The 125,979-nt window shown below is 46.3% G+C and overlaps 10 protein-coding genes across 13 annotated transcripts in view; 4 read left to right on the forward strand and 6 right to left on the reverse strand.

The window, feature by feature from the left end:
• LOC114582768 (uncharacterized) overlaps nt 1–3,770 on the forward strand; it is a 14,295-nt gene extending 10,525 nt beyond the window's left edge. Inside the window, exon 4 of the mRNA XM_028704025.2 lies at nt 2,776–3,770. Coding sequence (XP_028559858.2) covers nt 2,776–3,282 — 507 coding nt within the window. The 3' untranslated portion in view covers nt 3,283–3,770. The remainder of the gene's footprint in view (nt 1–2,775) is intronic.
• A 12,766-nt stretch (nt 3,771–16,536) lies between these two features.
• On the reverse strand, nt 16,537–23,526 carry ZBTB45 (zinc finger and BTB domain containing 45). Of its 2 annotated transcripts, none has more exons than XM_028703273.2 (3): nt 23,396–23,526; nt 19,766–21,420; nt 16,537–18,361 (listed from the first exon to the last, which is right to left on the reverse strand). In XM_028703273.2, exons 2-3 carry the CDS (start codon nt 21,312–21,314, stop codon nt 17,805–17,807), a joined length of 2,106 nt encoding a protein of 701 aa, XP_028559106.2. In that variant the 5' UTR covers nt 21,315–21,420; nt 23,396–23,526; the 3' UTR covers nt 16,537–17,804. The 2 variants fall into 2 exon arrangements, with proteins under 2 accessions (XP_028559106.2, XP_077773360.1); XM_077917234.1 differs by lacking the exon at nt 23,396–23,526 and adding an exon at nt 23,049–23,286.
• Nucleotides 23,527–30,935: 7,409 nt separating this feature from the next.
• On the forward strand, nt 30,936–61,101 carry LOC114582183 (long-chain fatty acid transport protein 2-like). Its single transcript, XM_028702983.2, has 10 exons — nt 30,936–31,588; nt 38,094–38,303; nt 39,978–40,136; nt 42,364–42,488; nt 45,509–45,703; nt 50,374–50,464; nt 51,811–52,009; nt 53,747–53,844; nt 58,978–59,108; nt 60,002–61,101. The coding sequence occupies exons 1-10, from the start codon at nt 31,111–31,113 to the stop codon at nt 60,176–60,178; spliced, it is 1,863 nt and encodes a 620-aa protein (XP_028558816.2). The 5' UTR covers nt 30,936–31,110; the 3' UTR covers nt 60,179–61,101.
• A 1,925-nt stretch (nt 61,102–63,026) lies between these two features.
• Nucleotides 63,027–81,694, forward strand: LOC114582000 (long-chain fatty acid transport protein 2-like). Its single transcript, XM_028702747.2, has 10 exons — nt 63,027–63,628; nt 65,562–65,771; nt 66,452–66,610; nt 67,361–67,485; nt 71,411–71,605; nt 72,937–73,027; nt 74,218–74,416; nt 75,686–75,783; nt 76,834–76,964; nt 78,133–81,694. The coding sequence occupies exons 1-10, from the start codon at nt 63,151–63,153 to the stop codon at nt 78,307–78,309; spliced, it is 1,863 nt and encodes a 620-aa protein (XP_028558580.2). The 5' UTR covers nt 63,027–63,150; the 3' UTR covers nt 78,310–81,694.
• Nucleotides 81,695–81,796: 102 nt separating this feature from the next.
• LOC114582412 (olfactory receptor 6N2-like) lies at nt 81,797–83,450 on the reverse strand. Its single transcript, XM_077917235.1, has one exon. It carries the CDS (start codon nt 82,745–82,747, stop codon nt 81,797–81,799), a length of 951 nt encoding a protein of 316 aa, XP_077773361.1. The 5' UTR covers nt 82,748–83,450.
• Nucleotides 83,451–88,249: 4,799 nt separating this feature from the next.
• On the forward strand, nt 88,250–93,326 carry LOC114582510 (uncharacterized). 3 transcript variants are annotated; one of them, XM_077917240.1, is made up of 3 exons: nt 88,250–88,400; nt 90,319–91,064; nt 92,552–93,326. In XM_077917240.1, exons 2-3 carry the CDS (start codon nt 90,462–90,464, stop codon nt 93,260–93,262), a joined length of 1,314 nt encoding a protein of 437 aa, XP_077773366.1. In that variant the 5' UTR covers nt 88,250–88,400; nt 90,319–90,461; the 3' UTR covers nt 93,263–93,326. The 3 variants fall into 3 exon arrangements, with proteins under 3 accessions (XP_077773366.1, XP_077773365.1, XP_028559424.2); XM_077917239.1 differs by lacking the exon at nt 88,250–88,400 and adding an exon at nt 89,184–89,699 and having other exon boundaries at nt 90,298–91,064; XM_028703591.2 differs by lacking the exon at nt 88,250–88,400 and having other exon boundaries at nt 89,184–91,064.
• A 2,731-nt stretch (nt 93,327–96,057) lies between these two features.
• LOC114582090 (olfactory receptor 5V1-like) lies at nt 96,058–101,097 on the reverse strand. The gene is made up of 2 exons (XM_077917241.1): nt 100,197–101,097; nt 96,058–96,284 (listed from the first exon to the last, which is right to left on the reverse strand). Exons 1-2 carry the CDS (start codon nt 101,095–101,097, stop codon nt 96,112–96,114), a joined length of 1,074 nt encoding a protein of 357 aa, XP_077773367.1. The 3' UTR covers nt 96,058–96,111.
• Nucleotides 101,098–105,894: 4,797 nt separating this feature from the next.
• Nucleotides 105,895–106,830, reverse strand: LOC114582089 (olfactory receptor 13H1-like). The gene has a single exon (XM_028702867.2). It carries the CDS (start codon nt 106,828–106,830, stop codon nt 105,895–105,897), a length of 936 nt encoding a protein of 311 aa, XP_028558700.2.
• A 3,387-nt stretch (nt 106,831–110,217) lies between these two features.
• On the reverse strand, nt 110,218–112,320 carry LOC144325368 (olfactory receptor 13H1-like). The gene is made up of 2 exons (XM_077918295.1): nt 111,412–112,320; nt 110,218–110,268 (listed from the first exon to the last, which is right to left on the reverse strand). The coding sequence occupies exons 1-2, from the start codon at nt 112,318–112,320 to the stop codon at nt 110,218–110,220; spliced, it is 960 nt and encodes a 319-aa protein (XP_077774421.1).
• Nucleotides 112,321–123,016: 10,696 nt separating this feature from the next.
• On the reverse strand, nt 123,017–123,952 carry LOC114582290 (olfactory receptor 13H1-like). The gene has a single exon (XM_028703209.2). It carries the CDS (start codon nt 123,950–123,952, stop codon nt 123,017–123,019), a length of 936 nt encoding a protein of 311 aa, XP_028559042.2.
• Nucleotides 123,953–125,979: the final 2,027 nt, after the last annotated feature.

The following is a 125,979-nucleotide window of genomic DNA, read 5'->3' on the forward strand; positions in this document are numbered from 1 at the left end:
CCCAAACTTTTATTAGCTGCTAATCCCCATGTTACACCCCCCAAACTACATCATTCTCATACATCACAGTTACCTCATGAAAGGGGATGTCTGGTGGCAGTAATTTGAGCATCCTGGACCCTGCCCCATGGTTCTCCTTGCCCTCCACCAAACACCCATCAAGTGTAACAAAAAAGATATTTACATTTCCCTGTTTCCCAGCCAAGTTAATCACACCCTTTTGTCTTCATCTGGGTTTCTTATTTCTGGAATGGCTACCTGTTTGGCACTCAGGTATCAGGATGCCAGGGATTATCACTCAGGCAGAGGGGCTGCTGAGTAGCTGAGCTCACATGTCTACATGAATTTCTGAAGTTTTCCCAGTGAGCCAGTACATAGATACATTTATCAGTGAATTGTTACATTTGGTATCGTGCAGCAAAGGCCCTTTGAATAGATAGGAAGAAAGTGTTTTGTGGGGACAAATCACAAAAGCGATTGTGCTGATTTTGGTAGTGGGCTGCATGCGCATGATGTCTGCTGGAGGGGCAACCCCCCCCCCCAACCTATACATAAATTCCTGCAGCACTCTCATAATTCATTAATATGAGAAAACAATATGCAAACCAAGCCTTATGATGAACGGTTGAATGGGTATGTTTAGCCTGGGGAAGAGGAGATAGGACGGCAATCTTTAAATACCTCAAGGATTGTCACATGGAAGAGGGAATAAGCTCGTTTGCTCCTGCTCTGGAGGGTAGGACTCGAACCAACGACTTCAAGTTACAAGGAAGGAGATTTCGACTAAACATGCGGAAAAACTTTCTGACAGTAAGCTGTTCAACAGCGGAACGGTCTCCCTCTGGAGGTGGTAGTAGACTCTCCTTCCTTGTAGGCTTTTAAGCAGAGGCTGGATAGCATCTGTCATGGATGCTTTAGCTGAAATTCCTGCATTGCCGGGGGTTGGACTAGATGATCCTTGGGGTTCCTTCCAAGTCTACAATTCTCTGATTGGGGGCAGGAGGGAAAGGGGGGAGGGCAGGAAAGGCACACAACACCTGCTGAATGCCTGCCTGTCTTTGAGCTGCTTAAAGCGCAGCACCTCATTCAAATCCTTCCCCCACCCAAAAAAATAAAATAAAAAAAATTCCAACAGCATGCCCAGACTTAGGGAGAAAACCAGGGGTTAAAACCATGGAGCAATCCAGGCGCCATCCCTGCCTGTGGCCAGAGCGGCTGCCTGAGCTGAGCTCTGGGCTGCAGATGGTCCAATTCCTTTCTCCGCTTCCCTGGCCGCCGTCATCCCCAATGCCCCCCTTCCCCCGCCCCCCAAGCAAGATGCAGGTTGGGCTGCCCCCTACCTCCCCCTGCTGCTGGAACAAGGAGGCGCCCGCTCAAGCCCCGCTTTGAGCAGCGAGGTCAGAGGGACTGTGCGAAGCTGGGGGAGAGCGGTGCCCGCTGCGAGTGCCAAGGGAGGGATTGATGGCACACGGGGAAAGGGAAGACGAACCCCTTATGCAGATGGCTGGGGGGCGAGGCAGGGGCTGCTTGGGCACACTCAGGGAGGATGTGGCAGGGGTAGGGGGCATGGGCATAGCCAGGGGGGAGCGGGGGAGCAGCATCAATGCAATAAATAAAAATACTGAACTAAAAGCAGAAATTGTAGAAAGATTTTGAGCTCATTCTGAGTACTTGGGGTCAAAAGAAAGTGATTTGAAACAACGTTGTTGAAACATTTCGTTCCGAATCTGCTAGACAGCCAGAAGATGAGGACCAGTGGGTGTCCTGACCACCCCCACCTCCCAAAATAAATCATCACTTGAAGTGTGTTATGCTTGTGCAAAGGAGGGGGCATTTTTTGAAACAGTTCCCTGGTTTTGGAACATCCTAGAGAGGCTCGACTTGCATATTACAGTGTTTTGGGCATCAGGTTAAGACTTCCTTGCTTGCCCTGCCATTTTGAAGGAGCTGTATTTGGTGTTTAGCAGATGTCTTTTAGTTTTTATTGAAGGTGTGTGTGCGCGCGCTTATGGCTTTTATTTTGCTTTTATTAATGCATTAGATTACAGTGGATGCTCGGGTTGCGAATGTGATCCGTGCAGGAAACACGTTCACACCCTGCAACACTTGCAACCTGCAGTGGTGCATCTGCACACGTGCGGGTCGTGATTCGGCGATTCTGCGCATGCGCAAGTGCTGAAACTCAGAAGTAACCCGTTCCGGTACTTCCGGGTTTGGCGTGGTGCACAACCAGAAATTGCACAACTCAAAGCGTCTGTAACCCGAGGTATGACTGTATTGCTGTCATTGTGCACCGAGGAGCAATTTCAGGGGGGGGGGGAGGAAAATAAAATGCCAGATAAGAGGCAGTATGCCACTGAATTCTACTTGCTGGGCATTGCAAGAGTGGAGAGTGCTGTTGCTCTCATTTCCTGCATGTGGGCTCCCTACACACATTTGGTTGGCCCCTGTGAGAACAGGATTGTGGACTAGATGGGCCTTTGGCCTGATCCAACAGGGCTTTCATGTGAACCAGTCTTCCCATGTTTCTCTGCATCTAATTTTACGTCTTGTTACTTTTTCCTGAAGTTGAGATCCACTGATGTCGTCCCAGCAGATGCCAGGAGGGGACGTGAGCAGGAAACCTCTGCCGCCAAAAGCACATTGTCGAGAAAAGACATTCCTGGAGGGATGGAGACCCAGAGGCCTGGCCTGGAACTAAGTCACAGGAAACTGGCTGTGGGAGACTTTGCTCTAGCGCTTCCCACCAAACCTGCCCCCATCTCTTCCAGCGAGGGCCAGAAACCCTACATGTGTACCGAGTGCGGGAAAGGGTTCAGCCAAAGCTCGCACCTGATGCGCCACCTGGGCACGCATTCGGGGGAGAAGCCATACCGCTGCGCAGACTGCCCTAAGGCCTTCACGCAGCTGTCGAACCTGCGGCAGCACCGGCGCATGCACACCGGGGAGCGCCCCTATGCCTGCAACTGCTGCGGGAAGTGCTTCTCCTGGAGCTCCAATCTGGCGCAGCACCGGCGCCTCCACACCGGCCAGAAGCCCTACGCTTGCGCCCAGTGCGGCAAGCGTTTCTGCGAGAGCGCCCGGCTCCTGGAGCACCAGCGCACCCACACGGGCGAGCGCCCCTACGCCTGCCCACAGTGCCACAAACGCTTTAGCCGAAGCTCCCACCTCGCCCGCCACCAGCGACTCCATGCATCGGTCCCATGCACAGAGGAGGAGCCTTTCTCTTGCAGCCAGGGCGCTGCGCTCCTCCGACGCCACCATCTTGCCCACCACAACTAGAACATATGGTGCTGGAACACTGTGGCAGCAATTAAAGGATATTCCTCGTTCGCCTTTAGCTCTGTATTCCAGCAGTGGCCTGGAGATGACCTCAAGCACAGCTTTCTGCTTAGCTGTGTGGGCTGCAATGGGAGCTCAGATCTTACTAGGCTTCGGAGAATCTAGAACAGGAATGGGAAACTTGTGGCCTTGCAAGTGTTGCTGGACTCCATGGGTATAGCCAGGGTTTATGTTATTGGGGGGCAGGACACCCACCTGTCATCATCTTCTGTCTTGCTCTGTTTAGCAGATTCGAAATGAAGTGTCTCAACAATTGTGGATTTAAATGACTTTCTTTTGACCCCAAGTGCTCAGAAAAATCCGTCAGAATCTTTGGTCATTTGAAAAAGAAAAGAATAACATCAGGGAGTACCTTTCAAGTATATTTTGCAAAATTACAAAGAACATGACTTTTTTCATCTTGTTTTTTAAAAAAATCCAAACTAAAACAAGTTGTTGAACTTTTTTTAATCCCACAGGGGCCGGATTAAACTGACCGGCGGGATGGATTAGGCCCCCCGAAACGGACTTTGGACATTCCTGCCTTAGGAGGAGGATCAACCCAGGTGATGATCTGTTAATCGTTCTCCAAACATACAGATGGCAGCTCCACCCACCTACCCAAGGCAGTTAACCACATTTCTGGATATCTAAGCACCATGTTCAGTTGTCCAGCTTCCTGTGGAACAACCCTGCTCACAGCACCTGCTGCAGCATTTGCTATAAGGGGTCTGTGTTTCTTTTTTTTCTGCTGCAGATTTCCTGGAGTGCAACAACTGCCTGCAGCGCCTCCTCCCAGCATAGTGTCACAGTGTGCAACGTCGCAGCACCAAGAATTATTTTTTGGTTACAGGTTGTTGTGTCCTGCACAACCCCAGATGCTCTCTTGGTGAAGCTCAGAGGTGGGGAACTTGCGGCCCTCCAGGTGTTCATAGACTGCAACTCCCATCAGCCACTGCTGCATGGCCGATGTCGGGGCCAAATTTAAGTTTGACGAGGCCCTAAGCTACTGAAGGTAATGGGGCCCTTTATATGACCAGATGTCCTTTGTCAACAATAAATTGTCGCTGTTTTTTGTGTTGAATATATGCTATATGGCAATTTATGGACCTAATAGGTATCTAAAGCCATTTGCACATGCAGAATGTAGGCACCCTATATAAAGAAATGAGCAAACCAGTGATATTTTAGGAAGCAGGCTAGCAGGCGAGGTAGGTTAGGCTAAGAGATCGTGACTGGCTCAAGGTCATCCAGTTAGCTTCATGGCTGAGTGAGGATTCGAACCTCCGTCTCCAAGGTCATAGTCCAACACTCTAACAATGACGCCACACTGACCAGTGCCGGCTTCCTGTCCTCCTGACAACAAACATGTCAGGTTAATGAAATGTGCTCTGTGAATGGCTTCCTAGGAAGGCTCTTTGGAAAATTCACCTGGTTCAGACTGCAGCTAAGGGGCTGTTATTTAAACAGTATGCCATAAGAATAGCCTTGAATCAGGGCAGTGGCCCACCTGGTACAACACCTAAACGGCCTCAGTCCAGTATATCTGAAGGAGCGTCTCCACCCCCATCGTTCTATCTGGACACTGAGATCCAGTGCCGAGGGCCTTCTGGCGGTTCCCTCATTGCGAGAAGTGAGGTTACAGGGAACTAGACAGAGGGCCTTCTTGGTAGTGGCGCCCGCCCTGTGGAACGCCCTCCCTTCAGATGTGAAGGAAATAAGTAGCTATATTATTTTTAAAAGACATTTGAAGGCAGCCCTGTTTAGGGAAGTTTTTAATATTTAATGCTGTGTTGTTTTTAACACTCGATTGGAAGCCGCCCAGAGTGGCTGGGGAAACTCAGCCAGATGGGCGGGGTATAAAAATTCTTCTTCTTCTTCTTCTTCTTCTTCTTCTTCTTCTTCTTCTTCTTCTTCTTCTTCTTCTTCTTCTTCTTCTTCGCAATTGGGCCAGATCTGGCCCCAAGGCCTTGGTTTGCCTACCTATGAATTACAGGCAATAGGCAAGATGGAAAATAGCTTTTGGAGTCACATCCTGAAATCTGGGGTATGAGCTGAAATAATATTTGGGAAGAAAGATAATTGGAGGAGGAGGCTTGGCCTGGGATGTAGGCTGAGGGGGGAATTTTCAAAGGTGAGCTTTGAGTGGGGAAGCTAAGGTATGCCTCACAATCACAGCTCTCCTCCCTCCCTCTCTGTGTCTCAGGCAAAGCCACCACATCACAATAGCCTCATTGTGTGATGTCAAAGAGGGGAGTGGTGTCACTTGCAACTCTTGGCTTTATTGGGAGAAGATGGCAAAGGCTGAAGGAAATCAGCAGCGGCTCTGCAAAGGCTCTGCAGCGGAGATGTGGATCAGGTAACTCAACGGAGGCCACAGGGCTACTGAACAGGTGAACAGTGTGGGATATAAAGGCCAGCCTTTGAGCTGATCTACATGCAACCTTTATCAAACCACAGCCATTTGGCATGACCTTTATCTTGCCCTCGTCCCAGCATCCTTCTACATTTCCCATTGCTGCCCATGTGGTCCTGATGTGTTAAGGGGCAACTTTGTATTCTGTCACTGCCAGTCATTGCCCCCTAAAAAGTACCAGAAGTTAGGAGGCGGTTCTACTATGATGTAAGGTAAGTTTTGTGGCACCGTTTAGGACAGGGTTAGGCAAACTTCTGGGAGACACATGTCAGGACCATACAGTGGGGTGGGGGGGGAGTATTTGATCCCCTGTTAAATTTGCCCGTTTGCCCTCTAAGAAAGAAATGACCAGTCCATAATTTTAATGGTAGGTTTATTGTAGCTGTGAGAGACAGAATAACAGCAGGAAAACCCCCAGAAACCCAGAAGACAAAAGTCAGAGATTGATGTGCATTATAATGAGTGAAATAAGTATTTGATCCCTTTGCAAAAGATGACTTAGTACTTGGTGGCAAAACCTCTGTTGGCAATTACAGAGGTCAGACATTTCTTGTAGGTGGGTACCAGGTTTGCACACATCTCAGGAGGTATTTTGGCCCAGTAGCCAGAAATTCCTGATCCTGGGTCCCAGTAAGGCCAATCCTCACCTGGCAAGGGACAGCCCTATTAACCCATAGCTCGTCCAATGTGTGATGGTGCTCTCCAGTACTTGTGTTGTATTTCTTTTCCTCTTAAGACTATGGGCTATTTTCAGTTCATTACCAGTTTAGGTACAACCTATTCTTTTAATCTGGATGCGGATGGTGCTGTGGTCTAAACCACAGAGCCTAGGGCTTGCCCATCATAAGTTCGGTGATTCGAATCCCCGCGACGGGGTGAGCTCCCGTTGCTCAGTCCCTGCTCCTGCGAACCTAGCAGTTCGAAAGCACGTCACAGTGCAAGTAGATAAATAGGTACTGCTCCAGCGGGAAGGTAAACGGTGTTTCTGTGTGCTGCTCTGGTTCGCCAGAAGGGGCTTAGTCATGCTGGCCACATGTACGCCGGCTCCCTCGGCCAGTAAAGCGAGATGAGCGCCGCATCCCCAGAGGCGTCTGCAATTGGACTGAAAAGTCAGGGGTCCCTTTACATTTATTCTTTGAATCAGGGATGGACAGAGGTCATTTAAGGGAAATTCCTGCCTTCAGTGTAGGGGTCACCAGCATGCATATGTGCCTGCAGAGGTTTTCCCCAGGGTCCCCTACCCCTGCTGAGATTAGGCTTGGTGGCTGGGCTTGTGTGATGCCCATAATAGTTTATCTGGTTTGCAAAAGGAGTCACAGACCTAAAAGGGTTTTGCCAGCTCTGCTCCAGTCTAGAATTACAGTGGTACCTCGGGTTAAGTACTTAATTCGTTCCGGAGGTCCGTACTTAACCTGAAACTGTTCTTAACCTGAAGCACCACTTTAGCTAATGGGGCCTCCTGCTGCCGCCGTGCCGCCGGAGCCTGATTTCTGTTCTTATCCTGAAGCAAAGTTCTTAACCTGAAGCACTATTTCTGGCTTAGTGGGGTGTGTAACCTGAAGCGTATGTAACTTGAAGCGTATGTAACCCGAGGTACCACTGTACCATCAAGACGGCTTTGTAAAAGTTCCTTTCATCCCCCACCAGGAGGAGCCATAGCTTGTTGGTCACCATCTCACCACAGCCCATCCTTTGAGACCTATTGCAACCAGGGCTGCATGAACTTCTTGTCATGGTGGTGACTCCAGGAAATGCAAAGCCACAAAAAAACCCCATGTATTTTTGTAGGTGTAAGAGTGTGCTACATTTTAATATTGCACAGTATTCTACTTCTGGAAGAATGGCAAGTTAATTAATCCACTCGCTATCCAGAGGTTACATGCTGTTATAGTAAAAAATTGGGGTTGGCTTTTAAAGCCCAACTCTCCATCAAGGAATTCAGTGTCCTGCCCCCCCCCCCCGCCTGTCCCAAGTCTGTTTTCGTGTCAGAGAAAATTGAGTGGAGGCAGGATCTAGTGAAAGCATGGAAGGTCTTTATTTTTCTGTTGCAACAGAGTCCCCCTCTACCCTTGCAAGGAGGTGTGCCAGAGCTTTTAAAGACTTTAGAAATTGCCCCGCCCCTTAGCCAAAGACCACCCCAAAGCATCGTACAAAGAGGCAGTCTACAACAGGCAAGAGTGTCTCTTTGTCTCCTGCCTGACAAGATAGCTGATAATGGTCACTGATCGCATTACCTGGTCAGTCTGGATCAGTCTTAAAGGTAAAGGTAAAGGGACCCCTGACCATTAGGGTCCAGTCGTGGCCGACTCTGGGGTTGCGGCACTCATCTCGCTTTATGGGCCAAGGGAGCCGGCATACAGCTTCCGGGTCATGTGGCCAACATGACTGAGCAGCTTCTGGCGAACCAGAGCAGCGCACAGAAACGCCGTTTACCTTCCCACCTATTTATCTACTTGCACTTTGGGTCAGTCTTTGGAGAAGGTAAATTCCTTAGTTCTCGAATCCATGCCACAGGCCTACCCTATTCCTACACAAAATAAGCCTTTAAGGCAGGGTTTGTAGGATTTGTAATTGGCTCTGCAGACCCCCTGGGGTCCGTAGACCACCAATTGGGAACAGAGCATCAGTGCCATGATGGCAGTTGTGAGCAGGTGTCTCATAGTTTCTGAGTTATGAATCGGGATGTTCCTGGGTCCCCTCAAGCCAGCCACAAATTCACTCAGTGGCTTTATGAAAAAGCACTATCTGCCCCACCTCTGATGCTTGGGTAATAAGAAGACTGGCTTATCTAAAGCATTTTAAGGATTTCAAGAATGCATGTGAGAGCCTTTCTCACCAGTTCATAGAGCAATATAAAATATGCTATCTATAGTATAAGAAGATCAAATACCAGTGGAAAACTTCCTGGAGCGCAAATGGAAGCCTTTTGTTTATCCTCCAATTCGTTGTCCATTCCTTCTTCCACAATAATTTTGCAGATCTCTTTGCTTTTCATAGTGTATCCATGTCCAGGCATATTCTGTGTCTTGCCCCCAACCATCCCTTGGGGCAGGCTGGATGACATAATTTCGCTGGCTAACAGACCCCAGAGGCCTTTTCTTCTTTGCTATCTCAGTAGTAACCACATCTTTCCAAAGGGGAATAGGCCTGGGGGGAGAACTGTAGTTAATGAGCTTTAATTGTAGCAGCTTGCTTAGGGATCCATTAAAGAGGTGTCTCCAGCCATTTCTCAGCCTAAGCATGTAAATAAACCCCGAGGGAGAGCTTTCTACATCACCCCCTCCTACCTGGGAGGCAGCTGGTTAATTAGCCCAAGTTGGGAGCTATTAAAAGTTTGTACTTTTTTGAGAAGTTATACTCCGACAGGTGCATCCCCAGAGTGTGTGGGCAGCTGGCATATCAAGGCTTTGGGCTCGCTGCCAAAATATCTCCTCCGACTTGCGCTCTGTTCTGCTTTCGAATCAAAAGGCATTGTGCATTGTTGAGGACTAAGCAGATGCTGGAGGCCTGGTAGTTTGCTCCCGTGGACACAGGGCTTGTGTAATCGATTTCCTTGATGCAAGAATGAAGCTTGGAAACAGCAAAGTTAGAACAGCAAGTGGGCAATCTATGCTCTTGGGACAAAGCAAGCAATTTATGACTGGCTTAACATGTACAACTTTCTATTTCAGATTTCAAATTTCTGGGTGCGTGAACATTAAGACTCCCCAAGACAAAACATGTTGCAACCATTATTACTGGGTGTTATGTATTGGGTTTAACACATATTATGTTACAAGGCACGTTCTAACCAATCGTATAAGCATTGGTAGAAGTTCTAATGGCAAGTAAGTGCATGCACTTTCAACTGTCAACTGTCAACTGTCAGTTCTTGCTCGGTATATTATTGTATTGTCCAGTCAGTTCGGTTCTTGTTTTCCTATGAGTGAGCTGTTGTCACTGACAAATGTTAAATAAACGTAGTTGAGGAACTTATACTGCCTTGGGCTTCTGACTTCTTCCGGACATTTAACATTGGCGATGCGGATGGGATACATGAGCTCCCACCGGCTGCCAGAAGCCCAAGACCACACCGCAGCAGCGCCACCTGCCGCCTCGCAGTAAGCGCGACCTCACCACCACACTGGACTTAGCAAATAGTCCCGGAAACGAGACCGCACCTGGCGCATCTTCACAACTACCCACAATCGCCAAACTCTAGTGCGAAAAGGGTGTTGGAGATAATTCAACAATTTGGCCAGGTAGCTGGATTTAAACTGAACAAACAAAAAACTAAAGTCATAGAAAAAAATTTAACAGTTAAGGAGAAGGAGGAATTTCAAGAAGAGACAGGTTTGACAGTGGTTAAGAAGGTGAAATACCTAGGGGTTCACTTGACATCTAAAAATTTGAACTTGTATAAGGACAATTATGAAAAATGTTGGTCAGAAATTAAAAAAGACTTAGAAATATGGTCAAATTTGAAATTATCAATGTTAGGCCGAATTGCAGTTATCAAGATGAATGTATTGCCTAAAATGTTATTCTTATTTCAAACTTTGCAAATCCTCGACAAGATGGATTGTTTTAAGAGGTGGCAGAAAGACATATCGAAATTTGTCTGGCAGGGCAAAAAGCCCAGAATTAAATTTAAAATCCTGACAGATGCTAAAGAAAGAGGGGGATTTGCCCTGCCGGACCTAAAACTGTATTATGAAGCAGCAGCGTTTTGCTGGCTGAAAGACTGGATGCTCCTCGAGAATACAGACATTTTGGACTTGGAGGGTTTCAATAATGCATTTGGTTGGCATGCATATCTATGGTATGACAAAATTAAGCTGCATAGGGCCTTTAAGAATCATATTGTCAGAAAAGCACTGTACAATGTTTGGTTAAGATATAAAGATTTGTTAGAAAATAAAACCCCTAGATGGTTGTCACCCTTGGAGGCCAAGGCACTCAAAAAGCCCAATATGGAGGCCAAATGGCCAAAGTATTGGGAAATTTTGGAACAAGATGGAGACAAATTGAAATTACAGAGTCACGAGAAAATGAAACTTAAAGTACGTGATTGGCTCCATTATTATCAAATAATGGAGGTTTATAAACAAGATAGGAAAGTTGGCTTCCAGGTGGAGAAATCAAAATTAGAAACTGAATTGTTAGAACCCAATACTAAGAACTTGTCAAGAATGTACAATTTGCTGCTGAAATGGAATACGCAAGATGAAACAGTTAAATCGGCTATGATTAAGTGGGCACAGGACATCGGTCATAACATAATGTTTGCTGACTGGGAATGGTTGTGGAATACAGGTATAAAATTTACGGCCTGTAATGCTTTAAAGGAAAATATTATGAAAATGATCTATAGGTGGTATATGACCCCAGTCAAGCTAGCAAAAATTTATCATTTGCCTGACAATAAGTGTTGGAAATGTAAAGAAACTGAAGGTACCTTCTACCACCTTTGGTGGACGTGCCCGAAGATTAAGGCTTTCTGGGATATGATATATAATGAAATGAAAAAGGTACTTAAATGTACTTTTCCTAAAAAATCAGAGGCCTTTCTTTTGGGCATTGTCGGCCAATTGGTGTCAAAGAAAGATAGAATTTTCTTTATGTATGCTACGACAGCAGCAAGAATACTCATCGCAAAGTACTGGAAGACACAAGATCTACCCACCCTGGAAGAGTGGCAAATGAAAGTGATGGACTATATGACACTGGCTGAGATGACTGGCAGAATCCGCGATCAGGGGAAGGAGACAGCGGAAGAAGAGTGGAAGAAATTTAAAATTTATCTTAAGGACTATTATAAACTTGATGAATGCTAGAATGTTGAGGTTATGAGAAAGAAAGGGTGACAGTGATATAAGATTAGACTGAAGGAAAGATTAAAAGGACAGAGGCTTGACAGAAATATTTAGAAGTTGCTAAAAAACTTTGGACATTGGGATGCAGAAAGGGGAGGTATGGGGGAGTCTGTGAAATAAGGTTTAGGAAAAAAAGGTTACGAAATTATACACGTTTGTATGTCTTTTTATATGTTTGTTTTGTTTTAAAAAATACTGTAAAACCAATAAAAAATTTTATAAAAAAAAAAAAAAAGACCACACCGCAGCAGCGCCACCTGCCGCCTCGCAGTAAGCGCGACCTCACCACCACACTGGACTTAGCAAATAGTCCCGGAAACGAGACCGCACCTGGCGCATCTTCACAACTACCCACAATCGCACAAGCGACTGTTCCAGGTCCGAGAATGGCCACCAATCATAGTCGGCCACCACCAGACTTCAATATGAGCCATCCTGCAGAATGGCCACAGTGGCTCCACCGAATAAGGAGCTACGTCCGACTACAAGGCTTCACTAGGGAGGCAGACAAGGTGGATGAGCTACTGGCGGTGCTGGGAAGTTCCACCATCACTCTACTGGAAGGTCTGATGGCACCCAGGGACATAGAGGCATGCACTTTCGATGAGCTGACACAGCCTATGACAAGACACCTCACACCTCAGCCAACTAAGAACCACCACCGCTACGACTTTGCGCACAGAGAGCAACAAGTGCAAGAGTCAGCGAGTGAATACATCACAGTGCTCCGGGCGATTGCGATGTATTGCCAATTAGCTGACATCGAGGAACGACTTCTTGAAAGGTTTATCAGTGGCAAGTGAGGCAGCTGTCTCTGCTGCAAGCTGCAGGCAAAAGACAACATCACGATGATGGAAGCAATGAATATGGTCACGGCCTTTGAGAAGGATAACGCCCACAAGGCGGCCCACAGCTCACATACCGAAAGAACTCACCGCATCCAGTGAGACTGGTTGTCTTCTGTAGATTCCCACAATCAGGATGTCCACCAAACTTCGGACCGATCTGGCCGACACCACTGCTCCCAAGCTATAAGTGCATCATCGAACCAGCGATCATCTGACGCACCTCAAGGGACCTGGGCCAGCTGTGGAGAAAACCATGAGTGTCAGACATACAGGTTTCGGGACATCACATGTCGCCTGTGCTGGTCCCGGGGGGAAGGTTACCGTTGACGTAGTCGAAGTCCGGTCCTGGGTCACTGGCCTGGAAACAGTTTGCAAGGAGTGGGGTGAGGTCCGAAGCAGGAAGCCGAGCGGGGACAGGAGCACTGGAGGGTCAGGTCTGGGTCCGGACAGGAGCAGGTACTCAACGACGATGTTGCTCCCGCAACCTGGGACCGGGCTGACTGGCCTTTATCTTCTCTGAGGCCAGGGGCGGTCCCGGCCCCCAGGAGACCCGCCTCTCCTGGCCTTAAGGCGAGCACTCCTCCTGGGAGAAACCAGTTCCCTTCACCTCTCTGCCCTTCGCCTCTGCAGTTCAGGAGAGGCTGAAGGGTTACTGGGCCCAGGGGGAGGCTCACCTGTAGGCACTGAGTCCTCAACTACCTCTGGAGCCAGAATGGATTCACCTGGTGCCTGCTCCTGAGGATCCGGCACAGGTGCAGGCACCTCAGAATCAAGGCCCTGCCCAAGCTCAGCCGGCCCTGGAGGCGGGGACTCCTGTGCAGGCTGGGATTCCTCCGGTTCATCCTCTGAATCGGATTCCCAGGCCATCACATCGCGCTGTGGGAAGACTGGGCACATTGGTCGAGTCTGCCGCTCCAAGAACTCCGGAGCACGACCCAAGCAACGTGTCCACGAGGCCTACATAGAGTTACAGTCCATCTCTCCAGCCAGGGTACTTCACCTTGTGTCCCCAGGGCCCAGTAAGCTTAGGGTACAACTCAAGATAGAGGGAACCCCGTGCACTATGGAGTTGGATACTGGCTCATCCTACTCCATAATATCTGCTAAGACTCTGAAAGAGCTTTGCCCTAACGGTGGTCCTCCTCTCCGCCCGGCCCCCGTAGTGCTGCGGGACTTCCAGAAAAAAAAGAATCCAGCTAAAGGGGATGGGCACCTTCAAGGTCCAGTTTAAGAAGTACACCAAGAATTTGAACCTCATCATAACTGAAGGCCCATTCACTAGCCTTCTAGGCCTAGTATGGTTCGGACCGTTAGGCTTAGGTATTTTAGAGCTTACTCATATTTCCCCAGGGGCAGATTTTGAATCGATTTGCCAGGAGTTTCCATCAGTCTTCGATGCAACCTTGGGTCTGTACAACAGACCCCCAATTTCCCTACGTCTCAACCCCACAGTGCAACCCATTCGGGTCAAGGCCCATGGAGTCCCGTTTGCACTTAAACCCAAGGATGAGGAGCTTGATCGCTTAGTTGCCCAAGGGGTCTTAGAGCTGGTAGCTTCGGGAACCTGAGAAACCCCGATTGTCACACCGGTTAAGCCAGACGGCTCAGTCCGTATCTGTGGCAATTACAAATGCACCCTGAACCGGGCTTTACAGAACCACGCGTACCCGGTTCCGGTGGTGAACCATGTGTTAGCAACCCTGGCTGGAGGCAAGATCTTTGGAAAGCTGGATTTAGTGCAAGCTCATCATCAGCTATTGACGAGGCCACCGCAGACGCCCAGACAATCGTGACTCATAGGGGTGCTTTCAGGATCAAATGCCTACAGTTTGGAGTTAGCGTGGCCCCAGGATTATTTCAGAGCCTAATGGACCGTTTCCTTAAGGGCACCCCCAGAGTCACACTGTTTTTCGACGATGTGCTGATCGCCGCTAGATTATGGATAGTGCTCCAATGCTTCCAGGCGGCAGGACTTAAGGTAAAACAGAAAAAAGTGCCTGTTGTGAGTGAGCAGTGTGGATTTCCTGGGGTTCCGGGTTCGGACGGCCTCCATCCAGCAGAGGACAAAGTGTGTGCCATTTGCGACACCCCAGACCCAAATAGCAAGGCAGAGTTACAAGCCTTCTTGGGACTTCAGCAGCATGACTTCAGGCTGGAATCCTCAGTGGCTCCATCAGCAGTGACCCCTTCGGAGCTGGCCTCCCTGACTGCCCCACTCAGACCATGGGTACCGAAGGAACCTCCTGGGTCACCCACCCGGGCACAGGAACCGCAACGGTCCCAGCAGGAGCAGAAAAGGCCGGCATACCTTGATGACTAGGTTTGTTGACTAGGTTCCTAGGTTTGTTAGGAAGTTGGGGGGAGTAGTGTTATGTATTTGGTTTAACACATTTTATGTTACATGGCGTGTTCTAACCAATTGTATAAGCATTGGTAGACGAACATTCCAATGGCAAGTGCATGCACTTTCAACTGTCAACGGTCAGTTCTTGCTTGGTATATTATTGTGTTGTCCAGTCAGTTCGGTTCTTGTTTTCCTATGAGTGAGCTGTTGTCACTGACAAATGTTAAATAAACATAGTTGAGGAATTTATACTGCCTTGGGCGTCTGACTTCTTCCGAACATTTAACACTGGGCAACCATACTTACAATAGACAGAGGAAACATGGTACTGAGATGGGCAGATCTCACTCCCACCAAGGGAGATATTGCCCATTTTTTGGTGCTTTTGTAAAGCAGGTATGAATCTAATAATAATAATAATAATAATAATACCCTGCCCATCTGGCTTATACCAAGAGCATCTACTAAATTTCTATGGATGTTTTCAAGGAATAGGTGCTAGCTCTGTTAGCTTCAGCTGCTGAATAGCCTGATCTTTTAGATACAAGGTGCTGCAATGTATGCCAAGCACTGGTACCAATCATGGTTCTGCCCTGAGCTCACTAGGCAATGTTAAGCAAGCAGCTATTCTCAGTGGTGGCAAATTCTGCAAAGCCAAGGAAGGAGAAACCCACCTCATACAAACAGACCCATCCTGGTGTCCAAAGGAATTGCGGACAGCATCTTCCCTCCAGTAGATACCGTATCTCCTCCAGGGAAATAATAGTAGTAGTATACATTCACTCTGGAACAGCTTTTAGATAACTGGGGTTTAATTTGCATAGGCTCAGCAAATAAGAACTGGAGGACCAGACTAAGGATCGGGCAAGAACTACTGCAACCTTGTAAATAAGCCCACAAAAGTTACCAGTCTGGAAAAGAGAAATAACTACATTGCAGGGAGTTGTCCAGAGAAGTGGCAGAGAGCTCTTCTAGCATCCCACTACATTTTGATGCAGGGCAGGGTGGTGACAGTCTTTTTCTGGAATCCTGCTTGATTTCTATACTAAGTGCAGAGGAGGGAGGTCTTCTCTATCTTCCAGCCCACCCACTCGCCTGCAATGCAATCCCTTGTCACCTGTGGCTACCAGGAAAACACTTAAATCCGGAGGTGGGAAACCTGTGGCCTTCCAAATATATTTTTTTTCTTGGACTGTAGCTCCTATCATCCTTGATCATGGACTACGAAGGCTGCAGTTGACGCACGTTGAGAGGCCAACGACAGCTCTCAGCAACCTGTAACAAACTGCAGTTTCCTGGATTCTTGGAGGGGGGTGCCATGATGTTATCATAGTGCTTTAAACCTATAGTGTGAATGTGGCCTCAGGAGGATGGAGGCAATAGCCTGTACCACTAGCTGTAAGTAAGAAGGCAGGCACATGGGAGCTGGCTGAGGCTGGTGGGGCAGTGCCCTGTTTGCCCCAATGGACCAGCCTCCACTGAGAATGAGGCTGTGATTCTATGGACATAGGAAACTGCCTGACCCCAGCTCAGACTCTTTGTCCACCCTGCCCAATGTGGTCTACTCTGGCTATCCAGGGTCTCAGACAGAGATAGGACTTTCCCATCCATCACTTATTATCTGTTTCCCCGCCTCCCGCCTCCACAGAGATGCCATGGGTTGAACCAGGAATCCTCTGCAGCCACTGAGCTAGGCTCCCTCTTCAACCATCTCATCAGAAGTTCCACCGCCTTGAGAAATATACACAGACACACACACACTGCTTTATTTCCTATAAAGGAGAGAAACAGCTTGGATAAGTTGATCCATTACAAATAAAACAGCCCCAGAACCCAACTGCTTTGGAAATGCAATATAGTAACAGTATAAGCTGTAAGCATGGCATAACCAAAAAACAAAAAAATTGTGTTTCCCATTTATTGTGGCAGAACTTTTTATAAGAACAGCCAAGTTGGATCAGGCCAGTGATCCATCTAGCATCTACCTTTCTGCTGTCACCAGCCAAATACCTCTGGGATGCTCACAAGCAAGGCTTCTTTTGCTGGTATTCCCTAGCAACCTGCCTTTGACCACAGGCATTTAGCTATTGGGGCTAAATATTGAGTTGTTAAGCCAGCGTGGTGTAGTGGTTAAGAGCGGTGGACTCGTAATCTGGTGAACCAGGTTCGATTCCCCACTCCTCTATATGCAGCTGCTGGGTGACCTTGGGCTAGTCACACTTCTCTGAAGTCTCTCAGCCTCACTCACCTCACAGAATGTTTGTTGTGGGGGAGGAAGGGAAAGGAGAACGTTAGCCACTTTGAGACTCCTTAGGGTAGTGATAAAGAGGGATATCAAATCCAAACTCCTCTTCCTCCTCTTCTTCTTAAGCGGCCTTGCACTAAATCACATCACCAGCCCAATGAGCCCAGTACAATATACTCCAAGGACAGGGAACCTGTGGCACTCCAAATGTTGCAGGACTCCCAACTTCCATCATCCCTAATTGCAACTAATCTGCCCATAATAGCAAAATCTATTCTCCCACCTCCCATCATCCCTGACCAAAGGACGTTCTGGCTGGGACTGTCAGCTGCTGCGAGTTCCAACACCTGGAGGACCACAGCTTTTCCCATCCCTGGTCTACTCACTGGCAAAGCTCTTTCCCAGTTCTGCTCCTTGTGGCTGGAGTTGCCAGCAATTGGAGCTCTGCCTTTCCTTTCATGCTAAGGACGGGCTCTGCCACTGAGCTACAGGCCAGGAATGGCATGGACAGCATCTGTGCAAATTCAGCCATGTTCCTGCCACCAGCAACCTTTACAGGCGGTCGACGCTGCGGCCTAATGACGCAACGACGACGCTGAGACTCTCCTCTTGAAAATTCACAGCCCGGCTCGTGCACATGGCTGCCCCTGTCAGTAGGAGAAAGCTACACCCTGTGTGGGACAGCCTTTTTAGTTTTCAAGATGCTGGAGCCAAAGTCAAAGACAATTGCTGGACAAAAGAAAAAATCATAAACGGAGCCTGGGGAGAAAAAGCCTTAGGCTGTGTGAGGCTGCATGGCTGCCTCTGAAGCCGGGTCCCCTTTCCAGGCTGCAGCTGGTCCTTCGCCAGCCGCTTCCCCTTTCCAGGCCCCCATACTGCCTTCCCCAGGGACCGGATCCCCCGCTTTCCACACGGCAATGGCCGTCTCAGCAGACGGTTCCCCCGCTTTCCACGCCGCGGCGGTGACGGCAATAGTCCCCTCGGCGGCAGAGGCGGTGGCAATGCTCGGCTTCTCTTTCCAGTCAGCGGCGGCCGCGGCCACCCCAATGGCTCCAGGGGCGTCGGTCTGCCCGCCCTTCCAGGCGGTGTGGGTGGTCATGTGGCGCTCCAGCAGCGTGCGGTGGGAGAAGTACTTGTTGCAGATGCAGCACTGGAAGCGCTCTGGGCGGTGTGTGCGCATGTGGACGTTGAGCGAGCTCTTCTGGGTGAAGCGCTTGCAGCAGATGGAGCACTGGAAGGCCCGGACCCCCGTGTGCGTCACCATGTGCTTCAGCAGGTAGTCCCGCAGGGAGAAGGAGCGCCAGCAGATGCTGCACTGGTGGGGCTTCTCGCCTGTCACGGGGAGGGAAAAGCACAACGGGTCAGCCAAGAGGACACAGAACCCCCAATGCTGGAACCCGGAAACTGCCCCGTGGCGCTGGACTGAAGGGGACATCCCTCCTTTGGGGATGATGCCCTAAACGGCTTTGGTCCTGGTATACCTGAAAGAGTGTCTCCACCCCCATCGTTCAGCCAGGACCCTGCGGTCCAGCTCCGAGGGCCTTTGGCAGTTCCCTCATTGCAAGAAGTGAAGGTACAGGAAACCAGGCAGATGGCCTTCTCGGCAGTGGCACCCGCCCTGTGGAATGCCCTCCTGTCAAATGTCAAGGAAATGAACAACTATCTAACTTAGAAGACATCTGAAGGCAGCCCAGTGCCGGATTTACATAGAAGCTAAACAAGCTATAGCTTAGGGCCCGACTCTCTTGGCCCCCCCCAAAAAAATTTAAAGGAAAAAACACCTGGATCTACATTTCCAAAATATAAGATAAAATAACAAATAATACCTACATACAGCAACAGTGGCAAATGGCTTTAGATAACTATTAGGTCCATAAATTACCATATAGCAAATATTCAACACAAAAAACAGTGATAATTTGTTGTTGACAAAGGACAGCTGGACATATAAAGGGCCCCATTACCTTCATTAGCTTAGGGCCTCATTAAACCTAAATCCGGCCCTGCCTGTATCTGGAAGATTTTAATATGTGATGTTCTGTTGTGTATCTTATGTATTATGTTGGAATTCTCTCAGAGTGGCTGGGACAATCCAGTCAGATGGGCAGGATACAAGAAATAAATTATTATTGTTATTGTTATTGTTATTGTTATCGTCATCGTCATCATCATCTATGAATCAAATGGCCCAAACATTGTAAGCTGGCCTTGCTGTGAATTTATCTGGCATCTAAGTGTAGGTCTGTATTTATCTCTCTTGGGTACATAGATATTGCAAGCCAGGCCTGCAACAAAATGTTGCAGCATGGGTGGCTGCTGTTCCGGATTCCAGTGACACACCCTCCCATTTTCTACTTATCCCATACTCCCAACAGTTAGCGTTCTGTGGTCACCAAGCCTACTCTCTGAGCTTTTGGGGCTGCCTCCCTCCTTAAGTTTGTATCCCTGAATATTGTATATCTGCAACCTAGGGGTTGGCATGTGTCTTTGAATCCTATTGCCTCTGGCTTGCCCTGGGTGGAGAACAGAGAGGGCCAGGTGTGTGTACAAGCTAGCCTACTGTACAAAGTGCAATTTGCATTCATGGCTCCACCCACAGTGGCCTCTGGCCCAACCAACCCCTGGAAGGTTTCTCCTGGAAGGGAATACTCCCCTCTAGATGAAAAAGGGTTCCTCGCCCCTACTGTACCCCCAGCAACACCCTCCCAGGAAGCCCCGCCTCATGGTGCCCATTACCAGAATGGATGAACATGTGCTTGGTGTAGTTTTTGCGGGAACTGAAGGTTTTCTGGCAGTGGCTACACTGGTAGGAGGGCTCTGAGCAGCGCGAGGGGCCGGGCTGTTGGCTCTGCTGCTCTCCAGTGCCATGCAGGGGGCCTGTGACCATAGCACCGGGGCTGAGCTGCACCATGTTGCTGGCACCGGCGTCTTGCTGCTGCTGCGGCGGCTGTGCCTGGATGCTGTAAAAGCCCTGGGCCACCGCAGCCGGCTGGGGCATGTGGAACTGGAAGATGCTGGTGGTGCTGGTGCCTGTGCTGGCGTTGCTGACCTCCGCCTTGAGCTCCCGTTGGATGCCCAGAGAGGAGACAAAAGTCAAGCCCCCGCTGCCACTATTGCTGCGGGGCGGGAAGGCTGCGGCGCCGCCAGAGGGCCCGCCCAAGTCCTGTTTGAACTCTCCTGCCAAGCTCCTCAGGTTGGAAGCCTCCAAGCTGCAGTCCGAGTGGAACTTCTCCCTGTCCCGAGCGGCGGAAGCTGCCGCCTCTTCGCCGCTTTCCTCCCCCTGCCAGGATGGTATGAAGGACTCTGAAAAGACATCCTGGTTCCCAAAGAAATCCTGGCCCTCGGCAGTGGCGTAATCCAAGTGGAGGCTCTCCTTCCTGCCGGCCCCGCCGGCACTCCCAGAATCCTTTGCTTCTGCCTCGTCGCTGAAGCCGGCAGGGAAACTTCCGCTCCCGCCACACTCGGGGAAGCAGCTAAGCTTGGCCTCTCTTTCTTCCACCACCACCCCCTCCCGGCCTTCCGCACCAACCCCCTCCTCCTCGTCCTTGATGATGACAGGCATCGTCTCGGACAGCTGAAGCCTCACCGGCTGGCGCTGCTTGCGGCTGTGGCAGCTGGGCGTGGCCTCGGCGGGGTGGAGGTACGGGCCCCCCGCCTCCCCATCGCTCATGCCCCCCTCGCAGGCGGCTGCCCTCGCCTCCCTGTGCTGGGAGGAGGAGAGGAGGTCGCGCAGCTTGTAGCGCACCTCTGAAGCGCAGAGCAGTTTGGGGGGCTCCAAGTGGGAAGCGTCGAGGTCCCCGGGCCGTGAGATGCTGCCAAGGGCCTCTTTGGGTGGCTGCTCTTGGGGCTTCGCCGGGAGGACCCTGGGAAGGGAGAGGGGCACCGGAGGCGGGGCAGTGGGAGGCTTGGGGCTGCGGCTTTGAGAGATGATCTGGGTGCATTCGTCAATGACCGTCTTGATCTGCAGGATGGAGGCGGCCGTGAGGATCTGCAGCGCTTCTGACTGGGCCACCACCAGAGAGCCGCTGTACATGAACTCCACCAGCTGGCGGACCACCTGGCTGGGAACCACGGGCGGGACCTCGATCTCCGAGTAGCCCAGCAGCAGCTTGTCGTGGAAGAAGGGGCTGCCGGCGGCCAAGACACAGCGGTGAGCACGCAGCGTGGCCTCCTGGATGTGCACTGTCACGTCGCAGAAATGCCCACCCAGGCGCTGCCCGTTCAGCGTCTCCAGGAGGGACTTGCTGAAGTTCTGGAGGTGGATGTAATGGACGGCTTCAGCCATGCTGTCCCGCGTCCCTCACCGGGGCAGCTGGAGATCAAGATCCTTCCGAGGAGCAGCGTGCATCCCACGCGGGATAGTCGAACGGCAGACTCTTCTCATACAAAGCCTGAAACACAACATTATTATTAATTGTTGTTGTTACCTGCCCTCCCCCAGAAAAAACCAGTGTACACGCTCGCTGGTATTTAACCCCGAGTAAATTAGCAAAAATGTATAGGACAAGTTCAAATGTTTGTTGGGAGTGTAAGGAAAAGGAAGGCACCTTTTATCCTATGTGGTGGAACTGCAAAGTGATAAAGGAATTCTGGGAAATGATATACAATGAATTGAAAAAAATGTTTAAGATAACCTTTGTTAAAAAAAACAGAAGCCTTTCTGCTAGGAATTGTAGGTGCAGAGATACCGAAAAAACTGAAAAGACTTTATGTATGCTATGACAGCTGCAAGGATGGTGCTTGCCCAGAGCTGGAAAGACAACAAGATACCTACTAGGGTGGACTGACAGAAGAAATTATTGGGTGACGCAGAGATGGCAAGATTAACCAGGAAAATCAGAAAGACCACTGTAAACACTTGAACTTTAGCAGGCTTTAAATAACTCCTGCAATGATACATAGACTTTGGATATAATGGAGGATGGCAAATTAGATGGAATTGTAATATGCAGTTAAAAAGTTATTTAAGAACCTGCAGAGGGGAGGGGGGAAGTTTTGGGATTCAGAAGAATCTTGTGCAAAATTCTAATATTTGTAATAACATTATTTGTGTGAATGAACTTGTAAAAACAATTTTAAAATTATTTTAAAAACAGTGTAAGCGTATTAAATTTAGAAGGGTGGGCCCTGAAAACACACATCTCAGGCATCGAAGGCCTTTGGTATTTGATGACAGCTGTACATCGAAGAAGCGAGACACAGCTCTGTGGGAAAGGAATCCCACAACTTAAGGGCTGCCACAGAGAATGGGGAAAGCTTGGGGCAAAACAGCAACAGCACACGCTCGGACACGGAGTGCGTATAAGCCAGGCTGCCCTCTAAGGAGCTCAGGGAAATGCACCCCAACCAGCAACACACCTGGGACTAGTGGAGCAAGCCATCCAAGCAAGTGGTTGATTTGATAGTTTGATCAAGTAAGTCAGTGTCAATACGCAATGCAGTTTGTTTTGAATTAGTAGGTAGCAAGAATGTTACGGATTCGTGCGCAGAGCTATTTTGCAAAAGCGAGATGTGCCAGGGTTTTAAAGCAGAGTTTCACCAAAATGCAGAGCAGAAATTGTAATAGAAGGTACAGCTGGTTTCAGGCGCTGCAGAGTGGCTGACATAACAAGACAGCCAAATTGCCTTCCAAATTTCTCTAATGGAGGAGAATCCATGGGGAAAAAATTAAAATCAAAATGACTGCACCTCTACTATTTTTTTTCTACCGGTATTTTGAGAAACGGAGATAAACCACTTGATCCTACACAGAGAGAGAGATACAACTACCGGTAAGTGTTGTGCATCTGACCACTAGCAGCTCACAATGATAGGCAGGGGAATGGATCCAGGGGGTCTGGGACCCAGTTAAAAGGTCCTGATTCGACAGGAAGAAAATGCTATCCTCTGGAAGCTGCAGCTGGGCGCCTCCACCCTCCTTTCACCGGGAATCATTTCCCAGAACAACAAAACACCTCTGAGTCCAGGAGCTTTGACACCCGGATAGCTCCACCAGCAGCAATGAACTCTCCCCACCCACCCGTGGTAAGAAATCGGGAGCTGCTGGGCTTCAAATCCGGCCAGAACGCAGCGCATGCAGAAGCCCCGCCTCCCTCCAGGTGTGCAAAGGTTAATCGGTGGCGAAATGCGCTCTGTCCATGCTCAGAGGCGCCCTCGCCTTCCTCGTGCGCCCTGAGTCGCGCCTCTCCTCCTGCTCCAGAATCCGGGCTCTCCTATTCGGATCAGACCCAGGAGTCCGGGCTCCCCTCCGCTACCTGGGAGCCGAAGGATGCGCCGATACTTGGGAGCAGAGGGAGGGAGGGAGGGGCGGGGCAAAGGCCAGGCGGGCGTGGCTTGCGCCCGGGTTGGGGGCGGGGCCCTTCTCACCTGCCGCCTCGGTCTCCCGCCAGGACTGGCCGTGCCGCCTCCGCTGCTTCCTGGCTTCCCTCCCCGCGGCCTCCTTCCGCGCATGTCCCTTTCCTCCCGCCGCTTCCGCGCCGCCCATAGAGAGAAAAAGTCTAGAGGCACACGCGCTCTGTGGCTGTGGGGGGAGGCGGGGAAAAGCACAGCGCACCTGCAAGGAAGCAGATTGAACTCAATGGCTGATAACGGCGAGGTTCAATCCACCTGCATATTCTTGCATTGCAGGGGGTTGGGCTAGATGGCCGTCGGGGGTCCCTTCCAACTCTGCAATCCTACGATTTGATTTTAAATATATTTTCATTAAAGATTTCTTGGTTTACAAAAGCATGTGCAACGTCTCATTTTTCAGATTGCGTTTTCTACAGATCCAAGTTTCATTTGTTGCGAGACATTAGTGTTACGTTCTGCAATCCTACAGTTTGGAGTACCTCGGCTTGGCTGCGCTCATTCGGGGGGTGCGCACGGGGAGCGGCGGTGCTCCGCTTGGCGGAAGCCCAGCGTAGACGCAGAAAGGAAGAGAACGGAAAGCGGCGTGGCGATCTCTCTGCCCGTACTTCCCGCACTGCCATGCCCTACCCATTGGCAATCCCCTGAAACTCGGGATAGCGCGCAGTGGGCCTGAGGTCCAACGAAAGCGGCGCGGGGATCCCTGGCCAGGTTGGAGGGCAGGCAGCTCAGGCCACCGCTGACCATTAAGAACAGAAGGAGAGCCCGGCTGGGTCAGGCCAGCGGCCCCTTCTCACCGTGGTCGACCTGGGGGGAACTAGTGAGTAGGATCCGCGCCCAGGGGCATTCTCTCTCCCCTCCCGTGGTTCCCATCAGCTGGCAACCCCTGGCCGCCTTACTTGGGGCTGATGGGGCTTAGTCCTGGTGGTGCATCATCTGGCCTGCACCGCCTTACTTTATCCCTAAATAAGGCGGCATTTCCCCTCGGCTGAAGCCCTATCTCCGCTATTAGCGCTGGATCAGTTACAGGGCCGTCGTAAAACGCCCCCCCAATTTTCCCCTTCCTCCCGCGCAACCTGCCAAATTCTGCAGTGCAGGGCGATTTTCCTATAGGCGCACATAGTATACACACAATAACGAGACTACACTGCAGGGTTGTCGTAAAGTCACTGTCTGCCACATTCCCCCCCCCCCCCCCACGCAGTGAGCTGGAAACAGCGTGAGGTCTCGGTCTCGGATTCTGACTTATTTTCCTTGCGGGCAGATCGATTCCGTTTCCACCCCGCTAGCAAAGAGTAAAAAGGGAGTCAAAAAGTATTCCGGAAGTCCTGGTGTCAAGCAGGGGAAATATCACTCTTCTCCTTTTTTAAAGTCTATATGTTCGCCGGTCAAATCCGTAGCAAATAAGGGGGAGAAATATAGAGGGGCATCATTGTCTTTTAGACAATTTCCGGGTTCTCCTCGAAGATTACGTCTTCCGGAGCAGCGTTAGCGTATCCCTTCCAAGCAAGATTTTTACATTCATTAGCTCCGATTGGGCACTAGCAAGGTAGCAATCGAGAGAAACGTTTCTTCTCTTTTTAACCCTGGACACTTAAATGTGTGGAATGCATGCATTTGGAGGCGTTTTCTAACAATTTTAGAAACTAACCCACCAGATGCAAATTCCAAGCCTCCCCATGTTATATGTTGGGGAAACTGAAGTTAGGAGAGAGGAACTCGTGCTTGATGGCAATAGCCCAATGCCAGTATTGCAAGTTCCTAGTCAGGTTAAGGTTAACCTTGTAATGTAGTCGAGTGGTTTGGATTATTTTGCAGCCAAATACACTACATACAAAACACTCCACAGGTTGCAGCAAAGCCAGGATACTTAAATGGACGACTTAGACCTTCCAGGCAGCCCCAACCCAGCACTCAGTTGCAAGTAGAAGCTTTCAGCTTATTTAACTTGCATGCAGTTACGGCTAAAAAACTACCCACCACCTTTTAACAACTTTACACCATGTAAAATTTACATTACAAAGAGCAGGACATCCTGGTTCGTTTGTTTGTTTGTTTGTAGCTGTGCTGGTCCAATCATTGTTGCCCTAAAATTCAGCTCATTTTTAAGGGCATTTATAATTATAATGGGAAAGAGGAAGAAAAAGAACAGTGGGCTGGCTTCAACTCAGTTCTACTTAGAAGGGGTCCCTTAAAATTGATGGACCTAGTTAGTCATCTCCATTAATTTCATTATATACTCCATTAATGAGTATAAACTATACAGTATAAACCATACAGTATACAGTATAAATCAGACATTACAAGTAAGATATGAATTAGATTAATATTAATGCTACTTGTTTTCATCGTACAGGGGACAGAAGTGAGAGACCTTGCTTGCTTTCTGGAATTTTAAAGTCATCTGATACGGAGATAGGTGGTTATTGAACTGAATAAGACCTCTTCCTTTTTACAGGAAACAAGAGAAGTGGGTGCAACATGTGACACAATTTTAAGTGGCCTTTTAACTTCGCCTTTGACATCTCCTGGTTGCATTCTGTCCTATTTTACCCAGTAATAAATCTCTCTACCCTTTGATGTGTGACGTAATAAGGGCAGCCGCAGTGGTGTGATAATTGCAGGCTATGTCCTGCTTTGAACCTATGTTTTTCTGCTGTGACCCTTGCCCATTCCTACCCCCGCTGCTCTCCTGCAATAGCTGCTTCCATGCCCTGTTCATTCTCAGGCCTCCAGCAAACAAAAGCTGTCTGAGCACTAATTGGGCATTGGCACTAGTTCCTTTTCTAGCCTACTTCCGCCCTCATTGCTGCCAAACTCATAGAAAGAAGAGGCCTGGCTTACACACTGCAGATGCTGGTGTGAGAAAGAAGAAAACCCAAAGGGTGCTGGCTCCAGCATTTTTTGGTGGGGAGTGGGGACTCCGGCACTACATCCTCAGGTAGCCTCCCAATCTGGAGGAGGAAAGAATCCTGTCCTCTGGTACTCTGATGGCACTCTATCAATTAAATAACCATCACCTTTCTTGTATTCTTTATATAAAATGAGTTGGGGTGGTGGGCCCTCTGCTGGTTGTGGAATCCTGACAAATACCCAGCCTTGCTATTCTTTGGAACAAGCGCTGCAAAAAAATATCCAAGCATGTTTTGGGGTAAGATGGAGGCTCCTATAATAAGGGATGCCTTTGGAAAACGAGCGAGGTCCCAAGAAGAATGGCGGCTTAAACTGATGGAATATGCGCAGCTTGTGGACCTAACATATAGAATAAGAGAACAAGAAGATCATACCTCAAAAGAATATTGGAAGATGTTGATTAAATATATGGGGGGGGAATTGTAAACAAGTCTAAACAAGTTTTGATGGGTGTAATAATGGAATACTGAATGGTTTAGCTCAGGGGTCTGCAACCTTTAAGACAAAAAGTTTCTGAAGAGAAAAAAAACTGGGAGCCGCAAAACTCGTCATTATAAAAATAACTTTTTAGTCACTTTTTTATTATTTCTTTGTTTGACCCCTCAGAATTACTCCTCCTCATAGAAATAAACATTAAATTAACAAGTTACCTTTTTGTGTGTGTGTGTTCTTCACTCCCCTTCAAAACAGTGACCAGCGTACATGCCCCCTTTCAATGCAGTGACCAGCGTACATGCCCCTTACAATGTAGCGGGCGGGCGGGAAGGTGACGTCGGGACGGTGCGTGACTAACGCACGCACAGCCCCCATGCGACGTCACAGCCAGTACAGCGCCCGCCACAGTGGGGAGTGTCAGGGCGCACAATGTGCCTCCTCCCCTCGCTAGTATCCGCCCCGGAGTCACGGCAAAGGTGTAAAAGAGCCACATGCGGCTCCGGAGCCGCGGGTTGCAGACCCCTGGTTTAGCTTATGTAAAATATGCAGGGGTTTATAATATGCAAAATGAACCATGGAAAGAGAAGAAGGGAAGTCATTTTAAGGTTGTTTAAATGAATATTATAAAGTGTAAAACAGAAAATGTGTGTGTTTGTGTGTGTGTATGATGCTTTCATACTCTCTGCGACGATGCAGACAACAGCATGCACCATGAGTGGGAGGGAAGGCAAATAAATCAGCTAGCTTAATCCCTCCTGGAGCCTTCACTTCTGCCACCAAGTGTATGCCTTTATTTTTACTGGCTGCTTCTACTGAAACAATAATTTAATCCTTGTAATTTGTAATCTTGGATTGCCTCTGGCCTCAAAACTGAATCTGAGCACCCTTCCCCTGATACGACTGGGCTCTGTTCCCAAGCTGCCCGGAGCCAGCGCGCAAATCATTCTTGTCTTCCCAAGGTAAATGATAGAACTGCCTTTGTGCCTGGCCCCATCCCATTCAGTATGGACCGCCAGGGGAATCAAACACACAAGACTCTTTGTCTTGTATACCACGCCTGACCTACATTCCTGAGTGAAGGCTCTTCGTTTCTACAGCGCAACAGGCTAAGAATCCAGAGGCATGAAGAAAACCTCAAGCAAAATCTCAGAGTGAAATGGAACATTAAGATCTTAATGGGGTTGCGTTTGTGGGTGGTAAAGATGAGCGTTGCAGGCTTGGCTAGTTCTCCGAAACATGCTGTATCTTTTCCTTGGGCTTCTGTTATCCTCCTGGCTTTTGGCCAGTGTTCCCCCTGCATGCCCCAAAACGCTTAAAAGTGGTTAAACCCTAAAGCATGTTCTTTGCTCTATAGCATTAGGATAAACATCCCCATGCAATTTAAAAAAGTGTACAAGAGAAGACAAGTTTTATATATTTACTACTGAATCAAGCCAATCAGCCTTGAAGCAAGGTTCCTTCAGTCTCCTGGCTGATCATCCCAATTCTAAGGGTGGTTTTGGGCCACAATAACCGTTTTTGCTTGGGGAAAATCATTCTGACAAGTGCTTTCATTGTGGGGATCCTTGCCAGGTTTGGGTTGTGTACACACTATATAACGCACACACACCTAAATACAGCTCTTTCCTGCCATTCTCATGGGTAAGTCATGCGTAGAAAAGGTAGGGGAGTAGCGACATTTGTCCAATTATATTCATTGTTGTGTCATGTGTGTGAATGAAATGATATGCTGGCATATTTGTCAGAAAGCCACAGTTCCATAGTGCAGCAGGTACTGCAATTTGAAAGGAATGTTAGAGAACAGGACAGAAGCACTAGCATTATAATCAAGGAAACTAGTGAAATATTCCCCATGTTTGAATACACCCTTAGTGTTATGTGTGAGCCCCACACACAGGCCAACAACTAATGTCAATAAACCATGATCTGAAGCACTAGTTTGTTACTGGATTACAAACTGGTTTGTTTTAACTATGGCTTGGTGTTATGTGTGAGCCCAGCAGCACCCATCTTTAATCATGGTTTGTTTGGCCACCCCATCCCAGATTTCCCTACTCATATTGAAATACTGCCCCTCAATGAGGCCAAACTTAGATTCACAAATTTTTTAGGGGTATGCATCCCCTTGTGTCGCCCCCAGGAAAAAAACCACTGCATATCAGGAAATTCAGGTTGCACAACTGCAGTTCATTGGAAGTGCTTGCTCAACAAACCAAACTTCCCTCAGAGATAGGACTTTTGTGATAAGGAAAGTGGTCGCAGATACACTGCTCAATAAGTGATCACACTTATTTGGAAGCAACTTCAGCTAACCTCCCCACAAACAAATCGGGATGAATGCTCAGTAAACAGGTCACCTGGAAGCTCCCCTAGCAGCAAGCATCTGTCATGCCTTTCAAACAGGGATGTCTTTCAGACGGAGACTTCTGTAAGGTCACTCACGCAGTTTATGAGAGAGCAGCAAAGATTGGACTGCAGATCCAGGTGACCAACAGTTTGGTATCAAGGGTGCCATTTTGGTACAGTGGTACCTCGGGTTACAGACGCTTCAGGTTATAGACTCCGCTAATGCAGAAATAGTACCTCGGGTTAAGAACTTTGCTTCAGGATGAGAACAGAAATCGTGTGCCAGCGGTGTGGTGGCAGTGGGAGGCCCCATTAGCAAAAGTGGTACCTCAGGTTAAGAACAGTTTCAGGTTAAGAATGGACCTCCAGAACGAATTAAGTTCTTAACCTGAGGTACCACTGTATTCAGTTTGTGTGTCTGTGTGTGTAGATATTTTGAAGAGGGGGACAAGGTTCACATTGAGATTTAGTGGCCCACTTTTGAATATGTTGAAGGTTAAATTGCAAACACAAAAAACCCCCACCCCTTCCAGAAAACAAGCCTACAGCAAATCTCAATTCTTTTTTGTTGCAGCTCCCTTTTATAACACTAGTCAGAGTGTAGAATCAGTGGACCAGTCAGATATACAGCATCTCCTGAGGATAAAAATCTGTGTAAGTGGGACATGCAGCAGTGTGTTGTAATGCAGACTGCTGCTGCTCCAGGAAATCGCTCATGTGCTTCCCATTCCTCCCTTCCACCTATTTCTCTCCCCCTACCTCTGATGACCACATTGATTTACTTCCGGGTGAAAGTTCAGCCCCTTTATAGGTTTTTCCTCTCTTAAAGGTTTTGTGGTTGTTTTTTGCCCAAGGCAGTGGTGTAGTGTGGGTTGTTGGCTCCCAGGGCGGGGCAAGGGTTGTGCCCCCCCCCCCGAAGGACTGGGCAGCTGTGGGGGGCTCACTGGGCCCACACAGAGGGTGGACAGAGCCCAGGAGGCACATGGCTGCTGGCGCATCCGCTGCTGGTGGCGGTAACAGTGCGCCTTCTTGGTTTGGCAGTTGCACTCAGCCAGGGGTGCCAACTTGAATAAATATTTTTTTTTGGGGGGACAGGCAAATCCCGCCCACATAATCACTCACATGTCATGGTGCACACATACCATTTGAATGGCAATGTCCATCAACTTGGGGGGGGGCTCAAATATTTTATTGGGGGGTCCAAAGACCCCTCGGCCCCTAGGAGTTGCCGCTGCAGGGACTGCTTCTGGTGGCAGAGGTTGGAGAGGACTGCGACAATGAATTCTCAAAAACAGGAGCATGTGGAAGGACCCACAGGCTCTGTTTAGCCCTGTGAAGATTTTTGAACATCTCAGCAAAACGGCAGAAATCAGAAGTGCAATGGCTCTGTTGCACTTCGAGTTGTAACATCAAGTTTGTTCATCTGCACAGAAATGCAGAGGGATGGACACACAACTTGCTCATGCCCTGGTGGATCTGAACTCCTCTAGGCATGGAGCTGCCAAGCTTCCAAAGAGCTTCCTTCTGTTCCTGTTCCCTTTCTCCTCAGCAAGGCTGCTTTTGGGGACAGCGGAAATAATCTATTCTGCAGGGCCTTTTCATTTAAAAAAAGAAAGGGGGGGGGGGAGCAAGCAGCTCAAGCAATTGCCAATTTCCTCCAGCGCTTTTGAAATGTGAACTTTGCCTCTCTGAGAGTGGACTGGGGTCAACTCGCGAGGCAGACTCAGAACTGCGCTTGGGACCTGCCTCCAGCTGCAAGCGAATGCCAGTCTTGCAGATAGGGGAGGGAGGCGGCAAAGGGTGGGGGCTCTCAAGAGCTATCTTGTGCGAGTTAAAGTTTTCTGTCTGAGAGCCAAGAGCTTCCTCGAATCAGCCTGCAGGGACGGATGGGAGGGGAGGGTTGGAAACTTCGTCTCATTCACTTGTTGCTCAATACGCTTTTGCCTTCCATTCAGCACGGCTCAGACGGAGGCTATAGGAGGTACTGTGTGTGCCTGCGGCTTGCAGGGCCCTGGGTCTTTTGAGGTGAGATCCCAGCCATGCTGGACTTCTACACAATCGTGATAGGGCTCCTGATCCTTCTGCTCCTCCTGGGGAATGTTTTCTTCCCCTACCTTTGGCTGGACTTGGTTTTCTTCTTCAGCGCCCTTCATACAGGATACAAATGCCACAGGTGTCTCAGCCGCAAACCTCCCATCACCTTACTGGACTTCTTCTTGGCCAAAGTCCAGAAGCACCCAGAGAAGCCCCTGGTCCTCTTTGGAGACGAAACCTATTCCTACCGAGATATCGACAGGCGCAGCAGTCAGCTGGCCAGAGTGCTCCGGGACCACGTGGGGCTGGAAGAAGGGGAAACGGTGGCTGTTTTCCTCAAGAATGTCCCTGCCTATCTCTGGGTCTGGATGGGACTGGAGAAGATTGGCAGTGTCATGGCGTGTATCAACTATAACATCCGAGCCAAGGCTCTCTTGCATGCCCTCAGCTCCTGCAAGGCCACAGTGCTACTGACAACTCCAGGTGAGTTAAAAAGGTAAAGGTACCCCTTGTGCATTTACACCCAAGGGGGCAACTGAAAGCCTGTTTGTGCTACACTTGTCAGGCCATATAGTCACAATCGAGAGAATCTTGGGGAATTCTCTTGAACTGTTTCTTCTCCCACCCCCCTTTTAAAAGAGGTTTGACATGTCTTTTTCCATCCCTGACAAAATAGCACAATCTGTGTGTTGTCTGAGCAGTTTCAGACTTTCCAAGGGAAGAAAACAACAACTACATTTATAGGAGGGGAGATCTGAGACAGTGATGACATGCAGATTCCCGGACATTAATAAAGAGACAGGCTGGCGCAAATCCACATTGTGGACAAGCACTTGAACTTTGACTACTGATCTCCTCCCAGGTGCTTTAGCAAGTCTGATCAGCAGAGTTAATACCCAGCAGAGTTCTAAATGCAGGCATCCCTCAGAGTTCGGCTTCTCCAAGGGAAAAGAGAAGGGGGATTCTGGGTTGAACCCAAGACAAATGCAAAGCTTGATTGGGAAAATGGCATATAGTATTTGAGGCCATTCGTTTAAGTAGATCTACTCTGAGTATGGCTTACTTTGAGATCACACCCTTTGTTGATGAATCCACTGTCTTATTAGCCAGTGGCCAGCTCTGGACACCTTCCCCTCCCCAGATCAAAGTTTTGGGATTCAGTTACTTTGCTGTAGCTTGGAGAATGCAGGATCTTTGCCTGTTCAAGTGAGGCATTGCTCTTGATGCAAACTTTCAGTTGCCATTGGCTAATGGTTTTACCTTTCTCTGACTGTGGTATGGCTTCCATTCACTTTTTTTAAATTATTTTTTATTAAAGGAAAAGCTTTACTTTAAAAGCCATTTTCTTCCTCCTTGAAGCACTGTTGTTTGGCATTTTGGCACATGGATAACAGAACGTCCAAGTGTCCCTATTTTCCAGGGACAGTCCTGGATTTACAGAAGCCATCCCGGTTTCTGATTTGATCCTGGAATATCCTGCTTTCTCTTATGACGTTCCTATTTTCATCGGAGAAATGTTGGAGGATATGGAATAGGATGGCCCTATTTTCATCGGGGAAATGTTGGAGGGTATGGGATAATAAATCTCTTAAGTTGAAAAGAAATCAATATTTCTTAGCTAGTAGAAGTAACAATCTTTCTTTGAGCATGGGTGTATGAGAGAAGTTAGGCAGAGTGCAAAGGGAAAAGAGCTGGAGAAAGCATTCCTTGAGTAAGTAGTCATTATTTCAGTTGCTTTAGCCCTAAAAGAAAACAAAGCATCTCTGAGTCTTCACCACGCAGGGTGTGTGTTTTCTTTGTTGGACTGCCTTCAGTGTGACCTCCCAAAAAACGGGTTAGTTTAGTGAAGCAGTGTTCCAACGAGAAAATAACAGCAATAGCTGCTGATGTTTGAGGGAAAGGAAAGGAGGGAAGAGAGAAGGAATGGATATCCAGCGGGAGTAATATTACATTATCGACTCCAGTGGTTTCTGTGATGACATCAGTGTAACTGGCCAGGCAAAATTGAGGGTGCTTTGCCATTCCCACCTGAATTGTCCCTTTGCAACAACAACTAGGCAAGCTGTGTCAGTGTTATTATGGATAGATTTCTCACCTGCCTTTCTCCACAATGGGCCAAAGCGGGTTATAATAAAATATGCCATTATGCAACAAATAAAAAATGAAGGTTAAAAAATAAAGAAATTACGAAACATTCCATATCTAAAAAACAGTACAAACGTTAAAGAACAATTTCATGGGGGGGAGGGAACCCGCAATTTAAATCAATCCAATACGGATGCAGGCTGGGATAATTTGGAAGGCTTCTAGAAAGAGGAAGGTCTTCATTTGGCGACGATAAGACAACAAAGACCTGCCTGTCTAATATGTAACAAGAAAGTCCAAATGATAGGGTGTCACACTTTCCCCCCGGAATAAAATGGTATCTTACAAATGATGCCTGGATGTCAAGAGTGTCTGACACTCCCCAGGTCAATGAATGTGGACCAGGTGAGATTTTAATCCATGGCACCAGAGCCATAGTAAACACTCTGTGTACAAACAATTGTTTCTCTGAAGCAGAGAGGAAGAGAATCTCCACCTTTAGACCAGCACACTAATCCTGACTCAACATCAATAGCTTGATAACAAGGTCTGGGGAGGCAGGGAGAGTGCATGGGGGCGGGAAGGGGTAGCTGGTTCCCTCTGTTTTCAGGGACTCCTAGTCATGATGCCTATGTTCTCCTTCTTACTGTCGGAGGCAGTCGGCCTCTGCTAGGAATCACAAGTGAGGAGACTGCCATTGTGTTCAGGTCCTTCTTCTTGAGCTTTGGCTGGCCACCGAGACAGCAGGACACTGGGCCAAATTGGCTATTGGCCTGACCCAATAGGACAGCCAGCGTGGTGTAGTGGTTAGAGTGCCGGACTAGGGCCTGGTAAACCAGAGTTCAAGTCCCCACTCCACCATGAAGCTCACTGAGCGACCTTGAGCCAGTCACTGCCTCTCAGCCTCACCTACCTTACAGGGTTGTTTGGGGGGATTAAATGAGGAAGGGGGAAGAAACCCGTACACCACCTGGAACTCTTTGGAGAACAGGTGGGATATGAAAGCAGCAAATAAAAATAAAATGAAATGCCATGAGTTCTGAGGCATTAACAGGCTCAGAATATAATGATCGTTAGCAGCCAACAGTCCAGCAAGCACAGGGATTTGGTTATCAGTTCAATTAATCTTTATTTGCAAGCATATTCACAGAGCTGCTCTCGCACACACCCATCACACATCCTGATCTAATCAGACTCCTCCTCCCTATTTCGCTTCCAGCAAGATCCATACCAGAAATGCTTAAGCCTGTTTCTACGTTTACAACCTTCCTGGAGGTGTGCCCAACAGAGAGACCTCAGATTGGGAACGTCAATTGGCTCTCCATTTCTGTCACTAGACAGGAAGGCTGAGACAGTCCAAGAAGGGTAATAGGAGGGAGACATGGAGGTGGGGTTAGGGCTGCCATATGTCTGGATTTCCCCCCCACCCCCAAAGCCCCAAAAGTTAATTTTTAGGAGGAGACGTCAAACAAACGAAAAAGCTCAACAAACCAAAGCATTCTTAAACCAAGGTGTGCTTTCCCATAGCAGTGGGGGACGCAATTTACAAGCGGAACACACTCAACAGGAAGCGGAACATGTTCTTAATCCAAGGCAAAGTTCACAAACCAAAACACCTACTTCCGGGTTTGCAGCCTTCTTAGTCCAAGTTGTTCATAAACCAAGCTGTTCTTAAACCAAGGTACCACTGTACTTCTCTCTCTTGGAGGTGGCTGCCCTAGCTGGAGATGCAGGACCCCATCTCCTCTCTTCCCTCCCAGGGAGCAGAACACAGCAATGGAATCCATGGAAGGTGCCAGCCCACTGCTGGGGTGGCGGAACCAGGATCCGAAGGGGAGGGTTCAGCCCGTTCGCCCAGGCCCCGGAAGTGCTTCCACCACTGGGAGCAGATGCATCCTCCCTGATGCAGTCTCACCAGGCATGAGACTCTCACAGCTATGTTTGCTTGGCCTTGCCTTTAAAGGTTTGGCAGGTGGCATCCCAATCCGTTGGGACAGCTTTTCTGAACTCCAAGCCCTGATCTTGGACTCTTGGATCTTGCTACCAGCCAGGCAAGCCTCGCTTTTGTTTTCATCTAGCCTGAGCATAGCAACCGCTCTGACTCATTCCCTGTTGCTGAGCTTGTAAGTCTTCTTGGCGTCAATAAAATGCCCTTCCTTCCTCTCAGGAAGGAGTCTCTGTCATTGTGCTCTCAGCAGGAGCTAGAACAAGGACTCTTCTTATATTCTTATGAACTCACATCTTTGGATTTGTGCAAAAGAGCCCTAGTTCCTAAATGCAGCTGCTCCCCTGAGATGGAAATTAACTATACCATAATACAGTATAAGCTGTTTCTGGTCTAGGCTATTTCATTCATCGGTCTTTTTCTTTTTACGGGCAAAATTCACACTTGTGCAGAGATATATGAATAAGCACCCCTCCCTCCCATCTTTTCATGCACTTAATCTTTCTGTTTTGAAAACAGCTGGGAGGGGGAGCGATGGTGGAGAATCTGTTTTGAGTATCCTAGGCATTATCCAATAAAAGGCAGATATTTATATTAGCAGTTGCAGCCACAGTTCTGTGGGGTAGTTCCCCATTTTCCTAGGAACACCTGCAAAACCAGTTTGACCGGTGACCATGCGGTAACCTCAAATATTCTGAATTTGTACGTGCCAAAAACTACACCAAAGGTTACACAATCATACGCGGACCTGAAAACAGGCACAGCCTCGCACATCTGTTTGATGGAAAGGTAGGATGCAAATTTAAGAAATAAATAATTCATATTTTCAACAGGAGTGGGTGCAGGTTTTTCTGCTGTGCCCTAAGCACTGTTTTCCCCTTGCTTTCACTTCTCAAATGACACATGTACAGCCTTTTGAAGGTGAAAGTTGAATTATTCTCCCACTTTCCCTCGCTCCTCCCTATCTGATATTAAGTTTGCCTTGCCGCTCCCTCAGGTGTTGACAAATTATATATTTGTACAGCATTCTTTTAAAAACACACACACACACACAAACATGAATTTTTAAGGGCGCCTCCAGACTATCAATATTTTGTCAGGGGGATTCTAGCAGATACCTGGAAATTTAGGTGGATTCAGGCTGCATAAACACTATACCTTTAAAGCATATTTGACACACATCTCCCCCTTCAAAGAATTCTGGGCACTGTAGTTGGTTAAGGGTTGATGGAAATTGTAACTCTGTGACAGGTGAACTACAGTTCCCAGAATTCTTTGGGAGGATGTGCTTTGAATGTGCTTTAAAGATATAATGTGTACACAACCGAAAATACTCTGCCTCTCATCCCAATGAATCCACTTTTTAAAAAGAAACACACTTTTAGTACCTAAAGGTAAAGGAAAAGGTACCCCTGCCCATACGGGCCAGTCTTGCCAGACTCTAGGGTTGTGTGCTCATCTCACTCTATAGGCCGGGAGCCAGCGCTGTCCGCAGACACTTCCGGGTCACGTGGCCAGTGTGACAAGCTGCATCTGGCGAGCCAGCGCAGCACACGGAAACGCCGTTTACCTTCCCGCTGGTAAGCGGTCCCTATTTATCTACTTGCACCCGGGGGTGCTTTCGAACTGCTAGGTTAGCAGGCGCTGGGACCGAACGACGGGAGCGCACCCCGCCGCGGGGATTCGAACTGCCGACCATTCGGTCGGCAAGTCCTAGGCACTGAGGTTTTACCCACAGCGCCACCCGCGTCCCACCCGTTTAGTACCTAGGAACAGGGAAATCCATTTGTTAGCTGTGCACTGGTTTCATTATTGCATTTGTGTTCATTGAATCCTTCCCTGACTAAGCAGATTTTTGTTGCTGCGGTTCTGCTGGCAGAGGTATTTCGGTGGCTGCTCCTGACAGCTGCTGCTCTGTCTGTCTCGAAATGGTTGCATTGTTCCAGGGCATCCCTGTAATAAAAGAATTAAAAGCTGACCCCCACAAGACTATTCCAGCTGGGACCACCAGTTTAAATATTTGAGTTCCCTCTGGCAACATAGTGTCCAAGACACCCTTTCCCCAACCTGGTGCCCTCTGGAAGCCTTGGGCTATGTACACATTAGTGGTTTGAAATACAGGAAAATCATTCCACCACCACTACTGGTGCATTTTCACGTAGCTTTTGTATGTTGATGTTCACACACCAGAGAAGGGGGTGAGGGTGTTATCACCTGAGGCTCATTACCTGAATTGTTTCCCTGTGCTGAACTTCACTTCATCTGCACATGCTCAATAGCTGCCTGGATGTACACACCTCAGCTTAGCCACACCTTCCAATTTCAAATCGGATGGAAGTTAGTTTGAGGGAAACTGCCTCAAACAGGGGTATTTCTCAAGAAGCTACAGGAAACCAATAGATTGTAGCCAATGTCATGTGCTCTGGGCTTCAAACACCAGTGGTGGGATTGTGTGTTGGAGCTGGAGTAAGCAGTAATGTGTACCCAGCCTTGGACTTCCATTAAACCCAGCCAGAACGGCCAAGAACGATGGGAGTCGTAGTCCAAAACATCGGGAAAGGTGGTCCAGTTCATTCTGCAAATAATAATAATCAGCAGCATCACCATCATCTCCTCTAAGGCTGCTACTGGAGAATAAAAATCGGCCCATCCCATGAAAGCGTTTAAATCTGAGCAAGAACAAATGGGTACTTTTTGTTGCTGAAAAATACTGAAGTATCCGTTCATCACTCATAGCAAGAAATGAAAATGAAACCAAATGGGTTCCAAAAACTAATGCAGACTCCTATCCCAAATGCTACTGTCTGGTATACAACTGCAATTCTGGTTATTCATAAGCAAACGAAACCATTCTTTATTGCAGAATCTGGGCAGACGGCTGCCTTACTGTCTAGCGGGATTTCCAAAACCAAGGGCCAATCAAGGGCCAATCTCACCTCTTTTCATGCTCTCTTTCAGATTTCAAGGCCGCCATTGAGGATGTCCTTCCCGCTCTAAAGAAAGAAGGAGTCCGGGTTTTCTTCCTGAGCGAAGACTCCCCAACCGAGGGCGTGGAAGCTTTGCTGGGGCAGATCCGGTCCAGCTCAGCCGAGCCTGTGCCCATTTCCTTCAGAGCCAAAGTGACCCCTCAGTCATCATCCCTGTATATTTACACCTCTGGGACCACAGGTGAGGAGGAGAACGTCAGAGAGGTGGGTGAGGGAGCAAGGGGAGGGGTTGTCGTGTCTGGAAATCTCACTTTGTTTCCCATCTGCCCTCCTCCTGGGCACTTTTGAGGAGGGATGGGGTTTGCCCATTCAGGAGAGGCCATAGTTCAAGGGGATGCATACCACTTTGATCCAGCCCAAAGTGGATCTCAGTGTAGCTCCCTGCCTGAGACCTCAGAGAGCCACTGCCAGGCATGTGTAAAACAACTTGAGATATACCGTATTGGCCCGAATATAAGCTGCACTTATTTTTCTAAATGTCGGCCATGAAAAGTTAAAGCGCGGCTTAAATTCGCGACCTTACAAAAATGGGCTTTTACGATATCACTGCTGAAACAGACATATGGTAAAACAGAATGGGTGTGAGTGCCTGCGGAATTTTAAGGGAGTGGCTTATATTCGGGTATTGTCTTTTTTCTCCCTCCCCCCCCAAATTTTAAAGGCGTGGCTTATATTCGGGTGCGGCTTATATTCGGGCCAATACGGTATCTCTGATTCAGTCCACACAGCCTGCATTTCCATGCAAGTGTCAGGCCGTTTTGGCTGTGAGACCGTCACCAGTAGGCTGGCCAATGGCACAACATCTATAAAGAGGGCAAAAGAGCACACAGAGCTGCATAAAATCCCCGTAGCTCATTTATCTGTGTCAATGCAAATTTAGAAAGACTTAGAATATGCAATCCATTTCACGACAGTGGGGATGACTGTGACTAGGGGCATTTGCAGATGAATGGCTCCTGGCACTCTCCCAGTCATGACGCTTCTGCTGTCACTTAAAGGCGGAATTGCAATAGACAGTGTACACAATCAGGGATGTTGTGCTTTATTCCCGTGGAACCACTCTGACCAGTCTCAGGTCCCGGACCAAATTTATGTTGACTTGGGATTGAGACAGCACAAGATCTCATCAGGTCACATCAGCAGTGGAGGAGCTTCATGCTCCAGCACCGGGGAGCAGAGAGCAGGCGGGGGCATGGTTGGCACGCGTCTCAGGGGCATGGCGCGCATCCTGGGAGTGTGGTGTGCCGCCTGTGGGGGTGTGGCGCTCAGCGTGGGGGGGGGCAGCCACGATAGCACACCACTGGGATTGCACTGCCGGGGGTGGTGCGCTCCCCCGCCCCCCTCTTCCTCCACCAGTGCACATCAGGTCCAAAGTCCAGCAGCAGTGGACTTTGATAATCTTTCATAATATGGTGCCCTGTGCGAGTCCAAAATTGGCGCCCCCCAAATGGATCTTCTCGATTATGGATCCTCTCAATTTTGTGTGCCCCTCCCCCCCCCCGGCTTGGCGCCCTCTGTGTGGGAAGCGCCTGCACCACCCTAAATCCAGCACTGTACCTGGAATAAAATAGACTCTGTCAAAGGGTGGGGCAGCCCAAGTCCTATTGATAGTCAAGACAAGACAAGACAAGACAAGAAAACAAAATAGGCTATAGTATAGGCGGATCTAAAAGCCGGTAGAAAAAGAATTCCTTTTCTGTGTCTGCCCTTTGCTATTTTGTGGTTGAGAATGTGGATAGCGTTATATTGGGGGGAGAGGGACAGAAAGAAATACGACCCCTGCAAATTGTTGTTTCTCGCTTGATGGAGTCATTTCTGATCATCTTCCTTCTTTTTAATTTCTGCCTGCCTCAAGGGCTGCCGAAAGCGGCTATCATCACCCAGTCGAAGCTGCTCAAAGTGTCCCATATGTTTCGCATGTGCGGAGTCACTCCTAAGGATATCATCTACCTCCCGCTGCCGATGTACCACTCAGCTGCCCTTCTTCTTGGGACAGGAGGGTGCCTGGAGGTTGGTATGTACAGAATGTTTTTCAGTGAGCTGGGATGAATGGGTGCATAAGGTTTTTTTTGTGGGGGGAGATCAGAATCTGCACTCAGATCCTCAGTCTATGAATATGGATCATATGATCCTCAGGATCCCTTCCAATTCTACAGTCCTATGATTCTGCAAAATCCATCATTGCACATATAGGCTCTTGCCTGATACTAATTGGCGAGAATTTCTATGCAGGCAAGTAACAGATGGGCACCCCCCTTTCCCATTCAGCATAGAAATGTAGTGGGCTGCTGCAGGAGAGATGGACCTCTCTGCTTGGCATGCAGAAAGGGGATAGAGAATTTTTTTTATCCCTCTCTCATAATGCTAGAACTCATAGACAAGCAACGGAGCTGAATGTTGGAAGATTCAGGGCAGATAAAAGAAAGCACTTAATCGCTCAGTGCATAGTTAAACTTTGGAATTCGCTCTCACAAGAGCCAATTTGGATGGCTACTGTTATAAGAAAAAACTGCTCCTTTTTACCTTATGGGGTATCCAAGATCCCGTATAGAGTATTTAAGTAGGTTCTCTATCGGTAGGAGAAAATAACAGAAGCCAACCAGAGACTATTGAGAAGCAAAGCAGCTATGAAGCCTGATCTTTATTAAACTGTTGCAACAGGGTCCCCCACTCCCCCACGCAGGGAGGGAGGAGAGGAACCCAGAACATTGATGTGCAAGCTCTTATACAGACATTTGAAATTGCCTACCCTGTAGCTCAAGACCACCCCCCAAAACATCATACATTCATCACAGAAAGAGGTGGAATCCAGCAGAAATTAGAGTGCGTTGCTTCTCTCCTGTCTGTCAGGATACCTGATAATGCCTTATCTGATTGCATTTCCTGGGTAGCCTGGCCATTCCTTTGAGATGGTAAATACATAGTTCCTGAATCTCTTACTCCTATTGACAGTGTGCTCAGCTTAACAGGTACTTGCCAGACTGTATTTACAGAGAGGTGTAAGCTCCTACAGTCCAAAGACAGTTAGAAAGCTTTTCCCATATCCTTCCTCCTTGCAGATAAGTATTTGAGGTCAATTTGGGAGAGTCAAAATGGCTTCAGGATTGTCCTCCTGTATGAAGGGAGAGTCCTGTTGTGTGCAGCTCCTTTTGTGGGTTCCCCCTTGAGACATTTGGTTGGCCACTGTGAGAACAGGATGCTGGACTAGATGGGTCACAGGCCTGATCCAGTTCCTGTGCTTGTAGAAATAGACAACGCAGCACAAATACAGGTTGCTAGGGTTGCCATGTTTCAAAAATTGAAGATCTGGACACAAAAGTTGTTCAACTTTTTTGGGAGGGAAAAAAATGAAATGAATTTTTAGGAAAATCACCCAAAACGACACTGCAGGCATGGGTTGCCATACGTATGGATTTTCCTGGACATTTTTGAGATTTTTGCCCAGACTGAAGTATTCCAGCTATGTCTGGGAAATTCCGGACAAATGGAAATCTGAAATGTGAGAATTTAATTTAGCCATGACGTGTGTGCTGGGTGCAGAGATACACTATTGGCTGCAAAGCCTGCGCTCCTCTCCCACCACTCTTATTTTCTTGAAACAAATATATTGCAAAACGAAACAAAGTTTTGGGGTCAGCACTGAATCTTGTACTGTTAGCTTCTGAACCACATTGTCAGAAATGTCCGAGCGGAGTGCTGAAATAGGGGAATGTGAATGCAGGGCACTGTTTTATTGCAGGTGCATTCCGCATCGTGTTCTCTACGCAGTGGCGTAGCGTGGGGGGTGCAGGGGGGCCCGGCCGCACCGGGCGCAACATCTGGGGTTAGGGCAAATCCATGGGTTAGGGGGCGCAAATCCACAGGTTAGGGGGCGCAAATCCACGGGTTAGGGGGCGCAAATTACTTGCCTTGCCCCGGGTGCTGACAACCCACGCTACGCCGCTGTCTCTACGTGATATTAGTGCACTAACTAGTGGATTTATTCTGCTTTTTTGGTTGGTTTGTGACATTTCCCCAATGCTGCCATATTATTGCTGTCTAGGGCAGCAAACTGGGACAACCTCTCCTCTGCCCCAAATATTTGTGGTATGAAAAGTTGAAGGACTTCAGCAGGAAGTTACAAGAGAAGTGCATACACTGGAACCAAAGCAGCACAACTGTCTTATAAAACCTTTGCAGGTCCAAACAGTAATGAAAGCAGAATCACTTTCTTTCTTTCTCCCCCACCCCTCCCCAAACAGGATGCACAATTGCCTTGAGGTCTAAGTTTTCTGTTACCCATTTCTGGAACGACTGCAGGCGATACGGCGTCACTGTGATCCAATATGTTGGAGAAATGATGCGCTACCTCTGTAATGCACCAAAGGTAAATGAGAGACAGGTTGGGGGGGGGGAGGGTGAATGTTGCCAAGAAGCGAAATGGGTTCTCCTGTTCAGTACTGAATCCCTTACAGCAGGTGGGTGCATGCCCACCGGCCGTACACCTGATGCTGCAGAAAGCAGGGAGTTCAATGCTTCTTGGTTTGGATGTGTTAATCAGCTGCCATGCTTAGTTTTTGGTGAGCCAAAACCCTGCAGAAAGTGTCGGTTGATGTGATATTTGTGCGTTGAATTACAAGGCTATTGAGACCAAAAGGTTTCATGGACCTCTGGGTATAGGGTGGTATATAAATTCAAATAATCATAATAATAATGGAGGGTGATTGTAATTTAAAGTATGTTGCTCTTGGACTCTGTTATACAGCTGCAAATATAACATTTAAGCTCATTTTAAGTGCACTTTACAAATATGACACTAGATGGCGATGGTGGGCTTATGCCAAATTCAATATATTTTTGAAAACTTTTTTTAAAAAACATTTTCACAGCATTTTTTATATGTGTCTAGATTCCACCTTTGTTTTACTGTGTCTTGTGTTGCCCCAAAATCATGTGTGACGAGGGTGTGTGAAGTAAATCAAATAATCTGAATAAAATAGGATAGACTGGAGTGGAATAGGGAAGCTCTTTAAGTACCCGCAAGATACAGCTTGGACTCATCCACTTTTGCTTGACCCATATTTTGATCATATTGTGCACCAATTAATTTCTCCAGGTTGGATGGAGAGATTTATTGGTTGTTCTGCAGCCGTGCTTTGCAATATATATATATATATATATATGCTTTCGTAGATTTTCACGGGTACAGGAATGCAGGTTTTGGTGTCCTCGGGTATCTTCCCGTGTAAAAGTTGGGGTGTCTAGGCGACGTTTCGACGAGGTCTCACTCATCATCTTCAGGCTGGTGCTTTCGGCTTCTTGTTGCTGGAACAGAGCAGGATCTCAGTGTTTGAGTTCCTATAAATACTGTTGAGGAGGTGTGGCCTCCAATGTTCTAGGCAGAGAGGAAGTTCCCAGGCTAGTGTGCCTTTTCTTCTTTTGTTCCTTAATTGCTTGAGGGATATCTTGAGTGATTTCTTGAGTGATATCCTGAGTACCACTTAGGTGGGTCATTAGGTGTGGATTAGTTACTAAAGCCTTTGTGTCTTGACCTCTTGAACTTTGTGAAGAGTTTTTCTGAGAAGATGGGTGTACTACATTTAGTTGTGCTCTGGCTTGGCTTCGTGTATAAGTCTGCCCAGCCACGTACATTGGACAAACAAACAGACGAATAAATGCACGTATCGCAGAACACAAGAATGCCGTCAAAAAAGAAGAAAAAACTTCCTCTCTCTTCCAACACATGAAAGAAACAGGACACGAAATTAATTTTGCAGATTCCAAATTGCTCTCTAACATGGAACATCACCACAAGAGAATAATCATGGAAGCCATCGAGATAGAGAAACACCCTCACAACATGAACAAGCGTGACGACACATCCCGCTTGCCAGACATCTGGAAATTAGCCCTCCCCACAAAAACTGACACCAGATCCAGAGGCACACAGAACGCCATCACCAATCAACCACACCAGACCCAAACCCAGACCCTCTCCACAGATAAATTACAGACACCATCCAGTAGCCAAACCATGGTGGCACCTCCGGATGCTGCACCCCCCTGCAATCCCTACACAGATCTGGCTGGCACAGGCCACAAAACCACAGCTCGCCCCTATACACGAAGCCAAGCCAGAGCACAACTAAATGTAGTACACCCATCTTCTCAGAAAAACTCTTCACAAAGTTCAAGAGGTCAAGACACAAAGGCTTTAGTAACTAATCCACACCTAATGACCCACCTAAGTGGTACTCAGGATATCACTCAAGAAATCACTCAAGATATCCCTCAAGCAATTAAGGAACAAAAGAAGAAAAGGCACACTAGCCTGGGAACTTCCTCTCTGCCTAGAACATTGGAGGCCACACCTCCTCAACAGTATTTATAGGAACTCAAACACTGAGATCCTGCTCTGTTCCAGCAACAAGAAGCCGAAAGCACCAGCCTGAAGATGATGAGTGAGACCTCGTCGAAACGTCGCCTAGACACCCCAACTTTTACACGGGAAGATACCCGAGGACACCAAAACCTGCATATATATATATATATATATATATATATATATATATATATATATATAGAATCTTATCTGGTGAATTGGAGCTCGGTTAAGCAAAACCTAAGGGGACGCGGGTGGCGCTGTGGGTTAAAGCCTCAGCGCCTAGGACTTGCTGATCGAAAGGTTGGCAGTTCGAATCCCCGCGGTGGGGTGCGCTCCCGTCGTTCGGTCCCAGCGCCTGCCAACCTAGCAGTTTGAAAGCACCTTCGGGTGCAAGTAGATAAATAGGGACCGCTTACCAGCAGGAAGGTAAACGGCGTTCCGTGTGCTGCGCTGGCTCGCCAGATGCAGCTTGTCACGCTGGCCACGTGACCCGGAAGTGTCTGCGGACAGCGCTGGCTCCCGGCCTATAGAGTGAGATGAGCGCACAACCCTAGAGTCTGGCAAGACTGGCCCGTACGGGCAGGGGTACCTTTACCTTTACCTAAGCAAAACCTCTCTTCAGATTTTCTGCACATCTAATGAAATTCAGTGGGTAGGATCAGATTTTCGCAAGGCACCACCATGGATCAGTGAGAAAAGCTCTCTGACCCGGGGCAATTAACCAGTACACAATATGATCAAACTACGGCTCAGTCAAAAGTGTGGTTGAGCCCTTTGTCCTATTCTCTACAAGTTGCAGCCTCTCCGTTGTATCTTTTGAACCGGCTGAAGTTTCTGAACCGTCTTCCTAGGCAGCCACACGTTGCAGCAATCTAGTCAGAAACTTACAGGGCATGACAAGGCGATCTTTTTGTGAAAGTTTGTTAGTGTAACCACTTGGAGCAATTCCTACTCATCGCCAGTGAAATGGCTATCCATACAGCTTATAACCACAGTGATCACCTCAATGTGTTTCTTTGTAGACGGACCGTGACCGAGACCACTGCGTGCGACTGGCAATAGGTAATGGCATGCGTGTGGAAGTCTGGAAGGAGTTCCTGCATCGATTCAAACCTATCCAAATCCACGAATTCTATGGCGCCACAGAGGGGAATGTTGGATTTATTAACTACATCGGGAAGGTTGGAGCCATGGGAAAGACAAACTTCCTCCACAAGGTAATGAGGGCTAAGCAGGAATTTCCAGGGTGTGTTGATCACGGATGTCTAAATAAATAATGTCTTATCTTCTTCTTTGGCGATCGCTTGTAGCAGAGTAGGATTGTCTTCCATAAACACAGTTTTAACAGTGAGTCCATAAGTGACTGTGGAGGCCAATTCTGGACCCACACGTCCTTCCACAGTGTTGGGTTAGATTTTTGGAAGACGCCTGTGCATGAATTTGTTTTATGTGTGTAGATCAGTGCACGCTGATCAACGCACAGTCTTTGCAATAGAGCTCTGTTCCGATGGCATGAGTAGTCACGATGAACCAGTAGATCCTATCTGCTGCAGCTTTCATCCGCCTTCACAGCTGTTGTAACATACCGCTTGTTATCACCTGCCTGTTCTGCCGTTGAGGACATCTTGGGTCATTCTTTGTCTCACTCGCTGGATCATCACCTTGTGGTGGTGAGTGGGTTTGCACATTCCTATGACCCTTGTGAGCGAAGCCGTCGGGAATCTCGTACTTGCAACAGGGTCACCCAAGGCGGTAAGATCAAAGGGAAGGAGCTAGACAAAGAATGTCTTATAGAATTCCAAGGTCCCAGTTAAACATCCCCAAACACTCCACTCTAATTGCACACCTCATCTTCTGGTCTCTTAAAGCTGCCTTCAGTTCTCTCTTCAATAGCCACCTTTTCTGTGTAGACTTTGGCACTATACTTCAGTCTAGGAATAACCAAAGTGGTATTCTCCAGATATTGGACTGGATTCCTGACTAGGGCTGAGCGATAGCTGGTTTTCAACATTGTTATATATCGACAGCTAAACAAATAGCGATATACCAATATATCACAATGTCTGAAATAAGGACATTTGCTTCACGGTTTTGCCTGCATCGTGATTTTTGCTGGCACCTGCTCTTGTGAATCGCTGCCTCCTGTGTGAGGTGGGGAGAGTTGAGTTAGCAGAGTTAACAGGGGCTGTAGGAATCAGGAGAGGGATTGGCTGGCTTCACTGTTTTGCCCACATTGTGATTTTTGCATAGCACACACACACACACACACACACACACACACACAATTTGTGTTTTTTGGGGGGAGGTGTTATTGGGTTGCTGTTTTTATTTTTATTAGGTATTTTGTTGTTTTATAACTTGATTTTATTCTGTGAACCGCCCTGACACCCCTGGTGTAGGGTGGTATATAACTTCAATAAATAATAATATATTGTCAGGTCAAAAATTACAAAGCCAATATCACAATATGGACTTCAAACCAGTTTTGGACAATATATTGATATATCACCTGGCCCTATTCCCGACCATTGGTAATGACAGCTGTGGAGGCCCCCCCAATTTGGCCACACCTGCCTTATTCCCCCTTTCCTTTGACTGGTCTTAACTGTCCAGGGGTCCTTCACCATTTTCTGACCTTTATTGTTTGCAGGGATCCTGGCATCATTGGTGCCTTCTTAGTCTTAATCACCTTTTGGCTAGGGATGAGAGACTTTCTTCTGTTCCTTTCCTTTATTGTGATTCTGGTTCAAGGGCTTCAGCCTCCTCATGTGGTTTTACCCGACTGGAGTGTCCTTTACTGTACTATGATAATGCCTGCTCTTTTCATGGATGGAGGATGGAGAGATATGGGTATTTTTTAAATGGGGGGTGGGGGCTGCTTCTAGAAACCTTTGATCTTTGCCTAGCTGGAACGCAGCCTCGTGTGCAAAGGTAAGAGTCCCACGAGATATTCCGAGATTAGGGCTTTTGTCCTTTGAAGAGTTGTGCAGTAAACAAGAAGCCTTGGAGGTGAAGCTGTTCCTGGCACGTCTGATACAGGGATGGGAAAAATTTCACCCCTTGCCATGTCTGTTTGAGATGCAGGGCTTAAGTCACAGGAGTCCTATGAGAGAGAGAGAGAGAGAGAGAGAGAGAGAGAGAGAGAGAGAGAGAGAGGAAAATAACCATTGAGCCAAACTTGGCCCTGCATCATGATGTTGCTAAATCATGTTTTGGCATCTGAGACTTCTAAGTGCATTTTTTATTATTATTTTGATCAAGCACATTTCACAATAAAGCGTTTCAAAGTGTGCCAGAAAACATTTCCAATTAATACAGTCATACTTCATGTTATGTTTGCTTCATGACATGTTTTTTCAGGTTGCGTCCTGCAGCGACTCGGGAGTACCAGAAAGGGTTACTTCCAGGTTTCGCCACTCGTGCATGTGCAGACGCGCAAAATGATGTCACGTGCATGCACAGAAGTGGTGAATCGCAACCTGCATGTGTGCAGATGCGCCGCTGCGGATTGCGTTCTATTAATGTTGCGAATGTGCCTCCGGAACGGATCCCGTTCGCAAGCAGAGGTACCACTGTATATGAATATAGCAACAGGAAAACGCCAGCCAATTCAATATGGATGGATCGAGGGTGGGGGGAGATAATGCAAGACAGCCGCAAAGTTAGCGAACTCTTTTCTCTATTACATTATATCATGTATTGTAAATGCTACCATCATAATTCCCTATATTGCTGATGTTCAGGCTGCCAGTGCCATTGGTTATGTTGCTAAAATGTCACCCCCCACATAGAAGAGGGAAGATGTCACTATCTTGAGGAAATGGAGCGCAGTGACTGGAATCCTGAACAGGGAGCAACCCGTGCTGCAACATTTTGTTGCGGATCCTACTTGTCTACACAGTCGTACCTTGGTTTTCAAACAGCTTAGTTCTCGAACATTTTGGCTCCCAAACGACGCAAACCCAGAAGTGACTGTTCTGGTTTGCGAACTATTTCTGGAAGGCGAATCTCCAATGGGGCTTCCACAGCTTCTGATTGGAGCTTCCTGCAGCCAATCGGAAGTCGCGCCTTGGTTTCCATTCCGGAACGGATTCTGTTCAACTTCCAAGGTACGGCTGTAGTAATAGTAAACTCAGTTTTCTAAGTGTGGTTCCTTCTGAAGCCAAAGTGGCAGTACTCACACTAACAAGGAAGATGTATCAGCAGGTACCCAGGAACTCCAAGGTTTGTAGAAGTACAAAAAAAAAAGAGAAACATTTTTTGGGGGGAAAGAGTCCAATGAGGGCTCTGCATACACTTCGGGCAGAGAAATATGGCAGGTTGTTTTTGAGAGTGGAGTGGGGAGAATCGTAAACCAGCAGGGAGAGGGAATGGAATGCCCTGAAAAAGGGCATGGCTGGCTGGAGTCCTAAACTTCATGTTGCAACATTTTGCTGGAGCACCTGCTTAGATAAACTAAAATCAAAGAGCAGGTTCCAAAGTCCAGGGCAACGCAATGAAAAATCTGCTGACACCCACAAGCTTTACACAACTGTGTAAAGTTAATCCGTTCAGTCCTGAACTTTGAACTATTTTCAATTGAAAACCTTATAGTGATTTATTACCTCAATTGAAAAGCAAATAAATGTGCATAAGGTGACTTAGTTTAATAACCACCCCTCTCAAGAGGAACTCTGGGAACTGTAGTTCTGTGAGTGGCAGCATGCAGCTAGGTTCCTCTTAACGAATAATCCCCAGCACTCTCACCAAACTACAATTCCCAGAATTCCTGTGGGGGGGGGAGCCATGATAGCTAAAGTGACGTAGGCTTGTAGAAAGTTCCAAGAGCTTTCCCAGGCGGCATCTTGAGGGATGTTTTTGAGAGAAGGGCAGAAAACGCAGCTTTACCCAACACCGGCCAGAGATGTTGAGCGCACCTTTGCCCAGTTTAGCAGAAGCAGTTACTCTCCCTCTGGCCTCTTGGTTTCAGAAAATAATGCCAACATACCATATTTTTCTGTGTATAACATGCCCCTGTGTATAAGACACTATTTTGGGGGGCTCAAAATTAAGAAAATGGGGGGAGATGGCCCAGAGTTGTTGAGCTTTTTGGGGGGAGGGTTGACTAGAGTTGTGGAGATTTTGGGGTGGGGGGTGGGGAATGCATTAAATCACTAACCCAGAAAATCGCTCGCATCGCAGAAGCCTGCAAGCGTCTGCCCGCTTGCAAACAGCAGCCCGCATTCTAATGCCCAATTACCGCAGCGGCAGCCAATCCACAGAGGTCCTTGCCACAGCAACCAATCACCCACCAAATTGCCACTGACAAGCTGCAGCTCGTGGCTGCAACCAATCACTCATCCCCCCTATGCACTAACCGTTTATAAGACGCACCCCGTTTTTACACCTTATTTTACAGAAGAAAAGGTCATTGTATACATGGAAAAGTACGGTATTTCACATCTGGCAACCAATATGCCCTTTTGGTTTCAGAAAGTTCATGGGTAGACGAGTCTAAAAAGCGCAGGACACAAACTAAGCTCTCCTACCACACTCTTTGATGGGGGAAGTTGGTGTTGCTGGTCGAAGGAGCTTGAGGTGGCTCTGTCCGGATCTGTGCAACCCTCGCTTTCCAGGGGCAGTGCTGAGGAGAGCAGCGGTGCCAAGGAGGAGAAGCCACAGTCCAGGTGCCAAGGACCTGGCTCTGGCCTGTGGGCCACTGGTTATCTTTGCTTGAGGTCAATGATCCTAGCTGTGGTTCCAGGGCGTTGGACTCAATGACCCTTTGGGTCCCTTCCTGCAGTTCTATAGTTCCATAAAATGCTTTATGATCCTGGTGTTATAACATGCTTGCCTTGAATTTATGCCTTATCATCTCATGCTTTCCTTTCTATCTGTTCCCCTTCAGAAACTGGCAAAATTCGAACTGATTCAATATAACGTTGACCAGGATGAGCCGGTGAGGGACGAGAAAGGATATTGCATCCCAGTGGCCACAGGTAATAAAACAAGCGTACATTTACATCCACACCATAGGTTTAAAGCACTCTTATGCCACTTTAAAAGCCATGGCTTGCCCCCAAAGAATCGCGGGAATTGTGGTTTTGCAAGGGTGCTGGGAACTGTAGCTCTGTATGGGGTCTCCTAACATCTCTCAGCATTCTTGACTTCAGAATTTTGGTTTCTCACTTCAGCGTGTTTGGGTCCAGCATCACATACAAGCACTAATTTTACATATGAATTGCCCAGTCCACAAAACTCTTAGGCGCATTACAGGAAGATTTTTTTTTTTTTAAGATTGTCTATAGAATTTCTGGAATGTCTTTTAAATATATTAAAATATAATTTAAATATATATAAATATATTTAAAATATATTTAAATATAAAATATGTGGGCCTTCCTTTGAAAGTGACCCAGAAACTACAATTAATCCAGAATGCAGCAGCTAGACTGGTGACTGGGAGTGGCTGCTGAGGCCATATAACACCAGTCCTAAAAGACCTACATTGGATCCCAGAACGTTTCCGAGCGCAATTCAAAGTGTTGGTGCTGACCTTTAATGCCTTAAATGGCCTCGGCCCAGTGTACCTGAAGGAGCAACTCCACCCTTATCGCTCAGCCTGGACACTGAGGTCCTTCTTCAAGGGTCTTCTGGTGGTTCCCTCACTGCAAGAAGTAAGGTTACAGGGAACCAGGCAGAGAGCCTTCTTGGTAGTGGCACCTGCCCTGTGGAATGCCCTCCCATCAGATGTCAAGGAAATAAACAACTATCTGACTTTTAGAAGAAATCTGAAGGCAGCCCTGTTTAGGGAAGTTTTCAATATTTGATGTTTTATCGTGTTTTTAATATTCTGCTGGGAGCTGCCCAGAGTGGCTGGGGAAAACCAACGAGATGGGTGGGGTATAAATAAATTATATATAAATTAATAATAATATTCTGAACCAACTCAGAAACAAATGAAGATTTAAAGAGTTTTGTTCTTTTTAAGGAACTATCCAGTTTATTTTAAGACCAGTAATGTTCCAAAGGGGTAAAAGCACTTTTGTGTACGCACTATACTTTTAAAGAACATTCGAAATGCATTCTTTCCCTAAAAGAACTCTGGGTATTGTAGTTAGTTGGGGGATGCTGGGAATGGTAGCTCTGTGAGGGGTAAACTTCAAGGGGAAGGCATGCAACGCTACCTTTTTCATTCGGCTCCTGTACTCTAAAAACATTGTTCTTTATGAGTGTAATTGTTTAGAGTAGTCTGGTCCAGTCAATTTAACCACTGTGTTGATTTGTTATGGGGCATGGGGAAATAGGACAGAATTACCAAGGTTCTCCTTCCTTCCCTTCCAAGGTGAGACAGGTTTACTGGTGGCCAAGATCACTAGCCATACCCCGTTCTCTGGCTACGCAGGAGACCGACAGAAGTCGGAGAAGAAGATTCTCCGGGATGTTTTTACCAAAGGAGACTGCTACTTCAACAGTGGTGACCTCCTGATGCAAGACCATGATGGCTTTCTGTATTTTCAGGACCGAGTAGGAGACACTTTCCGGTGAGTCTCACCTCTCCAGGTGGGGTGGGATCTGCTGCCTTGGTCTCGTGGAGTGTGAGGTTGCAGTTTCAGATGATATATACCGTATTTTTCCATGTATAAGATGCCTCCATGTATAAGATGCCCCCTTTTGGGGGGACTCCAAATTAAGAAAACACCCCTCAGCACTACCTGTGTATGAGTCGAGCCCCAATTTTAAACCTAATTTTTTGGTTTAAAAAACCTAGTCTTATACACGGAAAAATACGGTATATCTGTTGTTGGCATTATGGCAGGTATAGCATATAACACAGTGCAAATCTATGCAAGGTATATTTAGAAGCAGGGGGAGTACTGAAATGTCTCGGGGACAGGCCCCTGACAGAAGCCTGCATGAGATTTGCATTTGCTCATTTATATTCATAGATGCAAATTTCTGCTTGGCTGCCGTCTCACTGCCCCTTTGCTTTGCAATATACCCAGCAGCCCTCAAAGCAAATGGTTGAGGGGGAAACAACAGGAGATCTGGCTGTTGGTGCAAAAAGACCCACAATTTGATTCTCAGGGTTTGTCCTTGCCTCCATTTGCCCCACTTCTGCTCCCTTCCACTCCTTATGGAAACTCGATATTTAGCACCAAATGCAACTGGATTTTCCACGATTGCTGTTTGTTCCGATTTATCACTAAAGAGTGGGTTTTCCAGGGGGAAATGCCATGGCAAAGGCAAAATCACTCAAACCCATGCCCACAAGTGGAAAACTGAGCCCTGTGCTTTCAAGTGGAAGTGTGGACGAGCCCTTAGCAAACACCTCAGGAAGAAAGATGACAGAAACACATGTACTGTAAATGTCCTTATTCTGTACAGAGATCATTCATATTGTGATGTTGAAAGGAGGCAGGAAAACAAGCAATGTGCCAGGAAGTTTCTGGTTCTGATCTGCAATGAACACTGTCAGATTGTTGCTGAGACCCACACCTCATGTGAAAGCCCCACTGCTGATCCTGGGAGCCTCCTTAGAGGGGTAGGAGAGCTGAAAAGAATGCCAATATATTTCACATCTGGCAACCAATGCACTCCTTTGGTTTCAGATAGTACATTGATAGACAAATCTAAAATGCCTGGGACACAAATTTTCACAGCCCTCTAGCAACTATGGTGGCTCGGTTCCCAGAAGTAATATATTTAGCGTTAGCAAAATACACACCAGGAGATTTAGTTTGGTCCAAATCAAGTATAAACTTCCAGAGTGAACATTAAATACATCAGTTCTGGTAAATGAGCCGCCGCAGCCACGAGAGGGCTGTGGAAATTTGGGTCCTGGGTTTTTGACTCATCTGCCCATGTCGTATCTGAAACCAAAGGGGCACATTGGTTGCTGGATGTGAATTCCCCACCCCCACCCCAGCTCTCCTACCCCACTACCTGGTCCTATTCTTCCTCCTTCTCGCTGTTGCTGCTTGCTCTCTTGCTGACTCTGAGCTAGCAGAAGGTGTAGGAAGAAGCAGGGATGTGTGTCTGCTTTGGTTCATTCCACTGTTTTATTATGGGGCTTAAATGGACAGACATTGAGGGGCGAGCACACAGGAGTGTGCCAACTCTGCCCCCACCTTCCTGCCACCCTCCACAGATTTAGGCAAAATATTGTACACAAAGCACTTTGAACACTCAAGAGCGGGAAAGAAATGCTGTGGTAGTTGCTTTCAACATAATGGGCATGCTCTTCTCCCCAAATGGTAACTGTTCCCCTCTCTCTGCAGCTGGAAAGGGGAGAATGTGGCCACCACGGAGGTTGAGACGACCTTGGCAACGCTGGAGTTGGTTCAGGAAGCCAGTGTTTACGGAGTGCCGGTGCCAGGTGGGTCCTGAAGTGCCATTCTTAAATGCAACTTTGGGCAGCCAGAGTTAGCATCTGTGGCATCAGGAGATCGGCTCCACAGCAGCAGGCTAAGGGAAGAGGTATTGAGGATAGTCCATTGTACCCGCCATCTTTGGACACCGGCACCATTTCCAGTCATGGTTTGCAGTGCCTGTGAGTCCCACGGTCTATAGAGCACAAGGTGTCTAAACCAGAGGTGGGGAACCTATGCTGCCCCAAATGTCACTGGACTCCAGCTCCCATCTGCCCCGGAAGGTATGGCCGGCAGCTCGCCTCTGCTCCCCCTCCATTGAAAAAATGTCCTTCACCCACAATGCTTCCACGCTGGGCATTCATTGTGGAATAGCTGCACTTTGTTCACTCTCCTTATGATGGATCTGCAGAACGTGCTGAACAGAGATTTAGAATTGCAGAGTTGGAAAGGACCCCAGCGGTCATCTAGTCCAAACCTCTGCAATGCAGGAATCACAGTTAGATCCATTAGGTCAACAGTGTTTATTTTGAAATGCTGCTTTATTTTTATATGCTGCTTCTCCACTGAAGAGATACAAGACAGTGAATGTAATATGCAACACTTTCACATCGATAGATTGCATCAGCTTGTAACACGAACAGAAAACCTGCCCTGGCCACAAACTATACCACTTCTTCTTCCTTTTCCTAATGGCCCTTCTCCCTTTCTATTAGTCCCACATTAATACCATCAGTGGCGCAAAGAGTGCAAGAGAAGCTGGAAGGCATGTCTCTGGTGACATGTGTAAAATGTGTTTTGCTAGCTAATATATGTAATATATACAGTGGGAAGGAGAGCTGGAAAAAACATACACCTGGCAACTAATGGGCCCCTTTGGTTTCAGATAGCACATGGGTAGAGAAATCTACGAAGCCTGCGACACGAATTTTCACGGCCCTCTAGCGGCTATGATGGCTCATTTGCCAGAAGTAGTGTATTTTGTGTTAACTCTGGAAGCGCCGACTCAATTCTGACCAAACTAAGCCTCCTAGGGCAAAATATAGATCAGAAGGCTTAGTCTGGTCAGAATTGAGTCTACTTTCCAGAGTTAACACGAAATACCTCACTTCTGGTAAATGAGCCACCATAGCCACTAGAGGGCTGTGAAAATTTGTGTCCCGGGCTTTTTAGATTCATCTACCCCTGTAATATCTGAAACCAAAGGAGCGCATTGTTTGCCAGATATGAAATACGTTGGCACTATTTCCAGCTTTCCTACTCCACTACTAAGAAGGGCTCCCACAACGATCAGAGCAAAGTCACAAACCAAGACATTGCGCCACTGGCAGAAATGCTAGCACAAATATTTGAGATCAAGATGCCAGTTAGGTTAATCTTTCTCTCTAGTTCACACACTGCCTTGTGCTACAGGCAAACATATTCAAATGTAACCCTTTTATCTATTCTGAGTTGTACTGTGGACAATGAAAATGTTCGCGGGAGCAAAAATCCATTCACCTCCCAGGGTGCAAGATGGACTGATCATTTCCCCTCTAATGTGAAGAATGTGGTTATTTGTGACATAGCAAAAAGCCAGAAAGACCAGAACCAACTTCTTTGCTATTTACAACATGATCTCTACTTGGTTGCCAACAAGCAATTTTTAATGTCCCACCGGCAAGCCCAGGCCAGTGGCTATTTAGAAGCCTATTTAATTAATTATTTCATGGCATGTATATTGTGCTTTAAAAAAAAAAATCATTTCTAAGCGGTGTATGTAAAGATCAGCCACATAAAGTACAATGAAAAATTCATCATAAAACCGAACATGAATCCCAAGCATACGATAAAACCATAACTTCCAGCCTCCCTATAAATGCAATAAAAGAAAAGCAGCCTGGAAAGCAGGTGGCTAAGCTAGCTTCTGAAATAGCAGAAGGAGATGCTACAAAATCTATATATCTATATGCCTAAGGGAGGGTGGGAACATGTGAAGAAGGAGAAAAACAATCTGAAAGAGAAAATTCACTTGGCAAGAAAATGAATGAGCCATACTGGGTTCTCCGTATAGTCTAGGAGTAGGTCAAGGAACAATGTTCACAGAATACAATTTCCCCAAAGCGACATTAACATGTTTTATTATTTACCGCTGAAGGAGGGTCCATTTGCACATCAGGGTGCAGGACAAATGTCTGCAACTGTTGCACGACTAGAGCAGTTAGTTGTGACAAGTGAAACACCAGGACACAAGCACTTTTTTTTAATGTGATAAGTTTTATATTGCAGTTTCCTGCAACACCCTCCTCTTGTTTGTTCCCTGTCCAGCTTCCATTTTTCTTTCAAATCTCAGAAAATCTGACTTAAAAACAAATAAGAAAATTCCATAGAATAGCTGTGCAATTTTCCCCAGGTGTAGATGGCCTGTAATGGTGCTGTTCTAGCGGGTTATGGCTTGCATAGATTGTTGTAGCCATTTCCTGGCTTATGCCACTCTCCAGTGGGTGCCCAGTCCTAGAAGATATCAAATAGCAAAGCACTCCCCAGCAGGGACAGGGTTGCAGATGGAGCACAGTGCAAACAAACCAAGGTCAAGCATGGAGAGTCAGCCGAGGTCCAAGGTATAAACCAGAAGCAACATCAGGCAACAATCCAAGGCTAATAGCGCAGGGAGTTCAGGCAAGCTGCAGGAACTAGAATCAGGAGCCGGAGACCTGTGCTGTTGCGTGACAAGTTCCTGCCCCCCAAGTGAAAATAATGACACACGACACAATTATTAAGGTTAATGGGCTAAAAAGGCCACAGCTTTATTGGTTACAGGTGATGAGAGGTATTGGTTCTAACTGACTATATCTGACTTCAGCCCGTCCGCTTGAAGTCCGGGAAGGGTTAACCACCAGTAGAAGGAGTCCTGCTGATGCACATCAACTAGGAACTCCCCTGGGGTCACCAATAGGGGGCGTGCCTTGGGCCCTCACCTCCCCAGGCTTCGGACAGGGCCACGCCCCCCGGAATCCTTTACCGGACTACCCTTCAATATGCAGGGCAGGTGATGGCATTACCTCCCCTCTTCCATCTACAGAAATATACCAATGCCTAACCGCCAATACCTGGAAAGTTATGACAATTGCTACGAGGTAGGTGAAAACCAAGTGGCTGGTGCCAATTTGCCAAGTGGAAAAATTCCTACCAGGCCCCTCAATGGCGACCAACCAAGGTCCATAGCAAGGTCAAAGAACAAAACCTTATAGGGTGGGAGGGTGGGAAAACCAAACAGCGGATGAGCAGCAAAGAGGGAGATCCCCGGCCACATCCTGCCTTTATAGGGCAGGCCACGCCCCCTGAACCAGCCGATTGGCCTAACAGGGGGTGACGCGGCTGGCAATCCCCCCAATCGCGCGGGGGCTGGTCTCCACCCACCGTGTGCGTAGTGGGGCTGTGAAGCCCGCAACCTCACCTCCTCCGAAGGGCAGAAGTGGCTTTTCCAGCAACTGAAAGGCTCGGGAGACTCTTTACTCATGAGCTGTGTGTTGACTCTGAGTCTGTAGCAGAGGTACATTTAGGGGAGCGAGACTGGTTCGCCCGCACTGGGCACTGAATCAAGAGGGTGCCTGTAGGGGACACCACAACAACGGCAAACAACAGAAGTGGAGAGGTGAAGGGGTGCTGAATTTTTATGTCACACACATGCTATGTCATTGCTCTTCAGCCACAGACCTGGATCTTTCACACACACACAAATTGTCTGTTTTACGATTTAAAATACTCATTTATACATCCTTGACATACCAATGACTTCCCTTCTTCTCTTTCCATGGTTCATTTTACATATCATAAATTCCTGCATATTTTACAGTAACTATACCATTCAGTATTCCATTAATACATGCATCATAACTTATTTACACTGTTGAATTTATCTTAATGCTGCCAGCGTTTTCAGCTGTACACAGTTATTTCCCATATATTCAGTAAAAGTTTTCCAGTCTTCTCTAATTGTATGTTCTTCTTGTTCTCTTCTTCTGTATGTCTGCAAGCTGCACATATTCTGTCAACTTAAGTTGCCACTCTTCTTTAGTTGGGACTTTGCTCATTTTCCATTTTTGGGCTAACAAAACATGGGCCGCAGTAGTGGCCTACATAAATAACCTTTTTTGACACCTGGGAATTTCAGTCTGAATTATCCCCAACAGAAAGGACTCTGGAGTTGTTGTGGGGGGTTTTCTGGGGGGGAGTACTTTTAAACATATTTTTCAGTTTGTTATGGATCATTTCCCAGTACACTTTTACTCTTTTACAAGTCCACCAAAAATGTTCCCTCAGACCCAGATCTTTCAATGCTGGTGTTCTTGAGGACTGGGGTGGTGGTGGCTCCCACTCTTCCTTTGATACCACCAAGGGTTTTTCAGCAGGCCTTCCCTGAGAAGATCCCTCAAGGGGATCCTCAGTGCTAGTTCTAAGAGACCCTGCGTGCTCCTCAAAGTCCTTGGAGTTCACCCTCTGAGGACTCTACGTTTGTTCACCCTCTGAGGACTCTACATTTACCAAGTCAGGACTAGGCATGGCAGTAGAACCATTTCCTTCTCTATTGTCTATTACCTCTCTAGGAATTAATTCTACTGCCTTTAATCCTGAGATGGTGAACCTGCAGCCCTCCAGATTCTATTGGACTCTAACCCATCAGCCCCAGTCAGCATGGCCAGTGATCAGGGATGACAGGAGTAGCAGCCCAACAACATATGGAGATCCACAGGGCCCCCTGCCCCTACTTTAGCCCTCTTCTTTAACACTGCCTTTGGATCCTTTCTTTTTCTCCCTCCGCACACAAAAATAATTGTGTGTGTGTGTGTGAAGTGCAATGGGGGCAGGGAGAAGTAGTATTTCACCCTTTCTCACACAAATAATGGTCCCAGTGAAAACTGTCCCCCTCCAACATTTGGGGCAGAGGAAATGAAGGCTGCACACTTGGCCACAGAGTGTTAGTCTTCTGGAAGCAGAGCTCTGCTTCCGCTTCTAATTTAAGACAGAACAGCTGTGATGGGGATGCTGCCACATCTGGAAGCCCCCCTAGAAGAAGCCCCCATTGGGGTTGTCTTCTATCCTCGTTTGTGTGCAACGTGTGGCTCCACCCTTAAAACATTCCTCTTTTTGGTTTGTTCCAGGACACGAAGGAAAGATCGGGATGGCATCCATATGCCTGAAGGATGGGCTGCCCTTTGATGGGAAGGAGGTGTATGCCCATGCCAAGGACTGCTTGCCAAACTATGCTATACCTCGCTTCATTCGCATCCGGGTAAGGTGCTGCTCTGTTGCATCACTCTTTAGTCTGTATTATTAATGTTGTTAGCTGTCAGGAGTGAGCCATCAGTAAATCACATGGAGTATGTGAAGTTAACTCTTTGGTACAAAAAACAAGATCTGTGCAGGAGTGCCAGGCGTAATAAGCACGCCAACTCTTCTTCAGTAGGTCTTGCCTCCATGAGGCAGTGGTGGAGAATGAAGGTCCCTGCCTTCCCACAGTTGTCTATGTCACCTCCTCTTCCAGCAAGCAATATGAGACTGTGCCTGCCTGCCTGTCTCTGCTCCTCCCGCTTCATGCCTCTCCTGGTTCTGAGATACTAGTGAGGAAAGGAATGGGTCGCAGCAGGAGGGGGAGACACCTGTGCTTCTTCACCAGCCTGTCCCATCTCTGCTTCTTGGCCTCCCTCCTCTCCTGCTTCTGATTCCGGACTTCTCTCTGCCGCCGCCTCTTCCTGCTCACTAAACACTGTTACCTGTTAGCTCTCAAGAAGCGGGAGAGTTAGGAGGCAGCCAGAGTGTTGCTAGGCAATCAGCAGATAAGCAGAGGACTGAGAGTGTGTCGAGTGGAAGGGGGAAGGCCAGCCTCTCCGTCCCCGTTCTAGGAGAATGGATAAGGTCAGAGGACAACGGATGGGCAAGAGGGGAAGGGCTGGAATTTAACGTCCTTCCTGCTGTGAAAGGGGTGGAGATTCAGACTGACCAACTATCGTCAATGCGAGCAGGCGAGAAGCCGTGCTCTGGATGTGTTTTTTTTATAAATAAACGTAACATAAAACTGTCAGAGAGTCATTACTTCTTATCAGGGCTTGCTTGCCTGCCCAAGATTATTACAGGTGGGGCGTCATTCATGCTTCTGTACTCACCCCAGTGCCCTTTTTCACACAGGACATGCTGGAGACCACAGGCACCTTTAAGCAGCTCAAAAGTCAACTGGTGAAGGAAGGATTTGACCCTGTCATCATCAGGGACCCTCTCTTCTTCCTAGATGACTTGGAAAAAAGTTACGTGCCAATGACTCAGCAGATCTTCAGTGCTATTGCAGAGAAGAAACTGAAGCTGTGAATGCCTCTTTAGCTGTCCTTAGTAGCACAGGAAACCCAGGAACAACTAGAGCACTGAACACTTTGGCTTTTGTCTGGGAAGGGCATGCATGCATCTCCATGAATTCTTGAGAATCCTGCACAAGTTAGTTTGGAGGACCTTTTTTTTTTTTTTAAAGGAGTGCCTGGTTTTTCTTTTCCCCTGTAGACTTTGTCCTTCTGTGTTCACACAACACATTTGCTCTGCAATGTATATATTGCAAACTACATACATGAGGCTGTCACCGGGGTCCTCTGCTCCCTACCCACTGGAATGTTTTTTGCGTGTTATCACACATTTGCATGTAGCTGTGCATACATGTGCAGATGTGGTCCAGGGATTAATGTAAACCTGTGCAGGAAGCAATCTTCGCCAGTTGCCACTTTTGTGTTTGTTGCAGGGAGATATCTGTGTGTCATTTGCAGAGATCTTCCAGGCAATATGTTTGTGGAGCATTCATCCCACCCTATTCGTTTTCGCAAAGTTTGTGCAGACATCGCATCAAACAATTGCTATTCTGCCGTTTCCAGTGCATTTCCCTGTCACTTCCCTTACCAAAAGTTCGGGATTTGTGTTTGTTTGTTTGAAGCAGGCTTGCTGCACAAGATAATCAAATCTGCTTTAATTGCACAACCTCAATTTGCTGGTATAGGATGGAATCCCACCCACAAAATAGCTACAGTCTGGAATCGGCCACAATTGATGGCAACACATTTAAATGCTGCCACTTAAATTCAGGTGAACCAGCCTCAGAAAGCACAGTGTGGTCTTCATGCTTCTAGGCTGGAACCTCATGGAGGAAACATCACGTGGTCTTCTCATTAGTTTGTGTTCCCCTTTTGTATTTTTATGTTGTGAACCACCTTGTGAACTTCGAATGGATTTAATAAATAATATTAATGATACGTCCAGATCGTTGCGCATCTGGAACAACAAAAGAACTAGGATCGGTGCTTCATTTCAGTAGGGTTCCAGACATTGCTTGGTCTTGGGATGTGGTCCAAAAGTGATGGTTTCCCAGAGATGCTGGAAAATGCCACTGTGATCTCAGAGCATTCTTCTGAGTCAGTGCACAGAGGATTTCAGCCACACCCAGTCATCGGTAGATAGAGCAAGATAGATATAGGATGGGTGTAAAAACGTAGGCTGGAGGGCTTTAGGAAGACAGGGCAGGGGGATGAAGGAATATACTGAAAGGAGGACTGGATTATTATTTTTTCAGGGGGTGTACATATGACAGGAGCTGTAGCTGGGGCTGCTGCACTGAGCTGGAGCTTGCAAGGAGCAGATCAGAAGCTGCTTTATACCAAATCAGACAACTGGGCCATCTAGCTCAGTATTGCCTACCATACACTGACTGCAGGAGCTGTCCAGGGTTTCGGGCAGGTGTCTCTCACAGCCCTATATCTGGAGATTCTGGGGATTAAACCTGAGGCCTTCTGTATGTAAGGCTCTGCCACTGCACTACAGCCCTTGACCTAGCCATAACCAGATGTACATATATGCAATGTTCACAGAGGGCAGCATTTGGCCTGCACATATGTCAGGATGCTGTCAGCGGCTCCTGGCTGGTTGCCCAGGAAAGTACAAAGACAAGGGAAAGTTTCTTACCATTCTTTTTTTATTTCAATCTTTACAGCAGAGAGAGGCTATAGAGCCCAGCCTCTTGGATAATGGCATTGTCCTGAGTGAATCTCTGCCCCCCCCGGCTCTTCCACTTCCTCATTCCTCATTCTCATTGTCTTCTCTACGGGTGCTGCTACGTGCCCTCTGTCTTTGAGCTCTTTGCTATCCTACTTTTAAAGCTCACCGGATTCTGAGAGATGGAGGGTCTGGAATGCCTTCTGATGATGTTTCAGCTGGGTGTTGTTCTGGCTGCCCCATGATTTCCCAGCTTTCCCCCTCATCTGCCTCTGAGCTGCTGCCTCCCTCAACCCCCTGTTTTAATTCTGAACTTCTTCTCTGGAAGGGTCAGGCTGGGGAGGCGGTCTCCACTATTCCTCCTCTGCCCAGTCCCTGACAACACCAGCGGTTCCCAGCCCTTCAGCTGCTCCTTGTGAGTACAGCCTGCTTCCCAAGCTTATTGGAGTATAAAACAAGAGGCAGCCATCTTTGCTAACTTACTGACCTTCACGGGTACCAAGGGTGGGACAAAAAATTAAATAAACGCATAAATGTCTGTGGAGAGTCCATTTGATTTTCTCTCCATCAACCCACATTTTGGAACTCTGAGCTCTTGTAAGCATACCAATCACGAGGCGCTGCAACTCCTAGGGGACGAAGCAGTTTTGGTGCCCCCCCCAATATTTTTGGGAGGGGGCCAGGCCCCCTCAATCTTCAGAGGGTGCTTGGCGCCAGTCCCTGGCTTCTTGAACATCATCAGGACATCACGTGACGTGCGCTTGACATTGGGACATTGTGTTGGGCCTGCTCAATTGTCGTGAGAAGATGGCGCCTCTGCCGTACCCAAACAGAAGAGTGTTTTACCATAACTGCACACGTGGACAGCACCAATGTCCTCATCTAGTGCTATTTTTATAGAAAAAGAGGTGTTGGAACTCTCTCTTGTCCTCTTAGGATAGCAATGGAGCCCACCTGAGAGGTGCTGGAACTGAGATCTGGCGAGTTCCGGCTGAAATAAAGCCCTGCCTTCATCCGAGAGGAAATATAATCACTAACCGTAAGTCGGAGGAACTGTGTGTCCCACCAACCCTGTGCTGTGAGCCAAAGACAGCTCAGTCCATGCAAATTAACTGTCTGCAGACTGACAGTCAAGTGTTCCCTCCTATCAGCTTGTGGGAACTGGTGGGAGAGGAGAGTATAAATTCCATCTCATTTAATGTTCCTCGTTGCTTTTCTGCCTTCCATTCAGCAGCTCTCAGACGGAGCCTGCAAGAGGCAGTGGGTGCCTGCAGATTCCAGGAGCTTTGGTCTTCTGAAGCCAGAGCCCAGCCATGCTTGATGTGAGCGTGGTTGTGTCAGGGATCTTGATCCTTCTCTACCACCTGGGGAAATTTTACAGCCCCTATTTTTGGCAGGACGTGGTCGCCTTCTTTCGCATCGTTAAATTTGGATACAAATGCCACAGGTGTGTCTACCGCAAACCTCCCATCACCTTACTGGACCTCTTCTTGGCCAAAGTCCAGAAGCACCCAGAGAAGCCCCTGGTCCTCTTTGGAGACGAAACCTATTCCTACCGAGATATCGACAGGCGCAGCAGTCAGCTGGCCAGAGTGCTCCGGGACCACGTGGGGCTGGAAGAAGGGGAAACGGTGGCTGTTTTCCTCAAGAACGTCCCTGCCTATCTCTGGGTCTGGATGGGACTGGAGAAGATTGGCAGCGCCATGGCGTGTATCAACTATAACATCCGAGCCAAGTCTCTCTTGCATGCCCTCAGCTCCTGCAAGGCCAAAGTGCTACTGACAACTCCAGGTGATGGTGACTGTTGGCTAGTGGGAAATAGCTGCACCTCAGGGGGGAAATGAAAGCATGTCTGGACTGCACAGTTAGGCCAGTTTGACCACTGCTCTCCTCTGGGCAAGGAATCCTGGCAGCAGCCCCAGACAGCTGCTTTTGAGTGTCATGAAAGGGAGTGAATAGTTAAATTTGTTTAAATCGTATTTCTGCTTCCAGGGAAAGGGGTTTGTGTAGAATATGCTGCCTCAGGCGCCCCGAAAACTTGGCCAGTTTTCGGTGGGGAGCACCATTTGCAGCTCTTCTTCTTGCAGGAACATTTCTTGGGCTGGATCCGGAAGAGATTGCGACTAAGGGCTTGTCCACACTTACCTTTCCTCGGCTCTTTCCAGGCATGGTTGGTGATTTAAAGCTTTGTGTCTGGGTGCCCTTCTTTTTGCTCCAGGGTTTTCTCTGTGAAAACTTGCTCTTCAGTGCTCAATCTGAGCCAACGCCAATCCAGGGGAAATCTGAATTCAGCTTTAAAAAGGAGAAGGTTTTTGCAGGAAAATCTTGTGGGGGACAGGACGGCTCAAACACAGAGCCTGTAAAGAGTGGGGCAAAAAGTATATAAAGTGTATAAGCCCCTTTTATCCTCTCTTTCTTCCCCGCTCTCACTTTTGATGTTGAAGTCCCAGACAAAATGCATGGTCGCATTGCTCAATTTTGCAAACTGTGCAAAAAAAAAAAAAAAGGCTTGCTAACTTGGGGCTGATCCACACTCCCACCCCCACCAAGTCTTCCCTGCAAAAACCCATTCTTTAAAGCTGAATCAGAGCAAGCATCAATCAGGGTTTTCTGTGGGTTGACGTTTGCTCCCATTGAGCACTAAAGAGCAGGCTTTCACAGGAAAAGCTCTGGAGCAAAATGAATAAATAAATGGGGTGGGGAGGCACCTGGACACAGAGCTTCAAAGCACAGGCCTTGGCTGGAAAGAGTGGAGGAAAGGTAAGAGTGGATAAACCTTCAGCTGATGTTTGCAGAGCTCCCTGTTTTGTGCCAGTTCACTGACTGCCCAGGTGACTAGGGATCCACAGTGGCTTCTCAGCTCCAATTAGGTACATGGCTATACCTCAGGGGAGCTCTGGCCTACAGATGTTCTGGACTCCAAATCCCATCTGGCCCAGACAGCATGGCCACTGATCAGAGATTATGGAAGCTGTCATGGAGGTCGGGAAGGGGTAAGAGGCAAGGAGAAGCAATTATCCTGTGGATGAACCATAATCCCAAGAGTCCATGCTTTCATTTTACAATAAAAAGTAAGTTTTGAGCATTTGTAGAACCTGAGAAATGAGGCCAGGCACTATACAGGCACTATTCTCATTTCTTTTGTGAGAAACTAGCGTGCCCCTGCCTTTCAATACAGTTTTCCGCTGAACAGTTACAGAAGTCATTGACATTTAGGAAAGGAGACCTAGCCAAGAAGACAAAGGGCACCTCTATCAATATTTGGGGGGAGGGATTCAAGAACATACTGGACCTTTTAAGTTTGCACAATTAAAGTGGGTTAAAGGGCGCTGTTCGCAAAGTGCAACAAATCAACTTTTAAAAAGATTCACGCTTTTTGCAGCTTGGAAAGCGATGGAGAAAAACATTGGAAAGTGTGGAATGAATTAGGGAATGGTTAAGGGGGAAATGTTAAAACACCTCACAAGAAAATCAGGATAAATGCAGAAGAACACCATTGAAAACACAACTGGGAAAGCCTGCAAACACCCCATTCCGCCTCTTTTGTGATATTTTTGTGACATTTTTGGGTCACGTCCGGATTTGACGCAATGTGTGTATATACGGTTGCATGCATATTGAACACGCGTAAATGGGGAGTTGCCTGTATTTGAAGATATCCGTGCCTAAGGTTAGGAAGTAAGCGTCAATAAAAAACCTCACCTCTTTTCATGCTCTCTTTCAGATTTCCAGGCCGCCATTGAGGATGTCCTTCCCACTCTAAAGAATGAAGGAGTCCAAGTTTTCTTCCTAAGCGAAGACTCCCCAACCGAGGGTGTGGAAGCTTTGCTTGGGCAGATCCAATCCAGCTCAGCCGAGCCTATGCCCATTTCCTTCAGAGCCAACATAACTGCTGAATCTACATCCCTGTATATTTTCACCTCTGGGACTACAGGTGAGGAGGGAAAAGGTCACAGTGATGGGTGAGGGGGGCAATTATGTCTGGAAATCCCATCTTCCTTCTACCTGCCCTACTTGTGTATGGGCTCATTAAGGGAGAGGTAGTGCCTTTGATAAGGGACGCGGGTGGCGCTGTGGGTTAAACCACACAGCCTAGGACTTGCTGATCAGAAGGTCGGCAGTTCGAATCCCCGCGATGGGGTGAGCTTCCGTTGCTTGGTCTCAGCTCCTGCCAACCTAGCAGTTTGAAAGCACGTCAAAGTGCAAGTAGATAAATAGGTACTGCTCCGGCGGGAAGGTAAATGGCGTTTCCGTGCGCTGCTCTGGTTCACCAGAAGCGGTTTAGTCATGCTGGCCACATGACCCGGAAGCTGTACGCCGGCTCCCTCGGCCAATAAAGCAAAATGAGCGCTGCAACCCCAGAGACGGCCACGACTGGACCTAATGGTCAGGGGTCCCTTTACCTTTACCTTAGTGCCTTTGATGGGGAATCTGTTTGCTCCTTCTGGGGTAGTTTGTCCCACCTTTGGTCCCCATCTTGCACTCAGCTCTCACCTGTGGGTCCTAGAATCTGTCAACATGGGAAGGAATGTATTGGGATCCCAGCATGTTACGCTTTCCCACTGGACGGAGTCATTTGTGTTTGTTAAATGAGCCCTTCTCTTTTTCCTCAAGGGCTACCGAAAGCTGCTATCCTTTCCCAGAGAAAGATGCTGATAGCATCCAACCTATCAGGCCACCTTGGGGCCTGCTCCAAGGACATCGTCTACACCCCACTCCCACTGTACCACTCAGTTGCACTCTTAGTTGGGGTTGGAGGATGCCTGGAAGCTGGTATGTATGGAATGTCCACTCACACGCCTCCTCTGCAAGTGGGTGATAGGCAGAGATGGGTTGATAAGTGCATAGATAGATAGACATACACACATCCATGAATGCAGATGTACTCTCAAGTTAGACTAAGAGACTGGCCCAAGATCACCCAGTGATCTTCAGGGCGAGTGGGGACCAGAGCCCTGGTCTCCCGGGTCCTAGTCTGATGCTCTAACCACTACACCACACAACCTCTCTCCACATAGGATCCTTCCTCACCACATATTTGCACTTTATACATTGAAAACACCTGCCACCATTTAATTCTGAACATTCTTTCATCCACCCATGGGAAGAAGCGGACCAGGAAACCTATGTGTGAAAGTCAAACATATTCAGGCTGTGTACCTAACGTGATTTTAAAGCGCACTGCTCCCCTGCGCCAAAGAACCATGAGAACTGTAGTTTACCCCTTACAGAGCTACAGTTCCCAACCTCCTTAACGAAATCCTCGAGCCCTGTTTCAGCTGCTGTCTGGCTCAAGAAGCAAGGAGGCTTTTGTATCTGTGAGGATTCACTGCACATTTAGAGCCAATCCCTTAGTTGCTGCAGTTTGCCCCATCTGAAAGTTTCCAAACACTTTCCAGAGGCAGCCCAACATATGTCTTACATTGCAATAATATAATGCATGGCACTTAGAACTGCATCTGCCTATACCAGTGCTCACAACAAGGCCACACCTAAGCCACTCTCTCTCTTTATTCCCACAAGGGTCTACATGTGTCTTGAGACCTAAGTTTTCCGTTTCTGAGTTCTGGAATGACTGCAGACGATATCGCGTCTCCCTGATCCTGTATGTGGGAGAAATGATGCGCTACCTGTGTAATGTGAAAAAGGTAATCATTGGCGAGAGAGGCCAGTTTTGTTGTTGCGGCAAAAATGTTGCCAAGAATTCAGATGGATTGTCCAATTGGATTCAAAGCTGAATCCAAAAATATAGGTGGGGGCTGCACCTAGAGGTCAAAGTCAAGAGCCCCACACAGCCCAGGGGGCTCGCAAATGACCACCTGGAGAACACCCATCTTCTTTTCTCATTGTTTTTTTTAAAATTCATTTTATTGCCGAGGAACAGCTGGTGAAGCAGGTACACAGTTGCAGGCACTCATTTATTATTATTATTATTATTATTATTATTATTATTATTATTATTAAATTTAAAAATATCTTCATCCTTTTCTAGGCAGCAGTGCCCCTAGTGAATGCCATCCCATCTCCAAAAAACAAACAAACAAACAAACAAACACCTCAAATGCTCCAGAAGCTGCATCAATTTCCAGGGTAGTTTATGGCCCTGTCAGTTTCTTTTGCTTGGTTTTTAAAAGAAGGCCCATGGGCCCTGGCAGCTACCTGAGAACCAGAATTGGAAACCATGGTTTGGAAACCTTTGGTGACACTGGTTGCCTTCTATCTGTGGCACAGCATGTAAATTGTGAGATTTGTTCCTGCAAGAGCCAGTGAAGGCCGCCAACTTGGGTAGGCAAATTCTGCTGTTGCGTTCTCTTGCTGCTTGTTGGCTTCCCACAGGTATCTAACAGATCAAGATAATAATCATAATAATCATAATAATAATTTATTATTTATTCCCCGCCCATCTGGCTGGGCCTCCCCAGCCACTCTGGGTGGCTTCCAACAAAATATTAAAATACAGTAATGCATCAAACATTAAAAGCTTCCCTAAACAGGGCTGCCTTCAGATGTCTTCTAAAACAGTGTTTCCCAACCGGTGTTCCGCGGCACACTAGTGTTCCGCGAGATGTTCCCTTGTGTGCCGCGGCGGCGGCGGCTGCTACTGCAAAGCAGGGAGAGAAGGAGGCGGCGGCGGCGGCGGGGAGCCGGGCAGGGAAGTTGCTGCTGGGGATGAAGAGGCGGCGGCAGCGGGAGGCGGACTTCTCTCCCTCTCTGGTGCTGCTGCTGTGAGGCGCTTGCCAGCCCACCGGCCCCTCCTGAGCGGGATATGGGTGGGCGGACGGGGTGGGTGGGGGAGAGGCGCCGGGCCCGCCTCGTGCCCTGACAGGAGCTGCCGCTGCGCCCGCCGGCGCCCTTGACGTGGCGCCCCTCATGCCGCCTCGAGAGGCGTTGGGGGGCAGCGAGACTCTGCCGGGCCCTGCCCCTCACTCTGCGCTCGGCTTCAGGGCTGTCTTGTGAGGGGGCGGCGGGAAAAGACTCTGAGGAGCAGTGGCGTAGCGTGGGGGGTGCAGGGGGGGCCGGCAGCACCGGGCGCAACTTCTGGGGGGGGGGGTGCGCTCGCTGCCTCCGGAGTCGCCGAAGAGCCGCCGCCGCCTGCCATGCCGCCCTGGCTGCTTCAGCCGCGTCCGACAGCCGGCTCGAGGCTCCTTCCGGCCGGGTCTCCCGACGGGGCGCTGCGGGCGGAGGCTCCGGCACCAAGCGCCACGCCGCCCAGGCTCGGGTCGCTGTGTGGACGCGCGCAGCCCGCCAAACGTGCCACCGGCGGCGAATGAAGCGCCCAGCCGGAGCCACCTGCGCTCTAGTGCCTGCGCGCCAAGACTGCCCACCCGCCCCGACAGGGCCCGCCCACCCGCGCCGGAGGCCGGCCAACGCACTGGCCCCAGCGCCAGAAAGAAGCCCCCTCCCCGTACCAGAAAGAAGCCGCGTCGGGGCTAGCCGGGCCGGGGAGGGAGACCGAGAAGGCTGCGCCGCGACGCCCAAAGACGCGCGTCTTGGCGCAAAGGGGCCCGCGGCACCCAGGCGCGGAAGGGACCCTCTCCCCCTGACCCGCCACTGAACTGCAATTCCCAGCTCCCTTGGCAAATCCCAGTCCCCAATCCCCAAGATGCTTTATTTGAGGCAGGGGTCCTTTAATTGCAAAAACAACACCACGGAGGGCAGTAGTCACCACGAAGTTTGCCCCAGAGTAGAGCCGTCAGTATTAATGACCATGGTAAGGGGTTAGGGGGCGCAAATTACTTGCCTTGCCCCGGGTGCTGACAACCCACGCTACGCCACTGGTCATCGGCTCCGGTTGTTACCTTTCTCCGCCGAGGTCGGTGGACCTTGCGCCCGGTGGACATGAGCCAACAGTGTGACGCGGCAGCTAAAAAAGCCAATGCAATTCTGGGCTGCATCAATAGGAGTATAGCATCTAGATCAAGGGAAGTAATAGTGCCACTGTATTCTGCTCTGGTCAGACCTCACCTGGAGTACTGTGTCCAGTTCTGGGCACCATAGTTCAAGAAGGACACTGACAAACTGGAACGTGTCCAGAGGAGGGCAACCAAAATGATCAAAGGCCTGGAAACGATGCCTTATGAGGAACGGCTAAGGGAGCTGGGCATGTTTAGCCTGGAGAAGAGGAGGTTAAGGGGTGATATGATAGCCATGTTCAAATATATAAAAGGATGTCACATAGAGGAGGGAGAAAGGTTGTTTTCTGCTGCTCCAGAGAAGCGGACACGGAGCAATGGATCCAAACTACAAGAAAGAAGATTCCACCTAAACATTAGGAAGAACTTCCTGTCAGTAAGAGCTGTTCGACAGTGGAATTTGCTGCCAAGGAGTGTGGTGGAGTCTCCTTCTTTGGAGGTCTTTAAGCAGAGGCTTGACAACCATATGTCAGGAGTGCTCTGATGGTGTTTCCTGCTTGGCAGGGGGTTGGACTCGATGGCCCTTGTGGTCTCTTCCAACTCTATGATTCTATGATTCTATGACCCCGAGCCTAGGCTTCCTTCCCGCACCCCGCTTTCCGAAGACCGCACACCAGTTGGGCCAGTACATATTCCCCTCCCGTGACTGGAGCGGAATAGCCCTTTCTCTTCTTCCCCAACCCTTGTCGTTGGAGGAGTCCCTCAGTCCCTCGCTTTGCTGCCTCCTCCCCCCCCACCCCCAAAGCTTGGAGGTTCCCCGGCAAGGGGGAGGGAAAAAAATTGAAAGTTACACTTTCGTGCGTCCCTCCCGGCGTGACGCTGCGCGCTGACGTCACGGGGCTGTAATGGTGGTGTGCCTCGAGATTTTTTTCATCAAACAAGTGTGCCTTTGCCCAAAAAAGGTTGGGAAACACTGTTCTAAAAGTCTGGTAGTTGTCGTTCTCTTTGACATCTGGTGGGAGGGCGTTCCACAGGGCAGGTGCCACTACCGAGAAGGCCCTCTGCCTGGTTCCCTGTAACTTGGCTTCTCACAGTGAGGGAACCGCCAGAAGGCCCTCAGCGCTGGACCTCAGTGTCCAGATAGAACGATGGGGGTGGAGACGCTCCTTCAGATATTCTGGACTGAGGCCGTTTAGGTGTTGTACCAGGTGGGCCACTGCCCTGATTCAAGGCTATTCTTATGGCATACTGTTTAAATAACAGCCCCTTAGCTGCAGTCTGAACCAGGTGAATTTTCCAAAGAGCCTTCCTAGGAAGCCATTCACAGAGCACATTTCATTAACCTGACATGTTTGTTGTCAGGAGGACTGGAAGCCGGCACTGGTCAGTGTGGCGTCATTGTTAGAGTGTTGGACTATGACCTTGGAGACGGAGGTTCGAATCCTCACTCAGCCATGAAGCTAACTGGATGACCTTGAGCCAGTCACGATCTCTTAGCCTAACCTACCTCACGGGATTGTTGTGAAGATTAAATGGGGAGGAAGAGAACCAAGTACATCACCTTGAGATCCTTGGAAGATAAAGGCGGCATAGAATATTTTATTAAGGATTTTCTTGTTTTACAGAAGTGTTAAAGGTGGCATAGAAATGTATAATGATAATAAATATTAGCAAAGTTTATTTAGTTCAGCAGCGACCCCTCTGACATGCTGCTTTGCAGACAGACAGAGACCGAGACCACTGTGTGCGAATGGCAATAGGCAACGGCATGCGTGCGGACGTCTGGAAGGAGTTCCTGCACCGATTTGGACCCGTCCAAATCTATGAGATCTATGGAGCGACAGAGGGGAACGTCGGGTTTTTTAACACCACAGGAAAAGTCGGAGCTGTGGGAAGGTCCCACTTCCTCTACAAGGTAATGAGAACTAAACTAGAATATCTCAGCAAACCCATAGCTACCTGAAACCCTGTTTAGATATACATTCTTATCTAGATATACATTTTTATCTAGATCTTATCTAACCCCTGGATGGTTAAGTCCAATCAAAGGTGACTATGAGGTGCAGCACTCACCTCGCTTTCCAGACTGAGGGAGACGCTGTTTCGGCTGCAGACAGCTTTCCGGGTCATGTGGTCAGCACGACTAAACCACTACTGGCACACAGAGCACTCTATTCACAGGGCATGTCAGGACTGACCACCTCTCCTCTCAGACAGCTAGAAAGCAGTAGAGAGAATGCAACACGAAGGTGAAGCAAGATAAAAGCCAACAGAAGGGGAAAGTACAGGGAAAGGTACCAAGAATTTTGTCAACAACCCCCAAGCAAAAATGTAAGACTTGGAAAGATAGTTTGTTGGCATAGTGCAGCCTCCGCAGTGCGAGTTGCCCACTGCCCAGCTGTTCCTGCTGAGGTTCAAGCCTGATCTCGTCCATTATGCCACTCAACGAATCAGTAGCAAAGAGGGGCATGGCTGCCAAGCCACACTGCCAACAGACAAAGAAGCAGCTCCCTTCTTCCAGTGGCACCTTGCTGCATTTCCTTACTGTGTGCCGAGAAAGGGAAACCCTTTTCTCAGAACTCCGCAAGGAAGCATGTCTGGTGAGGCATTTGGGCATGTGTATATCTGGATTTGCGCCCGTCCACTTTGGGCTTTGCCCCCCAACAACAGCACATCATTAAACTCGAATGAGGCAATGCAGGCAAAAAAGAGGTTCTCTGCCCCTGAGCTTCAGCTGCTACCAGGAGTACACTAACCAGTGAGGTAGAGCAGCAATGTGCTGGATTTAGACCAGGGTTGAGGCACCCTTGGCTCTCCAGATGTTGATGAAGTATAACTCCCATCAGCCCTGGCAAGCATGGTCAATGGCCAGGGGTGGTGGCTGCAGTTCATTCAGCGACACCTGGAGGACCAAAGGTTCTCAATACCTGGTTTAGATCAAGGAGGCCAGACTCAAATCTCTGCTCAGCTGCAAAGATGAGCTTGGCTCAGCTGCTGTTTCTCAGTCCAACCTACCTCACAGAGGCCTTTAGGCCTTCAGGTATTGTTGTGCTTCCTAGATGAGCTCTATGGTTTGTCTTTTATGGTTTTATGTACAATTGTTGTAAACTGATTTAAATTTTTTTAAAAAATGAATTAGCAGTAATGTTCCCTTGGGTCATTCATAAAATATATTCCAGTCCATGTTCAGACTTGAATTTCAGCCTTGTGGGATCATGTCTCCATTTCCTGCTTGTTCCACCTCAGAAACTGGCAAAGTACGAAATCATCAAGTATGACGTTGACAAGGATGAGCCTGTGAGAGGCAAGAACGGACATTGCATCCCAGTGACTCCAGGTAAGCCAATAAAGTTGGCATTCAGAGAGGAACTGGGCTTTGTATTGTCAGAGTCCTAACTCACAAGAAGGTACTGTACATGGACTCTAGACTGTGGAAATTGCTCACATCTCTCCCAGCAAGAAAAATGGCAGAGTCCCTTCTTCACACATAGAACAGAAGAAGAATCATCGAAAGAGGAAGTGTGAGCCACTCCTGCTTTGTGTTAAATGTGAAGAGTCTTCATCCATCCCTTCAGGGGCACCAGAAGGGGTGGATGCATCTGTCAGTTTCAACTTCAGTTTCTCATTTTTCCAGTCTTAGGTTGCTTCCTGTTTAATGAGCGTTCATCCAGTTTTGTTTGCAGGGAGATTAGATGCCATTGGTTATTTAATTCATCCTTATTTATTTGCAGGGATGTTAGATGACATTGCATCAAAGCCAGCTTAAATCTTCACTTTCTAGTCCATTTCCCCCATTCCTTTCCTTTGTGCAAAAAGTTCAATATTTGTGGAAAGCAGGTTTGTTGCACAAGACCTCCTATAATTCCACAGACTGAATTTGTTGGTATGTGATTGAATCCTACCTGAAAATAGGATTCTATATCAGTTAAATTTTATTTTATTTTTAAAATTTTATTTTATTTTTAAAATTTTATTTTAATTTTTAAAATTTTATTTTAATTTTTAAATTTTATTTTATTTTTTAAATTTTATTTTATTTTTTTAAAGCCGCACAAAAATTTGTTTCTTCTATTGTACACATGATTGTGTGGGATTTCCCCTAATATTCACATTTTGGAAAGGAATTTTTTGTAACATAATGAGTTTCTGGCCTGTCTTGAATCTACTGCTCAGGGATTTCACAGGGTGGCCCAACTGAGGCCAGCATCCTGCCGAATCAGCATATTCTGCAGCAATCAGGTGTGGCGATGTGCTTCACCCGATTTAGGGACGAATGCCTGAGGAAACAGTGTCTTAAAGCAGAGTCACTCGCATGTGCTCCCTTGCTGTGCATTCTGACAGCTGCTAGAGATGCCAGCAGTGGCAGATGTCAGTGGCAGCAAGGAGAACGGTAGGAAGGCTGGTCCCCAGTAGCATTGGCTGCCTCCCACCGGAAGCACCCAGAGGCAGTCGTCTTGCCCGTGGTTCTTTGTTGGAGGATGAATATTATGGTAGTTGATTCAGCTTCATTTCCTTTTCTTTTCCCAGGTGAGACAGGCTTGTTTGTGTCCAAAATCACTGGGCTTGCCCCGTTCTATGGCTACGCTGGAGACCGACAGAAGTCGGAGAAGAAGATTCTCCGGGATGTTTTCACCAAAGGAGACTGCTACTTCAATAGCGGCGACCTTCTGATGGAAGACCAAGAAGGCTTTCTATATTTCAAGGACCGGGTAGGAGATACTTTCCGGTGAGTCCCGCCACACAGGTTCTGCAGCTTATATTCTGACAAATGTAGAACAGGCAGTCAGCACCAGTGTTTCATTAGCATAGGTAGCATTCACAAATGCTGGCTTGTGTAGGGCAGTGGCTCAGAGTGTCATGAAGCATCTAGTTCAAATCTCACCACCTTTGTCCCCAGGTGTAATTTGGGTATAATAAGGTTCACTTATCTTGTTATTGCAAGGTGGGGATGGGAAACCTATAATCCTGCAGGGATTGCTGTACTACAGATCACATCTTCCCTGACCACTGGCCACGCTGGTTGAGGTTGATGGGAGCTGAGGTCCAGCCAGATCTGGAAAGCCACAGGCTCCCTATTGTCGCCGTAAGGATCGCAACAAGATCTTGTAAGTGAAGAGCTCTGAATGATTAAAACCAGTATCCAAATACTAATAAGTAATTTTATCTCATTATTGATAACAAAATATCTAGTCCATCCTTCGTCAATGGCTAGTCACTGCTTCAATGAATATGACTGGATCTACGTACTTTTGCTCTTTTGCTTATTGGGTTTTTTAGATGCTTGTTCATTGTATTATAGGTTTGGTTGTTTTGATACTGTTGTTAGTCGCCCGGGCTATTCTAAATAAATAGCAGGAAAGGAAGATGCACTTAAATAAGGAAGATCCCAGGGTGCGTTACAAGGCAATAATACAGTAAGGGCCCCTCTAGACCGGTGTTTCTTCGTGGATATATTCTGCACAATGACATTGGTACAATAATAGCGCATTAGTGGTGGGGATTTATACTGGACCATCCGCACATCATTTTGCTTTATGAGTTGTTCTGTGATGCTTCCCCGACGTTAATGCATCACCTGGAAGGGATCCAGCAAAAACTGCACTCTGCCAAGCATTTGTGGCATTAAAGGTTACTGGATTAGAAGCAGGAAGTTATGGGAGCTTTAACAGTTGGGAACAAAGCCCTGTGTCCTCCCTGAAACTTTTGAAGGCACAAACAGTATTGAAAGAGGGAGCATGTATAACTGCCCTGATACCGTCATGAGCACAAAGTATGTATACAATTAAAAGGGTGTTTGGAGGGCCCCCAAAACAACCGCTATATCAAACCAACACAGCACAATATAAGCAGGCAAGGACGCAGCGTTCGAAAACACCAAGGAACCACAAACTGGCCTCCTCGCTTGCGCCAATGACAAAATTCCCGATTATGAACGAAAGGAGAGATGTTCACTTTTACCAAACCCATCTGGGAATAATCTGTTTTGTCCATGCAGCTGGAAAGGGGAAAACGTGGCCACCACGGAAGTGGAGAACATCCTGGCACCACTGAGATTCATCCAGGAAGTCAATGTCTATGGGGTACCAGTGCCAGGTGGGTCTGAAATTCCATTGGATCAAAACCCGTCTTTCTGCTGCCACATTTAGCGTCCAAATATATGGCAAGATTATTCGCTCACCAGCAACAAGGTTCAGTTGCTCACGAACGGCTGCAGCTCTTGGGTCATTTGGATTCTGTGAACCGATTTGTGAAAGGCTGGTAGCAGATACCCCCAGACTGCAACTGAATCACTCTTGCAATATAGTGGTCACGCCCACAACATACATTTAAAGAAGCCTATGTTTAAAGAGTCCGTGTGGTGTAGTGGCTAGAATGCTGGACTAGGAGCTGGGAGACCAGGGTTCAAATCCCCACTCAGTCATGAAGCTCACTGAAGTGACCTTGGGCCAGTCTCTCACTCTCAGCCTCACTTACCTCAAAGGGCTGTTGTGAGGATAAAATGGGGAGGAGGTGAAGCTTGTTCACTGCCTTCAGCTTCTTAGAGGAAAGGTGGGATAGAAATGAAACAAACAAAACATTTAACACACACTTAAAGCACATGGCTTCCTCAAGGAATCCTGGGAAATGCAATCTGTTAGGGGTTCCAGGAATTGTAGTTCCCGGGATTCTTGGGAGGGGGAGGAATCATAGAATCAACAAATTGTAGAGTTGGAAGGGAACACGAGAGTCATCTAGTCCGACCCCCTCCAACGCAGGAAGCTTTTACCCAACGTGGGGCTCGAACCCATGACCCTGAGATGAAGAGTCTCATGCTCTACCGAAGTGTGTTTTCAGTGTACCATGTGGAAATGTGACAATCTGGAGGCAGTCCTGCAGCTCTGTGCTGGTTGTGAAGGAAAGGTCCTTGTTTTCCTCCATGGCTAGCTCAAAAACCAAAGTGGTCAATGTAGAAAATCCAAAAAAAATTTGGAAAAAGGAAAAGATCAGAAGAACAAGAAGCTGGATCATTCATATGGCAGGGTAAGTCTGTGTGAACTGGAGTGTTTTTAGCTAGCCAGTCCACAGCTGTTCTAGGTGCATTCATTTACATGTGACATGGCTTTCCACACACACCGCCAACCGGTCCCTTCTGGTTTGTTCCAGGCCATGAAGGAAAGACTGGGATGGCTGCAATCTGCCTTAAGAAGGGGCACTCCTTTGACGGGCAGAAGCTGTATGCGCACGCCAAGGATCTCCTGCCAGCCTATGCCATACCTCGCTTCGTTCGCATCCAGGTACGATCCCTTCTTGTCACTTTCCTCCCTGTGCTTGCTGCCTTGAGAAACCCCATAGGTCAGCCTCCTACCCTGGGAATTCTTCCCTTCCCTGCCTCTCACACTTCATCAGCCATCCATCACCTTCTTGCTCAGCTGTTTCTCAATCAATGAAGCACCAGGGGGCAAGACCATGCGGAGAGGAGGCTGGCTGGGTACAATATGTCTTTGTGAGCCTGTGCATGAATGGGCATGTGTGTTTGAGAGAGTGTGGGGCACGGATTCCTCTATAGTGTCCTTTCCTGACTTTTTGGCTGTTTCCTAATCAGAGGAGCAGCAAGGGGAGGGGAAAGGGTGTGTGTGTGTGTGTGTGTGTGTGTGTGTGTGTGTGTGTGTGCGTGTGTGCGTGTGTGTGCATGTTGCATGCATGTGTGAGTGTGAAAGGGTGTAGAATGACCTCACCCATGGCCAGCTCTGCACACACACACACACACACAGCCAAGAGAATGACACCCTCAAGCTGAAAAAGCGTTCCCTGCCTATAGACAAGCAGGCCAAGTCAGAAGTCATAGTCTCATCCGGACTTTCTTTTGTGCCACACTTTCCAAGTACAGGTCTGTGCTTTAAAACTCTGCGTCCAATAAGTTTTTTGTTTATTTGTTTATTTTCTCTGGAGGCTCCACCCCCCCCCCCCCCGGGAAAACCTGTATTTTACCGCTGAATCAGAGCAAACATTCATTCATGGAAACAGGGGTGCTAATTTGAATAAAATATAGGGGGGCAGGTATTGTATGAGAGGGAAGGACGTTGGCCCCTAGGAGTTGGCTCCTATGCATGGAAGCCCCGATTGTCATTTCCTCCAAGCTTTGCCAGGGAAAGTGCCAGGATAAAAACAACAACAACACTCAAAGACAAGCAGCACAAAAGGAAGTCTGGATGAGCCCTAAGTCATAGATCCATGTTGTTTGGCCTTCAGCAACCGGGTGTAAATGAACAGAGTGAAATCCACTCTCTTTATCTCTAATGAGATGCTTAGGATGCCAGCTCCCCTAGCAGAGCTCAGAGCCTGTTCTGGTACATCTGTCTGCCACTGCTCAAAACACTGACTCCCTTGGCCTGCTCTAGGAATGTCTTGGAGCAGAGTGCTGTTGGTTGTTCTCTACTCACTGCACTGCTCTTTCCCATGCAGGACACCCTGGAGATCACAGGCACTTTCAAGCAGATCAAAAGCCAGTTGGTAAAGGAAGGATTTGACCCTGCTGTCATCAGTGACCCCCTCTTCTTCCTCGATGACTCTGAAGAATGTTACATGCCCTTGACTCCACAGATCTTCAGCACCATTGCAGAGAGGAAGCTGAAGCTGTGAAAAGGAGCAATTGTCTCTTTAACTGCCCTAGTGGCAACCTAGGAACAACTATAGTGTTGAGCTACAGTGGTGCCTCGCAAGACGAAATTACTTCGTTCCGCAGTTTTTTCGTCTTGCGATTTTTTTCGTCTTGCGAAGCATGGTTTCGGAAAAGTTTTGGAAAAGCTTCAAAAATCACCAAAGTCTTTAAAAACCTCAAAAAAGGCTACCACACCGCGTGCTATGAGTTGCTCCTTGAAGTCAAGTCGCAACTGTATTAACGGTGTTAAGAAAAAGGAAACAAACTTACAAGACGTTTTCGTCTTGCAAAGCAAGCCCATAGGGAAAATCGTCTTGCGAAGCAGCTCAAAAAACCAAAAACCCTTTCGTCTTGCGAGTTTTCCGTCTTGCGAGGCATTCGTCTTGTGAGGTACCACTGTACTTGGCTTCTGCCTAGGAAAGAGGGGGTAATCTATTGCCACGGCAGAGCTTTCCAAACTTTTCATGTTGGTGACACACTCTTTAGACATGCATCATTTCATGACACAGTAATTTAGTTCTACTAGCAAACCAGAGGTTAGCGAGGGAAGCATTCACGTGACATACCTACACACTGCAGCTGACACACAAATGTGTCACAACACATGGTTTGGAAAGCTCTGTGCCATGGTTCTCAAAGTGGGCAGTTAACCACCCTGGGTTGTGGTGAAGGGATTACACAGTGGGTGCTAAGAGACAAGTGGGGGTGGCACTGAAGGTGTAAATGACTATTGGATTTTGAACAAATGTGGGGGGGAAAATTCCCCAAAATTTTATTAGTTTTCCACATTTATGACAAATATAACATATAAAACACACAAAACAAAACACATTAGAATACTAAAAAAAGGAAAAAAGGAAAAAACACATATTCTTTCTTATTTTCATTTCAATTTCCATTGTTAAATGACTTCCTCAAATCCCCCCAACTGAATTTCATTATATCACCTTGTAACAGTTCTCCCAAACATCTTTCTAGATAATTAGTTCCTTCAATTGACTATATTCAACTCTTTTCTTATTATCTTAATCCATATTACTATACGGATTCTTATTGTTATCCTAGGCCTGTTTAGTACTTTCAAGAACCTTCTCAATTATCTTATATTACAATATTATAGTCTTTAACTTTCATCCAGTCTTCTTGGTATTCCTCCTCTTTCTGTTCACAAATTCTTCCACTCAGGTCAGCCAGCTCCAGAAATTCCAACATCTTCATCTGCCGTTCTTCTACCGTTGGTTTTTCTTGAGATTTCCAAATTTTTGCTAATAGCAGTCTTGCCGCTGTAGTGGCATACAAAAATAACCTAACATCTTTTTTGGGCAATTCCAATCCTATTATTCCAAGTAAAAAGGCTTCTGGTTTCTTTACAAATGTATATTTCAACATTTTAAAAACTCATTCCCAGAAGTGCTTAGGACACGTCCACCACATATGGTGACAGGTGCCTTCCTTTTCTTTACACTTCCAGCATGAGTTATCATACGTATGATAAATCTTTGCTAGTTTTACCGGGGTTGAGTACCACCTATACATCATTTTCATAATATTTTCTTTTAGTACCGTACATGCCGTGAACTTAACCCCTTTCTTCCACAACCTTTCCCAATCTTCCAACATTATATTGTATCCCATGTCTGTTGCCCAATCTATCATAACAGATTTGACTTGTTCATCCTTTGTATGCCACTCCAACAGCAAATTATACATTTTAGATAGATTTTTAACATCCGTATCTAACAACTCTGTTTCCAATTTGGTTTTTTCCGTTGCAAAACCATTTTTCTTATCAAGCTTATACAACTCATTGATCTGGTAATATTGTAACCAACCATCCAGTTTATCTTTAATTTGATCAAATATTCTCAATTTAAATCCTTCATTATCTTCCAAAAATAAATCAGCATATTTCAACCATTTAGTCTCCATATTTAGTTTTTTCTGGGCCTTAGCTTCCATTGGTGAAAGCCACCTGGGTGTTTTCCTTCCTAAGAGATCTTTATATCTTATCCAAACATTATATAGAGATTTTCTAATTACATGATTTTTAAAACCTTTGTGGGCCTTTATCTTGCCGTACCATAGACATGCATGCAAACCAAATACATTGTCAAATCCCTCCAGATCCAGCATATTAACATTGTCTAATTGAATCCATTCCTTTATCCAGCAGAAAGCTTCAGCTTCAAAATATATCTTCAGGTCTGGCAGGGAGAATCCCCCTCTTTCTTTAGTATCTGTTAGTAACATATTTAATTCTGGGTTTTTCCCCCTGCCAGATAAATTGAGACAATGCTTTCTGCCATTCTTTAAAACACTTAACATTATCAATAATTGGTATGGCTTGAAATAAGAACAACATCTTTGGCAATACATTCATCTTTACCACTGAAATTAATTGTTACCGTTTTGAATTTTATTGTGTTATTATCTTTCTTAGTGGGTGGTGCAGACTGCTATTCTGAATAATGCTTTTTAGAGATTAGAAGGCACTGGGGATGAGTTTATGGACTCAAGGGGGCTGTGGACCAAAATGGTTTGGGAGCCACTGATCTAGTGTTTATTTCTTATCTGCAAACTCTAGGGTGTGAGCATGCATATATATGCATATGCTCTTGAGTGCATAGGATTTAAAAACAAAACAGCACCTTTTCCTTTAACGTCCTCAATCGGGCAATACCTTTATTAGGACCAAGCAACATGCCACTAAAGAGTTGCAGGCTTTGGAGTGATGCAGAACTCTTCATCAAGCAAGATATCATACAAAGCAAGTCATGGAGTGAGGAGTGAGGAGAAACAAAGAAGTAAAATATAGGCTTGATGTTGCAGTCACTAGGTCAGTTTCTAGATTTAGTGTGTGCACAAATTACCACTTTAGAGTGCAGTGAAGTCCCATTTCACAACTCCCTCCCCTCCAGGTGTTCACATCAGCACAAATTCTTTAGTGTCAGATTTGTTTCTGCTTGTATACAAACTATGTGTAGTGTACTAACAGCACACTGTCTTCTGACTAATAGCGTATTAATGCTTCCCTTATGTGCAACCCCCCACAACCAGACTGCAGTTTAAGTTACTAATGCATACACTGTCATAGAATGCCATTTTTCTTTGTAGGAATGGTGCTACATTTAAATTGGTACAATGGAGTATTAAGAGCATCACAATTGTGGGTCATGCATGCTGAGGTGCAACATTGCATGTTGATGATCGCAAATGTACGCATATGTAAATCTAGATATTACATACAAATTAAATGCAAAATTCCAAAGGGAGATAAGAAAGTTTGAATTCTGTTTCTTCTTATTTGAATCGATCTCCCTTTTCTTTACAAGTGAAACTGTGGAAATATATTTTGTTAGACGTTCATCTTTTTTCTTTTCTTTTCAAAAATCATAATCAATCACTGGGTGAGCAGGACTTTTGATCGTGGAATGACTTCCTGATGTCCCAAGAAGTTCAGAAACCACCTCATATGTTGCTGGCACATGGGAACCCAACAGTCTTTCTGATCACATCTCTAATTTCTTTGTTTCTCAGAGAATAGATGATGGGGTTGAAGAGAGGGATAAAAAAGGCGTAGATGACTGCAATGATCTTGTCATAACGTCCTGATCCCATCCATGTCAAGTGCATGTACATGAAGCCAGTAGTTCCAAAGAAAGTAAGGACCACAATGAGGTGGGAGGCACAGGTGGAAAAAGCCTTCTGGCGCCCCTCCGAGCTATTGATCTTAACAATGACTTTCAGTATCTTCATGTATGAGAGGAGGATGAGAAAGATGAGGGCCAGGATGGCGATGGTGTGGAGGGCAAAATCCAACATGATGCTGGTCGATATGTCTGTGCAAGCAAGACTGATCACCTGGGGGAAGTCACAGAATATATGATCTATATGACTAGGCCCACAGAAGGGCAACTTGGAAGTCAGAACAATCTCCGGCAAAGGACATGCAAAACCACACGCACAGCATCCCAGCACAAGCTGAATGCAAAGTTGGGGTGTCATCTTGGTCATATAGTTTAACGGGGCACAGATGGCTAAGTACCGGCCGTAAGCCATCACTGCGAGCAAGCAGGCCTCTGAGATACCCACACTGTGGAAGAAATAGATTTGCAGAAGGCAGCTCCTGAAGGAAATGGACTTCTTGCTCCTCAGAAGGTCCACCAACACCCTGGGCATGGTAATGGTAGTATAGAACACCTCCAAGGTGGCCAACACAGCAATGAAGAAATACATGGGGATGTGAAGACGAGGAGTGGCAGAGATGAGGCTGAAGATGAGAGCATTGGCACTGAGGATGAGCAGGTAGATCACTAAGAAGATGGCAAAGAGAAGTATGCCGTAGTCGCCCAAGTTGAGGAACCCATCAAGCTCAAACTCAGACACTGAAGTGCCATTGATAGCTTCGTCCTGCATCATAGGTAGGCTAATCTAGAATAGGAAATAAAATCTATGAAGATGGGAGGCTGGCAAATGGAAGGTCATGGAGTTCATGTATGCATCAGACTTTCACTGCATTTCCCTGTACAGTCATACCTCAGGTTAAATGTGCTTCAGGTTGAGCATTTTCAGGTTACGCTCCATGGCAACCCAGCAGTAACGGAATGTGTTACTTCCAGTTTTTGTCACTCGCGCATGCGCAGACGCTCAAAATGATGTCATGCGCATGCGCGAAAGCGGCTAATCACAAACCGCGCATGCGCACACACGGGTTGCGTTTGCTTCAGGATGTGAACAGGGCTCCAGAACAGACCCCGTTCGCATCCAGGGGTACCACTGTAACTTAAAAGATACCACTCCCCGAAGCTTGCAAGGATCATTATGACCACACAAATAGTATAGTACAGGTCAATCTTTTTAACAAAAGCTCCAGAAATTTTGGGGGATCTGTGTGTCAATTACATAAAACCACATACTTCCATTCTCAGATATGATTGGAAAAAACAGTGGTTTGGGGGTGGGAGGGGGAAAGGAACATTTCTTTTACTTGGCGCAGATTAGAATATAAATATTTTGAATTTAAACCTACGTAGTTTAAGCCACTTCTATATCAACCCAACTTGACCATGCAACACTGATAAGAGGCATTTTCAAAGGGAAAAAACCCCACCCCTTCACTGACACCAAAGATAAAAGAGAACCCAGGTCTGGATGAAATTTCATGTGCTAATTTACAGGTATTGATGCAAATCCAGATATAATTACTATGCTTTAATATAAATACCATATATCTCACCAGGCAGCGTATGCACATTGCACCTTTATAGCACATTCAAAGCACATTTCCTCCCTCAAAGGATCCTTTGCTCAGGGTGCAGTGTACAGTAAAAGGGACATTAGAAACCACAAGAGAAGCACTAGTATTAGAAGGTAAAAGTTAAAGGTAAAGGACCCCTGGATGGTTGAGTCTAGCAAAAGGCAACTATGGGGTTGCAGAGCTCAACTCGCTTTCAGGCCGAGGTAGCCGACGTTTATCAACAGGCAGCTTTCCGGTTCATGTGGCCAGCATCACTAAACCGCTTCTGGAGCAATGGAACTCAGTGGTTTAGACCACAGCGCAACCCATGTCCTCCTATTAGAAGCGATGGTTAATAAAGGCTGTGCACTGCTGTGCTCCCTCCCTGCTGAAAGTAATGGGTACAGTCACTGAAGGCAAACGTAGTGCACAAGAATAGGATGGGGTGCAGCTGGCCAGCTCCCACCAATCACAAGAGACAGGAAAGTAGAAATTGCACATGGTACCTGGGACTGAAATGGGTTCATCTCTTTTCTACAAAGGGAGCTGTGTGTTTACTCTGCTTTCAATGTAAGGACTCTATCTGGGGAGTGGTGACAGTGCCTCTGAGTGTATACAGCTTGTCTTTCTTTCCACCTCTAACAAACCACTGCCAGTTCTCAAACATTCAAGATTAAGAAGCAGAGACTGGAGGCCTGATGAATTATTTCCTCAATGCTTTCAGAAGATATACTGTATTTTTCACTCTATAACACGCACCAGACCATAACACGCACGTAGTTTTTAGAGGAGAAAAACAGAGGGGGGGGGGGAAATATTCTAAATGAAATAGTGGATATATGATTTTTGTGGTTCATGCTGTGGCCACAGACATGTTATCTGACAGTGAGTTTGGAGTAGCCCAATGCAAAAATCCTGAGGATTCATGTGGATCCATGCTTTGTAACCACGGAGGAGGGAAGGAAGGGGAACCATGGATCCTCTGCTCACGACTGCAGCAGATCCCCCCGCCACCCGCAGGCATTCGCTCCGTAACACGCATAGACATTTCCCCTTACTTTCTAGGAGGACAAAAGTGAGTGTTATGGTGCAAAAAATACGGTAATAATAATAATAATAATAATAATAATAATAATAATAAATGTCTCATCCATGAATTGCATCCCTTGAGGCATCCCAAAGTGATTTACAATGTTACAAAAACATGCATAAAATAATGTAAATATAAAATATTGTGTGTGTGGATAGATAGATAGATAATTAGGTAAGTTAAATATTTAAAACAGCAATAGGACATACGTAACATACCAATTACATCCAATACAGATACCAACATCGACAAACACCTTAATTTAGAAGACTTGTTGAAAGAAGAATATCTTTGGCTGGTGCCGAGAAAACAACAGTGATGGTGCCTCTCTGACATTTAATGGGAGTTCCAAGGAGTAGATGCTCCAATGGCAAAGGCTCAATTCTGATATTATGCAGAAAGATCAGACAGTGCCTGCAGGATAACCTCTCCTGCAGAATGCAGTGATTTTGGTTTGGCATGTAGAGAACTGAGACAATCTTTTAGATGTACCAATCCCCTCGTCCACAATGGGAAAATATAATTCATTCCAAGACTCCTGTGGGAATCCCTTGTTTATTATTACTCAGACTGTAGTTCTTCAGAACAAAACTGTTTCCCCAGGAAATCAACATACCCTATTGAGTATAAATATAAATATCTCCTAAAGTCCAACTATACCTGGAGGATTTTTGACTGCAAGAAATTGGATCCCGAAACTCTGGAGGCACCAAACATTAGGCTGACTCTTTTTCACACACCACAGGAGCCTCTGGGCTGCAATTCACACAACACACTCATCAGGGAGTAGTAATTCCCACTGAGTTTATTTGTGAGTAAATGCCCTGAAGAGTTCAGAGAAAAGAAATGCCACGGTGCACCTGTTGTCTCTCCCATATTGGTCTCTACAGCCACAGCTGGTGCTGTAACTCTCCAATGGTTTGTCTTTATTCCGGAAGGCACACTATTCACTTGTCTCCCAAGATGCCAACACAAAAATCCAGTTAGGAGTGGGCTGCCAATCACCTGAAAGGGAAGGAATGTCTCTCATCCGAAAAGGTTTGCTCTTATAATTAATGAGGGAGCTTTAAATATAGTCAATTTGGGTAGTTGTCATACACCTTACATGAAGGATGTTATTTAAAAAGCAAAGAAAGCAGGAAACAAATGAATAATCAAAACAAATCTCCCAAAAGAGTAATGTAAGCTAATTTTTCCTACTCCACCCCTTCCAATAGATCAGCATCAACTTATGTCTGGGTGTTAAAAGCGATCCTCCTTTAACACACACACACTCTCTCTCTCTACATAATTTTCATAACTTTCAGAAGCTTCCACCTTACTAAGCATTGTGGGTGGATATTCCATAACTAGACTGCTTCTCTTGAATACTCCCAGCAAAGATTCCACACTTCCCTAGCCTTTTCGACTAGCATTGCTGTAATCCAAAAATATATCCTCATGTTGTTCATCAGAGACCCTTGTTTGGAGCTTCCAAGAAAGGGAAGAGGAAACTGTTGCCCCCCATAGGGCCAACTAGTCCTTATCATACAGCTAATCCAGCTGCCTTGAACTCATCCCACATTGCCATGCCTTCAACCAGTCCTGTTTCCTGCTAGGACTTGATGCTCAATTGAGTACCATAAGGGAGAACAGAAACGCCTTGTTTCAAAAACCCCACTGGCACCACTCAAAGCTTTGGTTATGACCCACAAAGCTATACAGCTTGAGTTCAGGCTCTCTGAATGACCATCTCTCTCTCTATGATTCTGCTCGGCTTGGGGATATTCCAAGGAAGTCTTTCTCTCAGTCCCATCTCACTCACAGCTACTTTTGGTGAAGATAAGAGACAACCTTCTTGGTGGCTGCTCCCAGATTGTGGAACTACCTTCCAAGGGAGACTAGACTGGCCCTAGTCAGCTTCCCTGTCACCAGCAGGCACACTTTTTTTCCCTTCCGACAGGCCTTTTTCCTCGCCAGACTTCCTCAACCTCGGCCCTCCAGATGTTTTTGGCCTACAACTCCCATGATCCCTACCTAGCAGGACCAGTGGTCAGGGATGATGGGAACTGTAGTCTCAAAACATCTGGAGGGCCGAGTTTGAGGAAGCTTGTTCTTTGGCCACTAACTGGCTGTCATGGCAGGGTAGGTGTTGTTCTTTGTGTCTGCGTGTGTGTGCTTTTAAAATGATTTTCGGAGATTCTCAGTGCTGTATTTATCATAGCAACTATCAAAACAAATACATTATTTGTAATAATAAATAAAATATAAGCCAATCGTTTTTGTTGTTGTTTAGTCGTTTAGTCGTGTCCGACTCTTCGTGACCCCATGGACCAGAGCACGCCAGGCACTCCTGTCTTCCACCGCCTCCCGCAGTTTGGTCAGGCTCATGTTGGTAGCTTCAAGAACACTATCCAACCATCTCATCCTCTGTCGTCCCCTTCTCCTTGTGCCCTCCATCTTTCCCAACATCAGGGTCTTTTCCAGGGAGTCTTCTCTTCTCATGAGGTGGCCAAAGTATTGGAGCCTCAACTTCACGATCTGTCCTTCCAGTGAGCACTCAGGTCTGATTTCCTTAAGAATGGATGCGTTTGATCTTCTTGCAGTCCATGGGACTCTCAAGAGTCTCCTCCAGCACCATAATTCAAAAGCATCAATTCTTCGGCGATCAGCCTTCTTTATGGTCCAGCTCTCACTTCCATACATCACTACTGGGAAAACCATGGCTTTAACTATACGGACCTTTGTTGGTAAGGTGATGTCTCTACTTTTTAAGATGTTGTCTAGATTTGCCATCGCCTTTCTCCCAAGGAGCAGGCGTCTTTTAATTTCGTGACTGCTGTCACCATCTGCAGTGATCATGGAGCCCAAGAAAATAAAATCTCTCACTGCCTCCATTTCTTCCCCTTCTATTTGCCAGGAGGTGATGGGACCAGTGGCCATGATCTTCGTTTTTTTGATGTTGAGCTTCAGACCATATTTTGCGCTCTCCTCTTTCACCCTCATTAAAAGGTTCTTTAATTCCTCCTCACTTTCTGCCATCAAGGTTGTGTCATCTGCATATCTGAGGTTGTTGAAGCCAATCATTAAAAACATTTTATATTTATAATTTAATATCTCTTCTTTGTTAGTCACCGTAATAAAAACAGGGTTTTAGTGATTTGGTATCTTATTACATTCCACAGAAAACTTGTCTGAAATGCTGTTTGATGCTCCAGAACCTGTCTATTTGTACATACTTGTGTGGAATCTTGATTAAAATAAAAATGGGGGAAATAAACCGAAAGTTAACTTTCCTAAATATTTCTGTTGTTTTCTGCTCACCTGCAGCAACCTAACAGACAAGTAAATGGTGAAACAAGGTAAAGAAAACACCACTAGGCTACCCGCCTAGGTGGACCAGGGTGCCCTGTCCCCGCTAAAGACCTTCTGTGGGTTTTCACTTTGCTTCTCCATTTGAAGGAGGCTTGGTTCAGAAGAGCCAGGAATCTGCATTGCAAAAGTAAAGAATAACAAATCGCTGGCCTAGATCATGTTTACATCTCTTGATGAGATTAGCTCGGCAAGCGGTTCAGAAGATCACAATCCAATTCGGGTACGAGGGTGACCGAAAAAGAAAAAGGACCCCCGGCAGCGACCCTAAGCAAGGGAGCATAAGGAGGAATCCCCACCCCACGCCCTCATTGAGCAAAGCCCGCAGATCGCAAAGCGGCGCCTTTCGGGAGAAGGGGGAGGGATCGCGCTTGCGCACTTCCCTCGGAACGCAGGTAAGGAAAGAGGGGATCTCCTGGAACCCGCGAATCCTTCGGCGGGATTAGGCGAAGGCGAGCCTTGGTTAGAGAGGAGCCCAAATTTCAAAGGTCCTCCGGAAGACCCGCCCTTCGCCGCGGCAGTCTGGGGCGTTGAGGAGGATCCGCTGTGGTGCCTCTGTCTGGGGTTTTTTTGGGGGGGATGTCGCCATCCCGGGGTAAAGGGGTGCCTGCTGTCCGAAAGAGAAATGGATCCCGATATTGGGGGATGATAGAAGCGGGGAGGGGGCGTGCCGGATCCTTGAAGCGATCCTTACCCAATGCATTAAAAAAGAAATAACTTTTGCAAGCGTTTGTTTGTGCAGACAAATGCTCCCTCTTTGGATCAGCAACAGCGATGGCAGACGCAGGCGGAAGAGCAATGCAGATTTGGAGGGAGGGAGTGGGGGGGGGTCAGGCAGCTGCCTCCCTCCCTCCAAGCCTAACAGTGAGTGTGGGGAGGGGAGGGGGGTCTGATCTCGATCTCTCTTTCTCCCGCCTCCCTTCCAATTTATTAGGATGGAGGAGAGTGGGAAGGTCAAGCCGCGGTTGCCACTGAACTGGGAAGAAAGTTGCCGCGCAGCAGCAGAAAAGGGCGCCTGGTCCGCCGGGGTAGCGCTGGTCCAAAGAGTCAAAATCCTGTGTTTTTGTATTTTTCTTATTTCCCCATAACAAACACACATACACAAATAAAAAAGGGCGTAGCCAGGATTTATTTAGGGGGGGTGGGCAGCGTTTATGTTGGGCGGAGGGGGCGGAACCAAGCTATTTGCGATGCAATTGGTCAGTTAAGCACTGACCCCCACCCCCGATTACGCCCATGCACACAAACACAGTACTGGAACTTAGTATTGCTTCTTGATCACAAGACAGCAGGGGCTGAGGAGTCCCCCTCTGGGGACAGAATCAATTCCTCACCTTTCCCCTGGCAGCTCTTTAAACGGCCTAAGGTCCTGCCAGCACTGAGGGAGATTGTAGCCTACCCACCACCTGCCTTGACACACTCCTGGAGAAATAGGAAGGGGAAGCTCCCTGTTCCTTCTGGAATCATCACTTTATCCCCTGTTCCCTATACAGTGGTACCTCGGGTTACATATGCTTCAGGTTACATATGCTTCAGGTTACAGACTCCGCTAAACCAAAAATAGTGCCTCGGGTTAAGAACTTTGCTTCAGGATGAGAACAGAAATCGTGCTCCGGCGTCAGCTGGAGGCCCCATTAGCTGAAGTGCCTCCAGACTCTCTGTGTGTCGCGGGAGGGATTCCTGCATAAATTTAGGTACGCTGTCCTGGTGCAAGAAATCCTGCTCAAAAATGAATAAAAATGGATCTTCTGCGGTTAGGGACAATGTAATGCACTGAGAAGTGTGGGATGAGCAAATGATGAATGGGAAGGCATGTAAACACACTAGGAGTAAACAGGCATGGGGCAAGAGTAGCTGGAAAATCAAACTGTGGAGAAGCAAACTGGTTTGTTTGATCAACTATGAGACAACTTGCGGTTTGTGAAACAAACCATGGCTTACCATTAAGACAGACCAATATGCTCCTTTATAATGTGTTTTTGCTAACATTTTACCATATGTTGTCCACACCAGTGGGCACAGTAGGACAAGAAGTAGCCAGGTTTCACCTTGATATACCATTGCCCACATAATTTGTTTGTTTTACAGCAGAAGTGTGCAATTCTTAGACTCACAGAATTGTAGAGTTAAGTCATCTAGGACTCAGCTACATTAGTAAAAAAAAACTGCACTTTGAATGCGTTATAAACATGCAACACTAGATGGTGCTGCAAAATTATCTTCGCAATTTTCCATTGCGGGGTTCCCCCCCCTTTTGTTATAATGATTTAATTTCTGACTTATTTATTGCAGGGGTTTTCCCCCTTTGTGTAGATCCACCCCTATTCTAACCCGCTGCAATGCAGGAATCTCAACTGAAGCATCCATGACAGAAGGTCACCCAACCTCTGCTCAAAAACCTCCTTTGTTCAACGTTGCTCCTGTGACTTCCAACACTGTTCCACTCCTTGCGCAGCATGGAACCTCATGTGTTGCTCCAGCTGCTGAAGTTACACCTTGAGGTATTGGTTGCGGTGCTCCACTCAGCCATCAGCCGATGCAACGCCTATCTTATGAGTATCAGAAGGCGGCAGAGGAGGAGAGTGCTGATAGGGCGGGCGATTCAGAACCACATCTTGAGGACTAGGCGCATCATTCAGAGGAGGAGGAGCTGCAGACATATGGTTCCTATTGTCACCTTGTTGGAAAGCGGGCCAAAATTGCGGCGCTGGTGGGTCTGCCCCACCAAGCAGCATTGGTGGGAGCGTTCCATGTTGGGGACCCGGGACGACGAAACGTGGATCGAGAGCTTCCAGATGAGCCGAGGGACCCTCTTCGAAATTGCGGACGTCCTCCGACCCCAGCTCCAGAGGCAGAGAACTATCATGCGGGAAGCCATCCCCGTCGAGAAGCGGGTCGCTATCGCCGTGTGGTGGCTCTCTAATCTGAAGTGCTACCGCGAAGTTGCCGCGCAGTTTGGAGTCGGGAGGTCGACGGTGGGAGAGATCGTTCTGGAGGTGTGCTTTGCCATCAAGCACCTGCTCGTCCAGAAGACAATCTATTTGGGCGACTACTGGAAGGTAAAGTTTTTTTAAAACGTGTTTTTAAAAAAGTTGCTGCAGTTGCACAGCTTCAAACTAACACCGCTGTGCCACACTGCTGCATTGTCTGGAGGGTGCGTGAGTGTGTTAAGTTGCACATAGATAGATAGATAGATAGATAGATAGATAGATGATAGATAGATAATTTTTCAGATAGATAGATAGATAGATAGATAGATAGATAGATAATTTTTCTGTTTTACAATTTCAAATACTCATTTTACATCCTTAAGATATCAACGACTTCCCTTTTTCTCTTTCCATGCTTCATTTTACATATCTTAAATGTGTGGTGTAGTGGTTAAGAGCGGTAGTCACGTAATCTGGGGAACCGGGTTCGCGTCTCCGCTCCTCCACATGCAGCTGCTGGGTGACCTTAGGCCAGTCACACTTCTCTGAAGTCTCTCAGCCCCACTCACCTCACAGAGTGTTTGTTGTGGGAGAGGAAGGGAAAGGAGATTGTTAGCCACTTTGAGACTCCTGAAGGGGAGTGAAAGACGGGATATCAAATCCACTCTTCTTCTTCTTCCTTGCATACTTTAACAAAAACTACACCAATCGGTATTCCATTACTTCATCCATCAAAACTTACTGTTGAACTTATCTTAACGCTGCCAGCGTTTTCAGCTATACTGTACACTATTATTTTCCATATATTCAATAAACTTTTTCCAATCTTCTTTAAACGTATGTTTATAGTTATAGGTAAAAAGTTGGACAGATGGCAAGAATAATATCGATAGCGTAAGAACATATGCTAATTGATATTATTCTTGCCATCTGTCCAACTTTTTACCTATAACTATATGGGGCAATTGCCATTGTATCTGTGGGCACTTATGGAGTAGTCAATGTAGCAAAATGTTGCTTTCTTTGACATTTTCATCCCACCTTCCCAGATATAAAATCTTCCTTAGGCAGCTTACTATCATCATCATCCCCACCTTTTCCTCAGACTGGGACTCAAGGCAGCTTACAGATAATATAGTTATACAGATAAAACTTCAATATACATTAATAAAATTAATGTAAGCATGAAAACATAACAGTTGCACAGTGTCAGAATACCACTTGCTGAAATCCTGTTGGTGACCTGCCATGTTTTATATTATGTGGAAGAGATTTCCCATACAAAACGACTGAATTGTTCGAAACTGCATGGGTTGCTGAGGTGGGACGGAATAATTTGGGAACATGGGGCAGAAAGTCTCATATATTTGCATTGTAGTTTATATGGAATGTACCTGTTTCCTGAACAGTGTTTTTCTGTTTTGCACTTGCAATGCAAAATTAGTAAAAAAAGACTTACACAGCACAAAAATAACACAGCTTGCTACTATGCCATATTACTGTGACTTTTTTAGGACATCGTGGGTGTTCTGTGTGGACATTTTTGGGGTGAAATTGTTGGCACAACAACAAAACTACTGTTTTAAAATTTACTACTTCTTTGTTGCCGCTTACAGATCATGGATGGTTTCAGGAAGATGGGATTCCCTCACTGCGTTGGCGCGATGGACTTGACGCATCTGTCCATAATAGCTGCTACGGGTCCGGGAGACGAGTGCAACAAGCCAAAGAACTTCTGTTCCATTCTGCTTCAAGGGACAACCGACCACACTGGCCGTTTTACTAACATTGAAGTGGGATGGAGCGGGAAGAAACACGACGACGTGCAGATCTTCCGCAAATCTGCGCTGTGCCAGGCCATGGACGAGGGCACCTTTGTCCCGGGGAACCCAACTATCAACATGCAAGGTGTGGAGATCCCACCTCTGATACTTGCCCATAGCACCTACCCTATGCGGAAGTGGCTCATGAAGCCCTATGGAGGCCCCTTGGACCAGAGGAAGACCATCTACAATAGGACTTTCAACCACTGCCACAGCGTGGTCCAGCAGGCCTTTGGCAGGCTCAAGGCAAGGTGGCGTTGCCTCACGGCGAGGCTGCCAGTGGCAGAGGAGAACGTTTTGGCAGTGGTCACCGCGTGTGTCGTGCTGCACAATATTTGTGAGACCAAGGGGCACGTCGTTCCTGAAGGTGTGGACATCTCTGAGCACGTACTGTTGGCAGCATATAACGAGGACTGCCATTCCTACGAAACCAGCAGTGAGTCGGGAGGCGAGGAGGTGCGCAATGCGATCTCACATTACCTGGCAGGAAATACTGAATGCTGAGATCTGGACTTTGCATTTCAGTGTGTTTTGCATTTATTTTGTAAATATAATTGCCTTGGTTACACTCACGCGTTTCATTTGTGTGTACGCCATCTACACTCGTTGAGTAAAGCTCAGGTTAATGAAGCCAGATCCCCTTCCCTTCATTCCTAAAATTCCATATTTTGCATTTTTCTGTTTTTAAAAAATCATTACAGTTCATACCATTTGCACAACTTGAATTAACATGTTGCTGCCATAAAGATGAATGTTAAGTGCACATACAACCTGCTTCGCCCCCACCCTAAAACTCGTAATACTACCTCCCCAATGGAACCTATGACACAGGCACTGCTTAAAATAAATCAATCCCTTGAGGCCTTAACAAAGCAATCAGCAGAAAATTCAAAGAAATTGACAGAACTTACAGCAAGATTGGATTTGAATACCACATCAGTGGCAACAAATACAGAATCTATAAATAGACTGATTCAGGAATCTTCAGAAACAAGGAAAATTGCAGAGAGTGCAAAATCTGTCGCAGGTGAGACACAGGAAAGACTTGTGCCGATTGAGAAAAAGGTGAATGAGCATGAAGCGGCCCTCTCCTTACTGGAATTACAACGGAAAGAACGAAATCTGAAATTTAGACAGGTTCCAGAGAAAGAAGAGGACAATCTGGCGGAATTTCTCACAGAGGCAATTCTGGAAAATTGGCAAGGAGATCTGGAGGAAGATGAAGTGGGGATAACAACTGCTTTCAGACTTGGTAGAAAGCAAAGCAAGAAGTCAAGGGATTGTCTGATCACCTTTAGAACCAAAGAGGAAAGAGACAAGATACTGAACCTTCACTATCAAAAAGCTTTGGTGATTGGAAACATTCAAGTCCAAATCTTTAAGGACATCCCTAAATACATCTTGGAAGTGAGGACTTTTTATAGAGATCTTGCCAATTTGCTGAGGAAGAACTTCATACCCTTCAGGTGGGAATTCCCACAGGGGTTGTCCTTTAACTACAAAGGGAGGAAAGTAAGAATAAGAACAGTACAGGAGAAAGAGTACTTTTTGGAGAGAAACCTAGAGGACCTACAGAAAGGTACGGTGGATCCGGGAAGAGAAGGACAAGGATTAACATCAGAAGGAGGAGGGCTAACGGACATTGCAAATCTATCATTTGGACTACCACAACTGCCAACTGAAGAGGAAGAAAAACTTGGAGCAGTCGGAGGATCAAACATCTAACAAACAAAATGTCTCTGCAACTTCTAAGCTGGAATTGCAACGGTTTGAACCATCCCAGAAAAAAACGACAGGTTTTCCACATTTTGAAAAGGGAACAACTGGATCTGATATGTCTATAGGAAACTCACATAACTAGAGCACACAGGAAATTGTTGGTGAACAAAAGACTGGGACAAGAATTTATATCTTCCGATAAAGTAAAAAAGAGAGGAGTAGTGATTTATGCAAAGGAAAAATTGGACCCAAAGCTAAAATTTAAGGATGAAGAAGGAAGATACCTGGCAATTGAAGTACAGATCCAGGGGGAAAAATATTTGATAATTGGAGTATATGCACCAAATGATGGGAAGGCAGAATTTTTTAAGAAGTTGCATGAGACCTTACTAGATTATCTCGACTGCAAAATAATAATGATGGGGGACATGAATGGAGTGGTTTCTACAAATATGGACAAGGCACAAAGACAGACAATATCTAAAGAAGGAAGATTACCAAAGACTTTCTTCGAGATGACGGAAAATATGGACTTGATTGATATCTGGAGAACAAAGAATCCTCTCGAGAGAGAGGGAACTTTTTTCTCGGAATCTAAAATGACATGGACGAGAATCGACCAAATCTGGGTATCTAGTGTGATGGCTACAAAGATTAAAAAAGTAGAAATCTGCCCAAAAACCTGCTCCGACCATAATGCCGTAAAGATGGAAATGAAAATGACAACAACTGGATCCTTTAGATGGAGAATGAATGACTCCCTATTTAGAGATGAACAATTCTGTATAAAGGCCCTAAAGACATTGAAAGATTACTTCGAGATAAATTTGAGAACAGATGTGGAAAAAAGAACAATTTGGGACGCAAGTAAAGCCGTGATGAGAGGCTTCCTGATACAACAGAATTCAATCAAGAGGAAAAAGCAAAATGAAAGGAAAGAAAGAATTTTAGAAAAAATGAAGGAAGGAGAAAAGAAACTGAGGTCAAAACCAAAGTCTCAAGAAATTTTGAGAGAAATAAAATATTATCAGACGCAATATATGGAACTGACAAATCAAGAGATAGAATGGAAAATTAAACAAATGAGACAAAGGACTTTTGAGTCTGCAGATAAGTGTGGGAAGCTCCTTGCATGGCAATTGAAAAAGAGACAAAAATTGAACACAGTTACTTGTTTGGAGATAGAGGGAAAGAATGTTCATAAGCCAAATGAGATAAGTAACTGTTTCCAAAGTTTTTTTAGGAAATTATACACACAAGGGCCAGTAAATGAACAAGAAATAGAAGAATTTCTTAAAAATTATGGACTACCGAAAATTCCAGAACAGGGCAAGTTGATTTTGAATGAGAAAATAACAGAACAGGAAATAGAGGAGGCCATTCAAAAGGCACAACTGGGAAAGTCTCCAGGACCAGACGGACTGACGGCTAGATATTATAAAGCTTTGAGAGAAGGTTTAGTGCAACCACTAAAAGAAGTTTGCAATGAAATATTGGAGGGGAAAAAGGCACCTGAAACGTGGAAAGAGGCTTTTATCTCACTTATACCAAAGACCGAGACTGAAAAGACCCAGGTTAAGAACTACCGCCCGATATCATTATTAAATGTGGATTACAAAATTTTTGCAGACATTTTAGCAAAAAGACTGAAGAAAGTATTGACAGGTGAGATTCATAAGGATCAATCTGGCTTTCTCCCGGGTAGACACATGTCTGACAATGTGAGGAACATAATAGACATTGTGGAATTGTTGGAAATGAACATTAACAGAAAAGCGGCTTTGATTTTTGTGGACGCGGAGAAAGCCTTTGACAATATTTGTTGGAGTTTTATGAAAAAGAATCTCCAAGGGATGGGGGTAGGCCAAGGTTTTGAAAATGGTATAGGTGCAATCTATTCTGAGCAGAAGGCAAAGCTAATTGTGAACAATGTGGTAACAGAAGAGATAGCCATAGAGAAAGGAACACGACAGGGATGTCCTATTTCCCCCCTACTTTTTATACTGGTTCTGGAGGTTTTGTTAAATATGATTAGAAAGGACCAGTTGGTTAAAGGAATTCAGGTCGGAGTGAAAGAGTATAAATTAAGGGCATTTGCAGATGACCTAGTTTTGACTTTGCAACAGCCAATCACTAGCACAAAAAGAGTTTTAGAACTGATCGAGATATTTGGTCAAGTTGCAGGATTTAAGCTGAACAAACAAAAAACTAAAGTTTTGGAAAAAAACCTAACAAATGAAGAAAAAGAGACATTCCAGAATGAAACTGGTTTGGAGATAGCAAAAAAAGTGAAGTACCTGGGGGTGAATTTGACATCGAAAAATGTGAATCTTTTTAAAGACAATTATGATAAATGTTGGACAGAAGTTAAGAAAGATTTAGACATATGGTCAAGGCTGAAACTTTCCTTGTTAGGCAGAATTGCTGTTATCAAAATGAATGTATTGCCTAGAATGTTATTTCTGTTTCAGACATTACAAATAATAGACAAGATGGACTGTTTCAAGAGGTGGCAGAAAGACATATCGAAATTTGTTTGGCAGGGCAAAAAGCCAAGAATAAAATTTAAGACATTAACAGATGCGAAAGATAGAGGGGGTTTTGCCCTGCCGGACTTAAGACTCTACTATGAATCAGCAGCGTTTTGCTGGTTGAAAGATTGGCTGCTCCTCGAGAATACAGACATTTTGGACCTTGAAGGATTTGACAACAGATTTGGTTGGCATGCATATATATGGTATGACAAGGTAAAATTGCATAAAGGTTTTAAGAACCATATGGTGAGGAAAGCTCTGTATAATGTTTGGATTAAGTATAAAGACCTGTTTGAAAGTAAAACCCCCAGGTGGTTGTCACCAATGGAAGCAAAAGAGGTGAAAAAATTGAATATGGGTTCTAATTGGCCTAAATATTGTGAAATTATAGAACAAGATGGTGAAAATGTAAAATTGCAGAGTTTTGAGAAACTGAAATTTAAGGTGAGAGATTGGTTACATTATCGACAGATAAATGAAGTATTTAAACAGGACAGAAAGAAAGGCTTCCAGGTGGAGAAGTCAAAATTAGAAACAGAACTGTTAGAACCCAATACTAAAAATTTGTCAAGAATGTACAACTTGCTGTTGAAATGGAATACTCAAGATGAAATGGTGAAATCTAATATGATTAAATGGGCACAGGACATTGGGCATGACATTGAATTTGCAGACTGGGAGCAGTTATGGACCACTGGTGTTAAATTTACGGCATGCAATGCCTTAAAAGAAAACATTATGAAAATGATCTACAGGTGGTACATGACTCCTGCTAAGTTAGCAAAGATCTATCATTTGCCCAATAACAAGTGTTGGAAGTGCAGTGAAACGGAGGGAACCTTCTATCACCTTTGGTGGACCTGCCCGAAGATTAAGGCTTTCTGGGAAATGATCTATAATGAAATAAAAAAAGTTCTGAAGAGAACGTTTGTTAAAAAACCAGAGGCCTTTCTCTTGGGTATGGTGGGCCAAATGGTGCCAAAGAAGGATAGGACATTTTTTATGTACGCCACCACAGCAGCAAGAATTCTTCTAGCAAAGTATTGGAAGACGCAAGATTTACCCACATTGGAAGAATGGCAGACGAAGGTGATCGACTATATGGGACTGGCAGAGATGACTGGCAGAATTCGAGACCGGGGGAAAGAGGCGGTGGATGAAGACTGGAACAAATTCAAAGTTTATCTTAAAAACTGTTGTAATTTGGAAAATTAGGGGCTCAGAGTTATAAGAGATAAAGAACTACAGTTGTATTAATAATTAACTGAAGTTAAATACATGAAATATACTTAAGTTATGATCAGAGGGTTGCTAAAAAATCTTGAAACAAGAATGCAGGAAAGGGGTGGTATGGGGAAGTCATGTTTTTGTTTGTTTATGTCTATGTTTTTGTTTTGTTTATTCTTTATTTATGGAAAACTAATAAAAATTTATTATAAAAAAAAAAAAAACTCGTAATACTACCTCCCCACAATAGCAAGACATCTGCCCCCAGATGTACAAACAAACAACAACAGCTTCCCTGTGAAAAAATAACAGACAAGTTAACGAAGGTATTGAAACACACTGCCCCTTCCTCCTGCTCTAGGGAAGGGCTCTGATTAAGCCATCTCCTCTGACCCCTTAGCACCATGGTGACTGAAACACAACCAGCTGGAGGAAGGAGAGGAGTTGCTTTAATTCCGCACTCCAAATCACAGTTTTTAAGGCGAATGATTCCTTAGAATGTAGCCCTCTTTAGGTGCTAATGGTCCATGGAATGACTCACTCAGGATAGCTCTGTGAGCGTAATGGTAGTGTGGGGATTGGAACTCGGGTTTCTCTGGTCCAAGTACCACACACTGGCTAGCCATGCATTTGTTTTCCGTTTAATCAAGCAATCTAAAGACTTGAGGGGGAAAAGGCAGGTTCTTGAATTCCAAAGTTGGGTATGTGAGGGGTGAGACAACCCAAAACCTAATTACAGTGGTACCTTCGTTTAAGACCAGCTTAGTTTATGAACAACTTGGATTAAGAACGCTGCAAACCCGGAAGTAGGTGTTTTGGTTTGTGAACTTTGCCTTGGAAGCAGAACATGTTGAGTGTGTTGCATTTGTAAATTGAGTCCCCCGCTGCTATGGGAAAGCACGCCTTGGTTTAAGAACGCTTTGGTTTAAGAACGGACTTCCGGAATGGATTAAGTCCATAAACCAAGGTACCACTGTATGTGGAAACCACTGCCTCCTTGGAGGAAGTTCCGTTACTAGGGAGCTATAACCAAGAAGGTTCTGCAAAAAAGGTGTCTGGTCATTGAGGCCACCCAGGGATGCTGCCAGGGATCAGTTACTACAGGTAACATGTAAGCCCCATCTTGCATGCAGCCAGTTATCAAGGCCAATTAATCTTCCACCAATGTCCTCCAACCACACACTACTTAAGTCTTTTCGTTGGGCTCTATTCACATCTCACTTGTCACTAAGGACATTGTTCAATGTAAAAGAACAAAAGGGTGGTTTGGGAGGAAGTGGGATGACTTTGGTGTGGGTGTGGCAAGGTTAGGTCTGAAGTGTTACATCCACCTGAAAAGGAACCTCTTCCTGAAGAGAATTAGGATGGCATTCCACCCTTATGCTAAACCAAGCACTGATTCCCAGCCCTATATAAGGAAGCCTTTTAATGTGTAATGTTTTATTATGTTTTTATATGTCTTGGGCGCCACCCAAAGTGGCTGGGGCAACCCAGTCAGATGGGCGGGGTACAGATAATAAAATTATTATTATAATACACACATTGGCATATGGCATCATGGAGTCCTGGAGTCCAGCAGTGACAAAGGCAGCAAGTCGGAGACTACAGAGTCATCAGCTAGGAAGGAAGGCTGAGTTCCCAACTGACACTGATAAGACGTTCCTATTTTCATCAACGTTCTCCTATTTTTCTTGGAGAAATGTTGGAGGGTAGGTAATGTTGATGATGCAAGAGACGACTGAACCTGAAGGCTGGTAGACAGGAGTCCCCTGAACCATAACCGCACAAGAATATCCTTGTTGGATCATGCCAGTGGCCCACCTACTTGCTTGTTCCGAAGTTGGAGCCCCTGTGTGTGTGTCAACAGCAAGCATATACTGTATAGTTGTCTCCAAAATCAGGAATTTTGGCTAATAGCTGGTGCTAGAAAGAGGACGGTGTCTTGGGGTGCAGTAAACGCCTCATGGCATCCTTCACTTCTTTGTTCCTCAGGCAATATATGATAGGGTTGAGCATTGGTGTCACAACATTGTAGAGCACAGTTGCCAAGGTGTCAAAATATACAGAACGGCTGGCACTGGGCCTGTTGTAATTGAACATGCAGGTGACATAGAATAAAGTGACCACCGTGAGGTGCGAAGTGCAGGTGGAGAATGCCTTGCGGCGGCCTCGGTTGGTACGGATTCTCAAGATGGCCGCCACGATGTGGACGTAGGAAACCACGATGCAAAGGAAAGGACTGACGCCGAGCAGCAGGGTGACTGCCAGCAAGGTGATTTGGTTGGGGAATGTGTCCGCGCAAGACAGCTTGAGTAGCTGGGGGACGTCACAGAACAAATGGTCCAGGTTGTGAGAGGCACAGAAGGGCAGGAGAGCGGTCATGGCCGTGTGCAGGACTGAATTGAGGAAGCCGCAGGCCCAGGAGGCTGCCACCAGCCGGGTACACAGCTTCCTGTTCATGAAGATGGTGTACGTAAGTGGGTGGCAGATGGCGACGTATCGGTCATACGCCATCACAGCCAGTAGGAGGCACTCAACCCCTACAAAAGTCACCAAGAAGTAAAGCTGAGCCAGGCAGCCCAGGATAGAGATGGTCTTTGTCTCCGTCAACAGATTCTTGAGCATGTGGGGCAGAGTGACGGAGGAATAGCAAATGTCCAGGAACGACAGGTGCTGGATGAAATAGTACATGGGCGTACGAAGGCCAGAATCTAGCCCTGCGGTCACCAGGATAAGAGCATTGCCCAGCAAGGTGGTGATGTACATGGTCAGAAACAGGAGGAAGAACAGGGCTTGGGGCTCTGGGAAGCTGGAGAAGCCCAGGAACACAAATGATGTTGTCGCGGTTTGGTTTCCCATCTGCCTCACCTCCTGTACCTGAAACGTGGGAGAGATTTAGAAGACCAAACCCATAACTGAAAATCATGCTTATTCCCAGCACACACAAAGTCCCATTCACTTGGTTGTATTTATTTCATCTGTGATCTCCCAAGCACACCATGAGTTACAGCAAGAGCTGGGATGGCTCAAGGGGTAGAGCATGAGACTCTTAATCTCTTCGTCTTGGGATTGAGCCCCACCTTGGGCAAAAAAAAATTCCCGTATTGCAGGGAGTTGGACTAGATGACCCACGTGGTCCCTTCTGACTCTACAATTCTGATTCTATGTAATCTGCCCTTTCCTCCCTATTTGTTTCCTGATCTATAAGATACCCGATTATTCATTTCTGTCTCTCTGTCTCTCCCTTGCACCTTCAGCATCTCTTTCTTTCTTTCCCTCTTTTTCTTCTTTTGCAGCTTGTGATTCAAGCCCAGCCTTTGTCCACTAGATGCCCTGAAGATGTTGCTGGATTATAGCTCCCATCTTCCATGACCATCGGCCATGCTGGTTGGGTCTGATGGGAGTTGGAGTCCCATGATATCTGCAGGTGTGGGGCAAGCCTGGTTGAGGCAAGCTGCTCTGCCATCTCTACCGGTTTGTTAGTGACTTCCTCTTCTCTCTCCTTCCTAAACCTCACTTCAACTGCTGCTGCCTCACCAGTGTGCATCACAGCAGAGATTTCTCATCCTTTGCTTCCTCTGTTAGCTTTGCAGTCTCTGCTTCACTTCATACTTCTGCTCTATTGACAAAGCTGCATGAATCCCACAGTGCAGGGCTAGGAAAGCCAATCTGGTGCCCTCCTGACGTTTCTAGACTACAACGCCCATCGGCCTCAGCCAACACGGGCAGTGGTCAGGAATGGTAGGAGTTCTAGTCCAGAAACATCTGGATGTTGTTGACTGTTTCGGGTGTAGAATGCTATGAGAAAGTAGATTCTGCCCCTGTAAATACAGATATTTCTGTAATAATGTAACTGGGATAGGATTAACATAACACAACTCTCTTAGATGCAGGATGTGTCATATTGGACACCTGGGACCTTGGCTCAAATATTTGTTTGACCATGAAGTTTAGTAACAGTGACCGTAGGCAGTCTTTCAGCCTAAGCTGCCTCAAAGGGTTTTTCTGAGGGGAACTGGGATAGCCCAGTTTTATCAACAGCCATTTAAAAAAATAAAAGCATTTCTTGTAGTGAGTAAGCACTGCTTCAGGTGGAGAAATGCTTGCAAACTGGATGGGAATGAGCTCTATTCCCCACCCAATCACAGGCACTTGAATTTTGAGTACAAGCAACGTTCATGGGTTTTCTTTTCTTTTTTCCAAGACAGAGATGGGAGGAAAGCTGAGGAACAAGCTGTGAAGTCAATGCATTCCACAGTGCCCTGTTTAGTCAGTGGACTCATGTCAAAGTTTTGGAAGCGGGCTATCATTCTTGGTGGGCAACAGTAAAGTTGCCTAAGGGATCAAAGAGGAATATAAAAAATTTCCCAGCCCCATCCATTTCCTCTGCTTGGTGTTTATGGATGCTACAGTCACAGCAAAATCAGAGAAGACAATGCTAAACTAAATTTGTTGGAAGACCAGTGAAGCAAGGCAATTGACAGCAAGAGAGAGGCTGGCAATCACAGTTCCAGATGAATCTTCCTGTGTGATTTTCAGCTACTCTGAATTCAAGGTTGCAATGGTTTTTGAGTCTGCAAACCAATTTAGTTAAAACAGTTCTATGTGATCTTTGCCCCATTGACTGCCTGGCTTCAATTGCCTTCACATTTATAGACTCAGGCTTGCTTGAAGCTGCTTTAAGTTGAGTGAGGTCAATGGCCCATGTTAGTAAAGTATTTACTCTGACAGGTACATAGGAACATATGAATCTGCCTTCTACTGAGACTGGCCAGTGGGCCAAAGAGCTCACTATTGTCACACAGACAGCAGCGCTCAAGGATTCCTGGCCAGAGTTTCTCCCAGCCCTAGATCATCCTAACAACCCACTAAACATTCTAGAGTCTCACCTCAAAACACAAAAGTATGTTGCATTACAGAGGTAGCCAACATGGTGCCCTTGGGATGTGGTTAGACTGAGCTCCATCCTAAGCAGTGACAACAAAATGAAGATGCCAAGCCAGAGAGTGAGAACAAGAGATGAATAGCTAGGTAGACCAACAGATGGACAGGGAGCCAGGAAATAAGTTGCATTAAGGACCATAAATATATTTACCAGTGCAGAAGGGTCTCTTTTGTATTATCTCCAGTAAACGCCCATTTCTTGTAATCACACCCCATGAATAAGCCCATGTATATCGTAGTTCTTTGAATACACAAAGCATTTAAAAAAATATCCCAGTGTATTTGCTGCAGATCTGAGGAGCAAACATATCTCAATGCCTTTGGGATTGATTAACTCAAAGGAATTGGTACTCTTAGAGAATTGTTTACTTGCTATAAGAAGTTCCGTCCCCCTTGAGCATTATGTTCCTTGATTGGACCCAGAAGACTTCAAGATCAGCCCAGTACAGTCTATTCTTACAGTGAATAATAATAATAATAATAATAATAATAATAATAATAATAATAATATTTATATGCCGGCCATCTGACTAGGTTGCCCCAGCCACTCTGGGCAGCTCCCCCCAAAATATTAAAAACACAATAAAGCAGACTGCACAGGATACAGACTGTACTGTTACATTTCTCCATGTGCAATAGCACTTACTTGAGTTTGGTTTCCTTTGAAAGGAGGCTTATTGCCATTTTGTAATATTTGCATTCATTTACAGATAGACAGGATGAGCATAGGTGGAGGCACAACTTCAGTACTCCAAAAGTCCATCACAGTTCACTGTTCCTGCATCAGATCCATTTTGAAAATCATTGCCACTGGTGTTACCCAATGAATGGCTTGAAAGCATCAGACTATTCCGCAACATTGTGGAAGATAAACAGATGTGAATCTGATCGGCATCTGGGCATAAGCTGCTTTGAGCAGGCCATATCAGACAATCTGACTCCAGTTTTGTGGGGAGAAAAATAGATAGATATAAACCTTCCATGTGGGAGAATTGGCTTGATCCCTAGATCTAAAGTGCGGGGCTAAACAGACGCTCCAGCAAGAGAGAGCCTGAAGCAGAGTTTAAAAACACAGAATTGTGCAGCAAGTGAGTGAAGCATTAGAATAAAAGTCTGTGGGACCTTTTAAATATTCTTAACACAGAGAAATCCCTTGTTAAACTCAAATGTCTTTCTCCCTTTATCTGCGTATGTGTGCACAAGAGAGGGAAATGGTAATATTTCCCTTTCCAGTTCCCAAGGAAAAGTTTACTGGGAGGGAAGACTTTTCTCCTAGGAAGAGTTTACACCAGGCATAGGCAAACTCGGCCCTCCAGATGTTTTGGGACTACAGTTCCCATCATCCCTGACCACTGGTCCTGCTAGGTAGGGATCATGGGAGTTGTAGGTCAAAAACATCTGGCGGGCCAAGTTTGCAAATGCCTGGTTTACACTTTGGTTCTTTCTGCTCACATAGCAAAAAGAGCTCAGAGGGAAAAGGAGAGACTGACACATTTGCAGAGGCGTGCAACATTTTTATTTAAGATATTGAAAACCAAATAAACTTCACTGTGCACAACTGGTTCCACACATTTCAAAACATGTTTTGATTTCATGCCAGGATTTCAAAATCTTGCTTCCCAGTTCCAGATCTTTAGGTTACACAGGGCAGCACATAAGCCAGGGATGCCATCTTCATTTCAACATCAGGAAATGGCATTGCATGCAGAGTTGGGTGGGACATGTCCTCCGGCTCACCCATAGCTCTATTCTGGACCTTCTGCTTGTGGAAGTTGCACAGCTCAGTTGGTTAGATCGTGGTGCTGGTGACACCAAGGTTGCATGTTTGATGCATTGTTCCTGCATTGTAGGGGGTTGGACTAGATGGTCCTCAGAGTCCCTTCCAACTCTACAATTCTGTGATTCTGAGGGAGCTGCTGAATTGAGACAATTGTGTTTCCATAACACTTGCCTTTGTGCTGCATTTCTAGGCACAGAATTGGGCTTTCCAGTCCATGTCCAAGCATTTATTTATTTTTGCCCCACCACTTTCCCCATGAAAACCCGCTCTTTGACACTGAATTGGAGCAAATGGCAATTTGTGGAAAACCCGAATTGCTGTTTGTTCCAATTCAGCAGTAGAGACTGGGTTTTCCTGGGGAATGTGGAGGGACAAAAAATGGAAAGTGCGTGGACACGGGCCAGGGAAGTGCAGACCTGTGGCATAATCTTTAATGTACTTTAGCCCATATCATAAGACATCTGAAAATGAAGGAATATATGGAAACCTAAGAAGAAATCAGCTAAAGTGCCACAGGAGTCTTTGATGTTTTTGTTCTGGCAGACTAAAACAGGTTCCCTTCTGGAATTTGTTTGCTCAGGTCCTTTATGCTGTGACTACATTTCTCCAGGGCAAATATTCAAAATTCCACAACAGCTGAATTCCCAAGCTCAAAAGTCAACGTTCGACATCAGAAATATTTGTGTTTCGTTATTTCACTATCCATAAACCTCGCTCCCATATTTTTCAAGACTTTAGGTGACAAATTATAGGTTTTTCTAGACACAAAAGTATTAGTTGAAAAGACACTTGTGGGGACCAGTACAGATGTGCACCTATACAAAAATATACATCAAAAGAAAAGGCCACCTAAGCAAATTTAATAAAACAGAAAAAAAAGAAAAAAGAAAAGGCCAGCATTTCTTATATTAAAGGGAGGAGGCTGGTAGGTATCAGAGGTCTCTCTTCCTCCCTGTCACTTTCCGGAAAGCTTGTTTCACATCCTTATTCCTTAAGCTATAGATCAGTGGATTCAACATGGGTGTGATGGTGACATAGAATATGGCAACATATTTGTCTAGATCTGAGGATGTCTTGGTTTGAGGCTGTAAGTACATTGACATGGCTGTTCCATAGAATATGGTGACCACCATGAGATGTGAACTACAGGTTGAGAAGGCCTTGGCTCTGTTCTCTGTGGATTGCATTTTCAACACGGTGGTGATAATACGGGCGTAGGTGACCAAGATGAAGCCAAAAGGAAGAAGCAGAGTAAGGATGCTGGTGGCAAACATTGACACCTGGTTTCCACTAGTATCTGAGCAGGCCAACTTGAGCATAGCCTGGATCTCACACAGAAAGTGGTTGATAACATTATGTCCACATAGAGAGGCCTGTGAGGTGAGAGAAGGTACCAGAATCAGGAGGAAGGAGCTGCCCCATGAAATGGTTGCCATAGCAGAGCAAACCTTATTGCTCATGATGATATTATAGCGCAGGGGATTGCAAACAGCCACCCAGCGGTCATAGGACATCATCGCCAGGAGGAGGCATTCTGTCATCCCCAAGAAGAGGGAGATGTACATTTGGGCGTAACAGCCAGCATGGGAAATGGTGGTCTTAGCTGACAGGAAATGAGCCAACATCTGGGGGATGCTACTGGTAGTATAGCAGATGTCAAGGAAAGACAGGTTGCCAAGGAAGAAGTACATGGGGGTGTGCAGGCGGGGGTCCACCACAGCAAGCAAGAGGAGGAGACCGTTGCCCACCACAGTGATGAGGTAGATGAGGAGAAAGAGGCCAAAGAGGGCGATCTTCATCTGAGGGTTACTAGAGAGGCCCAGCAGGATGAATTCGGTCATGGTAGTCTCATTCTCTCTTCTGCCCATGTTATTTCCTCTAAGGGCTTACCTGGGACGGAAACAGGAAAATAAATTGGAAGTAAATAGCCGCACCGGACCCAAGAGTGTTGCATTAATTTATATTGAGGCTTACATCTTGTATTATGGCTGAAGCTTCAAGGCTGCTAAGCAATAATGAGGAAAATAAGAATCAGGAAACCCCCCCATAATATTAGAAGGTAACTAAAAACTGCAAGGAGCGGGAGTTGAAGAAGTTAGGGAGTGGGAAGAGGGGAAAGGGTCTTGGAAGCCATGAAATTTCATTAAAAGCTTGAGAAGGGCAGAAGGAATGCAATGAGTAATTGCGTAGGAGACACAAAAGTGAGAGGCAGCATAAAAAAAAACCACCACCAACCACTCGAGAGCCAGTGTGGTGTAGTGGTTAAGAGTGGTAGATTCGTAATCTGGGGACCCGGTTCACGTCTCCACTCCTCCACATGCAGCTGCTGGGTGACCTTGGGCTACTCACACTTCTCTGAAGTCTCTCAGCCCCACTCACCTCACAGAGTGTTTGTTGTGGGGGAGGAAGGAAAAGGAGAATATTAGTCGCTTTGAGACTCCTTTGGGTAGTGATAAAGCGGGATATCAAATCCAAACTCCTCCTCCTCCTCCTCCACTCAACAAAACAATCCAGATTTAGTCATGCTTATAGTACACCCAATACACACACACACACACACACACACACACACAGAGTACATACAATTATTGTGTTTTTTAATGTAGCCCACTGTGGGTAGCTCACTGTATCAACAGCCCATACATACATACCTCTGAAACTAGCACCAAAATCCATGGAACTTATATTAATCATAATGTCAGCAGAAGTCTGGAAAATGCAACTTAGTCAGACTGCACTTCTCCAGCGATTTACTTCTGTCTGATCAGATAGAATTAGGATTGCACCTTGAATTCAGACTGAACTCAGTATATTTACAACAAAGGAAAGGAAGTCCTCTAACACCCCACCACCATGAAAAACATAATTAACGTGTATAATTTTATTGTCACAAGGCGACACAATGGCCATTAGACAACTTTAAAAGGGAGTTAGAAAATAAGAGAAGAATATTCCTTGAAAGAAGACTGGAAACTGTTTCCTGATTATATGGGTGAAAATTGTGTACATTTAAAAACACTGGTAGCATTAAGATAAATTCAACAGTGTAAACAAGTTTTGATGGTGTAACAATGGATTACTGAATGGTTTAGTTCATTTAAAATATGCAGGGATGTACGGTATGCAAAATGAACCACAGAAAGAGAGGAAGGGAAGTCATTAAGGTTGTTTAAATGAATATTTTGCAATGTAAATTAGAAAAATCTAATAAAAACTATATCTAAAAAATAAAATAAAAGGGAATTAGGGGAAAAAAACCACAGTGGATCAAAGTATCCCCAACTGTAAGCCAGGATAGATAAAAATGAAACATCAACATGCAGAGGAGGTATGACTCGGTATACCAGATGCTGAGGACAAATTACAAGGCAAGGGAAATGCCATCAGTTTCATGGCGGCATCAGGGAGGAGGTCCATGACGGGTGACTATTGTTTGAAACAAAGAGTATCGGACGAGATGGACCGCTAGTCTGATCTATCAAGACATTTATTATATTATTACAGGAGACAAAGTAATAACTGATCTTGTCCTAAATTCTCATTTAACATCCTTAGAAGGAACAGGAAAGACAGTAACTCACCATAGCAATGCCTTAATCTTCCAGAGTTTTTGGCACCCGTTCACAAATTTTCCCTCACTTGTGAAAAATGAAAGACATGCAAAATACCTACAAATATTAGAGAATAGGATACTGTGTGCCATAGATTGGGCATTTTAAATAAGTCCACAACTATCCCATAGAATATCAATGAAATTTAAAAGATGCATTGCTTCCATCTAGGGTGAGGGAAGAAAGAAGCTGCAGCAAGGAACAGGACACGTTTGTGGTCGTTTTCACAACTGACGAAAAACTCCTGATTCATTCAAGGTTTAGATAACAACATTCTCTAACTTGGTCATTTTCCAGGATTGCCATCTCATCCACAGGGAAATAATCCACTCTGTACTGTAGTTCATTAGGGAGCACTTGCACATTAGCAATTAAATAGTTTTTCCCCCCTCCACAGTGACAAATGTACCCAAAGATCATGAAAAAACTGTTTATGTATGCAACAACAGCTGCTCAGATGATTTATGCCAGGCGCAAGCAAACCCGGCCCTCCAGATGTTTTGGGACTACAGTTCCCATCATCCTTGACCACTGGTGCTGCTAGCTAGGGATCATGGGAGTTGTAGGTCAAAAACATCTGGTGGGTGAAGTTTGCCTATGCCTGGTTTACAATTTTGTTCTTTCTGCTCACATGTCAAAAAGAGCTCAGAGAGAAAAAGGAGAGACTGACACATTTGCAGAGACGTGCAACATTTTTATTTATTTTATTTAAGATATTGGAAACCAAATAAACATGACTGTGCACAACTGGTTCCACACATTTCAAAGCATGTTTTGATTTCATGCCAGGATTTCAAAATCTTGCTTCCCAGTTCCAGATCTTTAGGTTACACAGGGCAGCACATAAGCCAGGGATGCCATCTTCATTTCAACATCAGGAAATGGCATTGCATGCAGAGTTGGGTGGGACATGTCCTCCGGCTCACCCATAGCTCTATTCTGGACCTTCTGCTTGTGGAAGCTGCACAGCTCAGTTGGTTAGATCGTGGTGCTGGTGACACCAAGGTTGCATGTTTGATGCATTGTTCCTGCATTGTAGGGGGTTGGACTAGATGGTCCTCAGAGTCCCTTCCAACTCTACAATTATGAGATTCTGAGGGAGCTGCTCAATTGAGACAATTGTGTTTCCATAACACTTGCCTTTGTGCTGCATTTCTAGGCACAGAACTGGGCTTTCCAGTCCATGTCCAAGCATTTATTTATTTTTGCCCCACCACTTTCCCCATGAAAACCCGCTCTTTGACACTGAATTGGAGCAAGTGGCAATTCATGGAAAACCCGAATTGCTGTTTGTTCCAATTCAGCAGTAGAGACTGGGTTTTCCTGGGGAATGTGGAGGGACAAAAAATGGAAAGTGAATGAGAATCTGTCAAGAATGTATAATTTGCTGTTGAAATGGAATACACAGGATGAAACGGTTAAATCAGCTATGATTAAATGGGCACAAGATATTGGTCATGACATTATGTTTGCAGACTGGGAACAGTTATGGACCACTGGTGTTAAATTTACGGCATGTAATGCCTTAAAAGAAAACATAATGAAAATGATCTACAGGTGGTACATGACCCCAGTCAAGCTTGCAAAAATTTACCATTTGCCCAATAACAAATGTTGGAAATGTAATGAGACTGAAGTTACTTTTTACCACCTTTGGTGGACCTGCCCGAGGATTAAGGCCTTTTGGGAAATGATCTATAATGAAATTAAGAAGGTCCTTAAGTGGACCTTTCCTAAAAAACCTGAGGCTTTTCTCCTGGGCATAGTTGGCCAATTGGTGCCAAAGAAGGACAGGACCTTTTTTATGTACGCTACCACAGCAGCAAGAATTCTTCTGGCAAAGTATTGGAAGATGCAAGAACTACCGACTCTGGAAGAATGGCAGACAAAGGTGACTGACTTTATGGGACTGGCAGAGATGACTGGCAGAATCCGCGACCAGGGGAAAGAGACAGTGGAAGAGGATTGGAAGAAATTTAAAATGTATCTTAAAAACTGTTGTAAAATTGAGGAGTGTTAAGATGTCAAGGGGTAAGAAGCAGAGAATTACAGCTGTAACTAACAAATTAAAGAAAACTCAATGAAAGGGAATTAAACAGATAAATTGACTAAAGGGTTGCTAAAAAATTGTAAAATAAGGATGCAGCGAAAGGGAGGTATGGGGAAGTCGGGCGAAAGAAGGTGCATGAAATTAAGAGTATGAAATTATACATGTTTAAATGTTTTGTATCTTTCTGTTTTGTGTTGTGTTTGTTTTTTATTATGTGTTTGGAAAATGAATAAAAATTATTATAAAAATAAATAAATGGAAAGTGAATGGACATGGGCCAGGGAAGTGCAGACCTGTGGCATAATCTTTAATGGACTTTAGCCCATATCATCAGACATCTGAAAATGAAGGAATATATGGAAACCTAAGAAGAAATAAGCTAAAGTGCCACAGGAGTATTTGATGTTTTTGATGTGGCAGACTAAAACAGGTTCCCTTCTAGAATTTGTTTGCTCAGGTCCTTCATGCTGTTACTACATTTCTCCAGGTCAAACATTCAAAATTCCACAACAGCTGAATTCCCAAGCTCAAAAGTCAGTGCTCGACATCAGAAATGTTTGTGTTTCGTTATTTCACTATCCATAAACCTCACTTTCCTATTTTTCAAGACTTTAGGTGACAAATTATAGGCTTTTCTAGACACAAAAGTATTAATTGAAAAGACACTTGCGGGGACCAGTACAAATGTGCACCTATACAAAAATATACATCAAAAGAAAAGGCCAGCATTTCTGATATTAAAGGGAGGTGGCTGGTAGGTATCAGAGGTCTCTCTTCCTCCCTGTCACTTTCCGGAAAGCTTGTTTCACATCCTTATTCCTTAAGCTATAGATCAGTGGATTCAACATGGGTGTGATGGTGCCATAGAATATGGCAATGTATTTGTCTAGATCTGAGGATGTCTTGGTTTGAGGCTGTAAGTACATTGACATGGCTGTTCCATAGAATATGGTGACCACCATGAGATGTGAACTACAGGTTGAGAAGGCCTTGGCTCTGTTCTCTGTGGATTGCATTTTCAACACGGTGGTGATAATACGGGCGTAGGTGACCAAGATGAAGCCAAAAGGAAGAAGCAGAGTAAGGATGCTGGTGGCAAACATTGACACCTGGTTTCCACTAGTATCTGAGCAGGCCAACTTGAGCATAGCCTGGACCTCACACAGAAAGTGGTTAATAACATTATGCCCACATAGAGAGGCCTGTGAGGTGAGAGAAGGTACCAGAATCAGGAGGAAGGAGCTGCCCCATGAAATGGCTGCCATAGCAATGCAAACCTTATTGCTCATGATGATATTATAGCGCAGGGGGTTGCAAACAGCCACCCAGCGGTCATAGGACATCATCGCCAGGAGGAGGCATTCTGTCATCCCCAAAAAGAGGGAGATGTACATTTGGGCGTAACAGCCAGCATGGGAAATGGTGGTCTTGGCTGACAGGCAATGAGCCAACATCTGGGGGATGGTGCTGGTAGTATAGCAGATGTCAAGGAAAGACAGGTTGCCAAGGAAGAAGTACATGGGGGTGTGCAGGCGGGGGTCCACCACAGCAAGCAAGAGGAGGAGACCGTTGCCCACCACAGTGATGAGGTAGATGAGGAGAAAGAGGCCAAAGAGGGCGATCTTCGTCTGAGGGTTACTGGAGAGGCCCAACAGGATGAATTCGGTCATGGTAGTCTCATTCTCTCTTCTTCCCATGTTATTTCCTCTAAGCGCTTACCTGGGACGGAAACAGGAAAATAAATTGGAAATAAATAGCCTCACCTGACCCAAGAGTGTTGCATTAATTTATATTGAGGCTTACATCTTGTATTATTGCTGAAGCCTCAAGGCTGCTAAGCAATAATGAGGAAAAATAAGAATAAGGAAAACCATCCACAATATTAAGCACCATTAAGTCCAGTCGTGGCCGACTCTGGGGTTGCGGCACTCATCTCGCTTTATTGGCCAAGGGAGCCAGCGTACAGCTTCCAGTTCATGTGGCCAGCATGACTAAGCTGCTTCTGGCGAACCAGAGCAGTGCATCCTTAAGAGAGTCTGTGTACTGGTCCAGTAAACGCTTCCGCTGCGCCAGCAGCAACAGCTCTCTTTGCAGAGCATTAATTAAGTCCAGTGCAGAGATTCTTGTTGCAGTACAAGCTTCAAGGTCTCAGCAGCAAGGAAATAATGACACAGGGAAGCCTGTCTTTCCAAAGACAGGTTTATTGCAGAAAGATAACAGAAACACCTCCGGAGCTTTCAGACATTTTTGCTTCACGCCCCACAGGCAGAGAAAACAAACACTCTTTATATACTGAGCAACTTAACAACTTAACGAGCTTGACTACTTAAAGTCACATGACATTGCTAACTTGCCAGCGTCTTAGGTTTCACACCCTAACACCCCCTCTCGCTGGCAATACAAAAACAAAATTACTTCAGACCCATTTCTTCACAAAAGTTTTCATGCCGCTGAAACCCAAGCGGTTTTGTAAAACCATCAGCTTGATTTTCATGACTGGGACAGTAATTTAATTTAACAATTCCTGCTTTTACCGTTTGACAAACATTTTGAAAGCGGATATCCAAATGTTTTGTACGACCTTTAAACTGCCCATTTTGTGCTAACTTAAGACACGGTTGATTATCACCCCATACAGTGATTGGAGTGATGGCCTTTTCATACATCTCTTGTGCCAAGCTTCTTAACTTTGAAGTGTTTATTTAACTCTTTGGCTAGTTTTTTTACTTGTTCTTGTGTCTTTGAAGTATAAATCAGGTCATCTACATAAACAAGCAAAGATTCTTGAGCATCTCCTGAACCTCTGAAATATACCGTATTTTTCGCACAATTGGACGCACCGGACCATAGGACGCACCTAGTTTTTTTGGGGGGAAATAAAGGAAAATTTTCCCCCCTTTATTTCCCCCCCAAAAGCAGGTCAGGGAAACCGAACCAGGTCAAGGAACAGTGGGATAGTGGCGCTGCGCCTCCCTGCTGTCCCCCGAGCTTGTGGGGCTGGCTGATGTCTGCCTGGCGCGCGGGGCGCTCTGCTTCAGGGCGCCCCACCCGCCAGGCGGCAGGCTACTATCCGCAGCGTGGGGAGCCCTGCGGGGAACTCCTGCAAGGCTCCCCACTCTGCGGATGTCTGCCTGGCGCGAGGGGCGCTCTACTTCAGGGCGCCCCACCCGCCAGGCAGCAGGCTGCTATCCGCAGCGTGGGGAGCCCTGTGGGGAACTCCTGCAAGGCTCCCCACTCTGCGGATGTCTGCCTGGCGCGAAGGGCGCTCTGCTTCAGGGCGCCCCACCCGCCAGGCAGCAGGCTGCTATCCGCAGCGTGGGGAGCCCTGTGGGGAATTCCTGCAAGGCTCCCCACGCTGCGGATGTGTTCCCGAAGCGCCTGGAGCTCTGCTTTCAGGGCGCCCGACGCTCCGGGAAGCAGGCTGCTATCCGCAGCCTAGACACGGCTAGCGGAGCGCTAATCCCGAAGCTTGGGGCGTGCGGAGCTCAGCGCGCCCCAAGCTTCTGGGCGCCGGCAAGGTCTCCGCTAGCCCTTGCTGGCGCCCAGAAGCTTGGGGCGCGCTGAGCTCCGCACGCCCCAAGCTTCGGGATTAGCGCGGCGCTTCGCTAGCCCTGGGAGAGCCCCGCGACGTCGCGGGGCTCTCCCAGGGCTAGCGAGACCTTGCCGGCACCCAGAAGCTTGGGGCACGCTGAGCTCCGCACGCCCCAAGCTTCGGGATTAGCGCGGCGCTTCGCTAGCCCTGGGAGAGCCCCGTGACGTCGCGGGGCTCTCCCAGGGCTAGCGAGACCTTGCCGGCACCCAGAAGCTTGGGGCGCGCTGAGCTCCGCACGCCCCAAGCTTCGGGATTAGCGCGGCGCTTGACTAGCCCTGGGAGAGCCCCGCGACGTCGTGGGGCTCTTCCAGGGCTAGCGAGACCTTGCCGGCACCCAGAAGCTTGGGGCGCGCTGTGCTCCGCACGCCCCAAGCTTCTGGATTAGCGCAGCGGTCCGCTAGCCGTGGGAGAGCCGCGCGACGTCGCGGGGCTCTTCCAGGGCTAGCGAGACCTTTCCGGCACCCAGAAGCTTGGGGCGCGCTGAGCTCCGCATGCCCCAAGCTTCGGGATTAATGCAGCGCTCCGCTAGCCGTGGGAGAGCTGGGTCTCCCACGGCTAGCGGATAGCTTCCTGAAGCCTGGAGAGCGAGAGGGGTCGGTGCGCACCGACCCCTCTCACTCTCCAGGCTTCAGCGAAAGCCTGCATTCGCTCCATAGGACGCACACACATTTTCCCTTGCTTTTTAGGAGGGAAAAAGTGCGTCCTATGGTGCGAAAAATACGGTAAGCAATTGTCAGCCTTGCTCCTGCTAAAACCAATGCCTACCAAAACGTCATTCAAACACTGATTCCAATTATGAGCAGATTGCTTGAGTCCATAAATAGATTTATGTAGTTTCCATACCTGATTTGATTTACCAACTTTCAATCCTGGCGGTAGCTCCATATAGAGCTCTTCAGCCAAGTCTGAATGAAGATAAGCTGTAGAGACATCAAATTGATTCACTTTGAACCCTTTCTGAGCAGCAACTGCTAATAGTGCCCGTAGGGTTTCACTCCTTGAAGTGGGTGCATAGACTTCGGAATAATGTAACCCCTTTCTTTGCGTAAAACCTTGAGCTACAAGCCTTGCTTTGTACTCTGGTTTCCCCATCGCTGTTGTCTTTATCCTGTACACCCACCTACAACTTACTGCCTTGGTACCTTCTGGCAGTTTGGTGATGGAAAACACACCCAGTTCTTTCATAGAATTCAACTCTTTTTGCATGGCCTCACGCCACCTACTGGCCTCCTCCTGGGGTAATTGCTCAACCTCCTCAAAACTTTCAGGTTCGCAATTTGCCAAACCAGCCCAAACACTAATAGCTTGGTACCTTTCAGGAGGTTTACCTTTGTTGGTACGCTTGGAACGCCTTAACAGTTCCTGCAATGTTCCTTCAGTTTCCCCCTCTGACCCAGAATCACTAGTCGTCACCTGTTTGTCACTAGTAGTTGAAGAACTTTCTGATTCTGACTTTACACGTCTCTCTTGCTGTACAGGTGAACTTTTAGAGCTAGAAGATTCTGACTTTACAGACTTGGGTGAACTAGACGATTTCTCACCCTCGTCCTCAGACTCAAATTCCTCAGCCTGTTCTGGAACTAATACCTGCCCGGGGGCCTGAGTTTCATTGTTACTGTTCACCACATCAAATAGTATGTCAGGATTTCCATGAATTTTATTCCAACCATCCTGTTCACAAAATTCCGCACTTCTGCTGATTGTGATTTTCGTTTGATTGCCTTCTACATTCACAAATCTCCAACCTTTTGTGTTTGCTTGATAACCACAGAAAAACATTTCTTTAGATCTAGGATCGCCTTTCCTACGTTGTGCCCTAGGCACCAGCACATAAGCACGACATCCAAAAACTCTTAGATGATCAATTTTTGGTTTTTTCCCAAATAGCATGAAGTAAGGAGTGTTGCCTACTGTGCTATTGTACACTCTGTTAAAAGTATAATTCGCATACAGTGCAGCCTCAGCCAAAAAACGCTGTGGAAGTCCAGAATCAAACAGCAAAGCAGCAATGGCTTCCTGTAATGTTTGAAATTTTCTTTCGGCAACTGCATTCTCCTGTGGTGAATAGGGATTGGTAAGTCTATGAACTATACCTTTCCTTTTTAACCACATCTCCAGCGTGTGGTTCACATATTCCCCACCACGATCTGATTGTATTTTACGTACCCTGGTGTCAAATTTACATTCGACTTCTTCAATCCAATCCATCAGGATGGAAGCTGCTTGTGATTTTTCTTTCAGAAAGAAAACCCAACTAGCCCTTGAAAAATCATCTACCAAAATTTGCATAAATCTCGCACCTCCAAGCGATTTGACTGGCATAGGGCCACACACGTCTGTGTGCACAAGTTCAAAGGGTTTCTTGCTTACTCTATCAGATCTAGGATAGTTACATGTCTTAACCTTGGCATGTTTACAAGCACAACAATCCAGAAAATTTGGACAGGGTTTAATGTTACACTCCTCAGCTAAATCTGGCATCTTGCTTACATACTTAAAGCATATATGAGCTAACCTTCTGCGTAGTAGATGTGCACAACCTGTATGAGGAGCCTTATTTACACACTTAGCTTGCGCTTCACCTGTTGAACATCTACCTGCTGCTAACTGCTTTTCATCCAAAACAAAAAGCCCATCCTCACAGGGAATTTTAACTAGCTCCTTCCCCTGTTTTGAAATGTTGCACACATCATTTTCAAACTCAATCTTAAAACCACTTTTTACCAGGCATGACACACTCAAAAGTCCATTCTTCATTCCTGGAAGAACAAAAACAGGAAGGTTAGTTTGCAAACAGTTAACATAAATTGTGCCTTTAAGGTTCATTTCTCGTTTACTATTGTCTGCTATAGTCACGGTTTTTGCAACTGGCAATGTCTTGCAGTTCATCAAGCTGCCACTAGATGTCGCTGGAACTAAACTGTGACTTGCTCCACTGTCAATTATCCACTTCAAGGTTTGTTGGCTCCTTTTAGGACTCTGTTGTGCTGCCATTGCAGATAGTCCCTTATCAGCACCAGCTCCCCCTCTGGATCGTTGATTCTTGTAGTTCTCACGTCGTCTTCCCCTGTAGCTCCGGAAACTGGCCTTGGACTGTTGAAATTCCTGTTGCTTTTCTGGACACTTTGCTATCAAATGAAACCTGCTGCCACATCGAAAACATGACTTGCTGGCCATAGCAGACACTTGTGAGGCTTCCTTACAGCTCTGCCTGCTAGTTCCCCCACGCTGGGAATTATCTGAACATCCAACCCTTGGGGTATTTGAATCATCAATACTTTTTCGATGATGTTGATATTCTTGCTCACACAATCTACCAGTCACATAATTCATATTCAACTGGTCCTCTGGCAAAACTTGTAAAGTTAGTACTAAGTTTTCAAACCCTGCATGCAGGCTGCTAAGCAGAGTATAAACTTTAATATTTTCAGGAAAATTCACACCTAGAGATGACAGTCGGTTGAAATACTCAGTCATCTGTGACGTGTGTTCAACCACACTATCCCCTGGCTTCAGTTTCAACTCATACAAAGCACGTATAATGTTCACCTTCTCTCCGGGCATGGCTCTATGAGCTCCCCAAATTTCAAATGCAGACCTTAAATTTTCCACATGAGGTAATTGGGAATCGTCTATCGATACCATCAACATGCATCTAGCTTTAGTGTCCATTTTATCATGTTCCCTGTTCTGAGCATGTGCAGCAGCCTGTTGTTCTGCTGTGGCATCTGCTGCAACAGCCACAAACGGCTTTCGCCTCTGGACATAGTCAGCCCACACTTCTTTGGCTTCCAACCAGACTTGAGCCCTCTTAGACCACTGCCCGTAATTAGCAGAGTTCAACTTTGTAAAGGGAACCTGGAAATTTTCCACTGCCATTCTTGGGGTCTCCTGCTACTCCCTCTGTGTGCCCTTGCTTCTCTTTCCCCTTGGGATTTGTTTTACTCACTTTTCAGACGCCTCCAGCCTCCTCTGAAGCCTTTTAAACTTTTTTCCTCTGTCTCTTCACTAGCAACCTACCACCGTCCTCTGTTTTTATTAACAAAACAAAAACACAACGGGAGGTCAAGCTAGCCTTTTGCAGCTAATGAAGCTGTAAATCTTCACTTACACAGCTCTCTCAACTTTCTGCAGCCTCTCAGTTCCTTTAAGAGCTGGATTTACGACCAAGCCGGTCTTCTCTCATCTGAAAGCTGCTTTCACTTTCTCTGCACACAATACAGCTGTAGAAACGTAGAAGGAGCCATAACCTAAGAGAGTCTGTGTACTGGTCCAGTAAACGCTTCCGCTGCACCAGCAGCAACAGCTCTCTTTGCAGAGCATTAATTAAGTCCAGTGCAGAGATTCTTGTTGCAGTACAAGCTTCAAAGTCTCAGCAGCAAGGAAATAATGACACAGGGAAGCCTGTCTTTCCAAAGACAGGTTTATTGCAGAAAGATAACAGAAACACCTCCGGAGCTTTCAGACATTTTTGCTTCACGCCCCACAGGCAGAGAAAACAAACACTCTTTATATACTGAGCAACTTAACAACTTAACGAGCTTGACTACTTAAAGTCACATGACATTGCTAACTTGCCAGCATCTTAGGTTTCACACCCTAACAGGATACACCATTTACCTTCTCACCGGAGTGGTACCTATTTATCTACTTGCACTTTGACGTGCTTTCGAACTGCTAGGTTGGCAGAAGCAAACTAAAAACTGCAAGGAGCGGGAGTTGAAGAAGTCAGGGAGTGGGAAGAGGGGAATGAGTCTTGGAAGCCATCAAATTTCAGTAAAAGCTTGAGAAGAGCAGAAGGGATGCAATGAGTAATTGTGTAGGAGACACAAAATTGTGTAGGAGGCAGCATCAAAAATACCCACCACCACCCACTCAACAAAACATCCAGATTTAGTCATGATTATAGTAGACACATTTTATACACACACACACACACACACACCCCCCATACAATTACTGTTGTTGTTGTTTTTAATGTTGTCCACTGGGGGCAGCTCACAGTTTCATCAGCCCATGCATACATACATCTGAAACTAGCACTGAAATCCATGGAACTTATATTAGTCATAATGTGAGCAGAAGTCTGGAAAATGCAACTTAGTCAGACTGCACTTCTCCAGCGATTTACTTCTGTCTGATCAGATAGAATTAGGATTGCACCTTGAATTCAGATTGAACTCAGTATATTTACAACAAAGGAAAGGAAGTCCTCTAACACCCCACCACCATGAAAAACATAATTAACGTGTATAATCTTATTGTCACAAGGTGACACAATGGCCATTAGACAACTTTAAAAGGGAGTTAGAAAATAAGAGAACAAGAAGAATATTCCTTGAAAGAAGACTGGAAACTGTTTCCTGATTATATGGGTGAAAATTGTGTACATTTAAAAACACTGGTAGCATTAAGATAAATTCAACAGTGTAAACAAGTTTTGATGGTGTAACAATGGATTACTGAATGGTTTAGTTCATTTAAAATATGCAGGGATGTACGGTATGCAAAATGAACCACAGAAAGAGAGGAAGGGAAGTCATTGATTCAAGGTTGTTGAAATGAATATTTTGAAATGTAAATTAGAAAAATCTAATAAAAACTATACATAAAAAAACAAAACAAAACGGAATTACATTAGAACCCCCCCCCCCCAGTGGATCAAAGTATCCCCAACTATAAGCCAGGATTGATAATAATGAAACATCAACATGCAGAGGAGGTATGACTCTGTATACCAGATGTTGAGGACAAATTAGAAGGCAAGGGAAATGCCATCAGTTTCATGGCAGCATCAGGGAGGAGGTCCATGACGGGTGACCATTGTTTGAAACAAAGAGTATCGGACGAGATGGACCGTTGGCCTGATCTATCAAGACATTTGTTATATTGTTACAGGAGACAAAGTAATAACTGATCTTGTCCTAAATTCTCATTTAACATCCTTAGAAGGAACAGGAAAGACAGTAACTCACCATAGCAATGCCTTAATCTTCCAGAGTTTTTGGCACCTGTTCACAAATTTTCCCTCACTTGTGAAAAATGAAAGACATGAAAATTACCTACAAATATTAGAGAATAGGATAGTGTGTGCCATAGTTTAGGCATTTTAAATAAGTCCACAACTATCCCATAGATCAATGAAATTAAAAAGATGCATTGTCTCCATCTAGGGTGAGGGAAGAAAGAAGCTGCAGCCAGGAACAGGACATGTTTGTGGTAGTTTTCACAACTGACAAAAAACTCCTGATTCATTGAAGGTTTAGATAACAACATTCTCTAACTTGGTCACTTTCCAGGATTGTCATCTTATCCACAGGGAGATAATCCACTCTGTACTGTAGTTCATTAGGGAGGACTTGCACATTAGCAATTAAATAGTTTTTTTCTTTCTCCTCAGTGACAAATGAACCCAGGGACGCGGACTTATAAAAAATATTGGGGGGGCCCGGGAAAGCTCATGAATAATAAATAAGCTCATGAATATGCAAATTAAGTGGCGCCGCCTCCTCGTGAGCGAATAGGGGAGAGCGTGCTGCGCCTAGCCCCATGGAGTCGGCGCCTATGAGAGAGCCAGAGAGAGAGAGAGAGAGAGAGAGAGAGAGAGAGCGCAGCCAAGCCCCCTTCACCGCCTGCCCCCCCCGCCAGCCCCCTCTCCCCTCCTCCCTAGGCGGCAGCTCCGCCATGACCACAAACGGCGGCGGCGGCAGCAGCAGCCGCGCGCGGCCCGGGCTCCCCTCGCCGGCCGCGGGAGCCAAGGCGCGCGATAATTTGCTTAAATTATGTCAGCGGCGCCCGGCAGAGCAGCCCTCTCGGCCACGGCAGCCCGGCTCTCCCAGCCCCCGGGGGCCGCCCTCCTCCCTCGCGCACCCGCAGCGTGCCCGCCCGGGGAGGCGGCGCCCCCAGGAGAGGCGGCAGCAGCAGCCGCGCGCGGCCCGGGCTCCCCTCGCCGGCCGCGGGAGCCAAGGCGCGCGATAATTTTTTAAATTATTGGGGGGGCTCCGCCCCCCCAATAAAATTTTTGAGGGGGCTCGGGCCCCCTCAGGCCCCATGGGGTCGGCGCCTATGAATGAACCCAAAGATCAGGAAAAAACTGTTTATGTATGCAACAACAGCTGCCCAGATGATTTATGCCAAGCACAGGCAAACTTGGCCCTCCAGATGTTTTGGGACTACAATTCCCATCATGCCTGACCACTGGTCTTGCTAGCTAGGGATCATGGGAGTTGTAGGTCAAAAACATCTGGCGGGCCAAGTTTGCCTATGCCTGGTTTACACTTTTGTTCTTCCTGCTCACATGGCAAAAAGAGCTCAGAGGGAAAAGGAGAGACTGACACATTTGCAGAGACGTGCAACATTTTTATTTATTTTATTTAAGATATTGAAAACCAAATAAACATGACTGTGCACAACTGGTTCCACACATTTCAAAGCATGTTTTGATTTCATGCCAGGATTTCAAAATCTTGCTTCCCAGTTCCAGATCTTTAGGTTACACAGGGCAGCACATAAGCCAGGGATGCCATCTTCATTTCAACATCAGGAAATGGCATTGCATGCAAAGTTGGGTGGGACATGTCCTCCGGCTCACCCATAGCTCTATTCTGGACCATCTGCTTGTGGAAGTTGCATAGCTCAGTTGGTTAGATCGTGGTGCTGATGACGCCAAGGTTGCAGGTTTGATTCCCCTATGGGACCGCTGCCTATTCCTGCATTGTAGGGGTTGGACTAGGTGATCCTCAGAGTCCCTTCCAACTCTACAATTCTGTGATTCTGAGGGGGCTGCTCAATTGAAAGAATTGTGTTTCCATAACACTTGCCTTTGTGCTGCATTTCTAGGCACAGATTTGGGCTTTCCAGTCCATGTCCAAGTATGTACTGTATTTTTCGCTGTATAAGATGCACCAGACCATAAGATGCACCTAGTTTTTGGAGGAGGAAAACAAGAAAAAATAAATCTGAATCTCAGAAGCCAGAACAACAAGAGGGATTGCTGCACAGTGAAAGCAGTGGTACCTCTTGCTGTTCTAGCTTCTGGGATAGCCCGCGCAGCCTGCATTCGCTCCATAAGACACACACACATTTCCCCTTAATTTTTTGGAGGGAAAAAGTGAGTCTTATAGAGCAAAAAATACGGTATTTATTTTTGCCTCACCACTTTCCCCATGAAAACCCGCTCTTTGACACTGAATTGGAGCAAGTGGCAATTCATGGAAAACCTGAATTGCTGTTTGTTCGAATTCAGCAGTAGAGACTGGGTTTTCCTGGGGAATGTGGAGGGACAAAAAATGGAAAGTGCGTGGACACGGGCCAGGGAAGTGAAGACCTGTGGCATAATCTTTAATGGACTTTAGCCCATATCATCAGACATCTGAAAATGAAGGAATATATGGAAACCTAAGAAGAAATAAGCTAGACTTTAAAGTGCCACAAGAGTCTTTGATATTTTTGTTGTGGCAGACTAAAACAGGTTCCCTTCTAGAATTTGTTTGCTCAGGTCCTTCATGCTGTGACTACATTTCTCCAGGGCAAACATTCAAAATTCCACAACAGCTGAATTCCCAAGCTAAAATGTCAGTGCTCGACATCAGAAATGTTTGTGTTTCATTATTTCACTATCCTTAAACCTCGCTTTCCTATTTTTCAAGACTTTAGGTGACAAATTATAGGCTTTTCTAGACACAAAAGTATTAGTTGAAAAGACACTTGTGGGGACCAGTACAAATGTGCACCTATACAAAAATATACATCAAAAGAAAAGGCCAGCATTTCTGATATTAAAGGGATGTGGCTGGTAGGTATCAGAGGTCTCTCTTCCTCCCTGTCACTTTCCGGAAAGCTTGTTTCACATCCTTATTCCTTAAGCTATAGATCAGTGGATTCAACATGGGTGTGACGGTGCCATAGAATAAGGAAATGTATTTGTCTAGATCTGAGGATGTCTTGGTTTGAGGCTGTAAGTACATTGACATGGCTGTTCCATAGAATATGGTGACCACCATGAGATGTGAACTACAGGTTGAGAAGGCCTTGGCTCTGTTCTCTGTGGATTGCATTTTCAACACGGTGGTGATAATACGGGCATAGGTGACCAAGATGAAGCCAAAAGGAAGAAGCAGAGTAAGGATGCTGGTGGCAAACATTGACACCTGGTTTCCACTAGTATCTGAGCAGGCCAACTTGAGCATAGCCTGGACCTCACATGTGATGTGGTTGATAACATTATGCCCACATAGAGAGGCCTGTGAGGTGAGAGAAGGTACCAGGATCAGCAGGAAGGAGCTGCCCCATGAAATGGTTGCCATAGCAATGCAAACGTTACTGCTCATTATGATATTATAGCGCAGGGGGTTGCAAACAGCCACCCAGCGGTCATAGGACATCATTGCCAGGAGGAAGCATTCTGTCATCCCCAAGAAGAGGGAGATGTACATTTGGGCGTAACAGCCAGAATGGGAAATGGTGGTCTTGGCTGACAGGCAATGAGCCAACATCTGGGGGATGGTGCTGGTAGTATAGCAGATGTCAAGGAAAGACAGGTTGCCAAGGAAGAAGTACATGGGGGTGTGCAGGCGGGGGTCCACCACAGCAAGCAAGAGGAGGAGACCGTTGCCCACCACAGTGATGAGGTAGATGAGGAGAAAGAGGCCAAAGAGGGCGATCTTCGTCTGAGGGTTACTGGAGAGGCCCAACAGGATGAATTCGGTCATGGTAGTCTCATTCTCTCTTCTTCCCATGTTATTTCCTCTAAGCGCTTACCTGGGACGGAAACAGGAAAATAAATTGGAAATAAATAGCCTCACCTGACCCAAGAGTGTTGCATTAATTTATATTGCGGCTTACATCTTGTATTATTGCTGAAGCCTCAAGGCTGCTAAGCAATAATGAGGAAAATAAGAATCAGGAAAACCCCCCACAATATTAGAAGCAAACTAAAAACTGCAAGGAGTGGGAATTGAAGAATTCAGGGAGTGGGAAGAGAGGAATGAGTCTATGAAGACATCAAATTTCATTAAACGCTTGAGAAGGGCAGAAGGGATGCAATGAGTAATTGTGTAGGAGACACAAAATTGTGTAGGAGGCAGCATCAAAAAAAACCACCACCACCCACTCAACAAAATAATCCAGATTTAGTCATGCTTATAGTAGACCCAATAGACACACACACACACACACACACACACACACACACACACAGTGCATACAATTATTGTGGTTCTTTATGTAGCCCACTGTGGGTAGCTCACTGTATCATCAGCCCATACATACATACATCTGAAACTAGCACTGAAATCCATGGAACTTATATTAGTCATAATGTGAGCAGAAGTCTGGAAAATGCAACTTAGTCAGACTGCACTTCTCCAGCGATTTACTTCTGTCTGATCAGATAGAATTAGGATTGCACCTTGAATTCAGATTGAACTCAGTATATTTACAACAAAGGAAAGGAAGTCCTCTAACACTCCACCACCATGAAAAACATAATTAACGTGTATAATCTTATTGTCACAAGGTGACACAATGGCCATTAGACAACTTTAAAAGGGAGTTAGAAAATAAGAGAACAAGAAGAATATTCCTTGAAAGAAGACTGGAAACTGTTTCCTGATTATATGGGTGAAAATTGTGTACATTTAAAAACACTGGTAGCATTAAGATAAATTCAACAGTGTAAACAAGTTTTGATGGTGTAACAATGGATTACTGAATGGTTTAGTTCGTTTAAAATATGCAGGGATGTACGGTATGCAAAATGAACCACAGAAAGAGAGGAAGGGAAGTCATTGATTTAAGGTTGTTTAAATAAATATTTTGAAATGTAAATTAGAAAAATCTAATAAAAACTATGCATAATATAATAAAAGGGAATTACATTAGAAACGCCCCCCAGTGGATCAAAGTATCCCCAACTGTAAGCCAGGATAGATAATAATGAAACATCAACATGCAGAGGAGGTATGACTCTGTATACCAGATGCTGGGGACAAATTACAAGGCAAGGGAAATGCCATCAGTTTCATGGCAGCATCAGGGAGGAGGTCCATGACGGGTGACCATTGTTTGAAACAAAGCGTATCGGACGAGATGAACCATTGGTCTGATCTATCAAGAAATTTATTATATTATTACAGGAGACAAAGTCATAACTGATCTTGTCCTAAATTCTCATTTAACATCCTTAGAAGGAAAAGGAAAGACAGTAACTCACCATAGCAATGCCTTAATCTTCCAGAGTTTTTGGCACCTGTTCACAAATTTTCCCTCACTTGTGAAAAATGAAAGACATGAAAATTACCTACAAATATTAGAGAATAGGATAGTGTGTGCCATAGTTTAGGCATTTTAAATAAGTCCACAACTATCCCATGGATCAATGAAATTTAAAAAATGCATTGCCTCCATCTAGGGTGAGGGAAGAAAGAAGCTGCAGCCAGGAACAGGACATGTTTGTGGTAGTTTTCACAACTGACAAAAAACTCCTGATTCATTGAAGGTTTAGATAACAACATTCTCTAACTTGGTCACTTTCCAGGATTGTCATCTTATCCACAGGGAGATAATCCACTCTGTACTGTAGTTCATTAGAGAGCACTTGCACATTAGCAATTAAATTTTTTTTTTCTCCTCAGTGACAAATGTACCCAAAGATCAGGAAAAAAAACTGTTTATTTATGCAACAACAGCTGCCCAGACAATTTATGCCAGGCACAGGCAAACACGGCCCTCCAGATGTTTTGGGACTGCAATTCCCATCATCCTT

Source organism: Podarcis muralis, chromosome 13 (genome assembly GCF_964188315.1).
Source record: "Podarcis muralis chromosome 13, rPodMur119.hap1.1, whole genome shotgun sequence".
Lineage (NCBI taxonomy): Eukaryota > Metazoa > Chordata > Lepidosauria > Squamata > Lacertidae > Podarcis > Podarcis muralis.

Bases quoted from the DNA above. Each gene is read 5' to 3' on its own strand.
- LOC114582290 (XM_028703209.2), bottom strand. From the start codon at position 123,952: ATGGGAAGAAGAGAGAATGAGACTACCATGACCGAATTCATCCTGTTG.
- LOC114582089 (XM_028702867.2), bottom strand. From the start codon at position 106,830: ATGGGCAGAAGAGAGAATGAGACTACCATGACCGAATTCATCCTGCTG.
- ZBTB45 (XM_028703273.2), bottom strand. From the start codon at position 21,314: ATGGCTGAAGCCGTCCATTACATCCACCTCCAGAACTTCAGCAAGTCC. The intron at 18,362-19,765 runs GTAATGGGCACC...TCCCCGTGACAG, and splicing joins GCACATGTTCATCCATTCTG to GCGAGAAGCCCCACCAGTGC.
- LOC144325368 (XM_077918295.1), bottom strand. From the start codon at position 112,320: ATGGGAAGAAGAGAGAATGAGACTACCATGACCGAATTCATCCTGTTG. The intron at 110,269-111,411 runs GTGACAGGGAGG...ATTTCATTATAG, and splicing joins TGAAACAAGCTTTCCGGAAA to ATCATTTCCCAAAAGGCCTT.
- LOC114582412 (XM_077917235.1), bottom strand. From the start codon at position 82,747: ATGATGCAGGACGAAGCTATCAATGGCACTTCAGTGTCTGAGTTTGAG.
- LOC114582000 (XM_028702747.2), top strand. From the start codon at position 63,151: ATGCTTGATGTGAGCGTGGTTGTGTCAGGGATCTTGATCCTTCTCTAC. The intron at 74,417-75,685 runs GTGAGTCCCGCC...TTGTCCATGCAG, and splicing joins CGGGTAGGAGATACTTTCCG to CTGGAAAGGGGAAAACGTGG. The intron at 76,965-78,132 runs GTACGATCCCTT...TTTCCCATGCAG, and splicing joins CTCGCTTCGTTCGCATCCAG to GACACCCTGGAGATCACAGG.
- LOC114582183 (XM_028702983.2), top strand. From the start codon at position 31,111: ATGCTGGACTTCTACACAATCGTGATAGGGCTCCTGATCCTTCTGCTC. The intron at 31,589-38,093 runs GTGAGTTAAAAA...GCTCTCTTTCAG, and splicing joins AGTGCTACTGACAACTCCAG to ATTTCAAGGCCGCCATTGAG. The intron at 59,109-60,001 runs GTAAGGTGCTGC...TTTTTCACACAG, and splicing joins CTCGCTTCATTCGCATCCGG to GACATGCTGGAGACCACAGG.
- LOC114582510 (XM_077917240.1), top strand. From the start codon at position 90,462: ATGGAACCTCATGTGTTGCTCCAGCTGCTGAAGTTACACCTTGAGGTA. The intron at 91,065-92,551 runs GTAAAGTTTTTT...TGCCGCTTACAG, and splicing joins ATTTGGGCGACTACTGGAAG to ATCATGGATGGTTTCAGGAA.
- LOC114582090 (XM_077917241.1), bottom strand. From the start codon at position 101,097: ATGGGAAACCAAACCGCGACAACATCATTTGTGTTCCTGGGCTTCTCC. The intron at 96,285-100,196 runs GTTTACTGCACC...ATATTGTCAAAG, and splicing joins AGTGAAGGATGCCATGAGGC to GCTTTCTCCGCGTCCACAAA.